General features: G+C 44.3%; 1 protein-coding gene and 1 non-coding gene across 3 annotated transcripts; both read right to left on the bottom strand.

Annotated features, from left to right (window-relative positions):
* Positions 1-26,888: 26,888 nt before the first annotated feature.
* On the bottom strand, positions 26,889-121,970 carry PPP1R8 (protein phosphatase 1 regulatory subunit 8). 2 transcript variants are annotated; one of them, XM_085647567.1, is made up of 7 exons: positions 121,832-121,970; positions 99,065-99,125; positions 74,422-74,575; positions 60,843-61,063; positions 49,689-49,833; positions 43,881-43,945; positions 26,889-28,181 (listed from the first exon to the last, which is right to left on the bottom strand). In XM_085647567.1, exons 1-7 carry the CDS (start codon positions 121,879-121,881, stop codon positions 27,834-27,836), a joined length of 1,044 nt encoding a protein of 347 aa, XP_085503693.1. In that variant the 5' UTR covers positions 121,882-121,970; the 3' UTR covers positions 26,889-27,833. The 2 variants fall into 2 exon arrangements, with proteins under 2 accessions (XP_085503693.1, XP_085503694.1); XM_085647568.1 differs by lacking the exon at positions 99,065-99,125 and having other exon boundaries at positions 121,832-121,945.
* Positions 96,553-96,682, bottom strand: LOC146857076 (small Cajal body-specific RNA 1). Its single transcript, XR_014980383.1, has one exon.
* Positions 121,971-144,179: the final 22,209 nt, after the last annotated feature.

Raw genomic sequence — 144,179 nt, 5'->3', positions numbered from 1 at the left:
CCAGTCCTGGACTTGTTTCCCTTCCCCCTCTTCAGATTCCTGTGGATGGTCGGGGTCCCTCATTCGAGGAGCACGTGTGATTACCTTCGATTGCGGGTTGCCTTGCGGGTGTGTTTTTTTATGTTGTTGTGTGTGTATAAAATGAAACCGTATTGTGGGCTTAGAGTCATGTGGCCCACTTCGTTGATGTCTCCTGATTTGCTTCTCTGTAACGCCAAGTGCCCTGTTGTAAGTTTGTCAGGTGCTCCTGTCACTCTAGCGGCCGGCCGGAAGGTTGTAGGCCCATACTTGTATATACTTGAGATTGCAATAAACGGTTTAAAAAAAAAAAAAAAAAAAAAAAAAAAAAAAAAAAAGGAGATTGACCACCATACACTCTATTGGGGTGAATTGAGGAATAATGTTGGATTATCTGTTTCTCATTGAGATGCATATACATTGTTGTTATTCTTTCCGGTTATACTATGCTGAATTCTTCTATCAATGCTACGTCATGTAAAGTGCTCTGATGCCCTTGGGTCTAGCCAGCGCTATATAAAACTACCAAATAAATCCACCACTTCAGAGAAATTATTGTGATTTCATTAGCACAATCATTTTGTAACACCAGCAGCTTTCGTAGATGGCAGGGCGCGATTTACATTTCATTTTGGACTCGTGTTTGCACAAAAGGCCCTCCCTCATATGGCATTTAATGACGGGGATCTTGCCATGGCTATGAAGCAGAGAATTCTGGCTGGGTATAAAAACCTCGCAGCGAGTGTTTCTGGTGCTCTCTTTTAATGTGGTACTCCAGGCAATATGATGCAATATAATGCGGATACCAGGGATAGAAATGAAAGACAGACTCCGGGCGTTGTCCACGGGGTAAAGAGCGTGTTTTATGAAGAGGTGCATGTAGGGTGCCAGTTTTTTTAAACCAAAAACTGAGAGATTTAATACACATTGAGGTCAGGCTCCAACCTATCAGCGACAAGAGGTCACAGAAGACAGACTTAAAAGAGAAAGTCTGCCTCTATGATGAGACAGAGGTCTCATGATAGGCATTTTTGATGCTATGTCAGGGAAAGCAAAGATACATTATTAAATGTGCAACCTAAATGGATTACTGTGCGGCGCTCAGCAATCCCGCAGGGAGCCTCAAGTCCCTTTCGAAACCTGGTCCAGACACCAGAGGCCACCCATTTGAAGCCACAGTAATGAACAGCTGAATGAGGGTGAGGTGTGCATCACAGATGCTGTGTTCATAGATCCTAAGCAGGCCAGGATAATGGGGGTGGGAGGGCCATGAAGAAGCTTTGATGGGCACTACAGATGCATAGTGGAGTGGCCAAAAATCAGCAAAGCGTATTAGACTCAGTTTCAGACATGGGCACCATTTGCCAAAATCTGACACGTTGAAATGCATGTTTCATAAGTATGTTTGGTCTGATGGATAAAACCACTGGCCGTAGACTGTGCCCAATGACTACTCCAAGTAGGGGCTGTACTCCAAGAGTGTTGGTGAAGATCATTCCCTGTGCCCAGTGCCCATGCTTCCAGCTGACACCCATGCTCAACGGGTACGGGCAGCAGGGTAACTGTCCTCATTGCCCGCTATGCATAGCTACGCACAGAGATTACAGCAGGCAGGTGCACAAGATGTGAATTCGGGCAGAATTATTGTGTCGTAGCTACCTGTAAATGGTGAGAATCAGATTTTTTAGGTTTAGGATCACAATTATAATGTCTTTTCAGTAGTGATTTCAAAACCCATATTTCACAGAATTGATGATCATCCCTATGAATTTCTATTTCATAATTCACAGGAATAACCTATGTCAATTACAGATTTCAACAATAGATAAAGATACAAATTACTATAGTTCACTACTGCGCTTGCCAGTATTATGTAGTCCTATTTTCAAAACACATTTTTCTGTTTCACAAACATGCAATATAAAATATAGCAGCTACCATGTTCTTGTGTTATAGAGACATTCATAAACCAGCCGCGATCGTGGTTGGTTAGTGTTGGGAACGTAGATGTTGTCATGAGGAGTCACGAGCGGAGTTATGTGTTCCAGCTAGTGACTGACTCGTGATAGGTGAGGGAATGTTTAGCTTCAAAAACATGGTGGAGGTTGGGATCGTGCTCGGGGGAGTTGTAACGGGCATTCATGACTTGACTTGATTGTGTACAGACGTGTATTAAACTTCACGTCCAACTTCCTCTAACTGGTCCGCGTTACCTTTCTTATGGATGCCTTGTACTTTCTAACACTGGCGACGAGCGGGATGCGGAACCATAAACAAATTTAATCCGGATTTCTCAAATTCTTTTTTTTTTTCACTTCGTGAAAGATACGATCTTTGGGAAAGATCCTTCACTCCTTTTCACAAGGGACCAAAGGACTCTGAAAGGAAGTCGCAAAGGAATACCCTTACTTGTTTTTGCTGTTTGCTAAGGATTCCTCCGGCAAGCTACCATCGTCACGGATTGGAATCCTGGAGGGGCAGACATCATCGTGCTTGGAGGCGCACGGAGATCACACGCTGACGTGAGCATTGTGCGTCGATCACGTGAAGAAGTGTGTTTCCTGGCAACAAGGACGCGCGCTGACGTTGCGCATCGCGTCATACAGGAAGCGTTTCTCAGCCTTGTTTCCTGGTGACATGGACGCGCGCTAACGTTGCGCACCGCGTTTTTCAGGAAGCGTTTCAAAGTGCTTACAACAAGGATTTTCACCGGTGTTTTCACACGGGAGCAGCATTTTGCAACTTTTACTACCTTGGTGACACACACACCGTGTGTCATTCACACTATTTTTCACATATATTGCATGACCACAATATGTTCAATTATTAACTGAATTTGTTCTTAATGTCAATATTGTTTTTTCTGCCTTTACTGCTTTCATTATGTATTTTTTATGTCTTTCATTATGTCTGGCATTGTTCCTCCCCCATCATTTCTAGCTTCCCCTGGTGATCCTCCCATGTCTTGGAAAATATGGGAACCTGTTTTTTTAGCGTATGTAGAGGTGTTAGAGGGTGAAGAGTGTGAACCGGAGAGGAAACTTTCACTTTTGAAACATTGTTTAGGTGGGATTGCGTTGAAAGAATTCAAAAGTTTACCTGCTTTGATTAATCCTGGCAACATTAATGTTTATGACTATGCATCTTCACAACTTAACTTACGATACGGAAAAAAAAAAAAACATTGTTATGGAAAGATTTATATTTTATTCACGGAAGCAAAAAGATGATGAACCCATTGAAGATTTTGTATCGGCTCTCAGATCTTTAGCTATCACATGCGATTTTGAGCATATTTGTTATGAACAAGTCCTACGCGATCAGATTTTGATGAGAACAAACAATAAAAAAGTTCAAGAGCGTCTTTGGACCACTTCAGACATGTCATTAAATAATGCTATTGACATTGCGAAGTCAATTGAACATTCAGAAAAGTTCGTAAAAGAAATTAGAGGGAATGATAAAAATGATGTTTTTAATGTTTCTAAAGATTCTGACAAACAAAGGAAACAGTTTCCACAAAAGACTGACAAGTCGTTAAAAGTTGATGGTAAAGCCAAAAGTAAAAAATACGAGAATAATAATTTCCCATTACTGTGTTACAGATGTGGAAGTGACAGCCATTTAGCTGACTTTAAGAATTGTCCTGCAATAGGAAGAGTTTGTACAAAATGCAATAAGAAGGGCCATTTTGGGAAATTTCGTAAGTCAATTCATAGAAAAGTTAATTATATTTGTGATGACAACGATATTCCAGGTGATGACAATGACTATGAAGTCAATACTGTTATTAATATGTGTCACGGGGGTGAAGGCACTAAATTCCCTTCATGTTTCATCACTGTAGGTGATGTCGACTTAGAGTTTTTCGTGGATTCTTGTGCTTCGTACACTATTATTTCGTTAAACATTTTTCGTAACAATTGGCCCACGAAGACCTTGTTTCCACCTGATGTTTCTCCTTGTGGGTATACAGGACATAAAATTGACCTTGTTGGGTTTTTCTGCACGAATTTAACATTTTCTGGTCGTCATATTTTTGGGGAGATATATGTAGCAAGGTCAGGATTGTCTCTCTTAGGATGGCCCCACCAATGCCAATTAGGAATTAAAATTGATCCTAGAGCTAATCCTCCTGTTTATGTTGTAGATCCTTGCAGTGTTTACCACAATCAAGATCCTCAATTAGTTAATAGGTTGAGAGAATCCTTTCCTGAGGTTTTTAGTGGACAGCTAGGAAAATACAAAGGGTTTGAACATGTCATTAAGTTACATGACAGTGCAGTTCCTGTGCGACACAAAATGAGGAATGTTCCTCTTACTTACAGGGGCAAATTGAAAGATATGCTCAAGGATTTATGTAGTAAGAACATCATTGAGCCTATTGAGTCATCACCTTGGGTTTCTCCCATTGTGATTTCGGTTAAGTCTTCAGGTGAGCTTAGGCTATATGTGGACCTTCGCAGTGTAAATAATGCGATATGGGTGGATTCTCATCCTCTACCCAATCTTCATGAGATGGTTTCCACGTTAGCTGGTGCTCAAGTGTTTTCCTGTATTGATTTGGCTAGTGCTTATCACCAAGTGGTGTTATCTGAAGAATCAAAGAATATTACTGCATTCATCACACCTGAAGGGCTTTACAGGTACTGCCGCATGCCTTTTGGTCTTGCTAGTGCTGCTTCAGTGTCTCAGAGACTCATGAGGGATACTTTGGAGGGACTGGATGGAGCAATAGCGTTTCAAGACGATATGCTTGTCTATGGTAAAAACAATGAGGAACATGATTCAAATTTAGTGAGTGTAATCGCTGCTTTAGCCCAAAAAGGTCTTACACTTCGTCTTGATAAATGTAAAATCAAGGAAAAAGAGGTAGAGTATTTAGGACATACAATTAGTGGAAATGGGATCAAACCTAAGAGAAGTCATATTGAAAGTATTATAAATGCTCCTACACCTATCTCCAAAGAACAACTTGTGGCTTTCTTGGGTCTCATTGAGTTTTACGCTAAATTCATACCAAATTTTGCTTCTAAAGTGGATCCTTTTAGATGTTTATTAAAGAAAAATGCATAATTTAATTGGACCATAGATAAGATTTAAAGGAATTTGTAGTAAAGGCCCCATGTCTTAAACCTTTAGTGTGTGGTAAACAATGCATTATCATGGTGGATGCTAGTAGTACTGGGTTAGGTGGTGTTCTCTTACAAAGAGACAATGGTAAAGAGTAAAGAGGCATATGCCTCAAGAGCATTGAGAGATGCTGAAAAACATTACTCAGTTATAGAGAGGGAGCTATTAGCTTGTGTTTGGGGTGCTGAGCACTTTAGAACCTTTTTGTGGGGTACTAAATTTATCATTAAAACTGATCATAAGCATCTCGTGTACTTAATGGCACCTGGTGGTGGACGTACCATGTCCGCACGTCTTGCAAGACTTGCTTCGAGATTGCAGTCTTTCCAGTTTCAAGTGGAATATGTCCAAGGCAAAGTTAATGTACATGCTGATTGCATGTCTAGGTTAGTTTCTCCTATGGCATTTGCTGACGAATTTAAGGATGACGATTGTGAAGTAGCTTTTACTGTGGGTGACGTTAATTTAGTTTTTGGTAAACATGATGGTTTGCAAGAAAATATTTGGTTGCTAGAAATGGAAAAGGACACTGAGTTGATTAAAGTCAAAAAGTTTTTGCTTCAAGGTTGGCCTGAACAGAGAAAGTTATCTGGAGATATGATGGGTTTTTCAAAGGTTCAAGAAGAACTTGCTGTGGAAAATGGTTTGGTTTTAAGGGGTGACAAGGTTATTCCTCCTTTTTCTCTTAGGAATACAATCATTGAAATTGCTCATGAAGGACACTTAGGGATTTCATTTACCAGGAGACGTGTCAAAGAATCCTTTTGGTGGCCAGGCATTGACGTATCAGTTGAGCATTTTGTACGTTCATGTGTTCATTGTTCCAATAGTGACAAGTCTGCCGTGGCTCTACGTCCAGAACCCCATCCTGTAGAATTTCCATGTGGTCCTTGGTGTAAACTTGGGTTAGATATTATTGGTCCTTTAATATTTTACCTAAACATGAAACTTTTGAAATAGTACTTATTGATTACTATTCCAAATGGCCTGAAGTTAAGATGGTAAAGGAAGTCACTTCTCAGAGTGTTATTGAATTCTTAGATGAAGTCTTTTGTAGGGAAGGCATTCCTCAAGAAATTGTAACGGACAACAGACCACAATTTGTTAGCAAGGAAATGGAAGTTTTTTTTGGTAAGTGTAGAATTACTCACAACAGAATTGCTGTTTTCCATCCTGAAGCGAATGGTCAGGTGGAAAGATTCAATCGTGTGGTTAAAGAGGCTGTCCAATTGTCCGTTAAGGGTGGGTTGAATTGGCGAAATGCTTTGCAATCCATGTTGTTAGCATACAGAACTTCTCCAAATTCTGTTAAGTTGGTCAGTCCTTTTGAACTTTTAAGAGGGCGTAAACCTAGCACTAAGTTGATTCCTTGGTGGATGAAGAAAAACTTAAATGGGTTCAATGATTTTTTTAATGTGGACTATGAAGCGGTGCAACAAAGAGTAGAATCATACAAAAATAAAATGAAAGGTGCAATGCAAAAGAAATTGGGCTCAGTAACTAAACAGATGATCAAGGTGGGGGATTTGGTCCGTATAAAAAACAAAAAGAAGGTGCAAGTAAAGGTTTGTCAACTTGGTCATGTCCGAGGAAAGTAATTGAAACATTTAGGAATGCTGTCAGAGTCGACGGTGGTTCTGTCTGGAATTTAAACAGAGTTTCTTTGTTTAAGGGTGTTACCACTTATCAAGAAGATCACACTAGTAATGTATTTTTGGATGTGGGGCATAACAAGGATTGTGAGGACTTATCTCCTCCTAGTGGTGTTTCTGTTAATTCAAGGACTGGGCGCACTCATCGCCTTCCTGCTAGGTACAAGGATTTTGTCATGAATTAATTTGGTAAGTTATTTTAAGATATTAGTCAAAATATTATTTTCATGTATGTTGTTACATTGTTTTTAAGGGGGGATGGTGTGTTGGGAACGTAGATGTTGTCATGAGGAGTCACGAGCGGAGTTATGTGTTCCAGCTCGTGACTGACTCGTGATAGGTGAGGGAATGTTTAGCTTCAAAAACATGGAGGAGGTTGGGATCGTGCTCGGGGGAGTTGTAACGGGCATTCATGACTTGACTTGATTGTGTACAGACGTGTATTAAACTTCACGTCCAACTTCCTCTAACTGGTCCGTGTTACCTTTCTTATGGATGCCTTGTTCTTTCTAACAGTTAGAGTATCTGGAGAGACCCATCAATGCAATATAGAACAAGAGATATGCAAATTATGAACTTTAACGGCATAGTTTTGTATTACCCTGCTTTTCCTACAGGGAATCCGGCAGAAACACCAGCTGCTGGAATTTCTTTCTCTGCTGTCACTCTGGGGTGTTCGCCCCTGAAGTTCTGTCATAGGAGTTCTAGCATAGGGAAGGGATATATGTGGGTTCTCTAAGGATATGCGCATATCAGTACTTAATTTGTAATTTAAAAAAAAGTGCCAGGGCTCTCGCCAGGAGGCACTGCAGCTTCCACCACACATTGCTCATGCTATGCTGCCAACGACCATACCAATACAAGTACTAACCATCACACTCCTGCAAGTGTGGCAATTCAAGACTATTTCAGGCCCCCAAAGAGGAGAGGAGTTGGCCTAACGGCTAGGGCGCTCGACCGGGGAACTGTAACGTAACTGGTGCTATGTAAAGCGCTCTGATACCCGATTCGGATTAAGCTTGCTCTATATAAAACTCTGCAAAAAAAAAAAAAAAAGAAGCTATAAGAAAGGGTTGGGCAGCAGGTAAGTCATTTTTAATGTATATTGAATTAATAATCAACTGTTGTAGTTAACTCTACATAAGCCGCACAGCAACACCTTGTGGCAGGCTGTCCCAAGCACGGGTGCTGACAATTAATTGCCAGTGCCAAGAACCGGAAACCACCGGCACAAATTAAGCATTGGGCCATATATGTAGATTTGTCAGTAAGGTGCAGCCGACTGGTTGCATCCTTAAGGCTATGTGTCGCAGTGGGAACATGCTTTCAATTACACAGGTTCCCTTTCAGCTTCTTTTTCATTTTTTTAAAACTATGCCAGCTTCATATTATGCAAAACTGGGTGAGCTGGGGGTTTAGAAAAATATTTGTCAGACGCTACTAATGAAGAACGGAAAGAAAACGTGTTCCAACTTGACAACTCAGTTCTGTGCACTTTTAAAAAAAACTCTACTTAGTGAAAGGCATTCACTTTATACAAAGGTTTTAACTGGAGAGAGGGTAAAGTGGATAAAGAAGAAAACACTTATCATACATCAAAAATACTCAAATGCATCAGTTTAGTTGCAATGAAACAAAGTGCTGTACCAATTCAGAATGAACACCAATATACCGCTTCACCACTCCTTGAATCTTCAGGGACAGCATAGCGCTGTCATGAGTTTGATTTTAAAAATAGTAAGCTAACTGAGGTCATAATTGTTGGCACATTTTCCTTTCCTTTGCCTGGAATGGCAACATTATTTTCAGGTTGTTTCAGTCATTTCATCAGCACTGAATCTCAACTTCCTTCCAACAGGCGCATGCATTCTATGTCTTTCATTGTAATAGTGTCACAGGACACCCTGCGGAAGGGAGATGGCCTGGACAATATCAGCTTCCACAACTTTTGACTTAACGACTGCACCACCATCGTTCACTCCCAAAATGTTTTTGAACTCCTAGAGAAATGCTGCATTTTTAAAGCATGTTGTGACAGTCTCTGGTCAGAAGTTGACAATACAAGCATTGACATAGCCAATAGGTCTCGCCTTTGGGACCTTACAAGTGTTTAGCCATGCAACAGATGTTGTTGCACCAAGGATATTGTGCTGGTTAACTAAACACTTATAAGGTCCCAAAGGCGAGACCTATTGGCTATGCCAATGCTTGTTGTACATGTAGGAAGTAGAATATTATATTGTGAACCATTTCCTCTCAAAGGTTCAAGCTGATTATGCATCACCATCGTAGCTGAATTGTTTCCATTTGGCAGCATAGCATGCGTGTGCTTGTCAAAGGATAGCCATACATTCAACTGGAAAATGTAAGAACCCAAATTCTAAGGCCTCAGGTGCTAACTCGCAGGATTTAGGTTCTTTAAGTTGGGATGTCAGATTAGTCCCTTGTGTTGAGTAAGAAGGTCCAATCTGAGTGGAAGCTTCTTTGAGGAGAGATGGACATTTCCAGTAGGGCCGAGTAGGTTTGCCTAGCCCATGTTGGAGCCATTAGAATAAGTGTCACTGCTGCATCTTCGGGCTACAGAGGAGTGGGAGCGGAGGAAAACGATATGCTAATATCCAGGACCAGCTCATCAATGGTGCATTGCCTACTAATTGTGGGGTGGACTTGAGGGTGGAGTTCCCAAACATGTATTTGTTGATATGTCCCGCTTAAGAGCAAAGCCAATAGGTCTCATCTATTTGAAAGCTATTGGCTTTGTAGAATAATTTACTTACCTTTGGTAACACTTTATCTGATAGACTATCTAGCAGCAGATTCCTTAGAATATTCCCTAGGCATCAGACTGAATCTAATAGAGTCTCTACCAGATAAGGCATTACCGAATGTAAGTAACTTGCTCATCTGATAGACTTCGAGCTGCAGATGCCTTACCTTAGAATAGATACTCAAGCATTACCACCCCTGCGATACGGATTAAACAAAGAAGCTTTGTAGGACCGAACGAGCAAACTGACCATTATGCCGGACCAGACAATCCAGGCAGTAGTGCTTCATAAACGTGTGCAAGTAAGCCCATGTGCTGCCTCGCAGATATCCAGGACAGGAGTTCCGCAAGCTAACGCAGTGGTTGCAGCCTAGGTTATAGTTGCCGGCAAGCTGTCAGGAGGTTGCTTTTTGGCCAATGCAAAACGGATTTTGATGCAGGGCACTAGCTTCCTGAGATGGTCCGTTTCTGCACCACATTCCACTTCTTTGCTTCAACGCACCCCATGAAGAGTTGATAGTCTACCTCGAACTCTTGCGAGGTCAAGGTAGAATGACAATGCTCCTTTTAGGTCGAGACGATGGAGTGCCTCCTTTTCTTTAGATGGGTGAGGCGGAGGTAAAAGGTAGGCAGAGTGATGGATTGGCCTACGTGAAAGGGAGTTACCACTTTCGGTAAAAAAAGAATGCTATAGTGTGAAGTAACAGCTTGCCTGGTAGATGCTAAGGTACGGAGGATGTTCTGACAGTACCTGCAACTCACTAATCCTCCGGGAAGATGTTATCACCACTAGGAAGGCCGTTTTGATGGTGAGAGGCCAGAGTAGACAGTTGTATAGTAGTACGTAGTGGGCACACATCAAAAATGTGAGAACTAGATTGAGGTCTCATTGTGGCATAATGAAAGGTGTTGGTGGGAACATGTGCTGGAGACCTTTCAGGAACCTATGCACAATAGGGGATTTGAAAAGGGACGGCTGATCCAGCAACTGCAGAAATGCAGTAATTGCAGAAAGAGAACCTTTTAACCTGCTGGGCTAAGGTAAGAATAAACATAAGAACCTGGGAAAGGGGTGCAGATAGAGGGTCAATGTGTATCTGTACACCAGGACACAAATTTGTTCCAACAGCAGGCGTATACAGCCTTGGTGGAGGGACGCCTGGCTGCCATTATAACATTGCAGACTACAGGCAGAAGGTCAAAAGTGGTCAACTATCGCTGCTCAATCTCCACACAAAGGTTAATCGCTTTCAAGCTTAGGTGCAGGACCCTGTCCTGCTGCTGCGACAGAAGATATTCCCAAAGAGACAGACAGATCAGTGGACCAGTGCTCAAGCTCAGAATACCAGACAAGCCAGGTGTTGAACCACTAGAGATATGTCCTGGTGTTCTAGCCATATCCAGAGGCACAAAGCCTATAGATAAATGGTGCACAACCCCACGCTGCCCTGTTTGTGGCAATACCACATGGCGGTGGTGTTTTCCGTGAACACCTGCCTTACCCAGATTGAAGGAAGAAAGGCTTTCAAAGCCAACCGGAAGCTCCAGTAGATTAATGTGGAGCCTGGATTCTGCCAGAGACCAGAGTACTCTGATGTCCACCTCTCCTTAATGGATGTCAGAGATTTCCCTGATGCTGCACCCACTGGGACTTCAGGTCTCACTGCACAGTCTGCATATGCCAACAAGCATGTATCACTTGCAGGAGGCCATGAGGCCCAGCAGCCTCAGTCAGTCTCACTGAAATCCAGAATAGAGTCTGAAACATCGGTATAATAGTCTGAACATCCTGGATTCGCCGACTGAGGATAAGCACGAAACGGCACAGTGGCTGAAGAACAGCCTCAACAAAAGGGTGTGTCTGAGAGGGAGACTGGGGTTCACTATCAACGTGCCGAAGTCACACCTGACAATGCAGAAGGTTTGCTGTAGTCTTGGAGGTGGGAAGTGACTGTGGCGAGCCCGCCTTCAACAGATAATCGTCAAGGTGAGCTAAGACCACATTCATCCAAGGGGTCCTGGTAAGGCCAAAGGGGAGCACAGCAAACAAAGTAATCTTGGCCGACTGTGAACCGCAGGTAAGGCCTGTGGGCAGGTGGAACAGGGATGTGGAAATGAACGTCCAGCGATACCACCCAGTCCCCTAGGTCCAGAAAAGACAGGACTTGCGTGAGCACCTGAATTTCTCCTTTTTTCAGGAAGAGATTGAGAAGGTTCAGATCTAGAACAGAACAAAAGGTGTCCGTCCTTGGGCACCGGAAAGTAGTGGGAATAGCAACCACAGCCTACTTCTGATGTAGGCAACTTCTCTAAATGACAGAGCAAGGAGAGGTGATCCTCCGTCAGACTGTAAGGCTTGTAAGTAGGTGGCATGGGTGGGGGGAGGGGTTGGTCACAAAGGTGAGGGAGTTGCCCCTTTGGGCGAGATGCAAAATTCAACATTTGGATTCTATTGACCTCCAGTGGTGAAGGTGATGGCGATTCATGCTCCCCACTGGATGTCCATGATGGTCGGAGGGTAAGCTAAAGGGGGTTTTGGAGATTGCGGCTGCTGAGGGCGGCTGCTGGGAGAAGGGGAGAGGAGGACTGTCCCACATTCGCTACCTGTCCCACATGGTTTATGGGAACCGAATCCTTGACCACGAAAAGATTGTGCAATTTGCTGGCCGTGGTGGATGGGTATGTAGAGATGTAGTAGAAAGCCCCGTCCATGGCCACAAAATAGTGGGAAGGCAGACTGGGGGAAGCGAGGGTCTATGGAAAGGCCCAAGTACCTGGCCGTCGCCCTGCTGTCCAGCGCTTAGTTTGCCTTCTCTCCAAACAAACGGGGTACGATTTTGCAAACTATCTCAGGATTTTCCTTGCAACCGAGACCTGGAAAGTCACAGAGTTGACCGATGTCAGGTGGCGTGGAGCTTAAGAGAGCACCCCCCCCTAGTGCCTTAAGCATGGTGCAGCAGTTCTCACATATCCTGGTGTTGTCTTTTCGCTCAAAGCACCAGAGACAAAAGAAATGCGGGTCTGTCACTGGCATCTGTTGGTAACAGGTGGCGCATAATTTGAAACCTGCATTTCTCGTGGTCATCAAACACACCAGGAGGCAAAGTCTCAAGAAATCTTCGACAAAAGGTTGGGGGAAAAAAGGCAGTCAAAAAGTAACAGGGGAAACCCGATCTACGCTGACTGGCACAGAAAGAACAGACATCAGTGCGCTGGGGTGGTGTATATTCAGGCCCCATCCACATTACTTTCGGCACAGACGTTAATGACTCCATGTGGAGAAGACCACTATCTACTGGCATTCAGGGACACTGCTCACCAAAAGGTTCCGGATCCAGTCTGACACCTAGTGAATATTCTAAAGTAAGAAATCCGCAGCTAGAAGGCTCTATAAAATAATGTCTGTTCGCCATGTTGTACAGCAGCATGGATGAAAGTAAAGAAAATGAGTTTGAATGCCATCATGAAATCCCTTTGGTAAAGCATTGGGATAATATTCTGAAAGGTGGTCATATGGAAATGCTCTGACAGGATGAGCTGGTTGAGTGGCTAAGGTCCAGTATGGGCTGCAGTGTTTCAACCTTTTTGGGGATAAGGAAGTACATAGAGTATATGCCCGGACCTCTTTGGAGTAGGAGTACTGGTTGTTTGGCCCCTTTTTGGAGCAGCGTTTGAGCTACAGCTTCTAAAACGGTGAGATACTGATGACCATGTATTTTGGTGGTACATTGGGTGGAGTGTAACTCTAGCAAATAACCTTTTTAGGTCTCGCCTACGCAGCGCGCATGAGCTGCATAGGAGACCTTTAGCCGTCATACAGCTCTTTTTCCAAGCACATACTCGTGCTTGTGGCGGCATACAGCTTGCAGGAGTGCGCAGCGGCATGCCACAAGCATGAGTGTGTGCTTTGAAAAAGAGCAAACAGTTGCTGCTTAGCGCGCGCATGCACTCCCCCACCCCTCCCACTTGTTTACTTCATCAAGCCTCAAGGCTCACGCCCGCCCAGCTGCAAGAGTTGTCTCCTGTGTGTGCACGCGTGCACTTCCGCCACCCCTCCCACTTGTAAAATGAATGATTTCCTTCAGCATCTTGTCTGTTGATTTCTATAATGGCTCACTTAAATTCAAGGAAATGGTTTCTCGTGTTGGGACTGCATTAAAAAGTGTTTTTCATATCTAGCGTAGCATCAAGGTTGTGCTTTTGAAAGTTTGGTGCCATTTAGGGATAGCTTGCTGCTGGCAATCCATGCATTGTTCTGCATTTTGCCTTTTGTGTAAGGGTGGTATCGCAGCAGTCTCCAGTTATTGTCTGCTCTCCTGCAAGCCTGGCTTGTATGCATGGTTGGTGGAGTTTATGGTTGTCATGTGACTTAAGTGAGTAGCGTTAATTGTTGTACATGTGGACGTCAGAGGAGTTCTGGTCTTATCGCTGTAAACGCGGCGCTTTTATATCACAGAAACATGTGGATTTGCTGGCTCAGACCTTGGTCGTTGACCTTTGTATATACATACTTCATAACAATTTTTTAAAATATAACGCATATTTAGGTTTTTAATAAAAGATATTTATAAATACCTGCACAGTGTCCTGATAAAGGTCAATGGTTCTGTTAAGCCAATTACAGTAATGTCATCTGTGGGTCAAATCATAGGTGATTTCACTCCCACTGTCACACAACTATTGTGAAATAATACCATTGAGCCAACCAGTGAAATGGGTCAGATGTCCACCAGGAATTCACAAATAATAGTTATATTTAACACTTCATACTGCAGATTTTGAAATCTCTTGGTGCTGTAAATAGCCTGTGTCACTTTTACCCAAAGACTACCTAATTTAATAGTAATAGTTTACCGGCCTCTTAAGGATGGAAGCCTGTCTTTGTGCTGTCCACATCTGAACTTGAGCTTCAGTTCACAGCGGATGGTAGACGGAAACATTTAACTCACTGAGCTACCATACCAGCATTTAGAGACATACATCATGAATATGCTCATTTAGTCGTGACACAATGCTGAGGTCTTGTGCCGTTTTCTTGAGTTTGAAAGAGTTGAAGGACTGTATGCCCGTTTATTCCATGTACTTTCATCTACAACTTCCAAAATAAAATTCCACACTCATGTGCTAGCAAAATATAATAACATATGAAAAGACAAATTAAAGGTAGTCTCTTGGCTACGTCATATTGTACCTAATGTAAGGCCACCTTGGAGACCGATTTACAATTTACTGTTGTATGTGGATGCGAAAGCATTTTTTGTAACACACATCTCGATTCATGATTACGGCCAGGTGTTTCATTGTTTAGAAATGTATTTTAAAATAAATCATGGTGTGAATTACATTTTCCAGTAAACTCACAAACCTATATATACAATTAAAAATTTGGCCTTATGCAGTCCTTACTTGATAACACCAGCAACAAGCATTGGCATGGCCAATAGGTCTCGCCTTTGGGATCTTATAAGTATTTAGCCATGCAACAGTTGATGTGGTTGCACCAAGGATATTGTGCTGCATAAGTAAATACTTATAAGGTCCCAAAATTGAGACCTATTGGCTATGCCAATGCTTGTTATAATATTGCTTGCTATAATATTGCTCGCGTTCACTGATACAAGGCAGAATGTGAGGAAATCACTTTCACCCACCCACCTGGTTTAATTTGATCAGGAGGTGAGGTGGTGAGGGGGGTGTGAGATTGGGGGATGGCTGGGTCTATGCTAAGTGGCTGGGGTTGCCTTTGGGGGTCCACTTTTGGTACGACCTACCATTATTTGTCCTATAGCTCCCCTTGAGTAACCCTCTGGTGTTCTGGGGATCAGGGAAAGCCTGCTGTTGTTGTTTTTGATAGGTCTGCGGTTGTGAGCTTCAACCGGATCTTACTGGGCCTCTTCGGTATGGTCTACGAAAAGTGAATGTGGATGTATGGTTATTTGTAGTGCCCTCAAAACCTTGCAATTCCTGAGTCAATTTTGTTTCAACATATTGCCCACATGGGGACCAATAGGGTGCTTCCATCCAGGGGTGTGGAATTCCTCTAGACCTACGTCCAGGGCATATTGTTTGGGGTCAAGGACGAGTTTTCTAGTTTATTTTGTCCTTGGGACAAGTAGGCCTAACCCCAGGCAGTAAAAACCCTTTTGCTGCCAGTTTATAGGACCACATATATGGATCTGGGAAAGCCACTGTTTGCAGTTAGGGTAACATTTTTGTTCATATATTAATGCTGTTCGAGTTATTATTTAAGGTTCCTTAATGCATTGTTATTAGGGTGAGCACTCTAAGGAAATGTTGTAAGCTCGGATTGCACTACTGACAGTGGTTCCATTATAAACATGTGTACACACGTTTGCAAAGTTTAATATGAGGCTAAATACAATGCTCCCAGAATGCTCTGATTAGATGCCACTATTCGCAAAAGCCGAAAGAAAGATTGAGGATTCTTTACTTTCAAAATAAAATGTTCACAAAAAATACAACTAGGAAATAAATGTTTTGCTAGACTACTGAGAAATGTTTTCTTTGAATTATCGGAGCTCTCATATGTTAGGTTATGTTAATAGGAACTTTTATAGCGCTCGTTCACCAACAGGTTTCTTGGCGCTGGAGGAGTTACTTTCCAAAAAGAGTTACTGGTAAGGATGGTCCAGGTCTAGCTGTAAGCTTGGGTGAAGAGCCAGGTCTTCAACACTTTCCTAAAATGAAAGAGGTATGACTAGAGTCTCAATGGGGGCGGAAGAGCGTTCCGGAGTTTGGGTCCTAATATTGAGAAGCGTGAGCCTCCTGTTCTTTTGTGTCTAAGAAACTGGGACCTGTAAGTAATTCATGTGCATAGATCTTAAAGTACAGTGTGGGATGTACTTCTGGATTTTTTTGATGAAATGTATTTAGGGCCAGTCCCATGCAAGGCTTTAAAAAGAATACAGCCGGCTTTAAACTTGGAGCGTTGCTCCACTGGAAGCCAGTGCAACTCTTAGCAGTGGCTTGATGTGACAGTCTGCCTTGTTGGAATATAATTCTAGCTGCCTGATTTTGTATTAGCTGCAGATGGTGCATCTGATTGCGCTGAAGACCTAGGTAGAGTTGGCATAATCAATTCTTGACAGAATCAAAGATATGAAAATTTGGATACATGCCTCTCTGCTGAAAAATATTCAGATTTTCCTCAGTTCCTGCAGTTGGAGGAAGCAAGTGGAGGAGACTGCTTCAATCTGCGTGTTCATGTTTAGGTCTGAGTCAATGTGTATGCCTAGGCTTTTTATCGAGTTTTTTAGTGCCAGAGGCGGGCCTAACTCGGAGGGCCAGTGGGCGGGAGTCCAATGCTGGAGTTTAACACCACTGACTCTTCCCAATCCCCAACACCTGTTCACTCTCCCTCCAATGACCCAAGTCATTCTCGGCCCCTGCCTAAAGCCTTAAACTTCTTCAGCTCAATAGCACAGCAACTGAACAGCTGGAACTGAAAATTAACTACCTTGCTGCTGATTTCCTATACTTACAACAAGATCTTCTCAACAGGACCAAGCCGCCGTGGCTCCCTCTCCCCAGGTAGATTTCCTCCCACCCCACTCAATACCGCTCCCTTGGCCCCTCAGTGCACCCCTCGTCCCTCCAGTCCGTCAGCAAGTCAGGCACTTCGACCCAGCTGGGATCGCCAACCCTTTCAGATACCGAAACCTGATGAGATCAACGACTCTTACCTCACTTTGAGCCAGAAGTCAGCCCCTTTCCCCATCCCTGTTATTATCGGCACTAACAGAATCCCTAAAAATGTCCACTCGCCTAGACCTCCTGCTCAATACTCCTCTATCCACCTTACCCCATCATCAAGGCTCCCCGTCCTCTCTCTTGCATGCTCCTCAACTGCAGATCAGCAGTACAACACGCCACAGACAATGCTGAAGCTCTACTCGCTGAAGTAATTGACATCGCTTTCCTCACTGAATCCTGGCTCAATGTCCACTCCACACCCATTCTTGACATTCTCACCCCTCCAGGGTACACCATGATCAGACAAGAAAACCGATCAAAACGGGGGGGGGGGGGGGGGGACTAGCCATCATCCACAAGGCAGGAATACAGATTACCAAACTTAAACCTGCAGAATACCTATCGTTTGAATACCTGGGTGTCGAACTCAATGCCAAGGCCACCTCACCCATCAAATTCCACACCATCTACCATCCTACTGGAGAGCGTGCCCTTTTCCCTGAAGAACTAACATACCTAATATCACGGTTCTCCTTGACAGACACTAAAGACGTGTTCCTGGGTGACCTCAATAACCACTGGAACGACCCAGAAGACTCCACTGCCCAGAACCTATCCAACCTACTTGAAATATATAACCTCAAACAACTCTGCAATAAACCAACTCACATCAAAGGTGCAACACTGGATGCGATCATTACCAACAATGATCTGGTCTCTCTGAGAGCGATTTCTCCCATTGACTGGTCTGACCACCACCTCATTCTGTTCAAGATTGATGCACTTGTCTTCCACCAACATATTCGTGATGACAAACCTAAACACTGGACCAGAAATATCAAAGCAATCCCTTTATCCGAACTCGAATCCAGGATTCATGCCCATCTTCAACTCCAACCCTTATCATCGACGGCCGATGACCTCACTACACACCAACTCAAAAATGACAGAGGTTCTAGACAAAGTAGCTCCTCTCAAACTCAAACAATTGAGGCAAACCAAATCTAAACCCTGGTTTAACGTGGATCTGAATGAGGAAAGGCATCAACTCTGACAAACAGAAAAGGTCTTGGAGACTAAACCTCTCGACCTTACACCTAGCGCAACTTAGATCTGCTCGGTAAGCATACAAAAAACACATTTTCAGTGAAAAGGCGTCTTTCTTCCGCAGCCAACTAGATCTGGCAATAAACAGACCGAGAGAACTCTTCAACATTGTCAAAAGCCAAACTAACTGCACTCCCTCAAGAAATCAAAGCCACCAATGAGCGTTGTGAAGAAATTGCCACCTTCACTAATACAGTCTCGAAAATTGATCAATCCTTCATCCAAACCTCGAACCCTCCTTCCCTCGTAACCTGCCCCACTCTAACCACCCCTGCTCATTCAGAAAGAGTTCTTACCAAGGACAATCCTGTCTGCCTCCAGCTAAAAAACAATGCGCTTTGGTCCGACTTTGAGCTAATGTCGGAAAATGAGGTTTTCAGTATAATTTCTAACCTAAAACCTTCCTCCCACACTATGGACCCCATCCCATCCACAATCAAAAGAACTTAACCACACCATTTCCCCTTTCTGGACAAAAATCATCAACGCCTCTCTCACCTCTGGCTGTGTCCCAGACTCCCTTCAACTTGGACAAATCACACCCATTCTCAAAAAAACAGGGGCCGACCCTAATGATCTCAACAACCTCAGATCTATCTCCAACCTCCCATTCCTTGCAAAATCATTGGAGAAATGCGTTCTCCACCAACTCAACAAACACATTGATGAGTTCAACCTCCTCGACACCTTTTAATCAGGATTCAGGAAAGGCTGTAGCACGCAAACAGCTATGCTCAACGTCTGACGATATTCACAAGGCTTTAGATGAAGGTGATGCCTGCCTACTCATCCTTATTGACCCATCTGCGGCATTCGACACAGTAAATCATCCAGCGCTTCTGGAGACCATGTCGAAGTGCACCGGCATCAATGGCACAGCACTAAAATGGTTCACCTCCTTCCTTCAACACCGCTCGCAACAAATTAAAATCAACTCCTGTCTCTCGAAGCCAACAAAAGTCACACTTGGGGTCCCACAAGGCTCGATCCACTCCCCGGTCCTCGTCAATCTTCAGCCCCTCACAATCATCTTGAAAAAAGCTGGATTGAATTACCACCTTTACGCTGATGACACCCAAATCTATTTCAAAATCAAGTCTCCCAGCGACATCCAACAACTCAATGCCACTCTAACCGAGATCCAAACTTGGTTTAACGCTAACCACTTCAAACTCAATCCAGATAAAACGCAACTAATCCTATTTGCTCCAAAATGCAACCATCGTCCAATCCAAGAGTGGCTCAAGAATCTGGTTGCCCTAAACTGCCCCATCATCCTATCCGACTCAGTTAAGTCTCTAGGCATCACCCTTGACAAGAACTTATCTTTGGAGGCCCACATCAAAAACTCTGGAAAAAGTGCTCTTTTTGTCTCTAAATCACCTCAAGAAATTGAAACCTTTTCTTCCCCATGATGACCTCAAGACAGTAGTCCAATCCCTAGTTCTCTCTAAAATCGACTACGGAAACGCCATCCTAACAGGGACTCCAAAAGTTCACCTAGCCCCTCTAAGGGTAGTGTTGAACATGGCCGCTCGACTCGTAGCTGGAGTAAAAAGATTTGATCACATCACTCCAGCTCTCAACTCCCTCAACTGGCTTCCCATGGAAGGGAGGTGTATTTAAAAACTGGCCTGCATCACACACAAAACCCTTCACTCTCCGGCCCCTAACTTCCTGAACTACAAACTGATAAGAGCAGGTCAATCCAGATCGCTGAGAAGCTCCAACTCACTCCTTATTCCTCCGAAACTGAAAAAGAAAACCACACAATACCGATCGTTCTCTGGCAACGCTCCCTAGAGTCCTCAGATGCAACCCCTCCTTCTCCTGTTTCAAAAGGGACCTGAAAATCCATCTCCTTAACAAATACTTTCCTGACCAACGTCAACTAACCTAGACTTCAATAGCAGAGTTTACTCCTCTCTCTTGACATTCAAGGATAGATGGTGACCGGACTGTGTTAACCACCTTATCTTCCATGCTGTATTTTTTTTTATCCCTGGTTTTGCTTCCTGCCTGCCATGTAATGCAATTTCCGTCTGATTTTCTTTACAGTATGTATGTAAAGCGGTCTGATACCTACGGGTCAAGCTAGCGCTATATAAAACTTTTAAAATAAAAATTGTTGTGGATAATGATTTCTGCTTTTTCGGCATTGAGTTTTAGTTGATTTTTGTCCATCCATTTCATGATGAATAGCATGGATTTTTTGAGAAATTCCTGAGACTGTAGATTCATTGATGGGGAAGACTAGCTGCATATCGTCAGCGTAGTTGTAGATTTGCACTCCCATCTGCCGTAACGCAACAATAAGAGGGCGTATATATATATATATATTGAAAAGATGTGGGGATAGGGATGAGCCCTGTGGTACTCCACATTTCAAGTTTATTGTGCCCGATTTGTACGGAGGGAGCCAAACGGACTGTTTTCTATCCGCAAGAAATGATTGAAACCATTTCAGGGCCGTGCCACTGAGATCTGCTGCAGCCAGACGGTCCACCAAGAGGTTGTGGCTGACTGTGTCAAAGGCTGCAGACAGGTCCAGGAGAATCAATACTTGAGTGCTGTCTACATCTGCCTTCCCCTTTAATGAGATTACTGCCATCATTTGTTGCCACACTATGTGGCACCAAAGGGAAAGTGTCTTTTTTTACAGGACAGGTAGGTTTATAAAGCAACCTGTCCCATGGACAAGTAGATATTTTATTAAATTCTACACCCCTGCTTCCATCAAAAAATGTTAAGAAGGTGCTGGTGCAACTCGGGTTTAAAGTCTGACACCCGGAGCCAAGGGTGTCTAAGAGGTAATATACTTGTGGTTATGCTCCTAGAGGCCATATTTGCAGTGTATAGTTTGTATCGTAGCGAATGCTGGCATTTAAGAGATTACTTTCCCTTCAGCCACAAGTACTTCACCACATGTTCTGAATGACCCAAGGAGATGCTGTATTCGGCCACCATTTCTTCCCAATGGAATCTTGTGTATTGTGACAAAATTGCCACTGAAATGGTTGTGTGCCAGTGGGTTGTTGCCCTAGAGCAAGCAACTTGTTTGCCTGCAGCACTAATGTGTTAACTTCCTTTATCTGGGGGCATCGCCGGTAGTTTTTACAGGATCCCTGTTCCCTATAGTATGCACTACAAGAGTCTGGTGAGACCTCTGCTTTAATGTAGATCTGCCTTTTGGCAAAGCTTTGTATTTTTTCTCTACGTGGGTGTGATTACTCTGGCTCTCTTGTGTTTTTTAAAGCGGTCATGGGCCGACTTCATCATACCTTACAACACAGGAAAAACTTAACACTGCATCCAGCCTTTGAGAGGGTTTCTTCTTCCACAATGGCTATTGCAACATTGTGCTGTCGAACCACTCTCTGCATTAAAGCATGGTATGCTGCTGTATCATCTGGGGAGAAGGTCTGGCTGGATAAAGGTCAATGTCCTGATACTCTATGGGATGCGAGGGTGGGTTGGGGGGGGGAAGAGAATCGGTTAGGGGAGGGGTGCTGCTACATTGTAGTCCTTCCACGGATCATCTCTGGTCTCTGTGATTAGCTATGTGGCTCCCCCTCCTCATATGGGCTACCTGGGTCAGAGGAGGACTGAATAGATTCTTCTGGAGACTGTGTTGGAGAAAAAGAGGGCAGTTTTGAGAATGACCTCTGTGGTGTAGAAGGTTGTGGTGCAAGAGTTGGCAAAGGTGCAGTTTGTGGTGCTTGGTTTGGCGTCAGAAAGTGCCATCTTTCTTGCATGGTATGTCCCCACGTTTTGCTGAATTGCTGAATGTACTTGGACTGAGTGTGCCCTGGGCTCCTGCCAATCAGGTGCCCAGGGCCTATGTTCCTTCCCTAAAACCTAAAACCCAAATTGGTAAATCCTGGCCACATGTCAGCCCCTGGTAAATGGTACCATAGGTACCCAGGGCCTTGTGACCAGGGAAGGCCTCTAAGGGCTGCAGCACTATTTGTGCCACCCTTAGAGGCCATGTACCCTAACACACACACACTGCCCTTGCAGGCTGAGTGTCTGGGTACAAGACAAAACAAAGTCGACATGGCACACATCCCTGTGTGCCATGCCGACAACCTACACTGCCCTGGCATACATCAGCCACCCCTCTAGCTGGGTGCCCTATGCCAGTGGTGTGGGCACAGGAGCATGAGCCCTGTGCCTCTACAGTACCCATGTCCATTCCTGGGCACTGTAAGTGCAGTGCTGCCATTTAAGAGTATATGGTGCAAACACGAACTCCACAGCACCATAATGGCAACACTGAAGACTGAGAAGTTTGGTATCCAACTTCTCAGCACATTAAATCCCACACTGGCATCAGTGCGGGTTTAATGTACAAAGCACTACAGAGGGCATCTTAGAGATTCCCCCTGAAACCTAACCTACAATCCACGCCTTGTCCGAGAGGCTGCCTAGGCTGCCACACAGCAGACATGTTGCTGGACCCCTGGGTGGAGAGCCCCCCCGCTCCCCTGGGCCTGCAACAAGGGGCATCCTGGGTGAGGTGCTAGGTCTCCTCCCACAGGATGGGCAGGAGGAAGATTCAAAGGCATGCCGCCTTTGTGAGCTTCTCCAGGCCACTTGCTGTACTCAGCAACTGGCCCCCACCGGTTCTGACCCACACTCTGGCAGGAAGACTGGCCGGAAACTCCAAGTAAGGATAGGCGATGTGCCAGCCCTGCCAACCCCACCCCTCAGTTGGGGGAGGCGAGGTGAAGCACATCTCCGGGCTCTCGCCATCTTGAAGATGGGGAGCCCTACCCAATCAGGACTAGGTCACTGCCCCTCTCCCACAGGAGAGCGGCAGGATAGGGGGTGTACCCACCCCAGGACAGGGACCCAGTGGTCCCTGCCCTTTATCTACCTGTAACGCCCCTAAATTTAGTATTTAGGGGAACCCTGAACCTCCCTTCCCCAGATTCTAAACTAGCAAAGAAGAAAGAAGACATGCCGTGCAGCTGTTAAGAAGAGGAAGACACCAACTGCTTTGGCCCAAGCCCTACTGGCCAGTCAACCCTTGAACCTGCTCCTGCTAAACCCCGGCACCTCCTGTGGCCAGCAACCTCACAAACCCCAGAGGACCTGGCTACCTTGTGACTCTGAGCACCTGGGACTCCTACGAGCAGTGGCTCTGCTCAAAGTAAGATTCTAACCCCTGGCATCAGCCCGGAACCGCAAACCCTGCACCCGCCAAGCCTGGCCTGTGCCGGAGTGGACAAAGACGCCGAGGACGTCCCCCCGGCTACTGGGACCCCTAATCCGGCACCCAAGGACCCACCTCGACGCACCTGACGACGCCTGCAGCCTCAGAACCAGGGACCCCCCCCTCCAACTGCGATCAACCGAGGGTAAGATGTCACGACATCAAAAGGCACCCCTGCACCCGGCGCCCTGCAGCCCCCTGTGCCCGACTCCTGGGTACCTACCTATCCTCCAACTACCCAACTTACCTCTCAAAGTAGTGGTGGCACCTGAAGAATCTTCGTCCCCAAGCTTGCAGCCTTTGTTCGTCCTGGAGCTTTCCCATTGAAATCCATTGAACGCCCGAAGGCTCAAAAGCACCCTGCACCCAGCCGCCCGAGTGGCCCTGGCAGTGCAACTTCTACTCCTACCTACTCCCCCATTTGCCCTGATCAAGTGACTAGGAGCCCACCTCCCACAGCCGTGTGGCCTGCTAGTCAGCAGCCACCAACCAAGGGCCCCCCTGCCTCCCATAGGATAACATTGGGCCTAACTCACTTTGCACCCGGCTGACCTTGCGCCGCTGAGGGTGTAACAACTGTACTTACCTGACCCTGGGAGACCCCGAGTCTATGCCCAGAACCTTAACTGCCAGTCGAGTACTTACCCAAAAGCCGATAACTCACTTTTCTTCCATAGGGTAACATTGACTGGCTTCTTCTGAAATTTCTTCTAAGGATGGAGTTTCTAAACCTTAAAATATTCACCTAAAATCAACAGAGTAACAAAAACGGAAATACTCACCTGCTATTAGGAGAGATCCCAGTGCTGGATCTTGGTGCCCAGCACGGACCCTGAAAAGTACTTACAACCGTACTTACCACTAACTCAATTTTCTCCCATAGGAAACCATTGACTGTTTTTCTGTGAAATTTCTTCTAAGTGTTGATTTTTGCAAACTACAAATATTCTTTAAAAATCCAGTACTGAGCCTAGGAGCCCAGCACTGGATTACAAAAGTAACGAGAACATACTTCACCCGTAATTGAATTTTCTCCCATAGGAAACCATTGACTGTTTTTCTATGAAATTTCTTCTGTCGATTTTGCCAACTTATAAATATTCCTTAAAAAAAAAAAAAAAAAAAAACCTGTGCAACTTAAACGCAGTTTCTCAACTGCTTACAGGTGGTACCCTAGTGCTGGATCTAGGATCCAACACTGACCTAGAAAAAATAACCATAACCCCACTTACCTGCTAAGTGAATTTCCTTCCATAGGATAACATTGGTAATTTCATTAGCAAAACTTTCTAAGTGTCAACTTTTAAAATAGCAAAATATTGCTTAGAAATCACAACAGTAACTAAACCGAAGTTACTCACTAGTTTCCAAGAACTGTCCCAGGACTGAACCCAGTCCTGGAGTTAGAAAAGTAATCCTGAAAGTAATCAATTGCACATAACTTAAAACTCCCATTGAGCTCAATGTATTATTGTGTTTGAAATTGTGTTGCCTATTGCAACAAAACTGTGACTATTATCTGCAAAAGTCAATTGCCTATTGCAAAGTATTTAAGTAGAGCATCTCATTCTGAGAAAGTGTATTTTGATACCTATTGTTGGTTCTAAAATAAAACCATATTTTTTTTATATAAACCATTGGCCTAGAGTTCAGTTCTTGAGTGTGTGAGACCATTTGCTGACTGAGTGTGTACAACAAATGCTTTACACTGTCCTCTGATACTGCCTTACTGCTCGACCAAGCTACCACTTTAGAGAGTAAGGTTATATCCAACTTTAACCTCTGCCAAACCTCTGGGGACTGTGGACTCTGTACATACTGTACCTATTTGGGAACAGTATATACAGAGCCACTTTCTCACAGTAGGTGAAACTGCAGGCTGAAAAGGTAATGTCTGCCCCTTGCGCTTCTTGCGTCTAGGGTGTCGAGAAGTTTTGTAGTGGAAATCTTACTTGAAAGTAAGCTTCCTTTTCTTTGGGATGAGAGGAAACATGGGGATTGCTGTTCTTACATGAAGGCTTTTTAGATGTTTTGCTGATTTCCAGATGAATAGACAAATTTCTGTCAACAAGGAGCTCTTCCGACAAGCTTTCTAATACAAGAGCTTCCTAAGTCCAAGTTCTGCGCTGAAAGTCCTCTCAACTTTGATCTCTGCTCAGAGAATGCCTGTGGCGCTTTCGCCACTGAAGCTAGCATGTGGTGTCTCTTTGGACAGGTCCGTGCTAGAGATGATTGGGGCTGGTCTCTCAGCTCGGATTCTTAGTCTCTGTTCTGACCGGGACCAGAGGATGGCAATGGATCTACAACTCTCTCTATAGTTGGTGAGGGTTAGATGCCAGACTCTCTCAGGAGCAGTGCTCCTCCCTATGGTAAAATCTTTTGCAATGCATTCTTTCTCCATGCGCAGGACCAGTACTCAAAGACCTCTGTGTCTTCTGTGTAGGTGGTCCTGCTTACGTCCACTCCGAAAGGTCTTGTTCTTAGTCGGTGGCATTGAATAATATTTCACCGCTTTTTGACCTGGGGCTCCAATGGTCCCGGCAATTCTTCCTTGATGTTGAGGGGATCTTGCTCCCTGATAAAGTCAGGGCTGCCAGACATGGCCTGATGCTGTATCTTGAGTGTGCCCAGCTTCTCCATCTCTCTCTCTTTTATACTCAAGAGTCAATTGGCACCTGAAAGCTTGGCAAAAGCTGTAATTCAAGTCCTGATGTTCAAGAGATCAGCAGAGGTTACAGACCTCGTGCTGGCTGGACCAAGCATATTTGGAGATACTATGTAGGCAGAATCAAAAGGGAGCCCCCACTATCTGCCAAAATTCGGCAGCAATGTCTTTGAAATTTGTTTAAAACTGTTGGATTGGTTAAGCCTATGAAGCCGACTGGATGGATCCGATGGTGGCCGATTGTAAATTTCCTTCGGAATCGACGACCTGAAGCGAGGCCCAAAGTCTTAGCATGCAACAGCGATGATATTTGAGCAATTATTTGTCACATCCAAACCAGATGGCGAGAAAAAAAAAAAACATCTGAGAGCCAAAGCCTATGCACATTGTGGGTTAAGGGAAGAGTCACTCGCCACCATGTGTCTCTAAACTTTTTTGAAGAAATACACCTTGTAGTGTAGGACACAACACTAGATGGCAGGAGTATGCAAAGCAGGTATACCTACAGCAACATATGCTATGAAGTTTTAAGTTTGAAATACACAGCACTTCAAAAGCAAATCCCCACACGCCATTTAAAACCACTAAATGTTGTATGTAAGATAACAAACATTATTGTTTTAGTAAATTAATTTAATACATTATACATCACAAATATATTTGTAGATTTGGGATTTAAACACAATGTACAATATTGTGGGTGGTCCTGCACTAACCTCTTTTTAAACTATTTAACGTCTGTACTACAAAAGCATTAAAAACAGTTGTGACAAATCTGTAGCACTCTTCATTATACAAGACAAATGGGAAGTCCACAATCAATATTGAGGGAATATTTAATTCCAGCTGATATCAAAATATAACCAACAATGTTCTAGACTTTTACAAATTCAGTGGACCGCAAAGAACTTCTTGTCCACATTTGGTTTTTGAGAAGTAGGTGAAGCCCATTTGACTAATGAATTCCACACAAAAAAAAAAAACAAGCTGAATTATGAATGCTCAACTCTATGCAACACGGTAACAGAAGTGTGGAAGAACTCATTTGCACAGCTGTGTGTTGCCTTTCTTTGCTAGTCCGAAATTTAGTAACAATCACACTTCAAGTGAACAGTTTTAGGGCTGTTTGGTAAATAAGCTAGTGAATTAATGTTGGGGGAAAAAGGATTCCTCTATTTTCAAATACCATAAGCGCAAGGTTACCTCCCCAATATCCCCTCCCCCCCAAACAATACACTACTATTCAGGAAAGACTATTGGGATCAAACCAACTGACCACATACGGCTTCAGAGACCAAGGATATCGCAGCCACATTTCACAGTATGCTAACTGCTTACAATTTAAAGGACAGGAAGTATTTACATATATATATATATATATTACATAATGGTAGAAAACTTTTGAAGACCCATCTTCAACTGACAGTAGGAAAAAAAATAAAGATCCTCGGGACGTTTGGTACCAACAGACACTTTAAAAGACAATACGCTGAACAAGTTCATATCTGACTTAGTCCTTCAACTCTGCTCCAGCCATTGCCATAAAAAAATTACACCATATTAAATGAGTAAAGAAGGAGTTGGTTTTTTTCCCGGCCAAGCTTCCTTGGCATACTTCTTTTTCTTGGGCTCATTGACTGCTTCAGCATTGAAGACTCCTGGGTTTGGAGTTGGGTTTAGGTTCACAGTCACTGGCGTGACTGGAGTTAAGTCCACCTCTGGAGCAAGGTTGGGATAGGGCATGCCTCCTATCAGTGCTGTCCCATGCACATTGTGAGGCTGTGCACCTGTCTCGCCATGAGTGGGAGGAAGTCCACCATATAATCCGCCAGTATATGGGAAATTCTGCATGCGCTTCCCAACGGAATCATCCAAGCTCAGTGAGCCAGGGCTATCCATTCTTTTCTTCTAAATTGTGGAGAAATAAAAATGCAATGTGTAAGGAAAAAGTACAGCTATGCTGATAGTTTTCTTTTAAAAGAAGACAGTAATAGACTGCATCTTAAACGGTTGCAACAAATTTGCTTAAATGCAAACAAGTGTAATCATTAGGCAACATATTTAAATAAGATATATATATATATATATATATATATATATATATATATATATATATATATATATATATATATATATATGGAATATGCTACTTACCAGTATGCATCTGTTCTTGGCATGTAGAGCTGCAGAGCCACACACTGAGGATAAGATCGCCATCTGGTGTTGGGCTCGGATGCTTGCAGGTTGTTGTCGTCTTCGGAAGAAGTCTTTTGGTCACGAGATAGGCGACTCCTCCCTTGGACTACAGTGCGCATGGGCATCCACTCCATCCTCAGATTGTTTTTCGCCATGATGGGAAACGATGGAGTGTGTAAGAATAAAGAAAGGATGTCCATGTGTAATGTCTAATTAAGACAATGCTGGAACAGATACAGGTCCCGGGGAGGTGGGTGGGCGTTTGTGCCTCTGCAGCTCTACATGCCAAGAACAGATGCATACTGGTAAGTAGCATATTCCGTTCGAGGCATATGAGCTGCAGATCACACACTTAGGATAGACTATACAGCAGTGTCTCCCCTAGCGGTGGTCACCTGTATCGGTTGCAGCAGTTTGGAATAAAGTTTTGAGGACAGCCTGACCCACAGAAGCTTGTTGTTTGGCTTGCACATCAACACAGTAATGTTTAGTGAAGGTGTGTGTTGTAGACCATGTGGCTGCCTTACAAATGTCTTCTAAGGGAATGTTCCCTAAGAATGCCATGGAAGCCCCTATTTTGCGTGTGGAGTGCGCTCTAGGGGGAACTGTTAGAGTGCGTTTAGCTTTTTGGTAACATATTTGGATACATTTACCTATCCACCTGGCTATCCCGGATTTGGAAACGGGGTTGCCTTTATGTGGTGGAGAGAAAGCAACAAACAATTGTTTGGTTTTGCGGAAAGATTTGGTTCTGTCAATGTAATACAGCAGGGCTCTTTTAACATCTAAGGTATGAAGAGCTGATTCAGCTACCGAGTCCGGATTTGGGAACAACACTGGTAGCTCGACTGATGGTTAAGATGGAATGGAGAAATGACTTTTGATTTGTTCTAAGAACCACTTTGTTATGATGTAGTTGTAGGAATGGTTCTTGTATGGTTAAAGCCTGGATTTCACTTACCCTTCGAAAGGATGTGATTGCAATAAGGAAAGCCACTTTCCATGTAAGGAATTGTAGTTCGCATTTATGCAGAGGTTCAAATGGGGGACCCATGAGCCTAGTGAGAACAATATTTAGATTCCACACTGGAGAGGGTGGTAATCTGGGAGGAATAATCCTTTTAAGACCTTCCATGAAGGCTTTGATCGCAGGCACTTTAAATAGTGACAAGTGTTGTCGATTTTGTCAGTAGGCTGCTAATGCTGCTAGGTGGAGACGTATGGATGAGTACGCTAAATTACATCTTTGCAAGTGTAGTAAGTAGCAAATGATGTTCTGGATGGATGTATCCAGTGGGCGTATATCATTGTTATTGCAGTAAATGGCAAATCTTGTCCATTTTGCAGCGTAGCAGGATCTAGTAGTAGGCCGTCTGGCCTCCTTTATAATATTCATGCAGTCTGGTGGTAGGTTGAGGTAACCGAACTCTAGGACTTCAGGAGCCAGATCGCTAGGTTCAGTTGATGTGGATCGGGGTGTCTGATTTCTCCATGGTTCTGGGTTAATAAGGACGGGGAGAGGCGCAGTCTTTGGTGTGGAACTAGAGCGAGTTCCAGTAGTGTTGTGAACCAGGGTTGACGTGCCCATGTGGGAGCTACTAATATCCGCTTGAGAGACTGTTGCCTGAGCTTGCGTACCACGAAGGGAATGAGTGGGAGAGGCGGAAAAGCGTACGCAAACCTGCCTGACCAGTTCATCCATATCGCATTGCCCTTCGACTGTGGGTGGGGAAACCTGGCGGCGAAGGTTGGGCATTTTGCGTTTTCGTGTGTGGCGAACAGGTCTATGTCTGGTTGGCCCCATTTTTGGAAGAATGGGAGTAGGACTTGTGGGTGTAATTCCCATTCGTGGATCTGTTGGGTTTGTCGACTCAACAAAATCGGCAATCTGATTGTGAACTCCTGGAAGGTGTTCTGCTAGCAGGTAGATGTTCTGGGGAATTGCCCCTCTCCAAATGTTCTGTGCGAGCTGGGACAGTTGGAGAGAATGTGTGCCTCCTTGTTTCTGTATGTAATACATGGCTGTCATGTTGTCCGTCCGGATGAGGACAGTTTTGTTGTTTAGATGTAATTGGAATGATTTCAATGCTAGGAACACTGCCAGTAGTTCCAGGTAATTGATATGGAGCACTTTTTGTTGAGTGGTCCATTTGCCCTGAGTGGTGTGTCCTAGGAGATGGGCTCCCCATCCTGTGAGAGATGCGTCGGTTGTCAGCACTATCTGTGGAAGAGGCTCTAAGAACGGCCGCCCTTTGGACAGGTTTATGGTGTTCCACCATTTTAGTGAGCGATATGAGCGACTGTCCACTAACACCAGATCCGTAAGTTGTCCGTGGAGCCTGGTTCCACTGACGTGCTAGACATTCTTGCAAGGGACGCATTTGAAGTCATGCATAAGGCACAATGAAGATGCATGACGCCATCATGCCTATGAGTTGCATGAACACTCTTGCTGGGAGAGAGTGTTGGGATTGAAATTTTAAGATGAGAGCTTGTATATTGGCTATCCTGGCTGGGCTGGGATAAGCTATGGCCTTGGAGGTATTTATGGTAGCTCCCAGATATTGATGTATGTGGGAGGGTTGTAGTTGAGATTTGGGATAGTTGATGGTGAATCCCAAGTTGTGTAAAAGTTGAATAGTTTGGTGAGTGTGTAGAACGCATTTGTTGAATGAATTGGCTTTTATCAGCCAATCGTCGAGATATGGGAAGACATGAATTTGTTGTCTCCTGAGATGCGCTGCTACTACTGCTAGGCATTTGGTGAATACTCTGGCCGCAGTTGTCACTCCGAACGGGAGGACAGTAAACTGATAGTGCTGCCCGTCTACCAGGAATCTTAGATATTTCCTGTGAGCAGGATGCATGGGAATGTGAAAATAGGCATCCTTGAGATCTAGTGTGGCAAGGAAATCGCCTTTCTGTAATAGTGGAAGCACTTGTTAAAGAGTGATCATATGAAAATGATCTGATTGTATGTACCGATTTAGGAGTCTGAGGTCGAGTATGGGTCTTAACGTCTCGTCCTTCTTGGGGATTAGGAAGTATAGAGAGTATACCCCTGTGCCCTAATGTTGGAAGGGAACTGGCTCTATTGCGTGTTTTTGAAGCAAGGAGAGAACCTCTTGCTTGAGGAGTGTAAGATGGTCTGGCGACATGGGACGCTGTTTGGGTGGTATATGTGGGGGGGTATTTGTGAGTTCCAGGCAGTAACCATACTGGATAATTTGTCTTACACACTTGTCTGTTGTAATGGAATTCCAGACAGGTAGGAACTGTTTGAGTCTTCCCCCGACTGGAGTGAAATGGTCTGGGGGGAGTGGAGGAAAGTCACGGTTTAGTGGCGGGGGAGGTACGAGTGTTGGTATTGCCTCGACCTCGTCCCTTGGTTTTGTTTCCCCTATATCCTCCTCTAAAATATCCTCTATTGGGGGATGTTTGTGTAGAGGGTTTGAACGTGGAGGAGGGGTCTGCTCCAATATTTTGGGATGCTCCTCTAGAGAAGGAGCGTTGAAAGGAGCCACGTGGCTGTGAAGACTGCAATGCTCCCATGGACTTAGCAGTCTCGGTGTCTTTCTTCATTTTTTCAAGTGCAGTATCTACTGCTGGTCCAAACAGTTGCTCTTGGTTAAATGGTTGGCTAAGTATGGTACTTTGTACCTCTGACTTAAAGCCTGAAATACGTAGCCATGAATGGCGTCTAAGAAGTAAGCTTGTATTGATTGCTCTAGAGGCAGTGTCTGCAGCATCAAGTTCACATTTAATTGAGGCATTTGAAATGAGCTTTCCCTCTTGTATAAGGTCATTTGCCTGGGTCTTGTATTGGTCTGGTAGGTGTTGTATGAGATCTTCTAACTGATCATAGTGAGACCTATCATAGCGTGCCAATAGGGCTTGTGTGTTGGCAATACGCCAACGGTTAGCTGCTTGTGCTGCTACTCTTTTGCCCGAGGCTTCTAATAGTTTGGATTCTTTGTCTGGGGGCGGTGTATATCCTGTTTGGAAGTTAGCCCGCTTTCGTGCGTTGGAAACCACCAAGGAATCCAGAGGGAGCTGTCCTTTAATATAAGAAGGATCTTCTGGGGCAGGTCTATATTTTTTCTCAATTCGAGGGTTAAGTACCCTGCCCCGTACGGGGTCCTTAAAAACTTCTGTGGCGTGTTTTATGACCCCTTTAATCCTAGGTAAAATTTGAACTGATTTCTGAGACTGCTGAAAAGTGTCTAAAAGGAAGTCTTCCTCGGGTGCATCGGAGACGTCATGGTAAAGTGCTGCTCTGTGTACTAGTTGTCCAAACCCGAGGTGGTCATCTGGAGGTGAGGGTTTGGAAGGGTATGTAGTAGGATCAGGTACATCAGGCAGAGGGTAAGCCCAGTCGTCCAATGGTACAATATCCGGATTTGTGAAAGGATCATTAGGATCATTAAGATCATCCAGATCAACCCCTCCCCCTAGGTCATCATCATCATCCTGTGGAGGTGGTGTATGTGAAGGAGATGGTGGAGGTAATGGTGGTGGAGGCAGGGGGGTGGGGTAAGAGGTCGTACAGGAGAGTAAGGAGGAATGGGTGAAGTGGCTGAGTCCTTCTTCTTTACAGGAGCTGGAGAAGGTGTTGTGTCTAGCTTCCTTTTCTTACATGGCACAGCAGTGACATGTCCAGTTTTTGGATTAATATAGATCCTTTTTTGCGTTGGATCTGGGTGGAAAAGTTCTTGGTCTTCAGGAACAGACTTTGGCGCCGATTTTTTCGGTTCCGATCTATGTTTTGGGTGATCGGAAGAGTCTTTAGGAGGTGTAGTATAGAACTTAGGCGGTTGTTTCGGTACCGATGAGGGTTTCGGTGCCGATGAAGGTTTCGGTGCCGATGAAGTTTTCGGTGCCGATGAAGTTTTCGGTGCCGAAATGGAGTCTTTAAGCTTGGGAGCTTTCGGTGCCGGCTTGTCTACAGGCCTCGATGGTTTCGGTGCCAAAGGTGCCGGAGCCGGCTTTGGTGCCGAGAGGTCTTGTGTCTTCGGTGCCGAAGGTGTTGGGGGTACAATAATAGGTTTGCTCGGGCCGGAGCCACCTGAAGGCTTGTATTTCTTCAGAGCCGAGCCTGAAGGCGGGGCTTCTGAAGGTTGTTTTCGGTCGCGACTGGGGCCAGCTGGCAAACTCTTGACCAATGCCTTTTTTGGAGAGGTTGGGGTAGGGGCATCGGTACTCACGCGTTACCCCGGAGTAATGGGGTCGTCGGAGTAGTCTGCTTCTGATATAATGTGAAGTTCCTCGGATTCTTCTTCCGGGACATCGGGCCCTCATTAAAGATGTCCTCTGGTTCCGGAGGTGGTCTGGGTGCCATGATATGTCGTCGAGCTCTCCGATCCCGAATGGTCTTCTTGGATCGGAATGCGGCGCAGGCTGGACAGCTGGACTAGTCGTGTTCCGGCGACCGGCACAGGTTGTAGACCTTGTGATGGTCACTGTGCGGGAATTTTGCTCCACATTGGGGGCATTTTTTTAAACGGCGTCCTTTCCATGAGCCACAGGCCTCACGGCGCGGATAGGTTTAATCGCCCGCGTCAACATCCGGAACCGGCCCGATGAATTTGATGTCGAGTAAAGGTGTATCGATGAAAATTATAAAGGTTTTTCGCTTCGAAAAGCTTGGTTTAGAAGTTTTCTACCGGAGTGGAAAAGTTTCATCCGAACCCAATGGCAGAAAAAAACAATCTGAGGATGGAGTGGATGCCCATGCGCACTGTAGTCCAAGGGAGGAGTCACCTATCTCGTGACCAAAAGACTTCTTCCGAAGACAACCACAACCTGCAAGCATCCGAGCCCAACACCAGATGGCGATCCTATCCTAAGTATGTGATCTGCAGCTCATATGCCTCGAACATATATATATACACACACACACACACACATATGCTAGCTTATATGCAAAAAGCAGTTACAACAGTATAAGCAAAGTCCAAATCTAAGCACAAAGACTACACTATTTTGGTATTAACACAAAACATTTTCAAGAAATGTATAAAAGTATAAATTACTTGGAGACTTGCAATAATGCTGTTAATCTTTGAGCAAAATACACAATACATTCATTTTAAATTGGAGAGTAAAATAAAAAGATATTCACAAGATAATATAGATCTGGCATGCCTTGTTTTCAGTCTAACACAAGTGGTTGGAATACAGATTCACACTTCACATGACTTTTACCTCACCTGCTACCAAGGCATTCTCCATTCCAATATTTGTTTTTTCCAGCATGTGCAGTAGCAACAGGAGTATTTCCCCAAATCAGGTAAGTCTTGCTTTTAGGTGCACTTGTTTCCCGCACTTTAATACTACTTGATGGAATAAGCTCTGTCTTTTTCAGAAACACTTTGGTCGAATAGCAACTGTGCAGAAAAAATGCAAGTCCCATTGGAGATCCCTTCTGCACCAGTGTACGTGAAGGAACCCAGCAGACCTAGCAAGCGGAGAATGGTCACGACTGGAACACACCACTGAAAAAACAGAATCCCCAAAGATGCAGTGCTTAGTACAGGCCCAGTGACGGGGGGGCGCTAAGAAGGCTCTTGGTGAGACCTGGGCACAAGGAGGGAAAAGCCCTAGACAAATAGCAAGGACACTGTGACCTTCAAGTGGTCAGACAAGTTGCAGCGAGCCTGCCTTGAGAAGTGAATCGTCGCGGTGTGGGAACAGAGGTCCCGACCTGCACAGATGTGCAGCAACCACCATCACTTTTTTGCACACCCTGAATGCTGATGTTAGACCGAATTGGCGGACCACAAACTAGTAGTGAGTTGGCCCTACCACACGTTGCAGGTACCGCCTGTGCAGGATTGTTATGTAAACAGAAACATTCTGCAAGTTGAGGGACACTACCCAGTCTTAGCTTGCTGAACCAAGCAGAACATCCCAATTTTCTGCTCTGAGACGAATTCCACAGCTCCTTTTTGCAACAAGGCCACCACACCCTGTTGCAGAATTGGGAGACCCGCCGAAGGAAAGGACTGTGGAGAAAGGAGTATCAGGTTGTGGCAGGTTAGGTGCCTGTTGGAAGGGAATCCTCCCTTTCTATGATCTGAAAGACCTACTTGTCTGATGTATTGGCCTTATATGCCTTCAAAAAGAAAAACACCTTTCCTCTACCGTAAAGGAAAAGTAAAGCAGCTTTCCAAAGGGTGCAGAGGAAGAAAAGTAGGGGTGCTGGGCAGGTCTACCTTTTCCTTTATCTCTGCACTTGCAGTTCCACAAAAGTGGGTTTGGCTGCTGGATGAGCTGGAAGGGCTGATGCTGACTAACGCAAACTCCCTTGAAAAGCCTTGGGACATCATAATAGCTTTGCATTTAAAGGATCAGATTTCTGGTAAACTATGCAGTAAAACAGCCCAGCCATCGGCCACACCTCAGAGAGGCCAGGGTGACATTGGTAAGCTTCTCAGGTAGCCCACAATCTTCATTCTTACATTCTATATCACAAATGAAGCCTGAGGGTAAGCAAATTTTGGTTGCAAGTTAACCTCTGAGGCTGGCAAATCAAGTGCTAACGACTCAAAATACCAAATACCTCCTGTGACTTGCATGCAGTGCCCCTGGAATGATGAGATACTGTGGTTATGGCCTTTTCTGCATATAATGGTATGATTTGCTAATTTTAACAAACAAAATGTGCTTCTAGCTCAAATGAATAAATGAGTGGAAGGTCACTTTTTAAATTTAGATTGCTGTATATGCTGTATATAGGCAATATTGATATTAATGGAGAATAGACTTTGCCCATTGAGTATTAACATCCAAAAAATAACAAAATAAGGAAGCTACACAGCTTCTAAATGTGCATTACGCCACATAATTTAGTCAAACCTGAAACAGGATTTGGTCCTCCCCTAACGCTGAATTCCAGTGGCCCAGCTTATATGGTACCACAATGATTGTTCCTGCTGTGCCTTCTTTGACTATAAACGAACAGGCGATGCCCTGCACTTCACAGGGACCAAAGACGAAAACAGATCTACCAACTGATCTTTCCTTGTCAACCTCACAACAAAACCATTCATTGTGCAGTGGTTTTGAAGCAGTATCCTCCTCTCTTAGGAGGCGGAGGTAAAATTAGCTTGTGCTTGCAAACAGATGTTTGGATACCTTCTGTCACACCTGTGCTTGATTTTAAGGCCCACACAGTACTGTTTGGTGAAGGGGACTATGAATGACCATTCAGATGTTGCTAATATCACTCACAATTGAGACGATTGGCCCTTTTTAGGTCTCGCCTGACCCAGCGCATGCGCTGGTCTGGCGAGACTTATTGAGAGGGCTCCCAAAAAGTGCTAACAGGACAGCCTAGAGCTACAGTGCATGTGCGCGCGCGCTGCGCTTTACCGCGATTACTTTCACTTTCGCGGCCGCACACGGCCACTTAGATGTTTGATCGTGATCGCGATCACTTTCACTTTCGCGGCCGCTTTGCATAGCCAACAGGTCTCGCTTTTGGGACCTTATGAGTATTTAGTTATGCAACTCTTGCATGGCTAAACACTTATAAGGTCCCAAAGGCGAGACCTATTGGCTATGCCAATGCTGGTTTCCTAGTGGAGTGGGCTCTTAGTTTCTTCTATAGTTCTACTCCTGCTTTTTTGTAGCATGTCCGGATTATCTGTACTATCCATTATGTGATTATTCCTTTGGTGAACAGTGAGCCTCTTCTTGCTGGTACAAAGGAAACACAGAACTGACTCCCTTTCCTGATTGGTTTACTTTCTTGCAGGTAGTACATCAGTGCCCTCTTGTAGTCTAGTGTGAAGGGCTCTTTCTACCACGGTCTGTACATAACGCTATTTTGGCTAAGGATTAGAATCATGCCTTGTACATTAGCTCGACAGGTTCTTTCATTTACTGAGCAAGCACCATGCTTAGATTCAACATGGGTGTGGGTGTTGATCTGGGTGGTGTTATCCTTTTTGCTCCCTCTAGAAATCTTATAATTACTGGTGCTTTGAAGCAGCAGGAGTGCACTTGTGTATGCCACTACTGCGGATAGGTGGACGTTAAGTGATGTTAAGATAAGATGTTCATGAAGTTGTGCATCAAATGACAGTAGTGACTTGTTTTATTGCCCACGAACCCTTTGTTGAACCAGTGGACATACATCTTCCACTGTGTACAAAAACTATCTTGTGCTAGATCTTCTGCTTTTTCTTAAGAGTCCCAAATGTCCAAACTAAATCCTCCAAAGGCAGACTACCACACAAAAGCTGGCTGGTTCTGGGCAGCAGAAATGTTCCTTTTGAAGTGTTGACATATCTGAGGTTGGCAGCTTTATCTTGTCTTGCTGAAAAAATTCCATTAGGTCCATGTTGGTCTTGCCTATTGTGGTACTGTTAAAATCTATATCATGGAAGACTGCTTGCACTCATTCAATGGAATTGTGAGAAACCTGCATGCAAATTTCCCTGACTAATCTATTGATCAGGCATTTCCCCAGGGACCGGTGGTAGCGGGTGCCTGGGGGCGAAGACTTGGCATTTTGCATTTTCTGGAGTTGCAAACAGGACTAAAACACTTAGTATTTGTTGTTTTAATCCCCACTTGTGAGAGTCACTTCCTTGCCTGATTTGACTGTTTTCCTCTACATTTTGTATGCATGGTAGGTGCCTCGCTATTAGGGTTATGTGAATAGCCCATTTCCAAATGTCTTGGGCCAACAGGGACAGTACATATGACCTTGCCCATCCAGATTTGTTCAGGTAAAATAAAGTCATGTCACCTGTCTGGATTAGTACTGTTTTCCATTTTACCTGTGCATAAATAGGCTTTAGTGCCAGGAAAACTCTCTTCAGTTCCAACACATTTATGAGTTCAATAGGATCCATCGAGTTTCACAGACCCATGCTGTTCAGATTTCCTATGTGTGGTCTGCACCCCATGTGGGATGCATTTGTGGCGACTGTCACCGAGGGAGATGAGTGTATGAAAGGCTGTTCTACAGCTATGTTGTCCAAATTTCATCATGCTATCTCATTCTGTACCCTTTTTCTAGACACCATCAGAGCTTCCCCTCTTCCAGTTGCGTGCAAGTATGCCTGTAACTATTGGTTCTGTCACCACTCCTGAATTGGTCTCATGTGGAGCCAGGCAGGGACAATTAGCGGAACACATGTGGCCATCAGGTCTCAATTTCCCAACTGTCTGATTATCCCTGTTGGTAGAGGAGAGTTTGCTCTGTCAACGCCACTGCCCTTTTGGTTGTAGGGAATGTTTTGGATTCCCTGGATTTGAGTCTTGCTCCTAGAAAAGTCTTACCTCTCTGGTATTGGCGTAAGTGTTCTCCAAGTTCAGTGAAAACTCCAGTATGTAAGACTGTGTTAATGCTCCTTTGACATTGTCTGAACTAGATAGTGTTTATCAGCCAATTGTCTAGGTTGGGGTACACATGTATTCCTTGCCTTCTCAAATGTGCTGCTGCTATGGCCAAACAAACATTTGCTAAACCCCCTGGATGCTGATTTATCCTAAATGGGAGTACCTTGAACTGATAGTGTACCCTGTTCACAAAACATCAAAGGACATTCTTGTGCTTGGTATTCATTGACACATGCAGATAGGAGTCGGACGTTTATTGTCACCAATTATTCCTTCCACAACTACAGAATGGCCTCCTGAAGCATCATCTTAAAAGTTTTGGACCTTGTTCAAGAACCAGTGGTCCAGAATGGACCTTGTTCAAGAACCAGCAGTCCAGAATCTAGCTCAGTGTTTGGCCCAGTTTTGGTACAACAAAGTACATTAAATTGAGTCACTCGTGGGTCTTCTTCTGGTACCTTCTCTATTGTTTTTTTTCGCAGGTGTTCTTCCACCTCTTGCTAAAAGTGATTTTGTTCGTTTTTTGGTTTCAGTTGCTTTTTTTGCCTTTAGTCAAGGCCACTGTAATTATGAGATTCTGCGGATGTGGCTTTTTAATCTTTTTTTTGCATAATTAAGGAATTGGCGTATTTGCCACAATCCATCATCTGCTGCATAACCTGCAGATTTTAACCCAAAAATGTATTTCTAGCTCAAACAGATCTAAAGTTACTAAGAACGTCAAGATGTTTTTGTGAGTTGGGAGACCCTTCGGCAAAGGTTAACTGGTCTTGTTTCAGTTACCTATTTATGTATTTGCTTATTAAAATCGGTACTAATGAGGTGAAATCTTTTCCCAAAGAGTGGTACCATGCGTAACAAACATTTGCAATAGGTCTCGCATATACGAGAGTTTGAGCTATTGACATTGCAAATGAGACTGACTTTTATTTTTGTGTTTTTAAAACATAAATAAAAGGCATTGTCATTTACAATGCCAATAGCTGAAACTCGCGTAGATGCAAGACCTATTGCATTGCAAATGCTTGTTAGCCATACCACCCAACGCGCACATGACCACCAGCCCCCAATACCTCAACTAGAGAATCTCCTTCCGCGTACCCAAGAGAAACCTCCAATCAGCCAACCTCGCCCACGAGGGAACCCCGCGCATCCGCAGAGGAAGAACAGACGGCAGAACCTTCTCCTACATCGCGGCCAAGACCTGGAACGAGCTCCCGATCAATATCAGACACACCTCCACCCTGCACATCTTAAGGAAGACCCTTAAGACATGGCTCTTCGACTGACCGGAGCTGCCACCACCGCGCCTGGAGACCCTCACGGGTGAGTAGCACGCTTAACGAATCCCTGATTGAAGTCAGTTGGTCAGTTTTAAAAACCTCCACATTCCCTTGCTTGTCTCTCTCCCTTCAGACTTATCCACTGATGCAACTGATAGTTCAAATGATATGTGTCCCATCATATCCACGACCCAGTTTCTGGATATGGAGACGGTAGTCACCCACCTGAAAAGCAATATCTTTTGGGTAGATCTCTTATCCAGCAGAGCCAAGTACTCTGATAGGGAGTAACACACTTAAGTCGTGGGCAACACCCCCAAGGGGGCTCCCACATGTGCTCATATAGGAAACAAGCTGGCACAGTGCTGCTAGTACTGCGCCAGTGACTGTAGCCTCTATCTACAACTGGCAATAACTGTCAGTACAGAAGCCTGACAACGCCCCCCTCACACCCTCATCCGCTGACACCTACTGGCTATTAATAGGTGTAAACCTATTGCTGTGTTCAGTGCTCTTCCGACCGCATCCCCCACCTCCTCCCCTGCAGAACGCGATGAAGGGCCCTCGAGTCTCCCATAGTCCACCCACATTCATTTGCCATGTGGTGAATTGTGGCCCCCAGCGCCATGCTTCTTTATTCATGATCTAAACCTGGTTTTGGACGCAAACGGATACATAGTGTTGCCGCCTGCCAACTAGAAATCGGCACACAAAAAACCCTGTCCTCTCCCACCAACCTTATCGCTCCCCTCAGCATCCTAGCGACCAAGAGCTTATTGTCATCTTTGTGTGTCTGTCAAGGAGGGCTTCCGTCACTAACCTAACCATGCTGTGTCCTCTGCTGTGCTGCGTCTGAAAGCTGCCCTCGCCTTATCTAGAAGGCGCAGCTCCCTTCGCTGGTGCCGGAGGCCGTGCCGGCTGTCAGCCGTTCCCTTCAACACCACACAAGATCGCGGTGGACCACTGTCTGCGCAGAGCCTGGAGTAGCGGCTCGCGTGCGGCACGCCAATCCTTTGTGGTGCGTTCTTTTACGGGGCATCAGAGAGGGCGGTTTCTTCCAGGCAGAGTGAGATTACTTTTCCGGGGTGGGTTATATTTTCCTATGACATGTTTCACGGGGTAGAAGTCCAAACCCTCAAACTCTCCCTCAGTCTGTCAATCATTATAAACTAGCATCCCGATTGACTGTTGGCCAGTCGAAAGCAAAGCACGGGAAATAGAAGTTTTAGATCCTCGGGAGGCAAGGAACGTGTTAGAAAAAATCCTGTCAGATTCGGTAGTGCTGGCATTTGTATGCACCGGTGCGGCAAAAAGCGTCTTTGGCGAAGTCTGTGCTCCTTGTCCTAGCATTTAAGTCTGATCAGATGTTTCCATGTCCACCTTTGCGGCATACACTACTAAAAACGGACGCGAGGCTATCAGGCTGAGCAAATATCCACTCGGATTTGAACCAAACACGATAGGAGTTATGCACTTATGTGAATAGTTTACATGAACATCCTGATCAGATGTATCAGCCCAAAACACCTATATGCTAAGATGGGTGTACTTGCGCTTTCAGGAGATAAACCCAGAATAACATTTTTAATCAAATGTTAAGATTGATTTTTGCTCTGATCGTTGAGGGAAGTGTGGGGCTTAAGTTCTGTACATAAAAGTTAATAAAAATGATTCTAGGGCCTGCTTTATAAACTAATTTGTGCACAAACCAAAGAAAACATCTGTCTAATTGAACTTGCGTTCCCAAATCAGGAATGGCAGATTTTTATTTTTTTTGCTTGTTATAAGTTGTAAATTCATAGTTAAAGGAATGGTTTGTTGACTTTTCTGGGTGGGTCAACCAGGAAAAGTTGGTGGATATCCAAAAGCTGGTAAATTTGTGTTTATTCAACCACCGTTTGCATTTAGCATAATGCGAACAAATGTAACCCCCGTACAAGAGTAAATGTATTTCTATGGCGGAAAAGAGTCACAGGCACTTTATCATAGTTGTTTGCGATGGAAGGTAAACAGTTTTTTGTTAGAGGAAAATATTTTCTTTTCGCGGTGCCAATAAATGGATGTGGATATGCACATTTGCGTTGAGTGTACCCTTGAAATTGTACACGTCACAAATCAACATGCAGATATACTTACATATCCTTGAAACTACAAGTGTCTTAGATTTTCTTGACTACCAGTGGAGTTCATTTAGAATTCATAAAGTAATAGATTTTTTCTTAAAACGTAGGAGTACTCACACAGGAGTAAATTTACAATTGTTTTGTGGCGACTGTGGGGATGGGGGTACACTTCTCCGAATGGAACCTCTTATTTCCATCATCACTCACAAATACCTAAGATGCCTTAATAATCACTTTGAAGCTTTGTATAGCTCGACCAAAGTTGTTGCCAGTGTCGCAGTGCTTTACATTGACGTGTACATCAATAAAAATGTATTAGTTCCTGCCAACACCACATTCCGGTAGCAAATAGAACTAGGAATAAACTCTCACAACAGTGTGAGGTAGCACATATGCATCTCTGTTTCGCAGGTTACATTGGTGACTTAATCAGGCTTTTAAGAAAATTGCTGAGCTTTTGTGGTAACATCCAAACAGTTGTAAACAAAAACGAGTGGTGCGCGTGTCACAGCGAGCCATGTGGTTTCAATTATCGCGCCCGTGTCTGGGCACGATAATTGAAACCACATGGCAGCGGTGCGCGTAATAGACACCAATAGGCCATGGGTGGAGCAATGTGCCCGCCTTTGGCCAATTGCGTGCTGTCTTTTATAAAAAGACGCACGCAAAGGACAATAGCGTGGGCCAAAAGGAACAGCACACACACAAGCGTGTGAGATTCCTAGGTGAGTTTTGAAACCCCCTACAAGAGGTCTCTCGCAGCACACTGTAACACTAGGCACGAGACCTTAAAATGACAAACTAATGAAGTAATACCAACAAAAGATGTGCTGCATTATGCCATATATTTTGCCTTTTCTTGCCAAATAATTTAGTCCACTGTGCCGCTTAATTTGGTGCTCCCTTGGCACATGATTCCAGTGGCACTGCCTTTAGTGTTTGTGGTTCTCTTAAGAGTTTGATGCAATAGTCATGTTGCATAATGCCATGTACTCACTTGTCAGAGGGGACTGCCCTCCATTCCTGGAAGAAACCTATTGCTCCGCCCACATAATAAGTGTTGCGTGTCCTTAGAGTCACCTGCTCAAGCAGCCAGACTCTTTTGGGGTCAGGCCTCTTTCCCCTGGCCATGCTCCAAAAGGGAGAATTGTCACTGTGGGGTTGTCGCTTCTTGTACCATTGGCTGCTTAAGCCTAAAGAGGGGGTATTATCCGACAACTACACCTGCCACTAAATTATTTTCGCTTGAAGAGTAATATTGTTTTTAAAAAATACATTCGCAGTGATGTATGGATGTCAAATTGACATTTTAAAATGTTCTAAATCATCAATCATTTTGTATAAACAAATCCTTTGTGGGTCCTGTTTATTGATTGTTTTATTATCTACCCAAGCCCCCAAGGGAATACTGGGTTGCCCTTTCTTCTATGAGATAACTGATGTAACATCATGTATGAAAGTTCACTGCAAAAAAAACCAAAAAATAGAAAAAAGAAAAACTAAGGCAAGAGTAGGCTACGACGAAACGGTTACTCCACATTAAATGCTTTCAATTGTTTTCTTTGATCGCAAACACTGGAGGCACGACAGCTGCAAAGGCTCACTGCCACTGAAAACCAATATTGGTTAAACATTTCGTTTAAGCGTTGTACCTTCACTGGCACTACAGCTGTCTGGATCATATTTCGGAACCGACCAACTGATGGATCAACATCCTCTGCAAAGAGAAAGAAAATACTATTTAGAATTTACAGAACAGGACTACTAAATGTAGATATTATTGATATCGTGATACAAGAACTTCAACTTATTTAAATTAAGATATTCACTTACATGGCTTTTACCCAGAATTATAAGTTAAAGAGGAGAACATACAAGCCTCTCAAATATACAGATACCTAGCGCCCTTAACTCACAGACCAAAGAGAAAATCCAAACAGGGTAATTTCATTAACTGCAGTTTTAAAATGTGCTCATTCTTGTTATACATCACCCAAAAGTCATACTTGTTGTGCTGGATCTACACGTGCCTTCAGTTGATGATTATGTAACCCACTCATTTCTGTAACCTTGTTGATTTACATGTACATTGGCTTCACAATCTTACATTGTCCTGTCAAATAGGGCAATGACTGTTTGGATATTTTACTGGTCATCAACATATGTACATTTGTGCAAGATTCAAGCTAGCTGATATTCATTTTACTGTTTGATACTATATTATATGTGTCAACATCTTCAATAACATGAATAGAATGGCAATATGCACTTCAATGGCATGTGGCAAAACAGAAGAACAGCAAATGTATATTTACCAAACTTATGGCCATGTTTACACGAGCTCAGACATTGGTTCCATTTGTATCACATTTGATTTGGCACCTGTTTTAAAATCGTTTATTTTTGTTTTTATGAATTATAATAAACTTCATTTCTTTTGGGACATCCACTCTATTATTTTTGGAGCACTAATCCATGAGCTCCAGCACTATAGATTACACATTACTATGTTTATTAAGTCTCTATAATGCATTAGGGACGACTTTTCTCCCTGAATATCAGATCCCCTGCGCTCATGTACTTTTCACTCTATTGTTGGACCAGAGCTGCTGACTACAGAACTAACTTGTTTTGTTCCATTTTTACAAGCTTATTTCTAAACCCTCCATCGCTGACCTTATCAGAAGCCCATTTTTTCCATGGGGTCTGAGCAGTCATTTTGAAGTCTCACCTAGGTAGCGCATGCGTAGTCTCTTCAAGACCTTCTGTTTTCTATCAATGGGCTTAGAGAGCACACATTGCTTTCCATTGGTTGGCTTCCTTGTTACTCATTTGCTTGCTTCTTATTGGTCAGCCTCTGTAGGTTTTAGGCTTTCTTCCTATTTCTCAGTTTGTCCTTTTTTCTGGAGAATGTACGCATTACTCTGAGCTACTTTTTAAATGTATTTTTAAATCACTTTACCGGAGTGGGCCTTTTGCAGCTGGCTCTCACGTGTGCTTCTCTCCCCATCTTCCCCAACTGTTCCTCCTGTGTCCGTGTTTGCTTGAAAGCATCTGCTCTTCCTCATCCCATCATCTGTGTTCCTTTGCCCCCACCCTCCCTCCTGTAGCTTGGGATTCTCAGCAGAGTTGCGGTACAACATGGACAACAAAACAAATTGACAAAGCCAATACTTTGTGCGGACACAATTTATTGACATTGCCAATGCTGGTTTTCTTTTACCTCCAAGTAGTCAAATATTACACGGTCTCATTTATCATATATCCCTTGCCCCTGCAGCCTAAAAAGAAGTTTCTATCTGGACTCTTGAGCCAAAAGAAATAAGCCCCTCTACTCCACTTGCTCCCTACAGACACTATAGGTCTTGTGCCCTATAATTCTTCTCTCCTTAGTGTTTATTCCCTAAAGCAGTGTGCTTTGTTACCCGGGTGGTAAGTAAATGTACTCTTCACCAAGTTGACTTGCCACGGATTCACTTTTCATACTAATGAGTGTTTTCTATGCGGTCCGTTTTTTCGGATTGTTTGATTCCTTGCTCCTTTAGCAATTTTACTACCATCTTAATTATGTTGTGCAACCTTCCTTGCCACCCCTCTTTTTGACTGTACTTATAGCAATATCATACCGTAAAGGCCCATTTCATATAATTACTTCTTAAGGTGCTACTTGAAGTGCCTCCTTTGTTCTGATGAAAAACACGTGTATTTAGAGCTTGAGTGGATGGATACGTCAACGGAACCTTCTATCTGGGCATTTTGCTGACCACATACTAAACCTCACCAAGTCCCTTTCATATAAAACTGATAATGTAGCCAGAGCTCGCCACGTTTCACGCGTTGATCATTTTGTACTAGTTTTCCCCACATTACTACCATGAAACCAGAAAGCAAATAAAGCAAAGTGCTTGGTCTTCTGCATATGGTGTCACTCAATTAATGGCCATGATGAGCAGAAATGACTCCATCTTCTACCAAACAAGCAATGGCAAAGCAAACAGGTCTTTCCATTATCTGTGTTGTTCACACAGATAGGAGCGTAACACTTAACACAAAAATGTTTAATTTTAAATTAAATGTCTCACTGAATGCTTGGGTTCAATTAATGCTTTGTTTGCCAAAAATCAATGCCTGTACTTTCCTAAATGTAGTTTTGTAACATGTGGATAACGTATAAAAATATGGTGCTGTCCCTCATGGACCAAAGTTGGAAACCCACCGAACACAGATCTAAAGGGAGCAAGTGAAAATCATGCAGCCTTATGGAGAGCAATCAATACAAATGTGTTTAATTTCAAAGTAAAAGTCTGAGTTTTTCCAATATGCGAAACAAAAAAGTGGATCCCACAGGACAAACATTGGAAGGACGCAAGTACTTGGGCAAGGCAAGTGGCGCGTCAAACAGATAGGAAGAAGCAAGCAAATGAGTGACGATTAAGCCAACCAATTGTAAGCAATGGGCAGGCTTACTGTAAGCCCCCTGTTAAGTAAACAAAATGTTTTGCAAGCGATAGCGCATGCACTGTCTCAGGCTAGACCTAAAAAGGAGTGTATTCTTGCATTACATTTGTGTTGCAAAATCCCCATGTGGTTTACTTTATGTCAGAAATAAAGAAAGGAAGCTTTAAATACATACTTCAGAATACAAAAGTATTATCTGCAGACAACTGGAAAAAAAGACGGTGGCTACCCATTCTGCAGAACAAAGGCACAATGTTTCTCAGCTTCGACTCAAAATTTTGGAAATTGAGATGGAGAGTGCTAGTATCAATAGCACTAAAAAGCTCTTACAGTGAGATTTTTTAAATAAGCAATTGGACTCCATTCAACCGAAGGGTCTTAATGACTGGTTAGAGAGGTCATGTTATCTACAAAGGCTTGTTTGTTAATCACAGACTCATGGATGGTTCTGTGCCCATGCTACTTTTAAAACGACTCACTACAGACCTATTTGTATTTCAGTTGAATGTGACGATCCGCCAATGAGCCATTCAAAGGACAGCCCCTTTTGGTAATAAGGGATTGATTGTGGCACCACATGAACACATCTCCAGGGATTGTCCTACAGACTGATCCATCGTGGCTGCTTTTAGGGTCAAGTTAATTAAACACATTTTATACACACGGTTTCCACATTTGAAGTGTGCCATGCTTGACATTTCTGTACTTTGCTAGTTCTTTAGTTTACACTGCATGTTTGTAAGTGTATGCCTCTATATGCTTCTTTACACTCAACTACTCCAACATGGTAAATAACTTATCTTGTATGTTAAGCGATTCACACGGTGGATTTGGCATCCCTCTGCTCTATTGAGCAACTGTAATCAAGGGAAACATTTGCAATTCACCTTTGATGACACCGTTAAGTACAATGTAACTAAAATTCTTGGTAAGCGTTTTCTTAGTTTGCAATTAGCATGCTGGCATCGTAATTTAGGAGTATGGAAATCACGCTGGTTGCTGGAGAGCCCCTCGAATGGAGCGCACAATCACTATGTGCGCTGCAGGTACTGTTTGAGCAGGTTGTTCTACTGCATGTTAGGGATAACTTGATGGTTGTAAATCATATGGTTTCACAAAGAACGCTTGCAGCTTAAGCACAGTACGAACGGATATACCAAGCATGACTTGGGGTTTGCCAGTCTTTGAATTGCCATTTATCTTGCATTTACTGCAATGAAACAGGCACACTATAGTGACAGCATGAGTACGGTGATCAACATAAAATTCTGTGTCATCTGGAAGAAATTGAACACCTATTTAGACAGCTTGTAATTTGACTAGCACATTTGGGTTAACTGACATCATGTAGTAACACTGCACTACCAAATGCTGTTGTGTATCTATGGATACAGAGCGTATATATTTAGGTTTGTTTCTAGAATGAATTCTGTTACAAAAGCATCCCTGTCGAAGGATATAATATATCCGAAAAACATTGGGCATTATATAAACTACAACGAATAACAAGGTCTACTGATGTGATTAAAGCTACTCAACATTCACTGGATAAATAAAACTTAACTGGAGTGACCTACAATACTATTACTGATTACTCTCTAGTCTGGTTTAAATCACAGAAGTGTGTGACTTTATATTTCAGTCTTAAATAGCAATACCTAGCGACAGTGCCTTTACAGAGAAAATAAACTACCTATTCACATTTAGTCACACTTGAAAAAGGATAAATGCAGCCTCAAGAGCACGTTAATTGGTTAATTCTGTAGGACTAGCAGTTAACCAAGAGACCATTCACAAAACTCTACATTTCCTTTATTATTTGCAGCCATAAATGACACCACAATACTAAGCGGTATCTATTGGTCTCTAGATGGGTCCTCCTTTTATGTTACTCAGGCATGTATTGAAAAGATCTTCAATATGTTCCTACTGTTGAAGTTTATATAAATTCAGCAGGGGTGGATAATTTGTAATATGCCACTGCAAACTTGTGGCACGCTCGATTTCCTTTCGACTGTAGCCAACGGTTAGCTTCTCAAATCTGGCAAAAGGTCAGTGGGCTCATTGTGAGAGGAAACTCACCAATGAAATGAGACAGCAAATCTTGTTAGTATGGAAAGCAATATTTTCAAACTTTCAACATGGTGATGCAATACAGCAGCCATTTTAAAAGTATGAAAACATTGGTTTCTATACTTTCATGATTGCTGCCTAACTGAATCATGGAATGTGGCAGCCATCTTGAAAATTTAGAAAACCATATTTTCTATATTTTCAAGGTGGTTGGTCACAGTTATTGGATCTGCCAATGCAAGCATATTTTAAAAGCACCCAGCATTGGTAAAGGCAATAGAAAAAGCCAGTATGACAGAATGGGGGAGAGAGAAAAGACTGTGGCAAAGAGACCAGAAGCACAGAGAGGTGATGTGGGATAACATCCAGGGCATCACAAAGATGCCCTACTGCATTGTAGAGTAGTGGTTGTGCATGGATGAAGAGAAGAGATGGAATTGGGAGGTTGGAGGAATGAGGGAAAGCAATAGAGTGCACGGTCACGGCTAACAAAGTAGGGGGCAGGACTGTTACTCTCATGGAGTGCTAACTAAGGGGAAGTACAAGAAATGTAGTACCACGATGCCAGCGGTGGAATGAAACACCTTAGCCAATCAAAACCAAAGTTATTGCCCCAGGAGCAGGACAAACAAGAGTAGGAAGGAAAACCATCCAATAGAGAGGAGGGAATTCAGAGAGAAAAATTACATCAAATTGACACCCAAAGCCCACTCCATCTAGTATTGTAAGGAATGCTGCCTGCAACAATACCAGCTGTTATAAGAAGACTTCAAACAGGACAAAGTGTAGAGCGGGCCACTAATGAAATAATGTAGTTTAAATGCGGAGGTTTCCCCAAACTAGACAGTCGAGGGTACGCAACAAGCCCCAATGTATGTCAGAGTCTTTCAGTGTCCAAACAGGTGGTCAGCAAAACTTCAATCACTCACCGGGATTGATAACTTCATCATCTTCACTGAATGTGACCCTCGAGTTCCGTCGCTTTCGCTTGGGTCTCTGAATGTCCAGGTTGCCTTCTTCTATTGTGAGCGTGGATATTCGCTTGTTGTGGGCTGTATTAAACTCGGTCAGGTTCTAAAATCAACAGAATTATCCACACTGGTTAGTCCCATAACTTAGTATATAGCCACAAACAGGTCTGGATGTTCCGCTTCTGCCACCAACTTAATGGAAATATTACAATATATACAGAGTTCAAGTACACACATCTTCAGAATAAAATTAATTTACATATATAGAAGATGTTCAAACACAAATGTAGCTCAATCCACAGCCACTAACCTGGACCCTATCATGCACAAGGACAAAGAAAGCTTTACTTCTAACAATTTGTTTGTCGATTGTTGCATTGCGGATGCCATGGTGTGGACTATCTGGCCACTTATATTCGGTTTAGACAACAAAAAACTTGTTTTTATTTAAAGTTTTTTATTCCGTTTCAAGAAGGACTTGTGATCACGTTCCAGAAAAAAAAATGATCAGCACGCAGATTCCGTAGATTACAAATTCTTCCCACATTGGAACAGGTATCTATGTATCGGTGTAAAGTAAAGTATGAAAGGTTAGTAAACCAGAAACTCTACGGCATTTCATTCAGGAGAGGTGGAAGTGCATGTGAACCTATAACACAACAAGCTGCAAACCAAATGAAAGGTTTTCCATTTGCTGCATGTGTTGTTGCAGATCACATGGTGTGCACCAACTGAACAGCAGCGTTGCTTTCCCTTATGTAGGAGTGATGAAAAGCAGTAGCCGATGTTAACCATTGGTAACACTGGCTGACCCACCTGCGCTCCTTTGTTAGTGTTTATGTCAACACAAGGTTCCACCCATATTCATACCGGGGATATTATGAAGAATATAGCAGCTCCCTTCTTTAATGTGGAGTAATCCTGAGAAATGTTAGCAAGAAACAGATTTACAATTGTATAGCAAACCTGGAGGCAACCTAAACATCGAACCAGAAATATCTCGCTTAGATATAGAAAGTCCTAAGTGGATGGGTGCAGAGGAAACAAACAGTTTGATCCGGCGTATAGGTTTTGTTCTATGTAGCATATGAGGGCATGTTTAACTTCTGGAGACAAACACTTTATGCCAACTAGGTAGAACTGGAATACAGAAGTAGGTTTTTTTTTTTTTTTTTTTTAAAGATCATGACTCATGAGCCATCAAGTAATTACACCACTCCAGAAGCAGGATGACTTTCTTTAGGGGGGGGGGGGGGGGGGGTCACACTGAAGAATAAGTGACTTACCTTCAGCAATGTCTTATATGGTAGGGACAGTGTAGATTACTTACTTTTGTATTATCCCAAGGCCTCAGTCTGGATCCGGAAATTCTTGAGAAGTAGCCCAGATGTTAGGTGGTGTCGTTCGGCTAAGTGTCAGCAACGCTCGCACCAGAAGGGATGTGCACTGACATCCGTTTATTTTCACCACCTTCCCATGCCAGTAGCACAGAGCCACGAAGAATGTTGATTAACACGTATGCAACATTACGGGCCTCATAAGTGAAGCCCTATGCCAAAACTTGTTTGCAGTGATGTGAGGGTCGGTAAGGAATCTGCGGCTAGATAGATTCTCCAACAGATAAGGCGTTACTTAGGTAAGTAACTTGTTCATCTGATAGACTTCTAGTCGCAGATTCCTTACCTTAGAATAGACATATGGGAGGCATCAGAGGAGCATGAGGGATGTTGACTGCAGCTTCATCACCACATATGGAATGAGAGGAGGAAAAGCGTAGGCAAGGATTCCTGACTCTCAGTGTACTGCCTATGAACTGGTTAACTGGAGGCGAAGTTTGGAGATTTGGGTTTTTGGTGGTGGGAAACAGGTCTATTTGTGGGATAGAAATTCTCTGCTCTGGGGCTTGTGGATGGCGTTCCAACTCATGAGCTTGCTGATAAGGTTCTCAAAGTCGTTATCAACCCTCCAAAAGGTACTCAGCTAGCAGATGTATGATGTTGTGGTACTGACAGCAAAGGAAGTGTGTGCCACCCAGTTTCTTGAGGCAATACATTGTATTCATGTTGTCAATTTTAGGGAAAACTATCTTGCCCCGTATGACCAGACAGAAGACTTTTAGAGCTCGGCATATGGCCAGCAGCTCAAGGTAGATGATGTGAAGTCCCTGGTATTGAGTGGGCTACGGTCCCTGCAACCATATTGTCAAGATGTGCACCACAGCCTGCGACAGAGATGTCCCGGGTAATGTCAACTGCGGGAAAGGCCTGCCCACAAACAGACTGCTAATGCAGAGAGTGATTGGTGCTGGCCTTTACCAAGACAAGATTTTCCAGAAACCCGCCACTTGTGACCACTGCACAAAGAGGTAGACTTGCAATGGACGCAAGTGGAACCTGGAATGGGCTTCCATGGCACTGTAGGAGTCCATCTTCATCCTGACCGTAAGTTGATTATATGGCTGAAAAAGAGGCAGCAGCTGTTGAAATGCTAACATTCTCTGTTGGTTGGGGTAGGATTCACTTGGGACTACATTTAGGACAGACCCTAAAAAGAGCTGGACATATATGGATTGAACACGGGACTCAGTGGTATTTAAGGTGAACCCAGGCTGTGGAACAGGGAGACTGCAGCTTGAGTGTGGGCTACGCATTCCTCCCTGCCTGCACTCTTGATCAGGCAAACCGATGTACGGGAAGACACGAGTGCGCCTACCCCGGCCTTCCAGAAATGAGCACCCTCCACCGCCAGGAGAAAATCGGGTCCAATAGGGGTCCAACGGTGTAGCTGGGTTCGGTAACATGCTGGGTGAGGGAGATCAAGTTTGAATTTTTCCAGAAGGACCAGAGTTTGGGTAAGTGTGGACTTCTAGGTGAAAGTTAAGGGCTCTGGTAAGGATGAATGTGCTGCCTTGATGAGGGGAGCAACGAAGCTTTAGCTGGTGTTGGTGTCTTTGTATGTAGATCATGCTGATGGTATTTTTGAATATGATGGCGATTACACCTCCGGGCTTGTGCGGATGGTCTTGCCTGGTGATTTTGTAGCCGGCAGGGATGGCTATAGCGATATCCGGGGCCAAGGTTGAGTTTAGCCATGTTTCCATAAGAAAGAGCAGGTCTTGAGTGAGATGGAACTGTAAGTCCCATATATCCATGCCATGTTTGGGGAGCAAGGGGTGTTGAGGAGCATGCATGCGTGTCGTGTTTGGTGATATTTGGTCTGCGAGAGCAGGTGGCTGGTTTGAGTGTGAGCAAACAGTGCAGTTGGTGCAGGAGTGGTTGGTTTATTGGTGTTGAAGAGTGCATGAGAACTTAGAGGCGCTTGTGAATGCTCCTTCCGTGTTGTGTAGTGTGGTTTAACAGTAGTGCGGCCAACGGCAGCGGGGGTTAAGAGTACAGAGGAGAGCAGCAGGTTAGTCATGGGTAGGAGGAGAGCCAGGGTTCCTGGCACTTGGCAGGGCAGGCACACACAGGGTTGCCTTTGGTACACCAGCGACAAGTTTGCAGTGTAGCTGCCATTAAATACGTTCTTGGAGAAGGAAGGAGCGCAGGGTCTTGTGGGTGGGAAACCAGCGATATCCCTTCCTGTGCAGATGGATGATGGGAAATCTAAAGATGCCACTTCCTGCACAGATGGGCAATGAGAAACAACATCCTCTTGCTTGGCTTCTTCTTTTAAGGACAGTTTTGGCAGGAAAGCTTCAAATGGCATATTAAAGATATTTAAAGCAGCTCAGGCATGGCACTTTCAATGTATTTAAACGGCTGTAACAGCACACAGAGAAAAGCTTCAGCTCCAGTCACTGGATGCTGCAGAAATAAACTGAAAGTGTCTAGGTGCTGAAACTGCTGAGGGTTACTTAACTGGCAATTCTTCCAAAATGTTAATTTTTCAAATGTTTTCATCCAAGTTAGCCAGTCTCCAAGGTGCTTACCTATTCTGTCACTCAGCGTCCGTTCCTGTCCCAGCTTGTTTAGTATGGATCTAAAAGCAAAGCTGAGCTGATGTGTGATTGTAGTTCTACATTTCAAAGGGATATCGACATTCGAGGTACTCTTGTGTTTGGGAGGGTTTTTTTTTGATGGAGTAGACAGATTATAGTATTTTAAAGTTGAATAGGTCAAAGATTGCCCCCATAAGTGTGAGGAGACACTATATCCCAACAGGGGAAAGGGACTGCATTGGCAGATTCTTGGCATGTCTTCGAGAAGCAGGCTGCTACAGTGTTCTTTACTGAGCTAAGCAACAGAATTACAAAAGTTCTTAATATTTCGAATTTATCCACACTTTACAAAGACCTCCCTCTATACGTTCCCCAAGTGAGTTCCGAGCTTGAATACTAACACAAGCATGGCAGATATATTCACAACTTGAATATGGAGCTATACAATACCTAATAAAAAGAATGACTATACTGTTATAAATTCGCAGCACCACTGTCGCAGAAATACTCTGCTGTAGATCGCGTGCAATACCACAGATTATGTACCAGAAATACTACAGTATGACAAATTAAAGAGTTTATAAAAAAATGAATTTGCTGGACTGTGCCATACTCACAGCCTTACAGTGAGTCTAGCCCCCAGAATGCTGGAAACCAACATTGTACTCCAGCATATAAACAGATGTGCGAAATCTGAACATAGAATATCAGTTTTGGCTTCTGGAGACTCGTGTGATTCCTCAAGCACCGATTTTGTCTGCGGGAGGGGGGGGTTGGGGGGGGGGGGGGGTACAATGGTCTGTGCAGACTATGTCCATAAACTAAACAGGTCTTCAATCAGATGGGTGCAGTCTAGAGAGGAAGAGCCCCACTGGCAGAGACCATCTCGCAGAACGACCGGCCCCACATTATAGTGAGCATCCTCAAGTGAGATATGTGGAAGAAAAAAGCATATTCTGCAGTGTGTAAAAACTGTGGCACATGAAACCAGCTGTAGCAGGAACTAAGGTGACAGCACAAAGAGGGTGGGTTGTGGAGGAGAAGCACCTTGTAATTTTTTTAATTTTGGTCTGTCTCCATGTCAGGACACGGAGACAGAACAAAATGAAACAAGCATTGGCATAGCCAACAGGTCTCGCCTTCGGGTCCTTGTAAGTGTTTAGCCATGCAACAGTTGATGTTGCACCAAGGATATTGTGCTGCATAACTAAATAATTATAAGGTCCCAAAAGCAAGACCTGTTGGCTATGCCAATGCTTGTTGTTTCAAATGCTATGATTGTTAAATATAATTTTGGGTTGCGTAGCCTTGCCTGCGATTGTGAATTAAATTAGATCTTACTAATTATTGTAGGATGCCAACGGGGAGCTCTAAATGCAAGCAAGCCGGGCTCGTGCAAGTCATTTGATATCAATCACTCATCGTTGTGTTTGGCACTTTGCAGTCCTGTCTGCGTCCCACTGGGACATATTTTAATTAACAAAAAATCTTACTGTGTAAAGAGTAGAGTTTCGGTGCATCTACAAGAAGAGCCCATTGTGCACAGGTAAGACGTGTATATTGTATTTATGATTCGGGGAAACGGTAAAAATGAGCCGCACTGTATTATTAACGTTGAATTAAGCTGATGTGATCTCGGGTTGAGGAAGGAAGCCCAGCTTGTTTCTTGAGGCTTCTGGGCGCAGGGTATGTAGTCGGGTGCACGTGTTTGTTATCAGTCGATGAGATTCGTATGTTTAAATACAAATTATAAATCAGTGAAGTTCGCGGACCCAGATTGACGCACTCAGGGTCCCAGCTCGTGGATAAAATTAACAATCTTGTCAGGTCTCGTCTCCGCACTCTTCGCTTACCGCCCTGCATGTGTGAGCCCTTCCGTCTTCATGCAACTCTGGAAGGGCCGATCTGAAGGATTCGGTTCGAAGCCGGGGTGGCACGGTTAGTGCAAGTTACCTACGTAGGGCCCACGGAGAGCGGGGCATTTACGCTGCCCGTTCTCCTAAACCGTCAGCTCAGACACGCCCGGTCCTGAACACCGGCGCAGACACTGTCACAAACTGATCAGCGCTCGTGGGTGCACCGCTAGTCCAGGGCCGGACTGGGCATCGGTACCCCTCTGTACCGTCTAAACCTACAACAGAACTGGTCATCGCCAGCCCCAGAGGTGCACCACCGGTCCCTTCAGGGCCAAGGCTGAACTGAGACTCGCCTCCGAGGTAAAACATTGGCCCTTCCAGATCCACGGCAGAACCGGCCTTCACCAGCCCCTGAGCTACACCCCCAGTCAATGCAGGCCCACGGCAGAAGCGTGCGCGCCCCCAGGACACATTGCCGCCAGCTCTTCCAGACCCACGGTGGGGGGCGCACGGCCGGCATGCACCGCAAGAAAGGACAGGGCACATTTAAACCGCGCTACACTTGCACATCTTATAGTCCATTAAAAGCATTCAGACTGAAGTCTCGTAACAATTTGTCACAAATAGCCTGTTCTACGTGTAGCCTGGAGGCGCACCGGGTTAGTAGATGTTGTCCACTGTTTCTTTTTTTTCCCAATTTTTCTTTCTTAAGTAGTCATGTAAAGCAAATATCTTTCTTTCATTGCCTGCCCCTCTTTATTTTCATATTTCGCTCTGTCTATGCTGCTCTGTTCATTATCCTACTTTCCACAGGCTAATCTGTTGCTCATCAGACTTTTGAAATAAAGCACTTTAGCAGGAATCCCATTTACTGCAGCCAAAATAAATGAACATGGGTAAGATTTCTGGTCGCTAACACGGGGTCCCTTCAGAATGATGTAAGCCTTTAAACAGGGATCTGGCAAATATAAACCAGGCATCGCTGGCGCACTCACATTTTCTGGGTTGAAAAACTAAAAGCCCATGTTTGAACCATTTCCGGGGGTGGCACTGGAAAATAGCAGACATCTCACTGAGAGGTAAACACGGTCTCGCTAAATTGACTTTTTAAAAATCTTTAGGCAGTCTATACGTGTGAGCTCCCTCGAGGGGCAGCCTGCCGGGTTTGCTCAGTTATGGCCGTCAACGTGAGGACTGCAGTAGGGCAAAACGTGGTGTGCAAAATGCCTTTCATCAGCTCTAAATCATAATTCTAACACCTCCTTATGCGAGGTCTGGGAAAGCAAGTGGATGGATACTGTACATTCGTCATCGAAGAACCCCGAACTTTAGTTTTGTATTTTCACAATGCGTCTCAGCCACCGTCTCCCCTTTAAGATGACATGCATGCAAACACGTGTGTGAGAAGAGGGCGCACACAAGGCTTCACATGTGCATAAAAATGCATGCGTTGTTTTTAATGTCCAACTAAAAGGTAAAAATGAAAATTAACACGTTGCAGAGGTACATGTTCATTCGTGACAACAAAAGATTGGAATCAATTTCTCCTAAACTTGAGAACCGTTGTCGACCGTTTTATATTTCCTAAAGTATTAAGAACCCTAGTATTCCAAAAAGATAGAAGAAAACTAGTTAGAAAGGATGTGCACATTTGATGTCAGTGCCAAGAAGGGCCTGCAAGGGTAAATATTTCACTTAATGAAACACGTACCTTTCTATAAGTACAAATGCGCCCATACTGCATGCATGTTTATATGCGGATTTTGGGTAAAATACACAATTATTCACAAATTAGAACATAAGCTAATCTTACTTCATTTGCGGAGCTAATAAATAGATGTGCATACAAATGTATGAGCAATGGCACGGTTCTTGAATTATTCTAAATGTTATCAATAACGTGTATACACGGACAAATGCGTACTTTTTCATTATGTGAAATTATATATATATATATATATATATATATATATATATATATATATATATATATATAAATAATACGGAGAGGACCGGGTTGGGAGGGGATATAGGGGAGAATGAGGCCCTCAACGTAAACAGAGTATTTGAAACCAGCAATTAACGAATCCTTAACCAATCCAATTGTACAAGGACGCCTGTCAACGGCGAGGGCATATCTGGCGTTTCCCTTGCGGGAGCGAAAAGCAAGGCGCAATAATTGCTGACAGATGGCACCACTGCTCGCTCCCGCAAGGGAAACGCCAAACGTGCACACGTTGCAATACAAAGCAATGCAAAAACGAGCACGTTTTTGCCAAAAAGGCTGATCGATTCCAAAAGGTCCCCTCCTATGCAGCGCATGTGTGCTGCGCAGGCGAGACCTAAAAAATGAAAAACTTGGAAGCACAAATTTGTATACAGAAGAGCTTTTACAATATTTTAATGGTAACATTTTCCTTTTGCCTACATTCAACACTGTAGGTCTCAGGCTAAAGAACAATTGTGTTTATAGGGCACTATAGGCTTCAATGATGTACGTATATGTTATAAGGGAGTCCTGGATACACTTTTTCATGACTTAAAACATCAACAGATCAGCCAAGATATTAAATCCATTTCCTGGCAAGCTCAGCACAGTAGTCATAACATATGCATTCTGGTCATTTTAGCAAGGCTTATTCAAGCTCCACAGGTGCACGCAGAATCAAGAATGCCTTCTCCCATGGGTGGGGTAAGCGAGGAGATCAAACATGACTCTTGCATCCCAATTTTGCCAAATACAGCGCACTGAGCTGCACTTGTAGCTGACCAATAATACAATTAATTTGATCCGTTTGAGTTAGCCAGGAGCCAATGAGAGCAAGTTGAATTGTTTTTGATGCCTCTACTGCCTGCAACCAAAAGATTTACTAAGTGTGCATTTGCACAAAGGGTAATGTGATTCAAAACCTAGGAAAACATATCCTCCTGCTTCTTAAATACAGTTATTGATATAAAAGTAAACTATTTATTTAAAAAAAAATATAGTGCCATAAAGAATGTGGAACCGTTTAGACTAAGGAACAAAAGTGAGAATGGTGCAAAATAGTGGCAGAGATTATGAAAATAATACTCCACAGCAAGAACTGTAGAATGGCAGTAACGGTTGCAAATGAGCTGACAGGTCTGCAAGTGATGCAACACTGGGTCATTCCATTTGCCTCCGTTTTTTTTCAAAATTTAGCACATGGGGCTTGTCACACCATCTCGCCAATATGCCACCAAATAAACAGGTCTCAAACAAGAAACACCCATAAAATATTGTGCACCGACAACAAATTAGGCTTTCGAAAACAACATTCTTAGTTGCCTCCTGTGGGGACCTTGTGACTAAGAAGCTGGGGTATTTAAGGCCAGCCCAACGCCTCTTAACATGACATCTCCGATGTCCACAGTGGGAGTGAGGAACTTCGATTTTCGATCGTGATCGAATCGACCCGCCATTTTGTGCTCCGCCGCCATTTTTTTGTTGCCCTCGCTCAGGCAGCACGACGATCGAAGTCTTTTCTGCTTTTCCTGCAAAATTGTGTCGAAATAGCCTTGTGCCTCTGTTTACAAAGCTGGTGTTAGAGACTGGCCGAGTACACTAATCCCTGTCTGGTTTTTCTAATCCCTGTCTTAACTATCTGTTGGTTCACACTATTCTCTTCTGACTTAATCTTATCGTCTGGACTTCGCTGTCCTCTGCTCGTATTCTCTTGTTTCACAACTGACCTCCAAAACACACAAACGTATCTCGCCACCTGCGAGTCGGTTACAAATCTGTTAATGAATTAGTTCATGGGGAGGGGTGACAAACACAGTTGGAGGAGAGGCTTTTTCGAGTTACTCGATACTTTATTTTCAAACCTTTCCTATTGGTTCTGTTATGTTTTCCAACCTTTCTTATTGGCTCTTTTTATATGTTTTAGGTGTGTTTTTGGTTAATGTATAGGTCACCTATGTACTATATAGGATTGTGCGCCACGGAGTGAAGTGGCAGTCTCCTGAGAACATACCGTGTGTACTTCTAGGACAACTGTACTAGCTGCAGCTAATAAATCCGATCTTTTACGCCGACAGAGTGTCCCCGTGTCTCTGTGTAGCTAAGCAGGAGAACCCAGGAGATTAAGGCGTACCCTGCGCCGCCAGGCCCAATCGGTTCTGGTTCTTCAGGAGGATGCATAGCAATGCAACTGCTCTTTTGCATGAGGGTAGGGATAGATGATGCAGTCATGCAGCTTATCTCTTCATTGCTTCTTTTGCCCTCGTCAAACATCACTGGAACACAGTTATTCTCAAACCACTGCATCACTAAATGCTATAACAAAAAAGATGGCATGCAGCTATAGGGAATACCCAGTGGTTTAGAAACATCAAGTCACTCATTGGTTTTATGTGATTTCATAGAAAAACGATTTCACGGAATACCATTTTTGAGAAGCCATTTCACCCAAAGTGTTTAATGGACATTTTCAGAATGAACAGCATTTACCATTTTATAGACAATCTTTTTGGTTCGAAATGTTTATGTTTACATGCTCACTTTGTAAGATGTAAGTGCAGTGGTTTGAGGGTTTAAGTTTCATAAACAGTTTTGCCGGAGGTATTTATTTCAGTCCTTTCTTTAGGAGACATCATTTTAGATTTATATCTTTCACACTGGCAAACGATTACTTTGGGTGCCTTTCATTAGCTGACCCCACACTAAACACCATCCATCCCCGAACCCTCATAACCCTTAAACATCATCCAGCCCTGTCCCCAGAAAACCACTCACCATGCCTTAACTTCGCCCATCCCTGAAACATAAAAGCCCTCTCTACCCCCTAAACTTAGCCCACCCCAGAAATAAAAAGAAAAAAAAGAAAACCACTACACCCATCCATGAACCTTACACTAGACCCATTCCTGAACACTGAAAGCCCTTTCTTTCTACCCCTACACTCCACACACCTCTAAACCCTAAAACCCTTTAACTCCATCCATTTCTGAACCCTAAATACACTTACTAAGCCTGAATTCCACCCTCTCCTGACCCCTTAAAACTACTCACCACCCCCAAATTCCACCCATGAACCTTAAATACACCTCAACATCCATGAACCATTGGTTTCTTCCAATGTGAATTCTCAGTTTTAAATTTTCCATCAATTTCCATCCGTCACACTCATTGTAATTTTTTCTTCTCTTTCTGGTCTAACCCAAAAAATATTTCGGAAGCATTGCAATAAATGTCCTGAGATCTTCCAGGCATAACTAAGGAACATCACATGACAACTACAAGTCGCACTTCACATAATCTAATGGACACTCAAATGACCATATTTGACTTACATCTAGCTCCGTCTCTTCTTCTGGGAGCCCCAATAAACTCTTCAGTTCTTCATCCTCCATCCCAGTTTTCTCTTCGCCCTTCATTGCAGATGGTAGCGTCTGTGGTTTCTCACGGAGTGTGTATAGTCGCGTAGATGCACCAAAAGAGACAGTTGAATCAATGGGAACTTGCTGGGGTTTGTGAGGTTCCAATCGAATGTGACCTAAAAAGGTTCCATGTGCTAATACAAGTACATAAAATAATACGTTTTAAGACTGAATGTAGAATTTGTTTTGCAACTTTTAAAAATTGATGAATGTTAAACTGAGTGAAAGTACATGGCAAATTGTTATATTCTGAGATTTTAACCCAGTGTGACAATTTTAACTTGCATTTGCAAATGTTACCACATGCACAGCATTCTGCTTCATTTCTGGCCGGGGCACACTACAAAATACCATATACATACATATGACATTAGACACTATTCACTTGTGTTCATGTATGAGCCCACTATAGGCTTCCCTCCAGCTGGAACATCTGAGAAATGAATGTTCCCTTGCAAAAAAGAACATCTAACCTTAAAAAAATTAATTCTGGATTTTAATTAAAAAATAAAAAGGGGATTGCCTAAGATCACTCGGTTCTCAACCTATATAGAAGGTTCTTTCTGTAGTATTCCCCATACTAGTCATGTACACACTAGTTTTAATAACCAGCTTTCGAACTGTGTAACACAGGCTGATTAAACAGCTTGAAAACAAGTGAGCTATGCATTTTCAAAGACATCCCAAACATTGTTTTACCTCCAGCCCCTCCCAAATTCACACATGCTCTTAACAATAATGACTAACTCACCACCTTGAGCCAAATTGTCATAACAGACAAGATGCATTTACAAACAGTGACCCTAATGAGAAACATTTACATGATCCGGTGTAATTGTCAAAATCTGCAATAGAACCAGATCACTTTAGTATTGATTGGACACAATTGCTGCCAATTAATAGCACATTTTAAGAAATGAAATTGTTTTAAGTGTGGCACCAAACACATTCAAGTTGCAGGCCACTTACTGGACGCCTTCCTTGTGCCTAATAACTTAATTCTATGCAAAAAAAGATAGAGTTCACCATGTCAAATCCTCTACTTCAAACCTGTGCCAACTAGGGACCGTCCAGATATTGGCAGCTTGATCACCAGACCACAGAAGCTTCTATTTTTAATTAGTAATTTGTCAAGACAGATACAAAAGCTAGCTAGTCTGCACCTGACCTCCTTGACAATTCCAATAAAGCAATTTCATCTACTTAGACCAATGGCTAGAAATTCAGGATCCTAATTACGATACCAATCATACAACAAAAAGAAATACTAGGTTTTCTGAAAAATTTTAATCACTTAAGCTGAAAGTACAGAGAGCAAAGAGATGCTGGCAACCTCACTGCTGCCTACACAATCAAAATTTGGAAGACTAAAAACAAAAGTGGCTTCGCTAAAATCTCTCATGCTCTAAAAGTTTCAGAAGAGCTAGAGGAACTACACAAGTCGAAGTCTCTTCAGTTATTCCTGAACATTTTCAACATCTTTACAACTGTTGTGCATTTTTTCATCTACAAGGTTAAGCAAATATGCAAGTATTTTCATGCTGAAACTATGCAAATGTTCATACAACTTGCTCCCCATTCGTCTCTTGCCAGGTGAAATTAATGAAGCTCCGATGTCCACTCTACAAGTTCCAGTACTTGAACGCTTTTACCTGCAGTTTAAGACAATGACTTTTCCCGTTACCTAGAAAACTGAAATGAAACAACTGCTTGAAGAAAAAAAAAAAAAAAAAAAAAAAATCACTGGATCATTAAGACCTTAATTTTAAGGCAATCACCCTGCTACCATTTCTAGGCTAAATAATAGAAAAACTAGTTTTGCAGTAGCTCCAACAAGTTATGGAAGAATAGAACCTCTTACGGCTCCTTTCAATTTGGATTTATACCACAGCAGGAACCAGGTGGTTCTTTCGATTCTTGATCACATACGCCTCCAAGTTGATAAGGGTTGTGTTAGCACTCTGGTGCCATTACATTTTTTAGCTGACTTGGACACCATCAATCGCTCCATCTAGACAGAATCTTTAACCAAATCAGCACTGGGTAGCCTATTCAAATGGATTTTACAGTTTACATATGCAGATGACCCACAAATTGTATTTGGCAGGTCAAATTCAAGAGATAACATGCACCCTGAACAAAATGTTAAATGAATCAAAAACATGCTAGTGGATAGCTCAACATTTCCTGAAATTAAATCCAAACAACCTAGACTGTTCCCCTCCAAAGCATCTTTCCTCCATCTTCCATTGTGCTGGACCAAAGTTATGCAACCTTCACCCCCCCCGAACAAGACAGTGTACAGACTAGGTATTCTCCTTGATTCTAATCGATCACTTCAAGCACACTGCACAAAAGATATCTGGTATATGGTTTGGCCAACTTTAGATTTGAGGAAATTGCTTTGACACATTGACAGCAACTGGCACATACATGTAACAAATGTGGATACATTCCAGACTGGACAATTTGAATGCCATCTATCTAGGTGCCCAGAAAAATCTTCTCTGACTGCAACCTGCCTTAAACACCACCTCTTCTATTTTAACCAACAATTTTATAAAGACTGCACTGGCTATCCATTCACTCCAGAGTTGCTCACACAGCTCTAACCATTGTTCCCAAAAAGCTGCATCAATGTCCATGTATTGGCTTGATTAATCAACAAGGCCCTATGTATGGCAAATCAATCCCTGCTAAAAGCCCTTCAAACTAAAACAGTTACTTATGAAAATGCAGCCTTCTCCATTGCAGCAGATTAACTGTGGAATTCTCTTCCAGCTGTCATCAGAACCTACACCAACCAAGTTTAGGAAAGCCAGAATAACTGCCTGTAAAGCAGTAAATTATCATCCTCCCTTCTTCTAGCTTTTGTATTACTTCCACAGAGCCATGAAGCTTTGGATTAGCCAAGCTGTATATAAAAAAATATAGCCTAACATAAGCATCACCTTTGGAAATGACAAAAAGTACATGAAGAAAAGCTTTAGGCTAAATATGGATTACTGGCTCTCTTCTAGAAATAGTAGAATGCTAAAATCGAGCAAGGTAGACAAAATCTGATTCAATGATATTCATTTCTTTTTAGAGTGACAGCCCCACAATTTCAGGCCTTTAATAGTTGTAATCAGTCAAATACATAAAGCTAACACTAACCATACTACTGGCGGCCAGAAAGGCCTCAGACTTTATCCTTTCAGCTGCTTAGAGTTGGAGAGGAGCAGCACACTCTGTTAAACAATGCTTCACTGCCGTGCCAATTTAACAAATGTTGAATGGTGGTGTGGCCAGCACTAAAGGCTGCATAAGTGCTGGGGATGAGATCTGTCTAGCCACTGTCCCTGGAAGCCCCTGAGAGCACAACTTCACCACCAAAACAACAACAGTAGGGAAAGAGATGCACGTCCCAAAGCCAGTAAAAACACTGAGAAACACGTAACAGAAAACACATTGACTCAACAAATATCTGGGTGGGAAAGTACAGAGAATCAGTGGGTAGCAGGAGATCCAGAGCCATCTTTGTGGTCTATGGTATCGGTAGGTAAACAGTACATCCCGGACTTCGAGTGAAAGACGGGAACTGGCTGCGTGATGCAATAGCTGCAGTTAAGAGAATTGGCAATCGCTGGGAAACTGTACTGCACTAGGAACCCCAAGGACCAGACGAGTGAAAAAACTGATGGAGAAAGAGCACAAGTGAAGCCAAACAAATTTGCATGGCTCACACAGAGAAACTAAAGAATAAAATACAAACAGAGTAGCATGGAATGTGCAACTTCCCAACCCAGACTGAAAAAATAGGTGGGGAATAGAGGAGCAGAGCAGCCTAGTAGCCCCGTGATTCACTCACGAGAGAAAACACAAGGAAAACCAATCCAGTACATAAGAGAAAAAGATCTAAAGCAGAGGAGGGGTGGAAGGAACAAAAACACCACCCAGAGAGATCCAATGGGGCTATGAAAGGGTTTTAATATCCCGAAGAAGAGACATAAGAATAACTCCACTAGAAGGAACAGGGCCAAAAGACAATATGTGCAAATACAAACTGTCCCACCTTGCACCAGGTTCACAGCAGTGAATCAATTAAACTGCTGTAATTAGAACTCCCTCAAAATGTGAAAGGGAGACCCGCTCTTTATGTAAAAAGATGTTCCACCACCCTCGACAGAAAGGAACTTTCCACTGTGGGATCTAAATTCCTCCCTCCCCAACACAAGGAAAGATACCAATTGAATCCAAATGGATGGGGGAGGGCTAACACCAGCAGAGACTTTCTGGAAAACCACACTCAATGACCCCAAAACACAACTGGCAGCAAAAAAGGAAAAAAAGATGAATAAATGCACATACAAAGGAAGACCTGGTGTCCTGCCTAGCAGAGTTAAAAGACAGAATTAGCAACAAATTTAAAGACCAAATCACTGCTCTGAGAAGAATGGAGTTCACATATGATGGACATTGCTTACGACAGACATGCAATAGGATACCGAGTAAGCATCAATGAGCAGGCAATTCTGTGTCCCTCGAAGAGACAATGAGGACGACGTCTCGGAGAAGGTAAAAGATATTTTGATAAAAATGTGATGACCTGGAGGATAGATCATGGAGAGCTAATGTATGATCCAAAATGCCATACATAAACAAAAAGCACGAAACAACATTGAAGCATTCAATCAAACACTCTTTCAACATCTTTGGAACAAAAAAAAAAAAAAGAAAGAAAAAAAAGGAGTTCCTGATTTAAGTAATAAGGGCACGCAAAGTATTCCCCCCCTTCCCCACCCCCAAAGACTTGGGTGAGGGGAAGTCTGCCAAGAGGCATCTTTGTAAAACTTGCCTCATATTCCTTAAAAGACAAGATACTGAGATGGTCAAGAAAAGTCAACTTTTGAGGACTCCTTTACACAACTATATGAAGAGCTGTCCCAAGAAAACTTTACAAGAAGAGATGTGTTCACCCAAGATTGGTTTCTGGGAGGTTAGGGAAGCAGCTGAGTGTACCCTTACCTGCATCTCCTCCACTATGATTCCAGCCCGTTGGATTTGTACGAACACTAGGTGCTCTCTATCAGCCTCTGTTTGCTGGCCCTTTGGCCATCCATCCCATTCTTCAGTCATCTCAGATTCCTGGCCCTGGAGTTTGTCTCTCTCTGCACTCAGTGCCACCAATGGTGAAGATGGTGGGTACTTTCTGGTTTTGCTCACGTTGCTCGAGCAGTCGGGCTATGCGAAGCATACCTGGTATTCTGAGCATCAGGATTGTGGTGGGTGGAGTGAGAGGTCAGGCAGTGAATGGTGTGGTACTTACACTTAGCACTAAGAGACTGGAGTGTGTGAGGGTGGTGGAGCTACCCAGGATGGCTTACAGCATATACTTTATCCTGATTCACACACTGTTGATGATCAAAGTTTTCTAACCTTTTCCAAGCTTCTGGCAAAATCGATCTTCCGTTTGGGGAGTTTCCATTAGGACGCTGCTGTCTAAGGTTAACAGTTAAAGATTCATGTATCTGCACTAATCAGGGATATTATAAATATAAAGTAATCACAGGATAAAATAAAGCATGACATTATAGAAGTTGCAAGACTGCAACATTGTCAGTTACTTTTGCCAAGAAAAGGTCCAAAATTTTTAAAGGGGCCCGCTGTGAATCAGCATAAATTGGATCCTTGGCCGGTTTGGTGAAAAATGACACTTCTTCCAAAAGTAGAAAGATAAAAAGGCTCTAAAAAAGCACAAGTTCCTCCACGAGTCAACAACGTGGAAGGCTTGGAGGATACAGGATATGTATTTCGCAGGGGATGGATTCTTGAAGTAGTAAGTATCGGTGGTATAACGCACTGGGAAAAGTTATTTCATTTACTGTCATTGCTGAACCTGTGTGACAAAAATCTCTATCGTACAAACTTTACTGATCTTTTTGCAGTGAGGGACTAGAGACTGCTCTCCTCCAGAGACCTTATGGAGCTTGGAAATTTAACGTGCAGTGTAGGTCTTACTATGTATTCGCCTTGCATGCAAGTGTTCTCACACTTTAAAATGCACTGTGATTGGAGTGTGTTTTCACATGATTACAAGTCCCAATCGAGTTTGCTTACAATAATGAGTGATGGAATGAAGGGAGGTCACGAATGTGCATGACCCACCACCAATATAGCATACGCCCATAATGATTAAATAAGGTACGCGATACTGTGAAAAATGATAAAATGTCCTTTTTTCTCTCCATTGCAGACAAAAATACGGAAGCTCCCATTCATGGTTTGTATGTTTATGCAGGTTTATAAAAATTGTTGGCATTTCGCACCACAATATATAGCATTTTAGTTTGGTTAGCATTACAAATAAGGGATCACAAGAAAATAGAGGCCCTTAAGAAAAAGACCAATAACCCAATGGAGAAAGGAGTAGGAATGAAACATGTCAATCAATGATGTTCAAGTCATAATACACCCCAGCAACGTCCCCTTTTAACCCAATCTTGCCAAAGGTACTCATAATAAATAGTAGATTAGAGGAGCTAGCAGGCAATTTTAACTATAGGTTCATTAAGATTAAGTGCTCCGGGTGCAAACTGTACTGAGCCCTTGCACTCAAATTAGGTGTAGTGGGTGAGGATTTGATGATGAAGCATGCCATGAGTGGTATCTGTTGGGTGAGGATCCTTGAAAATAATTTAAAAAAATTCCTAGGGTCTCCCATACAACCACTCGTCAGGAGAACTATAAGGTAGGCTAACCCTCTCATTGTGATAATGATTTAACACCACACCACATGAATATAAAAAAAATTCCCACCAAAAATTGCCTCAAAATCAGTGTATATTTCGATATATGCAGATGCTGTGGTGTTGATTGATCCAAGACTTTCGACTGAATTGAATAATTTTGCTGAATTTCTTTTATTGAAGATAACTAATTGCTAAAACTAAGATTTCAGCATTCAGAAAAAAAGGGGCCATCATTTTCCTGGTACATGTGAACAGAAAAATTAGAGAGAGTGAAAGCTATATATATTTAGATAAGGACACTAACTAGTAACCAAGGTAATAATGCTCAATTATTTAATATAGGAAGAATGGCTCTGGCTCATGCAGGATCTCGTCAATGTTTTACATATCCCTGGAGAAGAAAAAAAAATATTTGAACCACCTTCTGGATGTATAGAAAATAAAAATTCCCCTGACCTTATATTATGCACAGCAATATATTCTGATCTTGAAATGTTTTTTTCTGAATTTCAGAGATGATATTTACATCATTACAAATCCTCAGATTAGAACTTCGTCTATCCAATATGTTTGTTCAACCACTGGAAATATTATTTGTTGGGAAAAGTTCTGTCTGGTCCTAGAAATATCATTTAGGGCTTTACTTTGGAGAGATTTAATTAGCCGTCCAGAGTAACACACGTCCTTTACAAAGAATATAAGAATAGGTTTTGATAGGTTTAAGACTAGTATTGAACTTCTGAAATCATGGTCTCCTGGGCATTTATGGCTATTTTTGCAAACCGAGATTAGCCGGCTGAGCGTAAAATGAGATGTGTAGCACTGTAGGAAGTTAAAGTTATATACAAATCTGCAAATCTGTTAACTGGTAATCCTTAAACATACCTCTCATTCCCTATCAATCAAAATGTAAGATCATTTATATTGGTTTCAGACTAAGTAATTTAACCATTTAATCTTTCTTAGAGAAATTGGAAAGCAATTTGCAGTATTAGTTGACCTGTAATTTGTGCTAGGCAGGTACTCAGAATTTATTTCATATCCTTCCTCCTTGGACTTTGTTTCTAAACTTTGCTGCCACCCGTTCTGGGGACAGCTTCCTTGGCGCCCGTGGTCTTTCTTCCCTGACCCCTGGTCTCCGGATTGGACACCGCTGCCCCGAGCCTTTGCTCAAGGACGGTGTGGCTGTGACTTTGGGGCCGACTGCCTTCCTCTCATTTCCCTATCCCTGTTTTTAATGTGCAATTTTTGTGTAATTTATTGTACCGCTCGTTTCCTCATTGTGTAACCTATGTAAAATGTGCAACTTGCAACTCTCTGTTCCTTATGTAAAGCGCTCGGATACCTATGGGTCTAGCCAGCGCTATATATAACTCAAAATAATAAATTCTACATGTTTGTCCGGTATTAAATGTGATAAGACTATACAATGCCTAGAATTGTAATTTTAATATTACTGCGCCTGATGAATTCTTACACTGTATGATGAGACTCCCAAATGAGTGAGTCCGTTTTAAGATTGTTATATTTTTAAAGATTTTTTTGTTTGTTTATGTATTTGTATGGGAGTATTTCTCTTGTATTTTCCTTTTGATATGGATGTTTAAAGATAGAAATTCATTCGGTTGATCTCAGTTGAGGTCAAAAACTATTTTAAATAAACTTGAAACTTGGGAAAAGATTCTGGCACGATATCACCAGAGAACAGTGGAAAAGAGTGGTTAGATATAGGTGTATCTACTCCTTTGCACTAGTCTTCAAATGCTATTTCAAGACCCATACAAGACGATCATTGGAAGAACAAAGAGAAATACTAGAAAAAAAACAATTGCTCCTGTAGAACATAATGTAGAACAACCACGTCTCCATACTCTAAATAGAAGCAGATGGGTGAAAGCAAGAAATGGTGAAAGGTGAAACCAAAACAGACAGTTAACAGGATAATTGGATCTCGGGATTTTGTTTTACATTTAGACTACACACAATAAGATATGGCGATACATAACCAAAAGATGGTTAAACAACATTCAACTGGAAGGGGGGAGCTTCCATGGGAGGAGGGAGGATAGTAACTGGCTACGAGGGTTCCTTATCACTACTCCCAGTGGGTATCAAACCCCCATCTGACAAGTTGAATACAAAAGTTTTTAGTAAGTTGGGAGACGTATCAAACCGTTAAAAAAGTAATTTACTAGTAGAGGAGCACAAAAGCTGAGGGAACGGAACACATCACATGCCTTCCAAGCACAACACTGATACAAACGAAAACGAAGAAGAAACCTGCATCACACACACATGAGAACTTAAAACATGTTTAGATTTATGGAGTGGAACGTTGTGGGTCACATTTTCTACATAAAGGAGCTCAAACTTGGACAACAATATTATTTACCGCGCATAAAATTATTTGCCTACATAAAATATCTCGAACAAAGTGACACCTCGCTCATGAAACAAGCTTTACCCAATACAACACCATGCCTCGAGACGTTTACCTGTGTTACTTTTAAGAGTGGTGCACCTCCCCTCTCCCAGGACCAAAAGACTCTTGACCCATCCCCTGGGAGTAGATTGTTGGTTGCTACCTCCCATCTGCCCACAGGGAAGGGGGTAGGGGGGGCAGAAAGATCACTAGATAGGGGTTTTTTCTTAGGCAAATGTGTGGGGCAGCCTGCCCAGGCATCGGGCCTGGCCTCCACTCCCTCAAACAGCTCAGCCTAACAGCCTTTCTGCTCCCGTCAGGAGCAGATAGATGTTCTCCTCCAATCTGTCCATCCAGGCCACAGGAAGCAAGGGTAGGCGAGGGCGAAAGGCCACTAAACCCCCCCCAGGGAGTACATTTGGAGAAGGCGGTGCCCCTGGCAATGGGCTAACGCCCTCCCCTCCACAAAAGTCTTTGTTCCCCAGGAGGCAGGTTAGAGGCGAATACTTTCAAAGCAATAAAAAAATCTTCCATTAAATGAAGTGCATGACCCACATGGGCCAATGGCACACTTTTTTAAACTATTCTCTTCCAGTTTGATACACAAGCTAATAGAACTGCTTTAGAGAAACCAGAAATGTTACACCAACAGCGGGAGATGGAGATATCTTCTCATTACATAAATATAGCAAACTAAAAGAACATTGTTGATTTTACAGACCAATAGCACTACTTGCTTTAGACTTACATTAAAAAAAAAAAATCTTGCCAACATACTTGAGGAACTTATACCCAGTTTGAATGGGTTTTATTAAACCAATCAATCGGGTTTCATTTAATCCAGCTAAACCATCAACAATATGAGGAAAGCATTATACTTCGCCCCTAAAAAACTTTTTATCCAACATTTTACTCACACTTGATACTGAAAAAGCAATTTATCAAGAGGATTAGACATTCCTTTAAATACTACTAGAAAAATTTGGATTTGACCCGATATGGAGTCAATATATTTAGGTAAGCCTACACTAACCCAACATCAATCCACAATAATTAATGGAGGCAGAACAAAGCATTCAGACTATACAGAGAAACATGCCAGAGCTAGCCCCTCTCGCTACTCCTCTTTGCTCAAGAGTTGGAGGATCTGTGATCTGGTGGGGTAACACAAAGTATACAATTGTGCACATACGACACTGTTGTGACTAATTAAGCTGGTAACATCTACACCAGCGCCAACGAGAATTCTCAAATGCTCATGGGTAATATTGAGTTTCAAAGTCAACCTAGAGAAATATAAAATGCTGGAGACTGTACAACCACAAACCTTGATGGAAAAGGTAAGCACAATTATCACCATTCTAATGGACAAGGGAGAAAGCCAAATATTTGGGTATTTACAGAGCCCCTGGATGGTTTGTGTTCTGTTAAGTCAAACACCTATCCATATGGTCTGATATAAAGAGATCTTTTTATGGTAACCATTATTTAAGCTTTGCTGAGAAGAGGGACTACTTTTAAAAATGGATCCTACTTATCGTGTTTTTTGTATTCCAAGCAATACCCATTTTCATACCTAAACAAGAAATGCAAGAATTACAAAAAGCCGGAGAAGCTTTGGGTGATCAAGCAACGTAATATAGCGAGAGCCACTACGACATGCAATAATATGGAAGGAAGCATACGCACAGGGCCAATATGGAAAGGGCACTGATGGGGCACCCATTATGGAACTTGCTATGTTTGCCAACATATGTATCAGAATGAACAGGCATGCTAATCGAAACATGGAAGGGCATTTCAAAGAGCTATGCTATCATTTCCATCACCCTTTCCACCCATCTATAGATACTCCGATTTCAAACAAGAAAGATTTTCAAACACTAGGAGTAAGGGAACTGCCAGAAATTAATATGTGCCAAAAAGGAAACATTAAAATACTCAAAGAACATAAAAGGCTTCCATGTAAAAGGGACTGACACTACAAAACACAAATTTGTAACTGGCTCTCCAAACCTATAGACTGATAGAAGTAGGGACAAGATACTCAACAGAACTTGAGCTTTTTTATTTGCATGTATTAAACTGCAAAAAGTTTATCATCCAATATTTATAGAATGCTAAGGAAAGCAAAAACACAATGGTCATACATGAAAACCTGGGAGAAAGCACTGGGAACAGAAATCCATAAAGCCTACTGGAAGAGATACCTAAAGTGACCATAATTGTACAAAATAGATAGACTATGTATACATTTATGTGTAACTGCTAGAGAACACCATTTAGGCTCCCTAAGATTTCCGAGGGGTAGATAAGCAGTGCTGGAGGAATAGGAGACAATATACACATATGATGGAGCTGCCCAGAACTAGCTACATACTGGAAAGAAATCCTAAGTCACATCAGAAAAGTAGCGGGTAAATAACTGGAGACCCAAGAACTATACCACACTAGGGTTGAGACTGGAGAATATGGATAGTTTGAACAATACACTGCTCACGGATATGTAATATGCTGCTGGCAGCAAAGAAAGAGATTGCACTGAAATGGAAGCCACACACAGATACACACAGTGGAAGGATACAATTCACGGAATCAAATGCTGCCAAACAACTATACTCTAGGGGAGGAACAAACAAAACAAGCATTAGCAAAGCCAATAGGTCCCACCTTTGTGAGAGCTATTGGCTTTGCCAAGGTCTTTTAGCCAAGTTCTACAGTAGCATGGCTAAAAGTTAGTGGTGTGGCACAGAGCAGAGAGGCACAGACCAGGCTGGAGTGGCATAGAGTGGACTGGCAAAGATTAAACTTGCTGTACAGTGGAGAGGTGCAGAATAGATTGGTGTGGAACTGAGTGCAATAGAGTGACACAAAGTGGAGAAGAGAAGCACGGAGTGGGGTGGCATACAGTAGAGTGGAGTGGTATGCAGTAGAGTGGAGCAGATTGGAGTGGTACACAGTGGCATTTTGTGGCTTCAAGTGGAGTGACTTTGAATAGTACAGCTGTGGGTGTACGTAACTAAAGAGCTGATAGAGACGCAGATAGGGTGAAAGAAACAAAAGTTGTATGCATGTGCTAAAAGAAGGAAAGCACATTGCACATCCAGAAGTAATATGGAACGCTTATAAAAATAAGAAAAAAAAATGTGTAGCAAAAAGACAAGGAAGAACAAAGACAAGTAAGAACACATGTACTTGGCCCATGCCGCAGCGAGGAGTTAATACAAGAAAGGAAGGGAAGCCTGCAAGTACTAAGAAATCAAAAGATTGTAAATGAGAGGGACAGCTAAAATAACTAATGGTATGCTGTGGGAGGGATGTAAGCTCACTGAATAGTAAACAATGTATCTCGCAGCACAGCCATCCACTTAGTACGCGAGACCTAAAAAGGAGAACAGCCATACAATCAAAAGGAAGGAAATGTGGTTAAATAGAAATCAAACCAATGCTAAGAAAAGGGATGACCAAAAGCCCATACTAAGTACTGGTATTGTCATTCATTAAACTTTATTCGGTGTGTAGAAACAACCATAAAAGTATACATAAAAAACAGTACATTGCAAGTAATTCATAGCATTAAAAGTCATAAATGTCATTAAAAAGATAGTACAATTACATCAAATCATCAAGGCTTCAGCGCTCCATGGGAACAATTATGCTTTTACGTATATTAAGTGCACTTATAATAAAAAGTGCCACTTAGAACAGACCCTAGCATTGCTGAGCTCGGACAAACATTTTGCTGCAGCAAGATGTGAGCCACCACCATATGCAAACAAAAGTGGATTAAGGTAGTAAATTCTAAAACCAGTATAAAATTTGCAAAACAACAAAGTGCACAGTGCTGTTTACTTCGTCCATCGCATGGGCACGGAAACGTGTCTGAGGGACAGGATTTCATTATGGGAAAAGCAACCAAATGATGGACAATACCCATTCTTAGTCTAACTAGGACAAAACAATGCATGGGATTGTGTATATAGGCCAGATACTCCTGGCAGCCCTCTACTTGGTTAAGCGTTAGATAAAACATACCTGATGGTTTCTTATTCTCAACCTGAAAATTACTTTATTTACTTCCAAATCTAACTAATCCAGAATAATATATGGTTTAAAATAAACGAAGCACGAACCGAAGATAAAAGAAGATAGAACAAGTTAGGAAAGGTCTGCAACAACCAAGTCCAAAACCGCTTTGTGAAACAAAAGATCCATGGCTGAGACAGGAAAGCTCAACATATGTCACACAAATAAAGTAACAGAGTAGACTCCTCCAAACCTTCACTCTATCAGCCAACAGTTCAATTTGCAACGGTAGTAAAAAGGGCATAGTACTCACTGCTGTTGAGATCAATCAGGAAGACTCTCTTAAGGTGCTTGTGGTATACCAGGGCAGAGTGGACTCTGGAGCAGGACTGGTGATCAGTGGTGAAATCACACATATCTGGGTTTCTCCCAAACAGATAATATTTCTTCTCATCAATGATCAGCTTCTGTAAAGGGGACAGTTGAAACATCAAATTAACACTTAACCTGACTTCTGTGACCCATGAAATCCCTTTTTCATAAGTAGTGAAACTGGGCCACAGAGCTCTTTTTATGCACTGTAATGTGTGTAAAACATAGATTTCTCCTCTAACTTATTAAGGCCTAGTAACATGTCAAGATCAATCATCTAAGTGGCTAATAAATGCTCTACCTAACGCCCAGTACTTACAATGTGCAATTTACCGTACAAGGATGTATCTTCACGCAATGTTGTTGGTTAGAAACTGGGAGTTTGTTTTTGCAAAAACTCCCAACCCAGTTAATAGCGAGATTACAAATAGGAAAATTGAGGTTCTCTTTAGAATAACAATCTTGCGTGTTGAATTATCTAGATATTGTTGAAATTGTATTTTTCTCAATATCTTCCTATTTAAATATCCTGTTCAAATGGTTATAAGCGAGTTTAAGAAAGGTGATGACTTTTTATATAAGAAAACAGTCAGACATGCAGCAACAAATTTACAAGCCACATTCAGAAGACTTTAAACGAAATCTAGAAATAGAAATAATGTAATTTTATTACTTAAGCTACGAGAAATCAATGGTGCATTGGCAACACTGAAGTATGGAAATAAGCACCATGCATGATGAATGACCAGTAATCACCCTTTTACAGAGCTGGTCAAGTAACTGAACAAAGTATCTAGATATCGATATTGTTATTTGCTTTTTCCATTATCTGCTGATACACCGGTGACTTTCACCAATACAAAGCTGCACTAAAAATAGGCTATGTGGAAACTACAGGCTAGTGGCAGAGATTATTTTAGTCCTCTGCTAACAGATATCATACCTGACAAAACGGGAAGCTTCCCTTGAGCTGCAGAACATTCAGAGGATGGTTATGTATTGAACCTGCCATGATAAGACTGTATCCAGGGTAAACTTGTCTCGAGCAGTGATCGTAGGGACAGAAATCCCACCAGAACAAAATGTGCTACTGAAGGTACTGACCATTACCCAGGATACAAGGTGACTACTGCGCCCTCATATCAATTTGTAAGTTAATTGATTGTTTGTGACAAGTGATGGGTATTCCAGGGTTTCAGACCTTTTCTTCCTTCACCTAGGGCGGAGAATGTCTATGGGCCGTCACACATCCTTTCTTTTCGCATACTGTACTGAAACACTGTTGTGGTTGCCTGTTCCGATCATCAAACTATATTGACTGGTTCTAATCCAGTCAAATCTGCGCCTACAAAGCCCAGGAAGATGAAGAAAAACAGGAACATTTATTTTTTGTTGAATGATGGAAAATTTTAAATTTGAAGAAAGCTCACTTAATCGTTTGCTGTGGCTTTGTGACAGTGTTCCCACACTTGGGCAAATGCCAGCCCTCGGGGCAAAGGATTTTTTATTGTTAGTAGTTTTCAAAAAGCAGGATTTAGCCGACCCATCACAGAAATCTTATTTACCAGGGCCAGGGGCCTAGTTCCTGCCACCTCACTTAGTTCTGGAAAGTAGCCCCTAGACTCTGGAGAAGCCCTTAAACAGTGGCTTAGGAGAGAAGCTGACCCTGACCAAAAGGAAGAACAGTGCAAAGCTCAAATGACTGCGGCCAGCAAAGACAGTTCAACCACCCATAAGAAACCAGACACTTGCATCCCAACTATCCAGAATGCAACACTGTAACACCTGGGTACTACAGAGTACAAAGATGGTTTACAGAACTTTAAGGCACGAAACCGGGACAGTATAAACTTTCATGGAGCTTGTCCGTTCACCTACAACCAGCTCCTGAGAGACATAATTGAGTACCCAGATTCTAGAACCATTTGAAGTGGGATCTAGGTCTCTTGGAGATATTCGCATTTCAAGCGAAAGTTGGACAGTCACCATGAAGTCAAGTTGTAAGTTGGGACTGACCAGGCCAAGTATACCCCCCTCAGTCCCCTGGGCGCACAAGCTAACCAGAAAGCATGACTACACCCCATGTTCTTAAGGGGGGGGCGGGGGAGGATGTTAGTCCAAGACCAGCAATTAACCCCTATTAAACACCAAGTTGGGTCCTTCACTGGTCTTGACGCAGCAATGTGCCCAGATTTCAAGTGGCATTGCCACAGGTGCAAGTTATGGTTCTGATACAATTTGAGAATATTAGAGGTTTTAAGGTTTTACAATTGAACGAGAATAGTCCTTCAAACTGTTTTTTTCAGTTGAATTCTTGAATATTTTTTTTAAACCATAGAAAGGGATGGTTGAATCCACCCCCTGAATTGTAACTTACTTTTAACTATTTTTTCAGTAAATATAAAAACTATTGAAGCTATTGACTTTACGCTTTTGGTTACATTTCAGTTTACATTTTAAAGGTAGGTTTTGGTTTCCTTAAAAATGTTGAAACAAATTAACATGAAATCCAGCTAAATGTCGACATGGCAAGTTGCATATAGATCTGTGCAGGTGAGAGATGTATGCTCTACAAGACAACACAACATCAAGCAATAAGAAAAGGCATTAGTCTCAGGCTGCAGTTTCAGTGATAAGCTAGTATCAATGTATTTGCCAAAGTGATGAGATAGACACAATTTGTATTTTATCAGTGACCTGGAGGCAGGTGAAGGTTAGCTGTCAGGCACGTTGAATCATTCCAGCTGCTGCACAACTGATTTTTTCTTGGCAATTCTAAGGGTCTTTCCTCTAAAAGAAACAATTAGATATATGGGCCTAAGGCAACCACAGCAATTAATTTGGTTTGCGACAAGTGCACCAATTGTTTATGCAGTGAGGAGAAAAAACAGGATTGCTTTCCATGTACAATACATGTATGAGACTGAATGTGACAAGAAGTGTAACGATTGAGTGAACTTCTCATATGTAAAATAGCCCCTCACAGTTCCCCAAAGAAAGCACTTGTCAGGAGGGAGAAGTATACACCCAAACAGCAAGTAGAATGGCAGTAAGACTAAAATGCCCCCTTCTGGCCGATCTAATATGCGACTGAAAATCTCTCAAGATAAGGACTGAAGAGTGATCAGCCAAGCAAACTAAGGTTTGACGAGGGTGGACCCATTCAGCCCACACTCTGATTCTTAAACACAAGACCTACAAACTGATGACTTTAATTACACCAGACGTTGCATGAAGCAGCAATTTGATACTAACCCAACATTAAGTCTCTCAATGAAAAGAGAAACTGCACTTCAGGTACACCTAATATTCCATATAACATGAACACAGGGCCACTACAACAAACTGATAATCTTCTTGAAAGCACTAAAAAAGACATGGGTGTACGTATTAACAGAGCTCTTCCTCAAAATGAAAGCATTATCAGTCAGACAAAATGTAACTTCCAAAAGGAGCCATGATTCCTTTATAACGCCAGCTTTGTTTAGCGTATGCCTTGCACCTCTTGTGGATGCCATCTTGGGAGGCATCTTCTGCTCTAACAACTTTATAAGATTTAAATGCCCTTGCAGACAGTTCCAGTAGGTGTGCTTTCCTGCTTCAATGCAACTACCTTCTCCCTCCTCAGAGACTTAACGTAGTGCACCTTCTCCATGCACTGAGGACTATCTGGGTTTTACTGCATCCCTCCTTGTATTCACCCCAATGAGTAGGTAGCGTTTCACCATTACCTCCGGTACATCAGAGCTGTGATTTACATTTTCTTCTGCAAGAGTTTCGCAGTTTTCTATTTGATTTGGACCACTTCACTTGGGAAAGAACGTCTTTCTTTGATGCAACTTCAGGGGGGTCGAAATTCTTTGTCCTTTTCTGGCATCTCCACTACTATGCAGCATACTCTTCCCGGGGGACGCTTCCAGTAACCCTCTCATAAGATATTGGTCTATTCCCTCAAGACAGATGTATCTCACCCAGGAGAGTGAGACCCAAGTCACCAGCATAGCTCCTCAGTCAATAGGCAGCTGGGCTGATGGCTCCCTAAGGCAGGCTCCACTGTGTGCGTGCATGTAGTCCAGCAATACCGTTTTTCCAGAATCCAGGTTCTTTTTCTCTAGGGAGTTTACAACTCCTCTAGCAGGAGTTTTTTCTTGGTTGTCCCTACATGCGAAGAAAGCCAACAATCAGGAATCCTGGTTTTGGAACTCCAGTATCTCTCATCCACACTACTGTGTGGCTCACGGCATTAACTAATGAGAATACGGACACCTTAACATGGGTTTCTACCCAGTATTTATCCTAGATTTGCAGACAGATATGGATTTCTGAGATCCATCTATAGATCTAAAATTCAGCTCTTCCTAATATTTGGTTTATGAATCGCTCCTACCCCCAAGAACCCCCACCCCAATGCCCCTTCCACCATCCTAATTCTAAGCCTCCAACCCCTGGTGCACTTCAAAGGATCCCAGGGATGTCCCTCCAATCTACATCCCCGACTAGTAGACTCTTGCCATTCTCCATCTTGTGTACCATTCACAGCAGGGAGATCCAAACTGAAGTCCTATTCCCTTAGGAAAACCTGCAGCTCACACTAGTCAATACATGGAACATGCACAGATCACACATACATGAGGGGCATTCAACCTATCCAGATAGCTTCTCATGGACGGCTGGGGTGAAGGTATGTTAAAAGGCAGACACTATAGGTAGCAACTTGTGATCCAATTTTTGCTGAGCTTACAGTGAGTGAGGCTCAATTAGGGAGGCTCCAACCACAGCAGAGGCAAAAAAAAAAAATCACAAAGTGAAATGTGAGTTTTCATATGGCACAACCCATTTTCCTAATAGTTGGCCATTACAGAATGTCAGACACTGTATCCTGCATCATGAAAAAAATAAAAGTGATAGTGGAGGCATGGTAGATAGAGTACATTTTTAACAACATATATTGTTATAATAGCCATTAGGATGGCTCAGACTGGCTGCCAAAAGATGCAGCGTTCTTCAGGTCACATACATGTCTGAATGCCAGCAAGGCCAACTCAGGATTTTATCCTTTCAAGATCAGTAAATGGAATACTATTAAATGAGGTAATATTGACACTGGTTAGACAGTGCTCAGGAACCCCAGAAGCGAGGTATGAAGTGTTGTACAAATGCAAGTTGCTGTAAAATAAAACTGGGTGCCAGCTTTTATTACACAGCAAGCCTACGCAAAGCCCAATAGGTCTCGACTATTGTACAAAAGGATTATTGTAATGCATTCAGCCTCGTTCTTCTATATGATCAGAACTCCTCTTGCAATACTCTTTATATAATGTACGGCAGGGGGTCATAACAGCATAACACTACAATGACATAACCGTATAATAACATGTATTTAGTATGGTATATGACCTGTCATCATTTGGCTTGGTCTGGCAGGTCATAGTATATTATAGTACGGTAATGTATGACCTGCCCTTGTAGATTAAAAAGACATTATTGATAATATGATATTAATTATTTAAATATATATCCACTTAGAACCATGTTCAGAAAAATATTTGCAAACCAACTACCTTAAAATCGAGGCATATCCATACAGGCAGCATAACTAAGGCTGAGTAATAAAAGTGTACACTTAAAAAAGAAAAAAATGATTTGAGGTGGCTTCTTTTATTTCTTGGGAATCCAGTGTTTTGCTGCCCTGCCCTGCCCATGTTTTAATTAATTAAAAATCAGTTTTTTTTCCAAGCCTGGCTCAAAAATGTAACTAGGCATGCATTCAGAATACTATTGATCCCATTACAATATTGAACTACTGCTTGTCTGCAAGTCCAGACACCCATTAGAGTGCACGTCTGGTGCAGTAAGAGTCTTCCCTCTGTCAAAAGTGCAAGACATGGAAAAGACGCTACCAACCAGCATTAGAAGCACCCGGGGGCATATGCACTTCAGACGATAGTGGCTAATTCTTAGATAACTGCACCGTCCTGCAACCCAGAAAGATAATCACACCCTCAAGCGCAGTCTTCACCTTACCCCCCCCACAGATTGGGAAAAAAAACAACCAGCAAACTACTTTCATTATGCAGGTAAGCAAAGAAGGGCTGACCTATGAATTGCCATGGCATTATACAATTATGTAAATGTATATATAACATTTATGGTACAATAATACTAGAAACATAATACAGAGCAGTCCGCAGCAAACTGTAACTTATACCTCTTGCATTCACTTGAGACATATGTGCTACGAGGGTTGTCCATCACCAGTACTGTACAGCCAAAAACACATTTCACTAAAAGAACAGGCATGGAATAACTGAAGAGGTCTGCCACACACTGCAGGACAATTTGGAGGCCTTTATCATACTCCACCACCGCAGGCCACAAATATCTATTCATACCAAATGCTTCTTTACATCTCATAAGGACACTGCTATATGGAATGATAACAATGTCCACCCAAACATATCCCTCCACTTCTTTTTACCTCCAGCCATGCCGGCTCATGACCACAACTATACACAAAATCTCAAACGCAGTGCAGTAACCAGTTAAGCTGACTTTGATCATAAGAAATACTACAAGAGAAATACATAGTGCTTCAGAGCTGCAAGCATACTAAAAACCATAAACTGTATCTGTCTCTCACACTTTGATGATCCACCACACTGCTACGTGCTGCATTGTATAACACTATAACCAAACCGGTGGACATCATGCATGATGTTGAAAAGCCTCCCAAATATGGTCTAAACCCGCTGACCACAGCTTTCAGGCTGCTTTATGACTTTTCAAGTTTTGGTACTTGTGATTTTCAACTCCTGTTCTTCTCCCTCATCAAGCTTTCCATTTCCCCCCTCTCCTCATCACCATGGTTTCTCCTCCTTTCTCCTTTCCCTCTTTATTTCGGCTTGCTGCACCTCTTTCCTCCTCCCCTTCCTGATGGGCTTCTTCCTTGTTTGCCTTGAGGGAATCATCTTCACAGCACCGGCCCCTGCTACCCCCTGTTCTCCCTCCAGGGGGACTGATGGACCCCATCATCAGCACACACGCCCCTTCCCACAGGTGCATACTTTCCCGCACTTTTAGTGGCCTCAAGATCTGCCCTCAGGATCATTTCTTGGAATTTTAATGGACTCACGCATATTAAATGCAAGAAAGTTCTTGCGTACCTCAGTTCCAAGTACGTCAACATAGCCCTTCTCCAGGAAACACATCTAGCCGAGGCGGAGAAGCTCCGGCGAGATTGAGTGGGTGAGGAAATACACAGATGCTGCCCTCGGAGGGCAGATAACCTGGTGATCCCCTGGAAATGGGGAGTGGCATTCTGATCCGCAGAAATCTGCCTTACACCATGCTCAAATCCTGTTTTGACCCAAAAGGTCTCTATGCATTTGCCAAACTGAAAATAGGCGAAAGTGTACTAAGTGTTGGCTCCCTTTACGCATCAACCGTGCATTTCCTGGTGGGAGAACGCGATCTTGGACCGTACGGGCCCTATTGACGAGGCAAACAATGCCGCATCTTGGGGGTCATCAAAATGGACCACAGCCTTTTGGATGCGGCGCCTGTTACAACCCATGGACCGGGAATATACCAATCTGTCCCCCGGTATACTGCACGCAGTCTCGCTTAGATTCTTTGTGACCCACCCTTTTTCCCACTCGTTTGAGAGACCTCCATTCTAGAAGGCGCCCTCTATGATCACTCTCTAATAAGCATATCGGCCGATATGGGCTTGGCCCGGCCAATCAGGAATACCTGACAACTCAATCTATCCTGCTACACCCATCATGCAGGCAAGGAGCAAATCATGGGTCATGGCAAGACCTATCGGGATCACAATCAAGGCTTGGTCGTCTCGGCTCTGACCCTTTGGGTGGCAGCGAAGGCCACTGTAAGGGGCCAGCTGATCAGGGATGGAGCCCTGTCAAACAAGCAACGGGAGGAACGGCGGGCAGCCCTGGAGGGAACACAGCCTGAAACGTTCGCATTTATACGCCCCACCCCTCGGATTCTACTAGGCGCAATCTGGAAAGGGAAAGCATGGACCTCAAAAGCCTCTAATATGTGCTCCAAAAGCAGAGGCACCAACATTATGAGCGGGGGGAAGCGGGCAGGTCACTTGCGGCACAGCTGAGGCAGAGAGAGGAGAGTATGGCTATACACGCCATCAAGTAGGATTCTGGGACCCTACTTACTAAACCGCAGGAAATAGAGAATGCATTTGCCTCATACTATAAGATTCTGTACTCCCCTGAAGCGACTCCGAAGGCGGCGCAGGTTGCAGTTTTCCTGGACAATGTCGGTCTCTTTTGCCTCACGAAGGAGGGACGAGAGTTGCTCTGGGGTTACCAAAGAGGAGATCGCCCAGGCCATATCCAACTTGCCCTAACATAACGCTCCTGGGGAAGACAGCATTCCTGCTTAACTCTACAGGTGAACCAAATCTGAGATGATCGATCTCCTATACAAGGCGTTTATAGAGGCTGAGCGTGTGGGCTCCCTGGGTCTTGTCTCTAACAAAGCCCTAATATCAGTCCTCCCCAAACCCGGCAAAGACCCTCTCCTCTGCGGTAGCTGCCAACCTATTTCCCTCCTCAACTGGGATGTTTAGATTTTGCCCAGCATGCTGGCTGCACACCTCAATAAGATCCCACCCCCCGCCTCGTTCACGACAAGTGGGTTTGTCCCTGGCCAATCGCCTTGCATCTACCCACAGACCCTTGCCAATGCGGTATGGTCAGCGGTGGACATGCCAGATAAGGCCTTGGCTCGGTCACTGGACACTGTGACGGCTTTCGACAGGATAGAGTGGGACTACTTGTTCACTGCATTCCAGAAATTCGGCCTGGACGCGGACTTCATCTCTTTAGTGTGTTGGCTCTGTGATTTTCCCCATAGCGCAGGTAAATTGTGGTGGCTTTATCTCTGACCCATTCCCAGTTCGCCAGGGAGCGTGACAGGGATGCCAGATCTGCCCTCTGCCTCTCCTCCTCGCCATGGAGGCCCTGGCAGTGAACTTTTGTCAGTTGGATCGGATTGTGGGCACCTCAACTTACGGTGAACCCTCTAAATTATACTTGTACACAGATGATATTCTGCTTTCTCTCTTGGCCTTGCCCTCTTCCATCCCTACGGTTTTGGAGACCATTGAAGCATTAGCGGCCATATCTGGCTAGAAAGTCAGCTGGGGTAACAGCAGGGCCCTCCCACCCCACTTTCAAGAGTTACCACCTGTGCTGCTGTGGCTGGATTCCCGTTTCAGTGGAAGGCTGCTTTCCTAAAATACCTGGGTGTCTATGTTAATAGGGCTTGGAAAGCATGATCGAGGACAACCTCGACATACTCATGGAGCACATGCTGTTCGACTTTGTTAAGGGGCCACACCTGAACATGTCCCTCTAGGGCCACGTGCAAGCAGTGAAAATGGTAACCCTCCCCTGCTTCACCTACGTACTGGGCATGCTCCCCCTGCTAACACCTCTCTCGAAACTTCGAAAAGTAGACAAGACCATCAAGGCCGTCATCTTGGGGTCATTTAAACCCAGTTTAGCCATTAGGAAACTTATCGCCCACAGGTCCGCGGGGGTTTTGGCCTCCCTTTTGTGGAGCATTATTGTACGGCTCTCTGTGTGGCACAGTTGGCATTCATTAATACACGGGTTCGGGATTCCCCATTATGGGTAACAATTGAAAATAGGCTCGTCCATGGCTCGCCGGGGCTGCTTCCCCTCTACCTACCAGTACCCACCGGTGCTGGGGCCCTAACCCTATGGTCCAGGCAATGTACAGAACCTGGGCACGACCCTACAAGCACCTCTCGGTGAAGGTCTTCTTTTATGACATTTTTTAATTAAAGACAAGGGAACCCTATAAGGTAACCAAGGACCTAGGGTATCATTTTTTGAAGAAAACAAAGGTCCTTGATAAAAGAAAATTCGGGACAAGAAATGAATATAGAACAGAATAGATTCTATACATTTGCTATCCGGTCGGATAGTACAATTTAAACATTGTTTTAAAGGTCGACGTTTCAATCATTATGTAAATGGGATAGAAACGTCGACCTTTAAAACACCGTGCACACAAATAATTGTGTTAATACGTGTAACGGTTGTTGCTACTTATCATGCTTGTCTTATCTTTCATATTTTAGAACAAGCAACCTTGTGTTTTGCCTGGGACATGTTTGATTGTACTTGCTGATGTTCAGCGTGCCTACATAATTTGTTGCACCTGATCTCTCAGGGTGAACTCAAGTCCTTTGTGGCGTTGGGGAAGAATTCAGTCTGCCACAAACCCAGTACTGGCGCTATATGCAACTGTGCCACTGTCTAGAAAGCAGATTAGATCCGCAACCTTGGTCTCCTGAAACTGAGGAAGGAGGGCTGATGTCACTACCACTGCTGAGCCCTCCCTCTTTCAGAAGCAACAACCTGCTGTGAAATCTCTAGATTGGACCAGTCTGGGGGTGAGCGAGGGTGGTGACAGCAGGTGCAGGGAGGTGAGGTGAGTGTGACGAGGGGAGTGGGGGCTATGGGTTAGGGGCAGCATGGGACAGGACTAACCAACGGGAATAGGGGAGCGAGGAGAAAGTGTGGGGATGAGACTAGATCTGCTGAAGAGGAAGGGGCCTAGGCAAGTACCAAGAATGTAACCTACCTGGCTACAACTGAATGCAACGAAAGTGAGTACGAACTTCAAACAACAAATTTGTACATGGTATTTAAATCAAGCAACAGAAGTGACGGTAAGGAAAGGCCCCTCAATCCAAGAGAAGAACAAGAATGAAAACATTAATCAGCATTCAGTCCATGCTGCATCAAAGAGACAAACAAGTAAAGCAAAAGTGAAAGCAGCACACATGGAACAATGAGAAGCAAGGAAATGAGTGATGATGAAGCTAAGCAATGGGTGGGCTCTAAGCCCATTTTTGTTTTGTAAGTAAAAAAAGATCTTGCAAGCGACAGCACACGCGTGGTTTCGGGCGAGACCTAAAAAAGTGTGGCTCAAAAATCTGCATTCCACAGAAACTGAAGTCATTTCAAGACTTTCGGAAATGGAAGAGGACTGGCTAAATCCAGTTTTCTTCCCTCAAACTAATGTCTCCAAGCACTGCAGTGCATTTAGATAACCACAAACCACCTTGGTAAGCTTTACAACAGACCTTTGTTTAAATAGCAACGTTTTAGCGAAAAGTAAATTAATCTCAATCATCCTCATTGCAAATAGAGACAATTATCACATGTATCTTGAGAATGTAGTATAGTATCGCAACTCTTACTGGGTTTAGACAACATGTAGAAGTGTTTTTGTCAACAAAAGTCCTTAACTCCGAGCTCTGCCATCATATGTTAAAGGTCGAAATGAGTGAGAGACCAAGCGAATATGCTTGTGACAGAGTTTGAATGAACCAATACAGTAATCAAAATTCCAATTTAAATATTCTTGCATTGTGTCGGCATGGTGTGTCATTTCATAAAAACGTCTAACATTGATGATGTGAGCTGTGGTTATGATCATGAAGTATTATCCTACTCTATTATATACTTTTTGTACATCAATGTATGGTTGTTCTTTGGGATTTGTATGGGCGAAATCCACCTTTAGCCGTTTAAAGTGGGGATGGGAGGGTGCCATCAATCAGTAATCGTTATTAAGCAATATTATATACAAGGCTCCCTGTTTTCCGTTTTTACAGATAAATACAGACAAACATTTATTTTTGGGTCTTTATTTTTAAATGCCGATAAAAACGGAAATTGGGTTGCTTCTTGAGTAATTCTAAATACGGTCAGTCATGACTGCCAAGCCAATAGCTGTGTGGATTGATAGGTAAGTGGGTTAAAAAAGAAAGGGATTTTCGTAAAGAGTCTTTAAGACCGGTAGATAAATATACACAAGGTTGATACTGAAGTTTGCTTATTTTCATATAAGTGCACGGATTTATCTGAAGCGGGTATTTGCAGCATTAAAGCCTGGCAGGCATTCAAACATGAGGACATATTTATCGATTAAATAAATGTGGAAATATACCAATTCAAGCTTCCTTTTTTTCACAAAACCCAAAATAAATATAAATACAGATAAAATAAGCACAAAAAAAAAATATGGATGAATACAGACGGAAACTTCAAAAAAATGAAATATCATAAAACCGGGAGCCCTAATTATATGTAGTTGCATAGACGTGGAAATTGGATACAGTCAGGCTTTATTCTGCAGCCAGTCTTGGCAAAACTGAAAACTTTCACTTCCCCATAAATTGCTGTTAGGTACGGATTTGTAAAGGCTTTCAAGCCTTATTTGAGGGCCTTTTTTAATGTAACCCTGTTAGACCAGGTCCTTTTTGCAGATTTATCCCTACACTTTTTGCCTCCTATTTTTCAGGCCCTGTAATGCGTCTCAGACCTGCCACTGCAGTGTCTACATGTGCAGTTTTTAACTGCTATGTTGACCTGGCAAGTGAACCCACTTTGCAGACCCAAACCGTGCCTTTTCATACATGTAAAGCATCCCTCAGATAGGCCCATGGTACTCCCATGGGCAGGGTGCAGTCTATGTGAAAGGTAGGACATGTGCTGATGTGCTTTACATGTCCTGATAGTAAAATACTGTGTATTTCGTTTTTCACTGTTGAAAGATTGTCTGTCCCTTAGATAAACATGGGAGATGTCGAGCAACATCTTACAAGCGTAACTTTGCTTTGGGTCAAGATAGAGAAATTGAATATAGGGTCTCTGAACTCAAAATGTAATAAAACACACCTTTTTGAAAAAGTGGTTTTTAAATTGTGCTTTTGAAAATGCCACTTTTAGAAAGTAGGCATTTTCTTGCTTTACCATTCTGTGTGCCTCGGTTTGTGCATTCACCGTCTGTTTTGGAGTGACAGGAGCTGGGGTTGTGCATTCACTCTAGACAATCACAAGGGGGGTTGAGGTGTGTCCTGCCTTGCCTGGGTGACTCATCGCTAGGCTGAATAGACAAGGTCTGCATTCAGAGTTGAGAGATGCGTTTTGCTAGCACCTGAATAGGCTGTCTCCTTTGCACAAAGCGGTCTCCACCCCCTGTGGTGAAGCCAGACCAGGGAGGACAGAACTGGTTTGGACTGAGCTCAGAGACTCTAAAGCAAAGAGAACAAGCATTGGCATAGCCAATAGGTCTCGCTTTTGGTATTTTGTAAGTGGTTAATTATCCGGTAGATATTCTTATGTGCAGTAATATAAAGTGTTGCATGTCTAAAGATTAATAAGGTCTTGAAGGTGATATCTATTGTTAGGTCTCGCGAGCCAAAGGCTCGAAGAGACATTTTATATCTGGGCTTTTCAAAGTGCTGCCGTGGCCTAAAGCTACAGTGCACGTGAACGTGCACGCGCGCAGCGCCATGTGTCTTAACTCCGTAGCGATCGTAATCCGATCACTTTCACTTTCGCGGGCTCCTCTGTTGCTGGCATTCCCCCCTCCCTTCTCGCCCAGCCCTTCTTGTTTATTTTGGTGTCCTAGCAACGGAAGCTTTGAAGTCACTACGCTGTTCTTATATTAAAATGGCGCTTTCAGTACGCAGCTTGCAGTTAGAGCAACGGAAGCTTTGAAGGTGTCACTACGCTGTTCTTCTATTAAAATGCAGCTTTCAGTGCGCAGCTTGCTGTTTTGGCAACGGAAACTTTGAAGGTGTCACTACGCTGTTCTTATATTAAAATGCCGCTTTCAGTACGCAGCTTGCTGTTAATTGCCGTTCCTTCTTCCTTTAAAACTCTTTCTTATTTAAAAATGCCGCTTTCAGTACGCAGCTTGCCGTTATTAATTGCCGTTCCTTCTTATTTTACAATCCGCTTTCAGCCCTATCAGAGTGCAGTCAGATGTGCAGCAGGTGCAGTGGCACCGCGTCTTGCTTGAGCGATGGCCTAGCAGCAGCACAGCGGCCACAAACTGCTCTAAAGTCAGCCGTACCAAAGTGCAGTCAGACGTGCAGCAGGTGCAGTGTCACCGCGTCTTGCTTGAGCGATGGCCTAGCAGCAGCACAGCGGCCACAGACTGCTCTAAAGTCAGCCGTACCAAAGTGCAGTCACACGTACAGCAGGTGCAGTGGCACCACGTCTTGCTTAAGGGATCCAGATGAGTGTTTGAGCTTTTATTAATTGCCGTTCCTTCTTATTATAATACCGCTTTCAGTGCGCAGCTAAAGGTAATGCTTGCAACGGAAGCTTTGAAGGTGTCACTACGCTGTTCTTATATTAAATTGCCGCTTTCAGTACGCAGCTTGCAGTTAGAGCAACGGAAGCTTTGAAGGTGTCACTACGCTGTTATTATATTAAAATGCCGCTTTCAGTACGCAGCTTGCAGTTAGAGCAACGGAAGCTTTGAAGGTGTCACTACGCTGTTCTTATATTAAAATGCCGCTTTCAGTACGCAGCTTGCTGTTATTAATTGCTACTCATTCAATACTACTCGCTCTCTACTACTCTCTACTACACACACTACTCTCTAAAACTCATTCTCTACTACTCACTCTCTAATACTCTATACTACTCACTCTTTACTCCCTACTAGTCACTCCCTACTACTCACTCCCTACTACTCACTCCCTACTACTCACTCCCTACTACTCACTCTCTACTACTCACTCTCTACTACTCTCTATTCTCTACTCTCTATTCTCTACTCTTTACTCTACTACTCACTCTACTACAGACTCTCTACTACTCACCTCTACTACTCACCTCAACTACTCTCTACCCTCTACTCACTCTTTACTCATCTATACTACTCATTCTATGCAACTCACTCTACTACTCTCTACTAATCACTCTCTAATACTCACTCTATACTACTCTCTACTTCTCTACTACTCTCTAATCACTCTCAACCACCCTCTACTGCTATCTACTCACTCTCTACTACTCACTCTCTACTTTCTACTACTCATTCTCTACTACTCACTCTACTACTAACTACTACTCACTTTCTACTACTCAATCACTATTACTCTATGCTATCCACTGTACTACTCACTCTCTATTACTCACTCTCTCCTACTCTCTACTAACTCTCTAATACTCTCTGCAATTCAATTTCTACTATCCACTCTCTATTACTCTAATACTCACTTTCTGCTACTCTAATACTCAATCTCTACTACTCACTCTCAAATACTCACTCTATACTACTACTCTCTACCTCTCCACCTCTCTCACTACCAGTCTCTACACTTGCTTTAACATAAACGAAGGCGAGACCTATTGCATTTTCAATGCTTGTGTTTATTTCCCCCCCGCCACCCCCCGAACAATGGGCCTCATTTACGAGGAATTGGCGTAGGGCAGCACATCAAGTTTTCTTGCTGCGCTGTCCTACGCCAATGTGAAACGGGTGGAATGCACCGTATTTATGAAACAAGGTGCATTCCTGTTCTTTACCCCTGCGCTGATTAATTTGTTGCCTAGTTCCAACCTAAGCACCCTTGCACCAGGGTGCCTCCATTGCAGGCAGGATTGTTTTTGTGCAGGGAGGGGCACCTTCCTGCACAAAAACCATTGGGAGAGAATTCCTCTTGCTATGGGTGCTGCAGAGATTGTATGATAGAGGCACGCATGGCTTAATCACATGTGCCTCTACAACGCAGCTCGAACCCCAAATGCGTCCTAAAGACACATTCCTTTACCATGCATGCCTTTATCACACAATTTCATGGTAAAGCCATGAATGGTAAAGGGGTATGTGTGGCTAAAGTCGCCACTTCTCTGAACCCCTCCCCCGCCCTACAAACTCCCTACCTGCCCCCCTGTCCTGAGGCCCAAAACCTTCCTCCGATCCCCTCCTACTCACCGCGCTGTCCCTAAAACTACACCAACCCCTTCCACTGCCCTCAGGCCTAAAACCTTAACCCCTAATTTAAAAACCTATGCCGACCTCCCATAGCCCTAAAAACTACCCCGCCCACCCCTAAGCCCTAAAAACGACTGCGCTAGCCCCTAAGCCCTAAAAACAACCTCAACTACCCATTCCCCTGCCCTGAGGCCTAAAACTCTGCTCCTTTAAATACACTACCCAACCCCCTCACACCCCACGCTGTCCCTATAACTACCCCGAACCCCCCATTGCCCTTAGGCCTAACACCCTAACCCCTAACTAAAACAAGCATTTGCAATGCAATAGGTCTCGCATTTACGTGAGTTTGAGCTATTGACATTGTAAATGACAATGCCTTTTATTTTTGTTTCTGTTTTTAAAACATAAATAAAAGGCATTGTTATTTACAATGCCAATAGCTCAAACTCGCGTAAATGCGAGACCTATTGCATTGCAAATGGTTGGTTTTTTTGTTATCGCAAATACACGTAAAGCAAAAAGTTTGTATGTGTAGGCGTACATGTTTGTAAAGACATAAGGAAAGTGTAAAAAACAAAACAAATAACAGCTGCTTATAGATTTTGGGCCTGCTGGGGCTTGTTTTGCGTGTTAGTGTGTATTTTGTTTTTTTAAAACAGATTTTTTTCCGTATAATAACCAAACAATGCGTTCTGGGAGTTGCAGTCTTAGGTTACATCGCTAGTTTTCCTTTACTGCTCCTCCCCGCTCAGCAGTGTTCACTCTGCCCATGTTATTTACGTGCACGTGTACCGGGACACCATTTTTCAGCCTTAGGCTTCTCGGCTTGTTTCTGATGATTGCAAACATGCAGAGCACGCGCAGTAAAGCAAACCACAAGGCCCATGCCTTATTCATTTGTGAAAGGAACGAAGATAGGCTGTTGCGCATGGTGTATAATCAATCATCTAATAAACTCAAATTGTCTTGACCGTACCGCATTCCACTTGGTAGTCGAGCTCACAGAAATCTTGAGTTTTGCTATAATGAAAGGCCAATGTGCCCTGCTAATTTTTTTGACAAGTGTAGGCCTATTCCCCCTTCCTGCTTAGGGGCAAGTGCGAACAGAAAAGACACGTCGAGCTGCCTCCAATGCCTGTCCCGGTTTTCTCTTTGCATTTTGGGACTTGTAGTGCTCAGTGGATGCTGAGCTATACATAACTACTAATACCATCATGCAAAGAAAAGGACACGAGCTAGATTATCCATGCATGGAATTGGGTAATATTTGTGGGTATTCTGGCACGGACAGACGCATGTTTGCCGACTCTGATTAGGAACAGAAGTAGCAGAGTGATGTTAGTTGAAGCCAGAGCTCACTGCAAACATTTGGAACCGGAGAGTGGACATCTTGAGTGCGATAACATGCGGGTTAAATTATATGTAATTTATATTTGGTAGAGTATAATCCTACGTATGCGCACAGCTGGTCAGCTGCAGCCCATTAAAGATGGTAACCATCGCACAGGTATGAGCAGGAAGGAAGCTGCTTTGTGGTGAATTGTGTCTGGGTCACGTGGCCTATGCCTGAGGGGAGGTAGGCCACCTGCCAGCTTGCACCTTGCATGGTGTTGTCACCGACTCTGCTTGTCCATTCAGATCAAGGATGCAGGAACTCAACGCCGGAGTGAAGAAGTTCACGTTCGACATCGAGATGGACGTGGACGAGCAGAAAGGGGCCTTCCTGCTGATCTTTAATGGAATGGACAGTAAGTGTGATCACACTTGACACTGTTAGGCGATAGAGGAGGCGCGTGAAGCAAACATTTATTTACCCTTTAGCCGTGAGAAGAGCACCCAGGATACAATATTAGATATTAGAGTTTCTCGTTCCTCAAAAGGATGTAATTTGTTGTATTTAAATGTTTCCCTCATCTTCATTGCTTGATTTTGTTTGCGAGAAAATGTCACATAATTGTTGAAATGTCACTCATAATTACACTGAAATTAGAAAAATGTCACACATGGCAATCTGAAACCTTAGCAGCTATGCTGGCTGGCATGTAATACTTAGAACCCACGCCCCATCAGGTCTGCCCAGGGCATTAACCCAGAGTATGGTTAACCCGGGTGCGATACGCGGATGTCGACCCCCCCTTTTAACCCCTGACCTCAGCCACAGCCTAGCACACTTGTGACCCTGTGCCGCGGCTGCATGTATGCCAGGGAGGAGGCGGGTGACCAGTCCGCAATGGTAACAGGGACTGTCGGGGTGGGGGGGATGTCGTGGATCTGGAGCACGGGCAGACTTGCTGCCAACTTTGCACACCACCAGCTCAGACCCAATGGATCGAAGCGCGACCACAATGCAGCAAACAGCACCATAGAAATTGAGTAACACTCAAATTGAGTAACACGGACATCTGTTCATTATAGCACTTAGAAATAGCATAAGTGCGGATAAGAGCACCATAAATAAATAAATAAAAAAACAGCGTTTCACACAGCATTCAGAACAAAAGCAAAATGCTACAAGGTGACTGGGGGTGAGGTGCCACAGGGTGAATTCCTGATGCCCTAATAGTTCTCCACAGCACCAGATGAGCATCACTCACTGCCAGCGGAATGCGCATCGAGCCCTATCCCATGGAGGCTTCTGTGATGCATCCTCACATGCGCACCGCAGAACACCAAGGCCCGGCCAGGCACCATCGTGACGGGTGTACGCACAAGTATTATGCCCATAGACTGAGCAGGGCCACATGGCCCGCACAGTCTCTCCCTGTGCGGCGGTCCGAAGGCAGTGCACGCCGGCAATGAAACCCACATGTGCTCCTTGACCGCAGAACCACCATGCCTGCCCCGCAAGCGACCCACACCGCAGCAGCTAGCCAAGACCTGGGGGGGGGGGGGGAGGGGGGAGGGGTGATGGGGGTTGGGCAGCCCCACGAAGGCAGGAATCTCAAAGCCCCACAAAACATGGAGAAGCTACAACTCACGGTGAACAATGCCGCGCTACGTCTTCCACCCCCTACCTTGCGTGTCCGTGACCCGGGTGGGAGCCCGTGCACCGACAAGGATGCAGGCCACTCACCTTTGGCTTTCTGTCCCCTACTGCCAAAACCACTATTACTATGTAGCCCAGAAGGCCGGATTGGCTCACTCGACCGCCCCACGAGGCACGGCATAGAGCTGACCCGTGGGCCTCATGCCAACCCCTAACACTTGGTAACCCATGCGGCAAACAGGCACTCATCCCCTAGCCCCTGCAACCCCCAGAGCACGTTTAATAAATTAAATCGGTGAGCTCCCATCCCCCCTGGTTCGGAGGGCGGCATGATGGCTGTAAGGGGGAGCGGGGCCTACCACTTGGGTCCATGTGACTCACGGGGGGTGAGGATACAATAATGAAAAATATAGGTAGAAATGAGGGAAGGGGAGGACGTACACTATTATGGGGAAAGTGTAGACGGGAGCAAATGCTGCATACGGGTAAGTGTGATGGGGAAGTGGGCAAAAAGACGGGCAAAAATAGGGAATGAGAGCAGGGAAAGGTCAGAGAATACGGAGGCAAGATTTAGAAGTAACTGCAGAAAGGAAAATCAACAAGCCCGTGCACGCGAGAGCGAGCACCAGGCCACACAGTGAGGGGCGAAATGAGATGTGGGAGCTGCTGGTGTGCGCGGGCGCGTCTGGGCATGATAATTGGAAACATATGCTGCTGCCCGTAACCGCAAGCATTAGGCTGTGGGCGTACACATGGGTGGGACAAAAAAGAGGCTTTGGCCAATTGCGTGCGGTCTTTGTTAAAAAGAGGCACGCAAAGGCTAATAGCCTGGGGCAAAACTACAAGCACGCGCGTGTACAAGCGTGTGGTGGATTTCTGAAAGCCCTTACTTAAAGTCGAGCCGCGCATGCGCGCTGCGCTAGGCTCGACCTGAAAATGGGGTACAAGTACTGGACCTTAAACCCCAGGACTTTAGATTTTTTTCTGGAATCAAGAGGAACCTTTGTCAAGAAAGAAGAGCTTAAGAGCTGTGAAGAGGAGAACTGCCCCTTTGCTGTGTGTTGCTTTGCTGGGTTGGCCTGCAGTTACTGCATCTTCCAAGGAGAGGACAGAGACTGGAACTTTGCTGTAAACCTACATGTGAAGAATCACCAAGGGCTTGTGTGTGCGTGCCTCCTTTTCTGAAGTCTCAGGGACATGAAGATTTCACCACCAGCTTCCTTGAACTCAACTGCTGGGAGTTCTGACCTGTTAGTAGGCACCTGTTCTAGTTTGCGGCCTCTGGAGGTTGTTCCTGTTACTGGGAGCTCAAAGAGCTTGAAGAAACGAAGAAAATAAACAAAATCGCCCTTTCAGTGTCTGTTTTCTGACACAGCACTGCAGAGCGTGAGAAATTTCCAAGCTCCCCCCACCGTGCGGCCAAAGAATTGGCGCAGCGCCTGCAACATCTGCTGCACACCAAGTCCTGTGCCCCGATCTCTGAAATCTGAGATTACCGCACCTACTCCAACGTAGGCCCGGCTGTGGGGCAGAAAGAATCAAAGCATTGTGGGACAGCGGCTAAAGAAAATCAACACAGTGTCTGTTTGCCGTGGCCACATCGACCTTCAGTGCATCCTGGATTTCCATGCATCGCACCTGTGTGGCAAGTTTTCTGACACATCACCCACAGACCACAACTATCTTGGAATCAACACATCACTTGCCCATACAGTCCGGATTCGACTAATCACTTTTCCTGCATGCAGCAGAACTGCTGCATCGCCGCCACAAGGACTCCGGATCGGACGCATCGCTGTGAATTTCGGCACTTCCCCCCTCAGCGGCTGTTTTGCCTTGTGGATTTTGACGCATTTGAGGTACTTTGTGTAAAAGTCACACATCTATAGTTTTCTATGGACAGAATTGCTTGAAACCTTTTGAAAGTCATATTTTGAATTGTGTTGGATTTTTGTCATTTTGGTCTTGTTTGGGTTAGATAAAGATACTTTATTTTTCTAAACTGGTGCAGTGTCCATTTTTTGTGTTTTCAATGTGTGTCCGGGTGCAAATTGCATTTGGAATAAGCCTGTCTGCTCATGCTAAGCTATCAAGGGGGTAAGCAGGGGTTATCTAAAGTGTGTAACTCCCTTATCCGGACTAGAAGCAAGGGTCCCTACTTGGACAAGGGGCATACCCCTGCCAACGAAAGACCCCCATTTGTAACAAACCCCAACAACCTTTGTTTAAGGGCTGGTGGTATTTAGTAAGCTCCCCAACTTTACCTTTGAGTGAAGAAAGGCATTTCTTTACCCCGGTCCAAAGGTCTTGCTCAAGAATGGGAGTGGTAGCATTTTTTGAACCACCCTACTAGCTATCCGAATGATTGGAAGTACTTCTTAGCTATCGTCACTGCATATTGCCCAGGTGCAGTGGCCTGGGCAACTTTGATATTTGGACCCTTCACCTTGTACAATAGCAGGGAAAGGGATTTTGTAGTCCCCATGCTTTACTCAAGCTTGGGGGGTGTATGTGTTCCCACAGCGCTCCATCCTGCACCAAGATTAAGGCATTTGCCCTCTAAAAAGATGGTGCACTGGCTTAAACACACCTGTTGCCTTTGCACACAGGGCAGTGAAACAACTGTGAACTATTTTGACTGCGTCACCTTTATTATAGCACAGGTGAAGGAGGACCCAGGCATCTGACAACTGCTCCCGTTGCATCTGCAAACAGCACTGTGGATAGTCATCATTAGTACAGCATACCCTGCACCTTCATTTTTACAACTGAGGAGGAGGCCTGGGACACATTGCACCAGAGCCCTGTCTACAGCCATGAGCAACAGTTTGTTTTTAGCTTTTTTTTTTAAAAAAGGGAAAACAATTCTGCATTCCCTGTTTAATTTAAAATTTCCACCCACAGGGGAAGGAGACCACTAGAAATGCAAAAAAAATAAAGCTGCAGTTGAGCAAGGTGTGGTGCCCCCCCCCCAATAAACCTATGGGAATTTCCACGTAAAATGTAAAATCCATATTTTTGGCCCCCTTGTAACCCTTAAACCCAAATCAATCATCCCTAAAGGGGTCATGCCCGAAGGTCCAAAATTTGAATTGTTTGCTGCAAACCAATTGTGGACAAAAGAGTAATGGCACCCAAAGTTTAATGTTCAAAAATCCAAAGTACAGTGGTGTTAATGCTGTATATGCACGATATATATATATATATATATATATATATATATATATATATATATATAAAAATAAAATGTATTGTATTTTAGACAAATGTACACCAAGAGATAACCCAGGGCGCTTCTATATACTCTGGGCTTAAATTCTTAGGGCTGGTTTTGATCTTGCACTTCGTAGACCCAGTTACCACCAACAAGTAACTAGGTTAGCATCAAGTGCAATGCAAAATATTGAGAGGGCCCGGGGCAATTAAATTGCTAATAATAAGATGTAAAAATCACATAATATAGCTTACATTTTCTCCTTTAAAACTCTATGCAACAGATTCAGCACAGATCCAAAAAAAATGACAATATCAGTTACTTTACATTTTAAGAATAAAAAAAGTGCCAAAAGGTGCAACAAGTATATGGTGAACAGGGTTGCCAAATGCTTTTTTTTTTCAACTCATGATGAACTAAGGTCAAATATAAACCTAAAGGTATAGGGTCAAAACTTCCTAGTCCAGCCATCATGCAGTCCTACTTCTCATTTAGTCATTCTGGTTGACGCAGTTGGAATTCCTGAGCAGAGAATACATCTAAAAAATCCCCATGGCAGATGTTTTAAGTGAGATTTAGGTTAATTCCCAGCAGGCTGCTAAACTCTACCAGTCCACAGGGGTCCACCAAAGATGGTATCCTTTTTGACTGGTTCCAAGACCAGGTTGGAATCAGCTGAGCTAGTCGTTGGATTCAGGACTTTTTATTTGTACCAAAAGTCTAGAGACTGTTGGAGTCTGCTTTGATTGTCTTGACGGGCTCAATCAATCCCAAATTGTAGAAGGTGATTGGAACAGCTACACCAGGGTGGGGGTCCACAGTTGGAAGTTTCACATGTGTGTACACAGTTCAAGATAGCAGCATTTTTGACAAGGTTAATAGTTAGGAAGTACATCAAGTTCACCCTTTTTCAGCCTGCCCAGTCCTCAATCCTCCTCCTTCTTGCAGCTGCCATTGCAGCCAGGTGTTGTAAGAAGTGGTCTTGTGTCCACCTTCCCTGTATGAAACTAGACTATTTTATACTCGGACCTTCATTTTTTTCCTCCTAAAAGTAGACTTCAAAGTGATCTCTAAATCCACATCAGACCTCAAAAGTGAACCTAGACTTTAAAGTCTAAATCTTTCAAGCTTAAACTAAAACCATAAGTTAAGAGTTTAAACACAACTTATCTTAAGTCTAACCTCCCCGACTGAAGAATAAGCTAAAGCCACCTCACCACCCATAAGACATTAAATCCAAATCTTTGCTTGTTTGACAACACTTCATGATACAATATTAACAAGTCAAATCTAACTCCACATACCAGGGCTAATAATAAACCAAGTCTAAGCCCCAAACCTCACGTCTAACAGTAAAACCGTTGCAATTAGTGTTTATTCCTAAACCATTAAGCCTACCCTCAAAAGTCCCAAGCATGACATCTAAAGTCACACCTCCTTAGCCAGTCTCAAATTAAACCAAAAAGATTGAAACAATATCACCAATCGCAAAATCACACATCTAAATCCAATTTCATACCATATGACTAAACATTTAAGCCGAAACGCAAGCTGTCCAGCTCGGTTTAAGGTCAGCAAGCATCTCAGGTAATTATTTTGGACCAAAGTGAAGAGGTCAGTAAAGGTTGTTCTGTGATACTGTGTCTAGCCCAGTCTGGAAAATTGACTTTATTACAGTTTTGAACAAAGCAATTGTCTAACACAATATTTACTGCCAAATTTGATAGTTCTCTGGATAAGGAAAACTTAAGGAAAAGTATTTAGAGCACAGCAAGGAGGGATGTGTTATAAAAAATTAACCATTACAAATAAAAAAAATGGGGATATGTGTAATTAAATGAATGACATGAATGTAAACGAAAGTGGATTATGTAGCAATGCTGATGATGGATAAGTAGGTATACGCCAGACAATATACTCCCTAATTCAAAGTACAGGGAGGGGTTAGCAACACAATTTGGTGTCACTGCACTTTGAAAACCAGGGTGATGCAAAAATATCTGTAACAGCATACATCTTACCCTTTCACAAACGCTGAAAGTTTCAGACCACAGTCAAAAAATATTCCAATGAATAGGCATCATTCAGTGCTTCGGGCATTTGTGACTTTTATGGTAAATCACCTCCATCTGGCAGTTTTGCACCCAGTGAATGTAAGTGTACAACTATTTGCTGGAGTTTCAAAATAGTCAACTAGATGTTCCTGTTTTACGTAACTCAAATCCTTGAAAAAAACAGAGCCTGGTAACTGGTACCACAGAGGCCATTGTACAATTTGTAATGCACGGTGACCCTTGACAGTACACAACTCGTCAACCATCTCGCACTTCTATTTTTTTCCCCCTCATAGAACCTCATTGCTTACACAAAACTATTGGGCCGTTTTAAACAGTGCCACTGTGCCAAGAACAAACCAATTGGCACAAAAGCAAAGTAATCATTGCCACTGTATTTTCTTATCACCACCCTCTTTCACCATATTGACATGGAAATAAATACTACAGTGTGAAAAACTTCCAAGTGCACAATCTACGTTAGAAAACACAAGTAGGAATTTCATACCTCTATAAGTTTGTCTCCTTTGACTACATCAAGATGTAAACCAGGCGGAGGTTTGCCTGCCCTGGTGGGAAAAAAAGATAAAGATAAGAAAAACATGAATAGTTAGCATTAATCTGAGGAACAAAGGCAAACCGGACAGAAAAGTCAGATCTTTCTTTCAGTTCTGTGGGAAGCCTTGACTATATTGATCTTTGTATGCAATCTCGAAGACAGAATACCCCCAAACATCAACCACTTCCAGTCCGAGGCCCCCTCTCTTCGCTGCTCTTATTCCTCATTAATCATCTGAGAAACAACTTGATACAATAGACTGGGAACACACCAAACAATTTGTTATCTGTTTGTAAAGAAGCCATTTCTGACAAGCCTACAAAGAATAAGGCAGACCCTCCGATTCGGAATCTTCATCCAGAATTAGTGGTGCAGAGAATAGTTCTTTCAGAGATATGTACGTTCCCGAGAAGTGAACTTGACATTAAGAGGACAACGACCTAGCAATGGTGCACAACACGTGGATGTAAAAATTCCATTGTAAAAACAGCTTCGAAAAAAAAAAAAAAAAAAAAAACACCACACTAATCCAGACCACATTCTTTGAAGCTACACAAAACGCAAACTCCATCAAAGAAGCAGCTTAGTGCAAAAAAAATATATATATATTATCTACTGGCGGACGCAAGTAGATAGTTATAGTTAGGACCTTGTTTCCATAGGAAATCTGAAAATTCTATTTTGAATAACTTTGGCGCCGGTTGTCGAATCCTCGCAAATTTTTCAAAATAGGTGGGGCGCTCCGCTCCTACCCTGAAAGTCTCGGGGTGATTAGTCAAGCGGGGGCCGAGAAAAAAGGGGGGTCCCAAAACGCGTTTTCCCCATGCATTTTTCCATAGGGACCTTTAGTCCAAGGTACAGCCCGAACGGCTGAACAGAATTACTTGAAATTTGGCAGAGAGGTAGTCCTCAGGTCAGGGATGTGCCTTTTGAATATCTGGGGTCAATCTGTTCAGTAGTTCCTGAGAATATTTCAGTTAAAAGTACATATATATCTACAAGCGCGCACCGTGCGCGTACGGTAAGCATACCGTACGCGCACGCTGCCGTGCGCGAGCGTAATTCTGATTGGTGGTTACATGACAGTAAACATTCCAGTCGGTCGAAATCAGGAAGTGTCGGCCGCCATTTTGTCTCTCGCAGTCTTCTGAGGCAGTTAAAAACAAAGGTGGAGAATATGAAAAGGGGGCAGGGTGGACAGTTCCTGACCCCCTAGCCTTTGTCAGGGGGTAACTGAAGGACCCCCAAGGATGAAAAAAGCAATCTTTTTTTTTTTTTTCGAAAAAGCGCGGGGTGCGCGCACGGCACGCACAACGCACCGTGGGTGCTCGGTGCGCGAAGCGCAACGTGCGCCCACAGCACGCGCACGGTGCAGAACCTGAACAAAAAATATTAATAAATACATAACTTAGCATTTAAAAAACCGTACAAATTCACTTAAAAAACCATAGGTTTCACACACGTTAAAGTTAGGGATTAGCATTTAAAAAACCTTGCAAATTCACTTAAAAAACCATAGGTTTCACACATGTTATAGTTAGCTGGACATTTCCCTCGTAAAAAACCAATGAAATTCCCCCGTTATAGTTAGTGCAGGCAACTATAACTCACGCGACCGCAATCCTCTGCTGATGACATCAGATATTACATCACTGATTAAATATGTGTCTTTCTGAAAAATAAATATTTGTAATATATGTATAGCTAAAGATTAATGGAAGAAGACATGGGTAAATAGGTGTCTAAATACAGTGATGTAATATCTGTCGTCATCAGCAGAGGATTGCGGTCGCGTGAGTTATAGTTGCCTGCACTAACTATAACGGGGGAATTTCATTGGTTTTTTACGAGGGAAATGTCCAGCTAACTATAACATGTGTGAAACCTATGGTTTTTTAAGTGAATATATATATATATATATATATATATATATATATATATACACACACACACACACACACACACACACACACACAATTTCTATAGTGAAGAGTTTTCAATCAGCAGTACTACAACGTTTTAGAGAAATAGAAATTTAATATTCATGTGAAGGCTCTGGGTACGGAAAGAATTTGCATTATTGCTCCTCATTTCATTATTCTGATAGTTTATTTTTTTTATTTTTCAAATTTGTAAAGCGCAATAGCTGCCCCAGCAACTTGGCGTCCCAGCGCTACCTAAGAACAGGTGCCAATAGACCACTCAAGCAGATGGTACCACATTACGCTGGAAATAGCCAGGTCTTTATAGCCTTTCGAAAAGCCAGATGGTTCTGGAGTCCTCTGACTGACATCGGGAGGGAATTCCATAGGCAGGCCGCCTGGACCTTAAAAGAGCGGCCACCTGCTCTAGCTCCTTGTAATCGGGGAGTACAAACCGAACCAGAAGTGGCAGAACGCAGAGGACGATTTGGCACGTATTGGACTAGCAGATCCGCTAAAATCGGCGGGCCTTGTTGTGTCAAAATGTTGTGGGCTACACACAAAGACTTAAATTGAATTATTTTAGCTATCGGCAGCCAATGGAGCTTAGGTAGGAAATTCGAGAAGGAGCACGACTTGGGAAGTGCTAGCAGGAGGCGAGCTGCAGCATTCTGGATTCTTTGGAGGCGAGAAATACAGGATTGATTGGCACCTAAATAGAGGGAATTACCATAGTCCAACCTCGCTAGGATTGTAGCCTGAGGAATAGTTTGATGGACTTTTGGTGCAAAGTAGCCAAGTAAAGGTTTCAGCCCCTTTAGGAGACCAAAACAAGATCCCGCTAAGGAATTGTATTGTGTGTCGAATGAGAGATCACTGTCTATCCAAAAGCCTAAATTCTTTACTGCCTTTTCTGGCAGAGGTGCTGGTTTTAATTTATCCGGCCACCACTGTTCAGACCAAAGAGCACCGTCTCTCCCCATCACGAGAATTTCTGACTTGGCAGCATTAAGCTGTAAGCAATTTGCTGTCATCCAGTCAGAAATTGATAAAAGGTCCTGTTTTAGTGCCACAAGACTTACCCATCATCTGAATTCTGTGTTGTGTTCTGCTTGAGAGCGAAATCCCCACCAAAAGCACTTGACTGATTGACTTTCAGATAAGTTATTGTCCAATCAGAATAACAACCTGTGGGTGGCGGTCTTGGGACGGTAGTACAATTAAAAGGAAAATGCATGGTCGGTTCCCCTCAACTTCTGAGTGCCAGATAGATTCAGGCCAACTGCCCCAAGGATGGAAATAAGGCTTGCACACCAGCTTAGTGGAAGATGAGGACAAGAGGCACAATTCTTGGCTGCTCCCTTACAGGGGTAAGGGCAATATACCCAGGACTGTGGAAGAAACTCGCCCGCTACTGCTGGATACAAGGAGGTAGGACAGCCCTATGTATTAAGCGTCCTGTACTATCAAAACTCAGTGTTAGGAATCTTGTCTGAAGGAAAATGGTGATGCCGACCAACCACGCCAAGACTGTGAGCCTGCAACTGCATGCCAAGCCTAACCTAACCTACAACCTCCCCTGACCTAACACCAGCCCTGAAAGTTAGCTGGGTTTTCACTACTGCTGATACTTTGGGAAAGCTTCCCAGTCAGTGATCATGTGATGCCCTGCGTGCCTAAATAGCTGCCACTTCCTATGCGACCGATTTAGGTGTGAGACTTCGTGCTGCAACCAGCATTGCCACAGTTTCTTAAGCAACTGAGACTGTGAACTCATGGGTTGCACAAACAGTCCACACGTCTGCACTTCCTCTCCTATAGCCATGAAGCACTGTGTGACAGTACCCCTCGAACAGAAGACAAAGACGTTTTGGAAGTACGCATAGAGAAATAAGAATGCCATAAATCTTCATAATTATTGAGACATATTTTGAGTGATGAATGTACTTTATGAACTAGATGTCATACCCCACACTGCCCTCGAACAGTACTCCTTGACTATTGGACTTTGTTAACCAGTGAAAGTCAGAGCCTAAAAGGAGATACTTGGTAATTCCGTAAACTTGCAGAACCTTGTGTCTGTGTTTCCGAAGACAGCAGCAATACTTGTCAAAAGGATTGCTTATTTTTTTATTTTATTTTTTTTAAGAGTTTTATATAGCGCGAACTTGATCCGGAATCGGGTATCAGAGCTCTTTACAGAGCACCAGTTGCGTTACATGACGACACATTCATTAGGTCTCGCCTGGCGTTGCAGCGCAAAGCGCTGCTCGCTGGGCAAGAGATATTGTAAGAGTAGATTTGAGAAGGGTACTTGAAGCCCCGCCCCTCATTTTCATTGGCTGGCATCACCGTTTATGCTAAACAGAGGCCTGCCATTGGAAATAAGGTTTTTTGTTGACGCCCCTTCGGCTTTTCGTTCGGCCGATCAGGACAGGGTAGTCTGCTTCGCTGCGGTCGCAAAGCAATTTCTTATCTTCCGTCCAAAACTGGCACATGCCCATGTTAACGGTTGGTTTTAGTCTTTATTGTGCTACCCTATATCACATGTGAGATTCATTATCTTTATGGAGGCCATCTGTTTTCACTTAAAGTGAAAGTAAAAGCTAGATGTAAATATAAACAAGTGGCTGAGTGAAAACAGATGGCGAGCGCTTGTTTTTTTTCTCCAACTGGTTCTGCGGAGCGAACACAATTTCTGGAAGCAGCTCGTGAATAAAAAAAACAATCACGGAGGTAATTATCGGATGAGGATTTTTATTTTATTTTATTCCTCACCCCGGGAACTGGTTGTTATTCCCCTCCGACAGAAGATCGGTTTTCTTGTTCTCTTTATTTAATGATAACCCTCTAAGGGTTGGCCCCACATGGCATGACCAGGGCTCACGGCAATTTTGTTCGCCATTAATTTCAGCCTTTGAAGCCGGCTGCTCTCAAGGCGGGAACAAAGAGCGCCCCCTCTCTTCTCGCCCACGCTCCCCTTTCCCGCCAAAATAAGACAATCCGAGACCTGCAATAAAGAGAATAGTAAATGGATTTCCACCTTAGTGGTGAACGCAGACGTTCCCCTTCCATCATCCCACTATGGTGTTCCCCAATGTAGTGGGCATTTAAAACTCTTTAGTCCTGATTGAATCATTATATGGCTTTTGATACCAGGTCGGAAGTCGCAGGGCTGCTGAGCCATTCCGATAATACTACACATTCCAACACTATAAACATGTAATAAAGATCTACATATTTTTTAACGTATTGTATGTATTTTCAAGTGCTTGTACGTATCACCTATGGGCCACATATGCAAGTGTGTTGCATTAGTATCATCCAGTGTCTGGACCAGAAGCAGATTTTCACGGTACCAAATTTATAACACTTCTTGGGAGGGTGCAGTGACTTATGACAGTGAATTATTGAAAGTTTCAGTGAGAGGCCACATATTAACAAAGCCATCATCAGGCTTAGAACCATACCTGGCATACATCTATAACAAAAATGATAGATATTTAATGACTAGATTCAGATTGGATCTTTTGCATCATATTTTATCTGTTCCCGCAGGGTACACAAGAGATGTTGAAACAAAGGGTCCTTGCGGCTGCGATCTGGGATCTCCGCAGGATACCCTACATTTTGTCTTTTTTTGCCCCTTTTACGAGTACCCGAGGGTATTATTTTTAAAAAACATTTTAAGAAAGAATAAATTTACCCAGGTTAGGGTGGCACTGTTGTTTTTGAAACTTTCTTCTGACCCTCTCACGTTGTTCTGTACAGTGAATTTTTTAAGATTAGCCGCAAAATTAAGGAAGACTACAAATTAGGTGTAGACACCTTTGTCTTAGAGGGTAGGGATGGTCGGGCCTCATAAATGTAGTTGTTTTTATGTAGTTTCTATGTTTCTTTTCTCCTTAACATTGACCTAGCCAAGGACTCAACCAAATTATGTATGGACTGGCACATAGTTTTTAGGGCGTGTCATGATGTTTACAAAGACTTGGTCCATGTTGTAGCACCCCGTTTTAAATCAGCTAAAATCCCGCACTTTATAATACCATATCTTGCTGCTACTTTAGAGGTATTTGTCAACAAGGCGACCCACGTTTTTTACGTTTTAATGCTGTTGCTTTGGCCAATTTCTGATGATATGAAATATTTTAAATGTTTTATCTATGTATAATTTGTTTTGATGATGAAATGTTTGATTTTATTAAATGTCAAGTTCTTTTGTGGATATTTTTATACCTGAATAAAGATTAATTGACTTGACTTGACTTATGACACTCCTCTAGTCTTTCCCACCACTGGACCATCTAATGTTCTCCTGTGATTCGCTTTGTCAGCCTCAGAATGTTGGGGTTTGAAAGCAAAGAGGCCTTGCCAAGTTGGCGAACACACTGCCTATGAAGACACAAAGAAAAACAAGCATTTGCAATGCAATAGGTCTCGCATTTACGCGAGTTTAAGCTATTGGCATTGTAAATGACAATACCTTTTATGGGTTTAAAAAACTAAAACAAACAAAAAAAAGGCAGTTATTTGCAAAGTCAATAGCTCAAACTTGCGTAAAATGCAAGACCTATTGCATTGCAAATGCTTGTTTTTGTTAGGCACAGGGAGATTAAGTCATTTGCCCAGAATCACAGGATGTTCAGCGTCATTGCCGAGACTCGAATTCCCCAGATTCGAGGTCGACCGCCCTAGCCCTTAGGCCAACTACTCTCCTTACCCTTGCATAACATACAAGTTCAAGTCACGGAAAGAAGTATGTTTTGACGTCCTTTGTAAGCTGGGACAAGTAAAGGCACGGAGTTTAGTTACAGGGAACTGTGATAAGCTTTACAACAAAGTCAGTGGAGTCTGCACACATTTTGTCAATATGTGCATTTTCTGTGAATGTGAAGATGGGAGCCTGGCTATATTGTATGTAGACAACTATAAGAAAAGAGATGTCAGCAGCTTATTAACATCACTGCTACTGGTGGGTCCACAGAGACAATGGACATGCCTAAGCAAGAAATCAGGCAAAAAAAAAAAAAAAAACTTGTGTATACACTCATTGCCATTAAATCAATCAACTTTTAACAGATTGCTTGCTGAGCTATAGAGCTCCTTGAAACCACAGAATGAGCTAGAGCACGCACACGAGTAGCTGGTATAATTACCCACTCAGTCTTAGGCACATTTATCTTGGCTGGCTTAAAGCCATTTAAGGAGAGTTAAATATAACCCTACGGGGCGAGGGAAAATAACACACGCAATATGTAAGAATAGCCATAAATGCTCTCATGGGCAGGCCTTTACCACTTTCTATTCCAGAATGGACGATTTGAATGTGCTTTAAAATCAGATCACACCAAAACAGAGTGGACCGTTGTAGTTGCGCTGCCACACAATCAGTGAGTCTATGCCCAATAACAGATGCTACTGAAAGATATTAGTTTGTTATGTCGACGACAATGATGAACTTTAACAGGGCGCTTAAGGGACTTCTGCAATTCCCCTGTTGTGTCTCACTAATGTCACGGCAAAGACTATTTGATTAATGTTGCTTTCTGCTGCGTAAATGCCAGCAGGAAGTGGGTTTACAGCCCATAATGAAGATTTACTGTACCTGGCCGAGGAGGGTTTGCAGTTATACATTCCTCTACAAATAAGAGACGCAGAAATACTAGAAACATTTAGTCCTTATGAAGAGGAATGAATTAATGTGGCCAAAACAAATTTAACAGACAATACTGTATTATGCCACCATTTGTCAATTATTTTAAAGAGCACCAACAGAGAGTAATTGACGGTGAAATCAATTAACATAATAATTCAAGAGCCCACTACACAGCTTACTCAGCATTACATCTATAAATGTGGTAGATTAGGTTTCCTAACCTGTAAATGCACAGGAGAGAGCAAGACAATTTTCTATCAAACTGGCAAGTGCATTTTAAATGAGGTGCTACTGTGCCAATATCAATAGGCCTTTGTGTTTATTATTAGTCCACATGATTACAATTGATGAGTGGGCTGCATGGGTTTGTAGAAATGGGCGAGTCGTCGACTGTGGACGTTTAGTGACTGATGGGGCTGAACGAAGTGGTACGCAACTGGATGACGGACTAGATGTGGAGAATAGCGCCCTGCAGGCTATGACTGCAGCAACAGTCGCACCATGTCACTCATCTGTGCCCTTACCCATCCATTTGCCCAGACATCGGACTATGTATTCTGACACTTATTCAACCATCCATCCACTCACCCACCCACCCACTCATGTATACACCCTCATCTGTGTATGGGCCTAGCTCACGCAACATGGACAGATGAAACCAAGGACAACACAAAGACCATATTGATTTTGCATGGTCCCTGGCTTGACTCATTCGTGTTGCGGTCACTGGGTCCAGCCACACAAGCGGGGAAAGTGTTTTATCGTGTGAAGTGTGGGAATGCTGGCTGATAGGAAATGTGTGAATCCCTGCAGATTCCCTAACTTTATCTCACAGAAATGGGAGGAACATAGTTGTTTTTGCCAAACTTTAAGGTTTGAAGGGCATTGAGAGCAAGAAATAGTAAGGGGGATGCATGAAAGCCAGACCACCCTGGACGTTTAGTGTCACTGCAGCTTACAGAATTTTCTTTAACAGTGCTAGTCAAAGTTTAAGGTTTGCATGGCCTACTGAGTAAAAACAAATCTATTGTGAGATCGACATGAGTCCCGATCCTGACTGCCCTAGGTGTCTAGCTATCAAAGATGTCTTGGGTTGGTAGTTTCTAGGTCTCGCGTTGCAGTGCGCAGCACTGCCCGCGCAGCGAGAGACCTGTAGTAGGGGTATGAAAACGACCCTAGGAATCGCACACGCTCGTGCGTGTGCTTTTCCTTTTAGGCCACGCTATTGGCCTTAGCATACGTCTTTTTTACAAAAACAGCACGCATTGGCCAAAGGCGGGCGCATAGCTCCGCCCACGGCCTATTGGTGTCTATTACGCGCACCGCCGCCATGTGGTTTCAATTATCGTGCCCAGACACGGACGCGATAATTGAAACCACATGTCTGCTGTGGCGCGCGCGCACCACTCATTTTTTGTTAGAAGTTCGTCAAACTGGATCCTAAATCTCACTTCCTTGGATTTGGTTATTTGCTGTCCTGAACGCTTAAAGGTGAAACGGATGTGCAGCAGCGGTGCAGGTGTTGTGCGTGATGTACAATCTACTACTAGCAACGATACTGGACCTCGGTAAGGTGGTGGTTTTTCGTTTACAACTTTTTCAAGGTTTGTGGGTGAAGAGAACGAACAACTGACGTGGACGACGCAGTGATTGTCATTAAAAACGCATGCCTCGTTGTCGGAGAGAGGATCATGAACATTTGTATCATTGAAAACATCCCGACTAATGTAAGCGAATATCTGGGAAAACGCTAGCTGCTTTACATCATATACGCCATAAACAGATGGGCTGCTCGCACCACTCACGGGCATTCCTCATCCGTTGCCACCCCCGACCCCTTTGCTTGTTTCTATTGTGAGTTCTGATCTGCAAGACCCTCCAGGTTTTGTCATATTGGCAAAATTATACGGTAAAAAGCATTGTCAAAGCCTGTAGGCCTTGCCTTGGAAAGCTTGTCTGACCATGATTTTTTTTTTTTTTTAAATACCAAAACAATGAAATGTGGGGGAATTAAAACAGCACTACGAGTGCTGTTGGGGCACGGATCATTAGCAGCTTGAGACCAGGAGCGTCGCCGCCTACCTCAAGGCGCTGTGGACATGAGCACTGCTCGCGGTCTCAGCCCAGCCACACGTGTTAGGGGCTGGGGTGTCCTTTGTGTGCATACGCCTGGGCCCTCGCGTGCAGCTTGTGACCATAGATACTTGCCTCGGGGTGACGGAACCCTGAGTGCAGACAAACTTACCTCGGACGCTGTAAACTTGAGACTTACGGCACTCCCAGCCCCCGTATTTGGGGCCTGGATATCGCTTGTGTGCACTCCCCTGCCATTAGGACTCATGCCCTTACCGGAAGCACTGACACCTTGGTTCTGGGACCCCGAGCAGACACCCCTACCCCACGGCCCTGCGTCTTGAGTACAGCGTGAGACCATGCAAACACCCCCCCCCCCCACCCTCCGACTTATTAGGGGCCATGATGTCGCTTGTCAGTAGATTCACCTGCCTGGGGCCAGTCTGCAAGCGGTGGCCAGAGACACAGACCGTGGGGCCCCGAGCACAGCTCGACACATGACACCTCCCAGTGTTAGGGCACCGGGTATCGTTGTGTGCGGGGTCGCCTGCTCGCAGGGGCCCAGCCCTCGTCTGCAGCTTGTGACCAGAGACACTTGCCCTGGGAACCCAAGCAGAGAGACACTTACTTCAGGACCCTTAAAACAGGAGCAAGGTTTGATACCCACCTCCCTTCCTCCCTCTTTCTCTTGTGTGCAGTCATCTTTCCCAGGCACTTGGGCTACGCCTGCAGCTTGTGACCAAAGAGAGGGTCCTGCGCCAAGGCCCTAAGCCGCTGGAGACTTGGAAGTTTTTGGTGCCCCGAGGCGCAAGCACCAGGGGCCTTAGGCTCCACACTTACAGTTTGTGACCAAAGGCGTCTCCTGCAGGTTACTGTGCTCCCGAACCTGGCTTGTGACTCTTAGTGTGGAACACAACTTGTGAATAGAGGTACCTGCCCCTTGAACGCGAGTACAGCCAAAGAAAGGCACAGGGTTATTGCATGACCCAGGCTTGTGAGTACATGCAGGTGTTCCTGGCCTTTGGAGCCCCAAATGCCACTTTACTTGACCTCCTTACCCCGAGCACGACCGGTGAGCAGACACACAAGCGTCAGGGTTAGGGCCCCAGCAGCATACCCTCAACCTTCACTAACAGGTCCCTTGCATTGATGTTATTGAGCCCTTCATGGCCTCTTAAACCCAAGTCATGGAAAATGACTGAAGGACACTGCGACGGTACAACTACAGAGACCCAGCCTGTGTGACCCAGGCACTGGAGCAGAGGTAGTCCCACACTCTGCCAGAGAGGCACTTAAGCACTACATGAACAGCAGCAGTGTGTCACGGAATCACTAATATTAGCACAACAGTCATGCTCCACTAACAATGTGTTCCCCTTTGCTTTTCTCACATTAGTTTCCACCTGTGGACATTACTGTCACCTTTGGCAGCCCACCCTGCCACTCCCTCTTGCAAGCTTCTACTTTCTCATTTGAACTGTCCCCCTAGCCCCCAGAGAACTACCATCGTTGGCACCATTGTGAGAAAAGTCAGGGCACCTGATGATAGTCAAAGCTGAGAGGTCAATAACCGAATGGGCATGGAATCTAAGCTTTCCAATCAGCCTCCTGATCCTACCCGAGTACCTCAGTGGCCAGCTCCTATTCTGACACCAAACCTTACCCTGAATGCTCCTAAGGGTCTAAAAGCCCTTCAGTGTGGGTGTAAACGTTGCCAGCCCCTTGCTGCAGATGGATAATAACGTTATTTATGTGTGTGTAGGCAGTTGGGGGGGGGGGGGGTGGTATCACTTCATTAGTTTGTCAGTTTTACACATGATGTTTCACCTCATTTGTACAGCACTAAACAATAAAATGCTGGCGGCCAGCCTTTGCAAACAGCATTCTGATGCGCAACAACGCTCACTGCGTTTTTTTTAGCTACTTTCCATCCACTTGAGCTAAAAACTATTTTTTTATTAAAATCTGCTGAATATGCTGTAGATGATGGATTTTGGTGCAAATGCGGCACATCCATAATTATATGGGAAACACCAAAAACGCAGAATTGCACCATTCCAGTGGTTCTGATGATAGTCCCTCTGTCCACAGCTCTTCCTACTCTCCCTGACCTTTATCATCCCACTTTTCTCCGCCTTCTTAGTTCTCCCTCACTGCTATGGTCCCACTCTACAGGTGTTCCTGCTTGGCATCTCCTCCTTTGTTCCTCTCCACAGCTCTTCCTGCTTCCACACTACTCTCGCCCGTCTCTCCACAGCTCTCCCTGCTTCAACTCTCCTCTCGCCTCTGTCTCCACAGCTCTCCCTGCTTCCACTCTCTTCTCTCTCGACAGCTCTCCCTGCTTCCACTCTCCTCTCATCTCTACCTACTTCCACTCTCCTCTCGTTAAAATTAAAACGTCATTAATTCTTTGAAGACATCTACAGTTCTTTGCTCTGCTGTGACAGTGAGTCCTGAAACTGGTGTCATAAATAATAACCGATTCCACAGGGAATATATATTGAACAACGATTATGAAACACACCTCTCCTGTGCACATGGAAGTTTGTACAAAGCAGGCTATTTAAACAAGCATTTGCAATGCAATAGGTCTCACGTTTGTTAAAAGTTAGAGCTGTTGACGTTGAAAATGACAATGTTTTTTACTTTTGCTTTTTTTACACCAATGGCAATAGCGCTATGCAAATATAATTACTACACTGCAAATAAAAAAATAAAAGTAAAAAACATTGTCATTTTCAACGCCAACAGCTCTAACTTTAATAAATGCGAGACCTATTGCATTGCAAATGCTTGTTCTTTGAGTGGCAGCTGAGCTGGGGCCTGAATTCCTTGACTGTGGATTTGTGCTAGGTCATAGCGTCTCGCACCAGGTGCTGTATTAAGGAGGGGAAGTGATCTGAAATACAGCATCAATGCCAGGTCTTCACATCAGGTTACTTTCTTCACCCATTGCAGAGACAGATATGAACAGTGGTCTACAGAGGAAAAAGGGGAATGTCTATCTAAAGAATGCCACTTGGGCCAGTCAAACAATGCTCAAGGTGGAAAAAAGCAGGAAAGACAAAATCCGAAGTGTGTGACTCTTAAGCAGTCACTATTTCTTTGTTAAAGGAATTGATGACTTAAGCTATCGCATGTCATCAATTCTTTGACAGTAGACAGACCTAAGAAAAGTATGTATTTTACCATTAACTAAAATGTAACTTTCTCTGTACATGTTATCCTAAACCACCATTTAGAATCCTAGACAACCTTTTCTATATAAAAGCCAAGGTAGGTATTTGATACAATGCGGATCTAGCATTTAAAGAGCAACCGAGCACTTTGAGGATAATATGTTTGCTGTTTTAGCATTAGCGCTGCTGTACTTCGAACATAATAGTACAGCGTCTTGATTGGACTATATTACAGAAATAATGCGATGAGGAAACAGTTTTACACTGTATTTTTATATTACTGATATTTTCCCATATACAGGGCGATGTAGTGACCTAAAGAGAAATACAAAATGTTTTTTTTTAATTCAAGTGAGTACGTCGAATTCACAACCTGGGTTACAAAACAGGCAGAGTGAGATGGTGCGACGCGCCCAAAAAGACACCATTTGGGCACAGTAAAGCAGTCAGGTCATAAATAGACGGAGGCCATATCTACCTATGAGTCATGCCCGATTAACAGCCATTTTTCCTCCTCAGTTAAGAGATCGAAGATCCTCAGAAGCACCGTCTTTTGTAATAACAAACCGCCCTAGTGTAAACAAACTGCTTCAGATCGTACTTCCCAGCATTACTGATATGGTAAATACAACTTTCTAAAATTAATATCGTTCAAAAAGCTATTCTAAATATCAAAGATAGAGAACAGACTGGTGGTACCAGAGGGCACAAAAGGTTTGCAGCGGTCAGTTGTTCATAGTCGCCTGAGCATGCAGGAAGCAGTACCAATTCATTGACTTTGCAAGTGACCAATCTTCACAAAGAGATAAACTGATCCTTGTACGAGACTTTAATCTTCACAGGGGCACCTCAGAAAACTTGGCTGACGACCGGTTTGCCACATTTCTCTCCAGAAATCTTTCACCACACAACTCTAAACTAACACACTCCAGGAGCACAACGCTTTACCTTCTTATTTCTAAAGATGCCCTGCTCACAGCAGATGATCCTATACCAGTAAATGGGTCCGAACACTACCGCATTCCTTTCTCACTTCACCTCTCATTTGGTAATCCTGGGATATCCAAAAAGGCCAACTACCTGGTTTTGCAAGGGGCGTGATTTCACCGGCTGCAAGATGGCCGCACCTAGAGTGGGCTCTGCTGGCCGAGTGCTTCATCCGCCATAATCCTGGTGAATGCAAAAATTACTCTGCAATATCGCGTGTGGGCTGGCCGGATCAACGGGGCACTTGCTGTGGCCTATTTGACCCCCTGATCTACCATAGTGTCGTCGTTCCCGTCGGAGGTCTGCCTGGACAGAGGGCTGCAGGCGCTGGCCGTGCTATGTGGGCTGTGACCGAGGCTGGGAGCGGAGCTGCCTGAGAGCGCTTTCGTGGACCGTGGCGCTGTGGCCCTGTCGCTGCTCCTCTCCATGCTACGGATGGTGCTGCCGGTGCCCTGGTGACGTGCCAGGCCGGGGCCATACCGCCTTACCTGCCACGGAGCGTGTGGAGCATGCTTGCGTGTCCTCTGGTGTTTGCTGTCAGTAGGGGGGCGTTGGTCTGCCAGGGGGGGGGGGGGGGGAGCTCATTGGACCAGCAGAGGCCTGTTACAGCGGCACAAGGGTCCGCACCTCTCTGCGCACCCCGCTAAAGACTGCACACATATGAAGGGTCACCTCCCTGGATGTCCCTGCGGGGAGCGCGCTTAAGGCCATAGGCCCACGCTGAACTCTGCTGACAGGCATGGACGGGTGGCGTCCACCCCGCCCCGCCCACACCGTGCCACCACTGTGCTCTTCCTCTTTGTCCTTTTTGCCTCACCCTGCCGTATTGTAGCGTCTCATCGGACCTGCAACTCGTGGTTCGCCTGGAGGCACGTGGCATTTGCATAGTGGGCCTGCCCTGTGCCCCTCCACTGCTGAGGGTGGGTTGTGCCTGGGAGACCCGCTGAAGTAGTGGCCTTGCTGGTCGACGGCGGGGACGGGATGTGCACTGTCAGACCGCAGCACCATCAGCATTAACCCCAAAACGTAGCTGCTGAATCTTTCCCCTACGCCTGGGCGAGAAGCTAACTGTCAGCATTGGAGAAGTCAGACTCCAAGCAGTCAAAAATGTCCTTGGAGGGCAGACGCGTGGACCGCATGGCCGAGCCATCGCATTTGGCGAAGGAGCAATCCATGCAGACAGTAGATATCAATGGACGAGACGATATCTGGTCGATACTAATGGAGGTCAAATCCAGCCTAAAGTCGATAGTTACAAAAATGGATCCCCTTACTGCGCGACTAGATCAGGTGAAACAGCGGGTAGATTTGCATGAAAACGGGATTACGCAGCTGGAGTAGAGTATCGGACTTGAAGATACGCTCACAGGAGATCGGCAACGTATGCTACAAATGGATAAAGTGCTGGAACTAATCCGAGCAAAGAATGAGGATTTAGAATCTCAATCCAAACCGAACAATCTCCATATCATTGGCATCCCTCTATCCACAGCGATCTCCAAAATGGAAGACTACCTAGAATCCCTGCTCCGTGAACTCTTTGGGCCGGAACTGTCAGCGGTCTTATTTGTCGAGCGTGCGCACCACTCGCTGGGCCCGCCGCATCCGCCTGGGGCCCCGGTGCACCCGATAATTGCCCGCCTGCTTTAATTACCGTGACCAGGACGTGATCCTGTGTAAAGCCAAAGAAATGGGCGAAATCACACATCAGGGCAACACTTTGTCCTTCTTTCCAGACTTCACTTTAGCTGTGCAGGCCGCAAGGAGGGAATTCCTACCTGCTAAACGCATCCTCCAGCAGTTGGAGATTCCCAATGCTCTCTTATATATGGCCAAACTGTGAGTTGCCCGCAGCGGCAAACCACGATTCTTCATGGATCCTAAGGTGCACTGTTGTATGTGAAGCAGATCAGCAAGGACAGAAAGAGGTCTTCTCCCACGCCTTATATGTCGGAGGAGGGTTGGAGCAGTGACAATTACTAACAGCCCGCTGGTGGGGTACACATTACTCTTCAGTCTATTCCGATTATGCTCTTGGTGTAGCAGCACTACTCAAGAAGGGGCTGCCGTTGCACACAATGCACTCCGTCATTGATGAGGCAGGTAGATACGTCATCTTGGTGGGCATGCTCTATGCGCAACACATGATCATGGTCGCCATTTATGGACCAAATACGGATGACCCTGATTTTTTCCTTAATATCTGGAGGCAGGTTCTAGACTGTGGCCCTCGTCCAGTGGTGTAGGACGGCGAGTTTAACGTGGAGCTGCAGGACCCCTTAGACCGTTCAAGCACCAAGCTACAACACCCACACTCGGCAAAGACACTGAATACACTCATAACTGACAATGCATTGCTACATATCTGGCACCACACACATCACACCAAGCATGACAGCACCTGCATCTTCTCCACACATGGCTCATGGTCCCGCATCGATTTTTGTCTGATACTCTTACCACTCACACTCTCCAACCACTCGACGGTACGGCTGGTTCTTCAGCTTTCACAGATGTTCCTGTGGTGGCTGCCCCCGCATGCCCTGCAGGATGTGGCGTTCAGGGAAGAGATTCGACAAGCCATTACAGAGTATTTCACCTTGAATGCTGGGTCAGTGCAGTCACCACCTAAACTTCGGGAGGCATTCAAGGTTGTAATTTGTAATTCGTGGTACGTGTGTAGCCAAACAATCGGGCGAGCGCCAGTCGATAAGGGGGACCCGAGCGAGACTGGAGTCGGACGTTCAGGAGCTGAAGCTGGCATACAACCAGGTCCTCAAATTAAGCACAGAAGCCGACATAAGAGCCAAACTTTCAGAGTACCAGACTGAAGTGGAAAGGGAGGTCCAGCATTTCGGTAATGCATTCGCGCCGATAAGGCGAGGGCGACTGCCCTGGCAATACACTGGCTGGACTGCTGCATAGGCCAAACGCCTCGGAGTATGTGTCCGAGCTGCAGGATACGGAGGGCCAACTGGTAGCATCCTACGAAAAACTTCCCTCGGTTATGTTCGCCTTCTTTGCCCGGCTTTACTCAACAGGGGGTGGTGAGCGACCCGGAATCTCTACAATGATACATAGACTCCATTGAGTTGCGCTGGCTTTATCCTGCACACCGTGACTATAGGGACACTCCAATTACGCCGGAGGAGGTGGCGAGGGTTATTGCCGGCCTCCCTGGTGATAAGGCGGCTTCTACAAACAGCACACCACCATACTCATTCCCCATCTTATTGAAATGTACCACAAGTCTTTGTTGGTAGGTTGCCTCCCCTTACTCTTCGTGAAGCCATCACCATAACCATGCTGAAGCCGGAGAAGCCGCCCAAACTCTGCAATTCCTATCGTCCCCTATCTCTTATTATTGTAGATAATAAAATATATGCGAAAATCCTAGCGAACCATCTGCTCCCTCTCATGCCACTAATAGTGCAGCCGGATCAGTCTGGGTTTATGCCGGGGAGGGCCACATCTCACAATCGCACCACATTCACCCCCCTCTGCCGGCAGTGGCGGCCATCCTGGACGCCACAAAGGCGTTCAACTCCCTCGAGTGGTCCTTCCTCTTTCCCTTTCTTGGGCGCCTGGGCTTTAGCCCCAGTTTAATCCAGGAAATACGCTTACAGTACACTCTCCCATCAGCGCAAGTTAAACTTAATGGCCACATCTCAGACCCTATTATTACACGTGGCACAAGGCAAGGCTGCCCTTTCTCCCCCCTGCTGTTCGCAGTGGAGCCGCTCGCGGCTAGACTGTGCCAACACCATGCTGAACGAGGCATCGGCTACACCACCCGTGATCTGGTAGTGTCTACATACGCAGACAATATCACCTTATATAGCCGCGAACCGCATGAGAATCTTGCGCCTCTGACAAGAGAGGTAATTCGCTTTGGATGCTAATTCGCTTTGGATGATACTCAGGCGTTCAGGTAAATTGGGGCAAATCTATACTGTTCCCGCTTACGGACGCAGCATGTCCATTTCAGACTGAATGGCCAATCAAATGGGTGTCTGAGCCGACTAGGTACCTGGGCATATGGCTGAGCAGGGATCCGGAGGAACTGTAGAAAGCAAATTATAGGCAGGTGGCGGACTGGTTCAAGGCACGTATTCAAATGTGGAACAAACTACCGCTATCCATCGTTGGACGTATCGCTATAGCAAAAATTATCACTTCACCGAAATTGATATACCTATTTGTCAATGTCCCACTCCCCCTCACAGCTCAGTTTTTCAAAAGGCTGCGCTCCAACATGATCAGGCTTGTGTGGGCAGGCAGACAGCCGATATCATCATATGAAATTCTCACATTACCCCAGTCACGAGGCGGCTTGGGTGCGCTGGATCTTAAACTATACGCTTACTTCGCCCAGACGAGCTTCAGACATTTTTGGTTGCACCCCACGCCGTTTCAACCGTATGTGGCAGTAGAGTACAATTGTGCGGAGCCAGGGCAGCTGAAATTAACAGTGGAATGTGTGCGGTGGGCATGGGACGGTATCCGTAGACAGGTACTGTCGTGCTCTATGCTCCTTCCGCCACAGAGGCCGATAATCCCACCTTCCCCCACTGCAGGACAAAGGGGCAGCGCGACGTGCAAGCACGTTAGGCATCAGAAAGTTAGCGGACCTATACCCGGTTGACCAATTTCTCCCCCCATTTTTTAGCACCGTTGAACGACCAATCACATTGTGACACATTATTATACTACCAGATTAGGGCGACCTGCAAGGACAAGCACGGTACCTTCCCGGCTCCTCCATCAGTCAGCACTGCACTCGAATATGTAAAAACAACCACATCACCGCGTAAGTTAATCACTCCGCCTTTATGCCCTGTCGAAAACTGCTTCCCCGTTGGACAACTCATGAGTGCATAGGGAGTGGGAACTGGACTTAAACCTGGACATACCGGAGGAGCTAGGCTCTCGGTCTGGCCACAGCAATAGAGCCATATTTCCCAACTACAGGTTACGCCTGATACACTTTAATATCTGCACAGAATATACCGCACACCTTCACAGGATCGGCTGAGGACACGGCGTGTGTGCGTTGCTCCGCGCGACCTGCCACTTTTGCGCACCTGGACGTGATCAAGGGTAGCACGCTACTGGCGATCCCCTTTCACCAGATCGAGCCTACTATGATATATTAAAGAAACCTCAGAAAAACGCAGGGTGGCGATACACTGGGGCCGGCGCCCACAGTGCAGGCGTGGCTGAGCGATGGCACGCAGTGTCAAGCACAGCTCACTACCTACTAGGACCTTACGCCCCCATGGTGCCAGCCGATAGACATCTGGGACCCACTCTTGTCATATCTGCGTCAGCATGGCACTCCCACAGCGACTCCCGCCTGCGGATACCTAGAGTGGATCCACCATGCGATGTGCTGCCTGGAATGGTCACCTAGTATACCCCCTTGACACACACAACGTCATAATTTGCCCCATGGCCTCAAAATGCTTTTGCCTCATATGTCACTGTGATGGGGAGTTACATTATGTTGTCTACTTTACTGAACGTGTAAATGTTGGATACTTTCAAAATGTTGCCACTGCATTGGGTTGCCTCCTGTACTGTGCACTTTCTATATGCACCAATAAAAATGTAATAACAAGCATTGGCATAGCCAATAGGTCTCGCCTTTGGGACGTTATAAGTGTATAGCCATGCAACAGTTGCATAACTAAACACTTATAAGGTCCCAAAAGCGAGACCTATTGGCTATGCCAATGCTTGTTTTAACTGCTGCAATCTATTGAAGCCTCACGGAGAACATCAAAGCGGAAGTGAAAGTAATCGCGGTAAAGCGCGACGCGCGCCCGCGCACATGCACTGTAGCTCTAGGCTGGCCTGGTAGCACTTTTTGGAGCCCTCACAAAATGTCTCGCCAGATCAGCGCATGCGCTGGGTCAGGCGAGACCTAAAAAATTAAAATTTACTACATGGTTTTGCAATACAAAGAACAGACTTCAACGCTCTCAACAACACTGCTAAGAAGGTACTAGCAGGCATCAGCTCAAATTCTGACGTCAATGACTTGACTGCTCAATGTTTTACCTTTTTTTCTTGATAGACAATGTAGCTCCACTACAAAGCAAGAAGAAAAAGCCAACACCGTCTGCCCCATGGCTTAAATCGATCTATGATGAAAAGAAAGATCTAAGAATCCTGGAGAAGAAATGGAGACAGTCATCCTCCGTCTATAATCACTCATACCTCCAATACGCAAGATCAGTGTCATCACAAACATATCATTAGAGAAAAATCAAATCACTCTAAAACCCTTCTCGACTCTGCCAAGAACGGGCCAAAGAAACTTTTTGACCTAACCAAAACCACCAGCAACACCCCCTCGTCTTCAACCACCAAATTGGACCAACTACCCAAGAAAGCACAAGAATGTGTACAATTCTTCGATGCAAAAGTGAAATTGCTCCTTGATCACAACACACATCCAACCCCACATGAGGTATGCAAATCCAAAGGCTCCTGGCACAGTATCGCTGAGGATGCCCTCCTCAAAAACATCTTGAAAATGAAACCTACGAACCATTCTGAGTCTGGAGCCTGTCCCAAGCAACATTGCAATAGACCTCCAAACCCACACTACTGGATAAATCAATTATCCTCATTTTTAGCCAAGGATCCGTTCCTGATGCCCTCGAAACTGGTCAGGTGACCCCACTACTAAATAAACCCTCCTCGAACGTGAATGGCCGTAACAACTTCCGCCCCATCGCCAACCTCCCTTTCATAGCCAAAATCAGTGAAAGATGTGTAGCAGAGCAACTCACCCAACATATCAAGAAAAACAATCTTTCAGATGAATTTCAATGCTGATTCAGTCAAAGCTGCAGCACCGAAACAGCACTGCTATAGGTTATCGATGATGCCCTTCGAGTCCTAGACTCCGGCAGCTCCTGCCTCCTGATCTTTCCTGACCTTCCTGTAGCCTTTGATTTTGTAAACCATTGCACACTTAACACATTAAAACAAAGAATGGGAATTGAAGGCGTAGTACTTAAGTGGTTTGAATCTTACCTCACAGGTATATCTCGGATGATTAAAATTGAAAACTGTCTCAAGTCCAGAGGTCAAATCAAGGTGTCCCTCAAAGTTCTATCCTTGCTTTGACCCTATTTAATCTTTAAATTGAACCGCTAGGAGCCCTTTTAAAAGCGGCCAGGATCCTTGATCACCTGTATGCTGACAACAACCAACTCTACCTCAAGGCATCCTCCACACACCTCACTTCTCGCCACCATCCTCAACTCCATCCCAGGATGGATGACGTCTCACCACCTAAAACTGAATCCCTCCAAGACCAAATTCCTTCTTATCTCTCTCTCAAACTCTACAATTCATGTTCAATCATGGATGTTTAATCTGACCATTCTTAACAGTAAACCCACCATCATTGACAATGCGAAATCACTAGGTGTCATCCTGGACAAAATATTTACCCTCCACTCCCAAATCAAAACCATGGCCAAGAATGTGAGCTTCCAAAGACACCTTCTCAGGGGGATCCCACTTTACATTCCTAAACAAGACCTGAAAACTTTTGTCCAATCTATGGTACTCAAGACTGGGCTGCTGTATTTCTTTCCCTGCAGGCCTCCCTAATACCCACTTATCTCCTTCAGAATCTGTCCTCCACTTGGCAGCACGTTTCGTCTACCTTGGGCAAAAAAATGACCATATCACACCTATGTTGATAACTTTGCTAGATTCCTATTGAAGCTAGAAACATATGCAAGACTGCTTGTATCACCCATAAAGCCATTCACACTTCATCACCCTTTCTACCTAGCAGGCAAACTAAAGATACCTGGTGGCTCTAGACCTTCACGAAATACTGAAAATCTGCTGCTCGAACCTTCAAACAGGAAAGGCTTATGGCGCAATCTTTCTCAAGTAATGCAACTAGAATTTGGGAATCACTACCTCCAACCACCTTTTTCTGGATCGATCTTCAAAAAGGACCTTAAAACTCTCCTCTTCCAAAGACATTTTTCTCAATAATCTCTCCTTGCCAAGCTCCCCACCAGACATATGCCCTCACATTTAATGGAGTGACCCAGACTGATACATGACACTCAAGTTATAATGACCTTTCCGCTTTAACTCCGTAAATATGGTTTTGTGTAACCTTAATCGTATTCCATTTTCTTAAATATGCAATTTGTAATGAATAGGATATTTCTAAATACGTAACTCTCAACATGAGTAACCATAGTAGCTATAGATGCCGTCGCCTACTAGCCTGTTATTCTCAATTTCTCATGTAACGTTCTTGCATCTTTTGTAAAGCGCTCTGACACTTCTGGGTAATATCCGCGCCATATAAAAATGCATACATAAATAAATCAGCGAATGGTGCCGAGATTTTTATAAGATGAAGACAACCTTCTCAGGGGCACAGGTTAGCACCGGGCAACTATTTTCTCAGGACATAGCACCAGCTTATTGTGGGAGTAGGCAACAAGCTGCACTGAAAATCAGCACTTTTTGGGAGGAGTGCAAGGAGTGGCACGAGGCGTTTGCAGGGTGATGCACAGGGTAGGTTAGAGCTGGGGACTGCACGGGGCGAACAGAGGTGAACCTAACCTTTGAGGGTACTGACCTGCACAGGCCAGGAACAGCAATTTCATGAGATGCACTGGCGAGGAGCAGGCTACTTTTGGAGGCAATAATAAACAGCGTAGGCTGACTACAGCCCTGTACGGCAGGGATGGCGCTTATGTGCAGGGGATGCGCTTAGCCAAACATGGGGACCTGGAAGCCCTGTCAAAATGTGGCTTACAGTGAAAGCTGAATACTATTGTAACAGGTTACGGGGAACCTTGCAGTCTTTTCACGCGATTCCCAATGGGCGCCATTGACTCACCAGGACGGGCAGTCGAAAAAGGGCTTGATCGGATTAGAGGCTCCAGCCATTTTGTGTACAAACCACTCGGCCAAAATCAGAAGGCACGACGGGAAAGGACGCTTCACCAATGGCAAAGGCAGTGTGGCGCATGCGCATTTCCAACAGACCACTGTAGCGAGTACATTTCAGAAAGGAACGAAAAAAAGACTAAAGCCAAACGTTGTGGATAGAGACAAAATACTACAAGACCGCGCGCAAATAGCCATTGACGTTTAGGGAAGGCTATGTTACAAAGTTGTATAGTTTTGCGTTCATGTCCGGGGCTGCTTTCCGTGGGCCATTAACAACTAAGGAAATATTATACCGAGGCGGTCAAAAAATATTTTAGGGAGCTAACGCTCGTAATTAAAATAATGCATGACCGTATCGTTGATAGAGTTTACTGTATGTCGAGTAGATACATTGAGTCATTAGTAAGGTTGTCGTCTTTTCCACAGAAAAATGCTGGCCATTTGTTCACTTTTTACAGTTCTACAAAGACTCAGACATCATCATTTTAAATGATACACTCCAATCGACCCAATTCAGGCGGGAGTGCTCCGAATTTTGAATTGGCTCTATTTTAGCTGTCACCTGCCTGAAATTGCCCCAGCTTCAAAATAAGTGTTGGCGCACAATGTAATCACTAACCTGTAACTCATGGGGCACGCATAGTATTTGGAAGTATTATCTATTGAGATTTGAGTGTAGAATTGTATTGTGTAACATGTGCAAAGTAGACCTAGAGGGGTTAGTAGGTTCCCAGTATATATAGTGGGATGTAGAATGTTCATGGCAGATGATGCTGTGCTTATTGGTGCCTGTACTCATGGGCATCCGCAGAAAGTTTTCCAGGTGGGGGCTAACCTGGCAAATGAAGGGGTGTGGCTAATGTTAATCAATAGGGGCGGGGCTAAAATGGCAGACAATCAGGATTGACTAATGCTCAAGCCAAGCTGAGAAAAAAAAGTGGTGAATTCTGCATTTGAAACTGGACAACTATTAGAGCACACATGAAACCTAAAATTACCCCCCTGTCCCCTTAAAACCCATACCCGCCCTGAACCCTAAAATTACCCCCTGATACCCCAAAACCCATACCCACACTGAACCCTAAAATTACCCCCTGCCACACCAACACCCATGCCCGTCTGGAACCCTAAAATTACCCCCTGGCACCCGAAAACCCATACTCACCCGGAACCCTAAAATTACCCCCTGGCACCCCAATGCTAGCGTTCTAGTCTTCGCGTGTGCGCGATGACGTAGGACGCAGCGGCCATCTTGGAAATCGGCAATTAGCGCGGTGCCGCGGAGCTGATCGGACGTCTCCCGGCGCTCTCCAAGAATTATAGTAATCTTTATAATAAAATCATATTATAAGTAACAAGCCTGTGCACAAGTCATTACCTCAAGGAGGGGCCATAACCACATTACAACTGACGACGAGACTGGGACCAGGGAACAGACGAATACCCAGGCAGAGCCCAGAACCCACCCACGCAGGCACAAACAGTAAGGAGAGCGCGGCAGAGGGGAAGTGCTAGGACAAAATGCAGAAAGTACAGAGCATACTTGATAAAGACCAACAGCAGCCGGCGCAACAGCCACGTGCGAAGGGACAGCGATCCACGCAGCCACACCTCAAGGCAAGGGAGAAGCGGGTAGAACAACCGTACAGGACGGACACTGCCCACCAGTGAGGGGAACACAGGGGTCAAGACAGCGACCGGGGAAGCGCAGAGGCCAGCTCTCCTGTTCACGGAAGACAAACGGACTGCCTGAGGCCATGGCGGAGCAAGCAGGACACAGACCAGGGGGTGGAGCAGCGGTGCAACAGAGTCCTCCACGCATACCAAGGCAAAGCGCGCCAGGTAGCCCCAGGGGTGAAGAAGAGTCACCGGGAAGAAGAGCAGAAACGTGCGCCCAACCGTCCTCGCTCACGACACCCATTCCATTCCTGCCGAAACCAGGAGATCCGTCGATGAAGTGGGAAGACTGGAGAGAATACTTTATGAACTATCTGGAAGCCGTAGAAGACAAAAACGGAGAAGCATTTCCAAGTAAGAGAAGGAAGAGAATACTACTTCACAACCTAGGCCCAGAAGGCATCAGAGTGTTCCAGAACATAGTCCCGACGCCACGACAAGCGGCAGATGACGTATTCCAGCATGCTATTGATGACCTGAATAAGCATTATAGACCAGCAGTGTGCACGTCCATAAACCGATACAACTTCCAACAGAGGAAACAGGCAGCGGGGGAGTCTGTAGACGAATATGTGGCCGCATTGAGGAAATCAGCGGCCACGTGTAAATTTGGCGCGTTACACGACAAATTCATAAAGGATCAGATCGTAATGCACACGACGAATGCGACGATCCAGGGCAAGCTGTGGGTAAATGGAGAGGCGACCCTGAAGGAAGTTATAGCCATGGTGAAGAAGGTGGAGCTGTCAAAGAAATGCGCGGAGGCGGCGAAGAGAGAGACAACATTTAGGCCCATGGTGAACAAAGTCACCAAAGCGGAACCACCGGAAAGAGGCAAGGGGACCGCGGAGGACATGAGAGGGCAAGCAAAATGGATGCCCAAGTCAGCACCGGCGAAGAAGCCGAGTAATGAAGGCAAGAACACGTGCTTCCGGTGCGGCAGTCTGTCCCATCCAGCCTACGAGAAACGATGTCCTGCGTTCCGAGCGAAATGCATGTTTTGCGGAATAGTAGGGCATTACGAGAAAGTATGTCGCCGAAAGCAAAAGAGAACAGCAGTAAAGTACGTTGCACAGGAGACTGAGGCGGAAGAGGAAGAGGAAGAAGATGGCGTGTTGTGCATAGAAGAACACGTGCTGGAGATCAACTGCAACCGTCCCAAGAAACCCCAGTGCGACCTGGTGATAGGAGGTATACCGATAAAGATGGTGGCAGATTTTGGATCCCCGTACACCATAATACAAAAGATGGTATGAGAGGAACACTTCAACGAGCACCTGGGGAAGCACCTGAAGCCCCCAGACATTCGCCCAGTCACATTCACGGGAGACTCTATCCCCATGGTGGGTTACAGAAGATTGAAATTCTAATTCAAAGAACGGAGTGCGAGATGCAAACTGTACGTGGCGGAGAAAGGCCCTTCGGTGCTGGGGTGGATCGACCAAGGAGATCTGGGAATACAATTGAACCCCGGAGGCACCACACAAGTCTTGATGACCTGTGAAGAACAACAACTGGTCGCAGGGAAACTGAAAGAAGAATTCACCACAGTGTTCGGAGGCAAGGTTGGCAAATTAACTAAATTCACACACAAGATCGAGCTCAGAGCGGAAGCGAAACCGGTGTGTCACAAAGTAAGGAATATTCCGATGGCAATCTGAGAAAAAGTACAACTAGAATTACGCAGACTAGAGGACAATGGCATCATTGAAACGATTACCAGTGCGGAATGGTTGACTCCATTGGTAGTAGCAATGAAACCGAACGGCAAGGTGCGTCTATGTGTGGACTTGAGAGAATTAAACAAAAACATAATTCCCACTACCGAGGATAGACGAAATGCTAGCGATGACCAAAGGGGTGAAATGGTTCTCTACCATTGACCTCACATCAGCCTACCATCAGATAGCCCTACACCACACATGCCGAAGACTGACGTCGTTCATAACCCGTTCGGATGCTACCAGTTTCGCAGGATGCCATTTGGACTGGCCTCGGCAGCGGCAGTATTCCAGAAACTCATGCACAAAATATTTAAAGAAGTAGAAGGAGTTCAGTATTTCCAAGATGATATCTTGGTAATGGGCAAGAGCAAAGCGGACCATGACGCCAAGTTGTCCAAGGTCCTACATGTCTTGGAACACAATGGACTCACAGCAGAGTGGGACAAATGCCGGTTCGGCATGACATCCGTTACATACTTAGGGCATGAGATCAGTGACCAAGGCATCACACCTAAACAATCCAATGTCAAAGCAATATGTGACGCGCCATCGCCGGGGACAAGGAAGAAGTCAGATCATTCCTAGGCATGGCTGAATTCTACAGCAAATTTGTACCTCACTTCGCCACCAAGACACACCGCTTACGTCAACTCCTATGGGAAAAAACAACCTTCAAGTGGACTGAGGAGACTCAGGAAGAATTCCGGAAGATCAAGACAGACATCAGCATAGCAGTCCCCTTGAGCGGTTATGATCAGCAAGCTAGATCAGTTTTGACGACAGATGCGAGTGAAAGGGGCCTGGGGGCGGTCCTAATGCAAGAAACGAAGGAAGGAGAACTAGCCACCCTCAGCTTCGTGTCCAGATCCTTATCGCCCACGGAACAAAAGTACAGCGTGATAGAAAAAGAAATGTTGGCAGCAGTATGGGCTATGGAGAAGTTCCGCCAATTCTTATGGGGCACAAGATTCAGGATCAGAACCGACCACAAACCCCTGGTCAAAGTCCTCACATCATCTGGACATGCTAATGCGACCCCCCGCATTGCAAAAATGACTTTGAAACTACTGGATTACAGGTATGATGTAGAACACATTCCAGGAACCAGAAACAAAGTAGCAGACTACCTCAGTCATGCCGCAGCCATGGAGGAAGCTCCGAGAGACTCCGAGGAGGAAGACCTTAGAGTGGTGTTCACCGAAGATCACGAACGAGTGATAGGCGAACAGGTGTGGAAGGAAGCGTACAAGTCTGACTTGGACATCGAGGAGGTCAAAAAGTACACACTTGAGGGATGGCCAGAAAAGAGACACATGGAGACAGCGCTCAGAAAATTCTTTGAAGTAAGAGAGGAGTTATCAGTATGTGACCAAGGGATCTTCCTGCGGAGAGGCAAAAAAGTAGTTCCGCCCCACGCGTTGGTGTCACGACTGCTAGCCATTATACATGAAGGACACCTAGGCATTGTTAAAACGAAGCTCCGGGCGAAACAGATGTATTGGTGGCCAGCGATGGACAACCAGATAGAGAGGCACGTGCGGGAGTGTAATCAATGCCAAAGAGTGGACAAGTCTCAAAGCATGATGCGTCCTCCTTTAGAGAAAATTGACAACCCCACTAACCCGTGGGAAGATTTGTCGATAGACATCTTGGGGCCAATATTGGACAACCAAGGAGTCCAGAAATACGTAGCAGTAATGGTGGACCGGTACTCAAAGTGGCCTGAAGTGGACATACAGGAAGACATGGACACAGACAAAATATTAAAATGTCTAACAACAGTTTTCCTCAGAGAGGGGATTCCACACTCTCTTCTAAGTGACAATGGGCCTCAGTTCACATCAGAAAAATGGAATGCGTACATGGGAAGTAATGGGATAAAAGTCAAACATACTTCCATATACCATCCAGCAGGGAACGGACTAGTCGAGAGGTTTAACAGAGTCATCATGGGCTCGATACAATCAGCGATAGGATCAGGGAAGGACTGGGAGAAAGAACTCAAGTGCATGTTGTGGGCGTACAGGATTACCCCGACAAGCAAAGGATACAGTCCCTTCCAGATTCTCAGAGGCCGAGACCCATTCACGAAAGACAATGTCGTCTGGAAGGAGCGCACGATCACAAGCAAATGGTCTCCAGCTGTAGTACAACATAATCTGGAAAAGGCCCAGAGAATATATACCGAACATTACAACAGGAGGAGAAATGTCAAGGAAGCCGAGTTGGAGAGAGGAGAATGGGTTCGAGTTAAACTAGCCCAGTTAAGAAGAAAAGGCGACAGCAAGTTCAGTGCACCCATGCAAGTAGAGGAGGTCTACAATCGAGCAGCTTTGCTGAGCGACGGGAAGGTTTGGTCCCAGGACAGGATGTCCAAATGCAACAAGATCTTGGGATGGAGTGAGAAAGAAAGTGGACAAACGGGAACCCCCCGGATACAAGGAATGGAGAACAATCCGGAGAGAGCAGGATCGGTGGTAACCCGAGAAAGAGAAGAAGAAATAGAGGAAAGGAGTGATCCGAGAGTGGAGGAACAGTCGGGAAGCACTCTCAGCTCGCCGTGCGGAGGTGTTTCCTGGAGTGTGGAAGGAAGGGGAACCAGGAATACCCAAGAAATAGCTGAGCACACTTCCATGACTCCGGTGAGGCGCACCCGCATGGGCAGAGCTGTGGTAAGACCGTTGAAATACAAAGACTTTGAGATGGGAGAGGGGAACACGGCGAACAGCAAGTAGCATAGAGACATTATCTTATTTGTGAAATGTATAACTGTAAAGGGGGGAGATATGTAGTGTAGCGTTCTAGTCTTCGCGTGTGCGCGATGACGTAGGACGCAGTATTATCTATTGAGCTTTGAGTGTAGAATTGTATTGTGTGTCATGTGCAAAGTAGACCTAGAGGGGTTAGTAGGTTCCCAGTATATATAGTGGGATGTAGAATGTTCATGGCAGATGATGCTGTGCTTATTGGTGCCTGTACTCATGGGCATCCGCAGAAAGTTTTCCAGGAGGGGGATAACCTGGCAAATGAAGGGGTGTGGCTAATGTTAATCAATAGGGGCGGGGCTAAAATGGCAGACAATCAGGATTGGGTAATGCTCAAGCCAAGCTGAGAAAAAAAAGTGGTGAATTCTGCATTTGAAACTGAACAACTATTAGAGCACACATGAAACCTAAAATTACCCCCCTACCCCATTAAAACCCATACCCGCCCTGAACCCTAAAATTACCCCCTGATACCCCAAAACCCATACCCACACTGAACCCTAAAATTACCCCCTGCCACACCAACACCCATGCCCGTCTGGAACCCTAAAATTACTCCCTGGCACCCGAAAACCCATACCGACCCGGAACCCTAAAATTACCCCCTGGCACCCCAATGCCTAACCCACCCTGAACCCTAAAATTACTCCCTGGCACCCCAAAAGCTGAACACTCCAAGCTTACACTACATTTGCATATTCAAAGGGGACTGTCCTACTTGTCGTTTCCATACATGTAAGTCTAAAACACTGTTCACTTAGAGTAACCTAGATATGCAGCCAGTAGGTAATGCTGATGCTGTAGAATGCATTAAAGTTACTGGAACTTACTTAAAAACTGCTGCCTGCTCTTCTGATACTATTCAGTGGAGTCGGGTTGATCAGCAGCACTGTCGTCCTGGCACCCAGCCCCTCCCAAAGGTCTCACTGTGTAGATAGATGTGTGTCAAATGTCTCCTGGTTTCTCCTTGCAAGGGCCTCCTCTACTTCTTCGTCGTGCCCTTGGATGCAAAAAGAGACAGATCCATGGCCCTGTTCACCATTCATCTGGTGAGCAGCGCCATGGATGTGTATTCCATACAAGTGCACTGACAGCAGGGGGAAAGGGATGGCAGTGCAGGTGACGCTTTTCCTTTGTAAAGTAATTCCTGCTGGCGTCATAGCCCAGGGTTTGCTGTCTGTGCACTTGTATGGAATACACATCTATACAAGTGCACAGACAGCAAACCCTGGGCTATGATGCCAGCAAAAATTCCTATACAAAAGAAAAGCGTCACCTGCACTGGCCATACCTTTCCCACTGCTGTGCACATCTTCCCACTCCCACCCCATGCTCACATTCACAACACATCAAGTGCTTAGGTGAAATCCCTGCCTTCAGGCAAGGATATCACCTCAGTGACACCAGTCTAAAAGAAAACAAAGGGTGGGGGCACGGAGGGTCGCTGAAACCGTTCAGAGGCGGGATGGCTCAGGCTGGTTCTGGGCCTCTCAGAAGGGGTAATAAAAATCACATTCTCGGATGCTTAGCATTCAACCATGGCTCGTTCTTAGCACCTGGTGGTGGCTCAGATCAAAGGAGGCGCTTTACAAGCGTAATATGCTACACGGAAAAAATACAGAAACACAACATCCGGGAAATCGTTAACACTCTAAGGGAATGAAATATTAAGTAAAACGTCAAACACAAACAGGAACTAAATCGCGGACATGGATTGCCTTTTTACATTCATTATTTAGAAATCAATCAGTCTTTATGTCAGAATAAAGTGCGTGACGTTAGAGCCCGATAAGGACCCTTTGCAACGTCCTCTGCGACCCTGGGGGACCCGGCCCATTTAAAGCCCTGGCTGAGGGGTCACTTCAATGTGAGATGAAGATCGGCAACAAAAGGACCCCCCACATGCAGAAGATTTCTTGAGAAATCCCTGTTCTGGAATGGGAGCGGAGCAAGAAGTTTGTGGCGGGAAAGGAGGTTCATGGTTCCTGCGCAGCTTGTAGCGTGCCTTTTCCCTGCTAGTGGAGGTGCGTGCTTCAGTCATGCTTCTGGACTTCAGTCCTGTCCAGATCTGCGCATCCGAGCATTTCACATTGTAAGTACCATGGATGCGTTGGTGAATGCTTTGCAGACACGTTCGGGTGAACTCTGTACTTTTGGTGACGTCATGTGTGAACGCAGCGCCTCAAAGTGAACTCATCAGCTAATGTAGGGTGACCAACTGGCATGGTTGCAAATTCAGGACGGTAAGTGTAAAAATTCAGGACAAAGGGTCAAAATTCAGAACGAAAATTCAGGACAGAAGGTCAAAATTCAGGACAAATCTTCAGAACAAAAAGTACGTTTTACAGACACATCAGAGGAAGTTGCGCAATAGTATAAAAGTAAGTAAATAGACAACCACTTAGGTACAAGTCAAAATAAGTTTATATTAGTTTGAGACAATCGTGCACTTCATGGTTTTTCGGTATGTGCACAGTTTTGAACAACTGTGCAGGTCTTTTTGAGGTATTTCATATGATAATAATTAGGGATCCCGGTTTTATGGTATTTATTTTTTTGACATTTCCGTCTGTATTTATCCATATTTATTTTTTGGTCATTTTATCTGTATTTATCCACGTTTATTTTAGTCGCAAGGAAAAGAAGACGCTGCAGCCAGTATTTTTCCACATTTATTTAAATAGGCACTGCCCACTTGCACTCAGTTGTAATAGGTTTTGATATATTTACATATACATCAAATTAAGAAAACACAATATATTCATCAGAAAACTTTGCCAAAATAATTTAAAGAGAACATAGTTCTTCACATTACCCAACAGTGCCACATTCTAACACTGTTCACCAGTGTAACTTTACTATTCTGAACCCCACTGCCTCTTTCTCACAATGTTCATTGTGCAGCTTCTTGAACTGCCCATCACTTGCAACTACACACTTTACCCCCACTGCCCGTTCTTCATACTGCCCACTTGGGGAGATCCTCACATGCCCCCAATTTCCAGTCCCTCATGCTGTCTATCAGTGGCAGCATCTCACACTGCCCGACAGGGTCAGTTCGTCACATTGTTTACGTATGCCAGTAGCTGACACTGCCCATCAGAATCCATGCCCATATAGTCCTAGGACTCTTTGCTGTGACTAGAAGCTGTAAGACCATGGTTGTGCCAGCTGTGCATGAGTGAAGTGGGGGAATGCAAGGAGAAGTGGGGTGTAAGGCTGAGAGTGGATTCGGTGGGTGAGTGTAGAGTACGCGCAAGGGTGGAGGCGGGGAGTACATGTGAGGTTGAATTGTAAAGTTGAGAAAAGAGATTGTGTGAAAAGGTGAGGGTGGGGGGGTGCAGATTGGAGTAAATGAGAATTAAGACTTCAAAGGCTATGCAAAAATCGGGAAAGGCCAGACATAAAGCTAATACTAAAGGCTTTAGTCCTACATCTATGTTTGACCTGTTCCGATTTTTGCTTCCCAAAAGCTAGGCACCCTATTCTTTGTACATCTTTAGAGCAGAGAGATGCTGTTGTATAACTTGCATGAATTATGTCAATGGGACGTAAAGCTGGGGTCTTTTACTGCAGCAATTAATCCTCGGCAGGAAGCCGTTACAACTGAACAATTGAATCAGTAGTCATGTTTCGTTTTTCCAGTCAACGAACAAGGCATGCTGGGATTTGTTGGCCTATATGATATCACGGGTCGTAGAACTACTGACATTCCATGCCGTTAGTTGACAGCTAAGTATCAGTATAAACCACTTTCACTCTCCCTTTCTGCCGCTTAACAAATAGTTTCTCTGTCAACAGCTTCCCCGGGCACACACAGTTTTTGTGCTGCCAGCTGCACCCAAGTACTTCACAGGTCTTTAAAAGACCATTCACTTTTTACGAGGCTTTGTTGTTTTTTCACCCCTTCAGCTTGAAGAATTAGCCCCCCCCCCCTCCCCCCCCACATTTGGCTCTATTTGCGCCTCTGTCCAGAAGTGATACGGGGGAGAGCATGCCGGATTGGGGTGACTACCCCAGGCTCCCCCCAGGGGTCCTGATGTATGTCCTGTGAAGGGGGAGTACCAAATGCAGTGCTGAGAGTCTGCGCCTTTCATGTGCAGAGAGCAGCCTGCATTCCTCTATGCATCAGATCAGGCAACACTGAGCTGAAGCACTTTGTCTGCATTGCCAGTATTTTTCCGTTTATATTTATAAATACAGACGAAGAAAAAAAAGTTTTCCGTCTGCATTTATAAGTAGAAATCCGTTTAAACGGAAAACCGGGAGCCTTAATAATAATCTATTTATATGATTACTGCACTGGGTTGTCCAGTCTGATATTTTGTTTATAACTCATGGTCGTGAACAGACATGTATGGTGAGAGAAGTGCTCAGGAAGATATGCTCGTATAGACTTTGTTATTAGCATCTCATATCTGGGTGCCATTGTGAGATGTAACGTGGCAAGCATAGGTGAACTAAAGGGAGGATTGCTGTGATGAAACCACTATAGGGAACGCATTATGGGTGTTTCAGAAAGTGAAACTTAAAATATGGAATCTTACTTTGTTTATGGGGGCTTCGCAGAGAGTTGCATTAGCTGACACAAAGGTGCTTTTCCCTGCAGCTTTCTTAAAGATGGCACTGTCAATACACTATTACATAGTTTATTTTTGACACCTTGCCTATTGTTACAAACACAATATACATCTCAAGCACAGCTTATGGCCCTATGAGGCTCTCCCTAAAACCTTACACCTAAAACAAAGCATGCAAACATTTAAAATTACTAGTGTAACATTCAAGTAGCAGTTGGGTGTCACTCAACATGTCGTATGCATGATGTATGGATCCCACACATAAGCACACAGCAAATACAGAATAGTAATACATAGGCAAGGGAGTAGCCAGAAAACTGAAATACCTCCCACTTTGAACTAAAGCTCTTATGGCACCAAGAAAGCAAAGTAAGTGATCACAACCTTCACCAGAAGAGCTCTCTTGTCCAAGGATCTAGCCATTCATCCTTCCATCAAACCCCTGACATCCACCATTTCAAATGAACTTTCTGTTATCTATTCATTTTTTCATCCACCATTCAGTCTTTCACCATTCATTCTGTCCTTCCATCTGGGTTCCCATCCATATCCAAACCTTTTCAACCATTTGCAAACCTATCCAACGTCTATTCTTCCATCCATCATTTCACTCATCCATCCCTCCATCCACCCTTTCACCAAATACATCCATCATCCATCCACCCTTTTACCAAATGCATCCTTTCATTCATCCATCCACTCTTCCACCAATCCATCCATTCACTCATCCATCCAACCATTTACCCTTTCCCCAAGCCATCCTTTCACTCATCCATCCATTCTTCCACCCATCCATCCACTCCTCCATCCAACCCCTTACCCTTTCACCCATCCAGCCACCCTTTGACTTATCCATCCATCAACCATCCACCCTTTCACCCAATCCATCCTTTCACTCATCCATCCATTCTTCCACCCATCCATCCACTCCTCCATCCAACCCCTTACCCTTTCACCCATCCAGCCACCCTTTGACTTATCCATCCATCAACCATCCACCCTTTCACCCAATCCATCCTTTCACTCATCCATCCATTCTTCCACCCATCCACCCACTCCTCCATCCAACCCCTTACCCTTTCACCCATCCAGCCACCCTTTGACTTATCCATCCATCAACCATCCACCCTTTCACCCAATCCATCCTTTCACTCATCCATCATCCATCCACCCTTTCACCCAATCCATCCTCTCACTCATCCACCCACTCTTCCACTCATGAATTCCATTCACTCATCCATCCAACCATTTACCTTTTCACCCAAGCCACCCTTTCACTCATCCATCCACTCTTCCACCCATCCATCCAATCAGTCATCCATCCATCCATTCACCCTTTCACTTATTAATTCATCAATCCATCCATCATTTCTCTCATCCATCCACCCACTCACTCGCCCATCATCCACACTTTCACTCATCAATCCATCCTTTTACTGATCTATCTTTCATAATTGGTAGTGTGAAGGGTGGGAACCCCCAAGACAGCGCACACATGCGCACACTACTGTTCTTTCACATCCCCTAGTGCTCACCTTTACTGGCACGATCGAATCTTTTCTACTGCTGCCTGCAGTCAGTCTGGTATTTTTCTAAATGGCCCTTGTGTTTTTATTGGAGCTGTTTGTGTTTATTCTTGTATACAGACAGACATGCACATACATTTCTCTATCTCTCTCTTTCATTACAGACAATTAAAACAGCAGATTGATTTACATTTCTTTAACAGTTTCATAGCGAGATAAAGCGTCGTCCGTTCCTTTCACACTACAAAATAAAATGGCACCGGAGTGTAACAAGACCTCACAATTTATCGAACACAAGCAGGTACATTTGTTAGAAGATACGCGTCTTCTTATGAGAGAAGGGCGAGATTATGCTTTCAACTGCACGGATGCCCTACTTGCATTTTTTCCAGGACCGAAACCCCCCAGGGTACCCCCACTGCCTTCACTGTGCGCCCCAACTGCAAGAGAACACTTCTTTTAACCTGCAGTGCTCTTCTGCTTCTCCTATCATTTGTGTCATATTTCAGCTTCAACTTTGAAATTTACCTTCCGCTGGGCTCTTCAGTGATTTTAAGCTAAGGCGCTTTGGAGGTTGCAGGGTGGGAAGTATGCTTTAGCAGCTCAAACTGGCCATTGTCATTCTGTATGTGATAATCAGCCACAGACAGAATGACAATGGGCGGGAGGGGCTGCGAGGAGGAGTGCAAGGCGCCCCATCAGGGAGTTGATGCCTCTGGCAGGGAACAGCTCTGCTCCCTGCAGGGCCCAGAATTACGGACAAAAGGTGTCTGTAAAAGCATGGGCATCTGCAGGGGGGGGCAAGGAGGGTCCCTCCAGGGGGGGCAAGCGCCTCTCCCTGCCCCCCCCTGCAGACGCCCATGCCTGTACTAGTTCTTCATCTTGTACGAGGTTGCTCAATAAAGAAGGAAGTTGCACCTCTTAATTGAGTCTGAAGTCACTACAGAAATTGGCGACGAGCTGAGCAACCTCGGGAACCCGCAAGTGGCAATTTTCAATTTGTTTTCCAAAATTGAAGATTTGATGCCTGTGTTTGGGACGGTGTTGCAAGAATCATGCTTTCGTAAGTCGTGGCATCGCCGTGTGAAGTGAAGCTTGTGTACCTGCCATGGCCTGTATTGACTTACATTGCCTACTTTCTGGTAAGGCTAGTTGTGGGGAAAATTTAAGGATTTGGGCCTTTTGTCTCTAACGTTTGTTATCACGTGACTCCCCTTGTGAAAGTTGCTGAGTGAAGAGGAGCAACTCCATGCTGTTTCCGTTCTGCTTTTGAAAGTCGCGGCATCGCCCCGTGAAGAGGATTCAAGTTGCAGGCCTTTGCGTAACGACACCTTCTGGTCAGCGTCATGCTCGACGGGGTGCACGTCAGCTAGTGGCAGCCACTACGTAACATGGGTAGTGGGAAGGGGGGAGTAAATGGGAAAAAAATACCACATACCTGCATGCCGGCCATCATCCACCTCTCAGTTCTCTTCATCACTCCAGGAGCAGGAAGGAACCAGGAAGCTCCCAGACTCCTCTGCCAATCATGGCACTACGTTACAGCAGCATTGTGATTGGTCTAAGCGCTGTGGTTCGGCGCTCAGATAGGGACTAGAGGCCTGGGCGTGTTCTCCACCCAGGCTATGCAATACAGCATGTGGAGAACATGCAAAATGCACATGACTGTTTGGCCGGCACAAGACGGCCGACCAAACCGCCACGCACACTTAAGTGAGTGCCATCACTCCTCATTCCGTGACGTCCAGCCCTGCCCCGCCCATAAACAGCTGTGCCAGAGCCACAATGGAAAAATAAAATGATAATAAGGTTCATTATCATTTTATTATTCCTTTTTTAACTGCTGCCAGAGCAGTGGAGCGAGGCTCCTCCGCCTTAGTGGAGGAGACACCTTTGACGTCAGCGATGAACACTAGTACGCCGATCTTCCCTGACGTCAACACGTAGGGTCGCAACCCTGACATGCTACCATTTTGATTCACATGCAAACAAAGTGGAGAACGGAGCAAAGAGAAAGCTTTCAGGTACTGCTCGATGCGTTGTGGCGGCAATGTTACAAGGATTACAGAGAGTGGTCATTAATGTGGTAACAAAATTTATCGGCACTCTGTCCAGGTAATCATGTAAGTGCTAGGTTATTCTTTACTGGGTTTTTAAGCACATTACTTTGTCTTGTGGTGACAACAGACAATTTCAGTGACTACAGTAATTACAGTAGAGTTTCCTGACAATTCCTGGCCACATGTTTCTGTCTTCAACTGATGCTGCACCAATTGTTAACTCTGCCTTGCATTTAAGTTCACCTAAAAAATTTGTTTCATCCCTTGGTGAGCCGACCATACAATGGAGTGCATGGAAAGAATATTTTATGAACTATATAGCCAATGAAGAGGATTGGGATGAAACATTTTCGCCGGAGATAAGGATTTTTTTTTAAATGTATTGTTTAAGTCCAGAAGGTTTGCGTATATATAATCGGCTCCAAAAACATCAAAGAAGTTCTGGAGAATTGGATGTATTTAAAGTGGTTTTACTTGACTTAGAGGAGCATTTTTCATCAACAGTTTGTGTAGCTGTGATGAGGCATGCTTTTTTCCAGAGGAAACAAGAAAAGCATGAGTCTACTTAAGATCACATGTCTGCTTTAAAAAAACTTGGCAATTACTTGTAGATTTGGGAATTTGCACAATGAATTAGTAAGGGACTAAACTGTTATGTACGCAAAAAATAAACCTATGCAGGATAAACTGTGGGTGGAAGGAGAGTCTAGCCTTAAGGACATAATGGCAGTTGTGAAAAAAGCAGAGCTATCTGAACGTTGTTTGAAGGTTAACCTGTCGCTAAAAAGAAAAATGGGGGAGACATCGTAATCAAAATTTCAGATGGGAAAAAAATATATATGCAATATCCAGTACAGCACAGTTTGAAGAAGGAAAAAAAGAAAAACGATCCTGCTGGTCCAATGAAGAACCCCCAATTATGCATGCTATCGTTGTGGTAATAACACACATTCTGCTAGATGTGATAAGTGCCCAGCAAAATCAGCCAAATGTATGGAGAGTGGTTTAGTGAGGCATTTTGCGAGTGTGTGGAAACACAAAATAAAAAAAGAAGTATAATAGCAAGGTTACTTGTATGAAAGAGAGTGATGAGGAAAACTCTACATTGGAAAAGAGTGGGGATGCAGTTAATTCAAAGTATGATTATGGTATAAAGCTCTTGAAAATTTCAGGGCAGGGGGATAACAAACCCTGTTGTTGGGTCTCATTTGGTGGGGTATAGCTTTTAGTGGCGGCTGATTCTGGATCGCCTTACACAATTATTGTGGAGAGTGTTTGGCAGAAGCATTTTATTGCAATAATTAGAGAACAGTTAGAACCTTCTGATGTTAATACAGAGAGCTATACAGGTGAAGAAATTGACGTGGTAGGTCTGAGGCAATTGATTTTCAGAGTCAAAAACAGACATGCTCTTTGCAAATTGTATGTGGCTGAAGAAGGACAATCAGTGCTTGGATGGAAAGACCAGCGAAAACTCAATATAATCTTAGATCCAAACAGTCCCGAACAAGTACTGGTGGATTGTGAGGGAGAAGACACTAGAAGGTGGGTTTGGATGAATTCCCAGTAGTGCTCAGTGAGAAGGTGGGCAAATTGAAGGGTTTTGCTCACCAAATCAGACTGAAACACAATGCCGCCTCTAAAATTCAAAAGGCACATAATATTCCGTTCATTGTCAGGGAAGAGGTGAAGTTGGAATTGGATAAACGTATAGAAGCGCGCATTATTGAGCCGATGGAGGCATCTGAATGGGTTTCTCCATTAGTGGTAGCCAAAAATGCTAAAGGCAAGGTAAGTTTGTGTGTTGATTTGAGGAGGCTCAACAACAACATAATTGTGGACCAATTCCCTTTGCCGCGGATAGATGAAATGTCTCTAACCTGAAATGATAAATGGTTCTCAACATTGGATCTAACAGCTGCATACCACCAGGTAGTTTTGGAGCCTGAGTGTAAACATCTTACGACCTTTTGCATGCCATTTGGATACTACCAATTTTGACATATGCTGTTTGGCCTAGCGTTTGCAGTTTTTCAAAGGCTCATGACGCAACTGTTTAGGAACATTCGGGAGGTAACATTTTTCCAGGATGATATTTTGATCATGGGAAAGACAAAAAAACACTGTGAGGAAATACTGAGAAAAGTGTTGAATATTCTCAGGAAGAAAGAGTTGAGTGGAAATTAGTAAATACAGATTTGCAGAGAAGAAAGTTATGTATCTGGGGCATGAAATCAGTGACAATTGAATCATGCCTAAGGATAAATTAGAGGAAGCAATCAATATGGCGCAGCCACCTAAACACAAAGATGAGCTCCGCTCGTTTTTAGGTTTGGCATAGTACTATTAAAAGTTTGTTGATAAATTCTCTGAAAAAACACATGAGATGCATACTTTGTCAAAAAACTAAAGTAGATTTGAGTGGTCCAGTCAGTGCCAAAACTCCATTTTAGAAATTAAGTAAGCTATTGGCAGACCTCCTGCTTTGAAAGGTTTTGTCCCCACTGCTGAGAATTTTGTTACCATAGATGCTAGTGTGAAAGGTGAGGGGATTGTGCACTCTCAAAAGTGTGAACCAGGTGGTGAAATTGTTATAGCTTTTGCCTCATGATCATTATCACCCACAGTGGAAAAACACTCTGTGATAGAAAGAAACACATTGGCATGTGTTTAGGTGCTGGAGCATTTTGCAAATTCTTTTGGGGAAGGAAATTATTATAAAGATCGGACAACAAGCCTTTGACAAAACTTTTAACTACAGAAGGCTTATCCAGAGCTTCTGCAAGAATTGCGAGATTATTCATTCGCTTACAGAATTTTCTCTATGAAATCCTGTATGCGGCTGGAAAAAAAGATGTAATGGCAGATAAGCAGTTTGTCAGTGCCTCTTACAGAGGTGTTTAATAGTCCATGGAATGATGGATGTGTCTCAGTTATCTTTACAAACAGTGTGGTCAAAAGGAGGAGTGGACGACAGCACATGATAGTGATGATATTTTAAAAAGTGTCAAAGAAAAACATTGCAAATTGTTGGGTGGATTGTGTGAAGGCGGAGCTGCTACGGGAGATAAAGGCATACTGGGAGGTCAGAGATGAGTTGGGAGTTGAAGAAATGTTTGTGGTGAGAGGTGATAAAGTGATACTGCCTTGCAAAATGAGGAGTAAAATTCTATCTCTCTTTGCCATGAGGGGCATGCAGGAATAGCACGCACCAAGCAGAATGTCAAAGCATTGTATTGGTGGCCCAAATTAGACACTGAAACGGAAAGGTTTGTGAGATCATGCATGGATTGTGTGTGTGGGACGATAAATCGCAGAAACCGCTCAATCCTCCATTGAGTTTTCTAGGATGTCCTGATTTGCCGTCGGAAGATGTGGCATTGGACGTAATGGGACCCATTATGTGGAGTGAAGGGAACAGAGGTATTTTAGTGTTGATGGATTTGTTTTCAAATGGCTTGAAGTAGAAGTGGTTGGAAAATTGGACACTAAGACTGTAATTAGGTTCTTGGATGACATATGTTTGAGAGGGTTTTCCTAAATCCTTGCTCACAGATATTGGAGTTCAGTTCAAGTCTGAGGAGATGAAAAATGTCATTGAGTGTGTGGGTATTACACATAAACTCTCAGCACTTTATCCTCGCTGGGGAAATAGCGTAGTGGAGAGAGTGAATAGAGTTATAAAGGGTATACGGCACCTACCTAGTCAAGGAAAGAAGAATTTGGAAATGGAATTGAGGAAGATGGTTTGGACATATAGAGTAGCTTCCCATGATTCTGTAGGGGAAAGCACATTTAGAATAATAAGGGATCGCGTTCCACATTCCAAAGCCAATCCCAGGTGTATGAAAAGGGAAAAAAGTACTGTGGGATGTAGAAGAAGTAAAGAAATGCATTTTGGCATCCCAGGAGAAGAATAATATTTATTTTGATTCCAAGCATGTAACATGTAATGTAAAATTGTTGGTAGGGCAATGGATACAGGTAAAATCTGCTAGGAAAGTTGCTCAGGAAAAAAACAAGTTCAGCAACCCCAAACAGATTGTGAAAGTAATGACCAATACTGTGGAGTTGGATGATGGCAGCATTTGTCATATGAGAAGATAGGCAATGGCCAGGAGCAACGGTAATAGTATAGTGGAAGGGGCAAATGGCGAAAGTGATTGGATCACCAAATATTAGTGGTTAAATATTGATCTAGCAAGTGCGGGTGAAGAAGTTGTGAACCAGAAAATGCAGGAAGGGACTGATGTGTGTAAGAAGGGAGAAGAGACAGAGTGCAGGGATGTGGAATTCCTATAGCCCGACACCCAGGACATATTGTTTGGGGTCAAGGGCAACAAGTTGTAATGTGTATTTTGTCCTTGGGACAAGTAGGCACAACCCCCTGCAGCACAAACCCTTTGGCTGCCAGTTTGCAGTACCACATTTTAGATCAGGGAAGGGCATTGTCTACAGTTTAGGTAATGTTTGTCCATCTGTTAAAGCTGTTCAAACTTGTATTAATTGTTCATTAATTGAATGCCTTTATTATTAGGGTGAGTGCTCCAAGTAAATGTTGTAAGCTCGGACTGCACTACTGACAGTGGTTCCAGTATAAAATTGAACACACGTTTTCAAAGTTTAGTAATAGTCTATGTATAATGCTCCCAGAATGCTCTCTGTGAGAAGTTGGCCTGGCATATGCTGGTCACTAGTTATAGTGGCCACCTTGCACCAGCCCAATTCGACTCTTAAGGTGATAGGTTAAAGACAACCTTTAAAGAAAGCTATCCTAGTGGTAGCTGTGGAGAGCAGCCTTCAGGCTAAGTCTTGAAGGAGTGTTAAGCTTATTGTTTTACCATAGATACCCTCTTGAATAACCAAATGAAAGAGTAGTCCACACAGGTATATATATAAAATATATGTATTTATTCTAGGAACAACCCCACTAGTCTCTTTATGAGGCTGGAGGTGAAGATACAATTCAAACAAGCGTTGATAGTTACAATAAATAGCACTGGAATCACAAGGCCCCAGGGGGGGACCAAACCATATATCAAAAAAGTGGTATAAGAACCACGACAATTCTACAGACAATGCCTAGGGCATTTAGGGTCGCTGGCCCCTTGTGAAACCACCCAAGGTAGTGAGGAAGGGGGCCCACAGGAGACGCGTGCAGTGACTGAAGTTACTGTTGGGATCTCTATTATAGCCTATGGAGAATGTCGCGTTTTGATTTTACAAGTTTAAAAACACTTCTAGCAGGAGTTCAAGTTCAACACTTTAGAGTTAAGCTTTTGAAGGGCCCACACCCAAGAAAGTACCGAGGTACCACTGTTACCTGCCCCAGGGAAGCCGGGTGCATAGGTCGTTTTCGATGTCGGGTCGCGGGCTGATTTTCAATGGCAAAACGTGAAGAGCCGCTGCTAGCCACAAGTGTCGTCCTTGTCGTGAAGAATGTAAATGTAGATCTTGTAGAGAGGAACCTGAAAGCAGAGGGGAAAGATTCTGGGTCACGGCACAGTGACCAGGGGGCTCAAGAGAAGGAGCCCTTCAATGTCGGGTGCTTCCAGGTCGAAGAGGTGTAGCTTGGATTGTCAGCCACGGGATCCAGGAGGCTTCAAGGAAGGCCAGCTTCTGGAGGGCTACTGTCCCACGGAGGATGAGGGTCGCTGCGGTGTTAGTGTCCGGATTGGATCCACTAAGCCTTGGCAACCACAACCCATGCAAGAAACACAAAGCAGCTACTGGTGCAAACCCACGAGGTCCGAGCAAGGTCTCCAGCAAGGAGACTGAAGAGCAGGCCTGGAGCAACCAGGGGAACTTTTGGAATCAAAGATTGTCCTCTGCTAGGGCCCACAAGTCGAGAGACAAGGGACCGCGGAAGGCAGCAATTTGGCGTGCGTAAAGGTGCGCCCACGGGTCGCCGGAGCGGGCTAAGGCATCGATCTTTGGCACAGTTGCTGCAGAGAGGTTGGCTCAATAATGGGCCAAAGCACGACTTCCCCACTCGTCGGGGTCGGGTGCTATGCAAGAGGTGGCCGGTGTCCTGGGGTATTGGGGATCTTGGCACCCACGGGGTCCACGGTGCAGAGCTTTGCTGTGCACACTCATTGGCCTCTGGGATGCTTGGAAACCCACCTCAAGGTAGGAAAGGGTCGTCGATGTCCGAACGAGCAGCGAGGTTCCAACTGGGTCACTTGCAGTGTTTCAGGTGCCTGCCAAGCAGGGGGGTAACTCCTTTACCCCAAGGGAGATTTCTTCAGGTAGCTGTGCGTCAGCAAGTCGAAGGTCAAGACTGTGAAGTTCAAAAATAATCTAAGGCTCTGGGGACCCAGTATTCACCTTTATCCAAAGATTAGGGGAGTGTCCAGATCAGGGTCCACCAATGAGAGGTCAGGCGGGAAAGGGTGGCTACACCCTCTCCCCTTTGTGTGTTTCCCGCCTGGGCAGGGGACAGGATGCCCCTAAACCGGTTCCAGGCGGTGTATGCAGAATGTAGGCACTGGAGAAGCCTACGTGCAACTCTGAAAGGCATCCTATGATGCACCCACCCAGTTCCAATCCACATAGTCTGTCTGGGGAGGTGGGAACACCTCCCTGCAACAGGATCCCTATTGTCCAGCTGCCGTGGCTGGAGTTCTGCCCAGCAACGGGCAGCCAGAGTCGTGTGGGTGGCGGGTAGCATCAATTTTGTACTTCGCGTGCACTTTTAAATTGGTGTCTAAATTCTGCCGCTTTTCCCATATCGCCCCTCTAGCAGGGGGAATCATGCCCTCAGTCCCATGGCAAACACGATATGGTTCTGTGTAGCCATTCTCAAGTTATCACGCTATCGCGATAGACTTATAATGCGGTTAAGAGTATATGGTATGGCTACACTACAAACAACCCAGTAATGATTTTACGAAGGTTGCAGAGGGGCCCTACTCAGGTAGGGGTCCCCCTCACACATATCTCAGCACCCTGCCTTGTAGGATTAGCAAGGCCTGCTCTAGGGGTGACCTATGAGGATATATGTGTTGTATTAAGTGGGATACAGGATACCTATATCCCTGTAAGGGGTGCAAGCACCACCTTACCCAGACTACAGTAGTGGTCTGGTGGTGTCATTTGGTATGGCTGTCCCAGGGGTGGCACAATAAGTGCTGCAGCCCCTGGTAGGCCTCTGAGGGACCCATGGCCTGGGTACCTAGGGTACCATCTACAAGGGGCTGGTAGGGTGTCCTCAGTATCCAATTGGAAGGTACCTAGGGTACTCACATCAGTTTAGAGAAGAAGCAGATAAGCTGGGGTCCTGGATAGCAGGGCCACAGCCTGGCTAGTGTCATAAAACAGTCAAAACATCAGCAAAAAGTTGGGAGCAACTATGCAGTCAATGCCACTCTCCTACATAACCCCCCCCCCCCCCAAACGCAGGGACATTAAACTAACCTTGACCAGTTGAGTCTTCATGTTCTAAGTGGAAATATCTGGAGAGGCCATCTGCATTGGCATGGTTGCTCCCAGGTCTATGTTCCACTGTATAGTCCATCCCCTGTAGGGAAATGGACCACCTGAGTAATTTGGGGTTTTCACCTTTCATCTGTTTTAGCCATAGGAGGGGATTATGGTCGGTTTGAACAATGAAGTGAGTGCCAAACAAGTATGGCCTCAGCTTCTTCAAGGCCCAGACCACAGCAAAGGCCTCCCTCTCTATAGCTGACCAACGTTTCTCTCTGGGGGTCAACCTTCTGCTAATAAAAGCTACTGGTTGATCCTGGCCCTCTTCATTCAGTTGTGATAATACAGCACCTACCCCCACCTCAGAAGCATCAGTTTGAACTATGAATTCTTTGGAGTAGTTGGGGCTTTGGATCACTGGAGCAGAGCACATTGCCTGTTTTAGGTCATCAAAAGCTTTCTGGCAGCTGACAGTCCACTGAACTTTCTTGGGCATCCTCTTAGAGGTTAAGTCATTTAAGGGGGTCACAATGGATCC

This window comes from Triturus cristatus, chromosome 3_2 (genome assembly GCF_964204655.1).
Source record: "Triturus cristatus chromosome 3_2, aTriCri1.1, whole genome shotgun sequence".
Taxonomy (NCBI): Eukaryota; Metazoa; Chordata; class Amphibia; order Caudata; family Salamandridae; genus Triturus; species Triturus cristatus.
Note: the sequence above shows the minus strand (reverse complement) of the source record. Positions and strands in the feature narration are given on the sequence as shown.

Coding starts and splice junctions, on each gene's coding strand:
- PPP1R8 (XM_085647567.1), bottom strand. CDS start 121,881: ATGGCTGGAGCCTCTAATCCGATCAAGCCCTTTTTCGACTGCCCGTCC. Junction 49,834..60,842: donor AAGAAGAGACGGAGCTAGAT/GTAAGTCAAATA, acceptor TGTTGATTTTAG/AACCTGACCGAGTTTAATAC. Junction 28,182..43,880: donor CAGCTGTAGTGCCAGTGAAG/GTACAACGCTTA, acceptor TCCACAATTTAG/AAGAAAAGAATGGATAGCCC.